The sequence below is a fragment of the Xenopus laevis genome, chromosome 4L (genome assembly GCF_017654675.1).
Source record: "Xenopus laevis strain J_2021 chromosome 4L, Xenopus_laevis_v10.1, whole genome shotgun sequence".
In the NCBI taxonomy this organism is placed as follows: Eukaryota; Metazoa; Chordata; class Amphibia; order Anura; family Pipidae; genus Xenopus; species Xenopus laevis.
The window spans coordinates 23,997,429-24,141,607 of record NC_054377.1 but is presented as its reverse complement, the minus strand read 5'-3'; the positions used below and the strand labels follow the sequence as shown (position 1 = coordinate 24,141,607).

The 144,179-nt window shown below is 39.9% G+C and overlaps 3 protein-coding genes across 4 annotated transcripts; 1 reads left to right on the top strand and 2 right to left on the bottom strand.

The window, feature by feature from the left end:
• Nucleotides 1-45,593: 45,593 nt before the first annotated feature.
• On the bottom strand, nucleotides 45,594-52,996 carry tmem80.L (transmembrane protein 80 L homeolog). The gene is made up of 5 exons (XM_018257560.2): nucleotides 52,845-52,996; nucleotides 50,369-50,385; nucleotides 48,176-48,269; nucleotides 47,816-47,908; nucleotides 45,594-45,817 (listed from the first exon to the last, which is right to left on the bottom strand). The coding sequence occupies exons 1-5, from the start codon at nucleotides 52,861-52,863 to the stop codon at nucleotides 45,612-45,614; spliced, it is 429 nt and encodes a 142-aa protein (XP_018113049.1). The 5' UTR covers nucleotides 52,864-52,996; the 3' UTR covers nucleotides 45,594-45,611.
• A 174-nt stretch (nucleotides 52,997-53,170) lies between these two features.
• Nucleotides 53,171-80,553, top strand: deaf1.L (DEAF1 transcription factor L homeolog). Of its 2 annotated transcripts, none has more exons than XM_041589985.1 (12): nucleotides 53,171-53,496; nucleotides 55,950-56,038; nucleotides 56,577-56,706; nucleotides 57,003-57,149; nucleotides 57,293-57,432; nucleotides 57,713-57,778; nucleotides 59,331-59,457; nucleotides 62,540-62,668; nucleotides 65,188-65,393; nucleotides 73,302-73,364; nucleotides 77,808-77,894; nucleotides 80,416-80,553. In XM_041589985.1, exons 1-12 carry the CDS (start codon nucleotides 53,343-53,345, stop codon nucleotides 80,506-80,508), a joined length of 1,431 nt encoding a protein of 476 aa, XP_041445919.1. In that variant the 5' UTR covers nucleotides 53,171-53,342; the 3' UTR covers nucleotides 80,509-80,553. The 2 variants fall into 2 exon arrangements, with proteins under 2 accessions (XP_041445919.1, XP_018113048.1); XM_018257559.2 differs by having other exon boundaries at nucleotides 77,805-77,894.
• Nucleotides 80,554-83,796: 3,243 nt separating this feature from the next.
• Nucleotides 83,797-122,883, bottom strand: drd4.L (dopamine receptor D4 L homeolog). The gene is given in 5 exon segments (XM_018257557.2): nucleotides 83,797-84,633; nucleotides 106,785-107,344; nucleotides 120,055-120,167; nucleotides 122,139-122,419; nucleotides 122,422-122,883. Coding segments are annotated over 5 exon segments (1,233 nt in total). The 5' UTR covers nucleotides 122,498-122,883; the 3' UTR covers nucleotides 83,797-84,430.
• Between the last annotated feature and the right edge of the window lie 21,296 nt (nucleotides 122,884-144,179).

Below are 144,179 nucleotides of genomic sequence, written 5' to 3'. Positions count from 1 at the left end.
ACATTTTCCCGAAAATTTGCTTTGCGAGAAAATATCCAATTTCCACGATTTTTTCTGAATTTTCACCCGAAAACTCTGGGGTATTGCACGAAACCCTGCACACATCAAAAAATCATTGGGGCTTCTCCCATTGACTCAACAGGTCTGAGATGCCGGATTTTCAGATTTGGACTTTTCCATCCTCTGGGTTTAATAAATTCTGAAGAATTTGTGATTTTTGCATTCAGAGTTTAGTAAATAATCCTCTTAATGTATCATAACTCCCGTCAAGCATCTTTGCATTATGTATAATAGTTTAGTTACACATCTCTGCACTCTTCCAATTCATTAACATCCTTAATATTAATACTCTTTCCGTAGCCCCCAAAACAACACTGTATATTCAAGGTAAGGCCTTACCAGAGGTCTATAAACTAACTAAATTATTCTTTCATCCTTAAGGGAGTGCCTTTTCCTTGATTAGCTTCTGACACTGCTTATAGCTGCAATGTATGTTAGCCACAATAACTCCTCCATATCCATCTCAAGTATGCAGGTTCCAAATTAATTCCATTTAGTGTATAACTAGCATTCATTATTATTTTTTGCCAGTTGCAAAAACTTGAGCCTCATTTGTCTATCAGATGAGGCATCAACTGGAGGCATTAAAAAACAAGGGGCATGATGGGATTTACTTATATATTTCATGTGAGCTTAAAGTACTATGCATGCGTGCAACTTCAATAACAGGGACACCTGGGTTCAGGTTTATTTTGAAACAAAAGGGATGTCGGCAGGTAGGTAAAAGGTTACCATTTTTAGTTTATGGGTGGTTTCTAACAAACTGGCACCCCACCAATGATTTTAAGTTTCTTTCTCCTTTAAGTACAATAGAAAGGACACAGAAGAACAATGGTCAAACCCTTAACATTGGAATCTGGTAAGAAAAGAATATTGCTTCAGAGAACATTTTTGACTGCTAGCCCTGTATGAAGAAAAATGCACACGCAAACATAGGCGTGTTTATGGTCCTTATTTAGACTGTAGAAGAAATGAATAGAAGGCAGTTGTGAAGGAGAAAATGATAAGGTCAAGCACTCTACGAAAATCCTTACCTGTCCATAAAAGTCTATGCATTTGTCCACTATCTTGGATCAATAGTTTATAAAGGGAATCGCTGTTGTAATTAAGAATTTATTAACCAACAGTATATTACCATAGGTCATAATCTGGTAAATAATCATCATCTGTTAAAGGGGCTGTAAATAGTGCTGCTCAACTATGCATTATTCAAATGTCACTGAACTCACAGCATAATTCAACATATTATTAAAGGAGAAGGACAGGCTAAAACTAAGTAAGCTTTATCAGAAAGGTCTATATAAATACACCAGTAAACCCTCAGTAATGCTGCTCTGAGTCCTCTGTCAAAAGAAACACAACTTTTCTTTCCTTCTATTGTGTACACACGGGCTTCTGTATCAGACTTCCTGTTTTCAGCTAAAACCTCCAAGGCTAAGGCTTGAGCATGCTCAGTTTGCTCCTATCTCCCCCTCCCTTTTCCCCCATCCCTCCTCCCCTCCCTGCTGTAATCTGAGTCCAGAGCTATGAGTGAGCAGTGATGTCACCCAAGCTAATATGGCAGCTGCTATCCTAGAGCTGTTTTTCAGGTATGGTAAAGCATTTTGCAGAATAAATAAAGTCTTATAGCTTGCACTATTGTGGCTAATCTATTGGAAATAAACTGCCTTGGTAACATTACTTCTCCTTTAAGGGTAAAGGCATGCTAGGAGCTCAATTACAGTAATATCGGGGCTGTATTCTTAAAACAAAAAAAAAAATTGGCTAGAAGTCAATGGGAATCTGAAACTGTTTATGCTTTTGATCTCACTATTTATTACTGGGTTCTATACTAGGGGGTCACAAAAAGCGGCCCCTGGTAACTTTACAAGATAAATTTCTAGTCTTTATTTTTATCATATTTATTGCAGAATCCTTCACCTTTTTAACAAAATTAAGCAAAATTTTTTAAGGATTGTAGACAATTTAGTGCAGCATTCATTTCTCTTTGAATCTCAATTTACTCTAAGAAACTGGGGATTTGTGGGTTTTTAGTAGTGATGGGCGAATTTGGGGCATTTCGCTTTGCCGAAAAATTCGAAAATTTCCCGCTAAATTCACGAAACGGCGAAAAATTTGCGAAATTACGTTTTTGACGATGGTGTCCGCTTTTGGCGAATTCTGCCGGCATTAAAAAAAAAAACGGACGCCGGCGTCCATTTTGTTTTGATGCTGGCGAATTTTCGCTGCGTTTTCGCAAATTTATTCGCAGGAATTCACCGCGAATTTGCGCCTGCCAAATAAATTCGCCCATCACTAGTTTTTAGGGAAGCTAGAATTCTTATAATGAAATAGATACGTGTAAATACGAGATCACAGTCCTCAGTGTCCTGCCTTCTCCCTCGTGTGGTGTCCCAGGGCCTAGAAAAAATCAGCAGACAGTAATCTTTGACACAACTCCACCTCTATACTATGTTCTGCTTCTGCTCTTTAATTCATGAATTGCTGGTGCTGTTTTTATTTCATATATCAATTAACTCACTTTTTAATATCTAACATTTAAAGCAACAGGCACTTTAGTTAATTGAGTTATTATACACTTAAATAATTGATTTATCTTGAATTAACTTACTAATTAATTGATTGGTGTGCTGGCACAGAATTGATTGGGACTTGTGGACATGATTGTATTGGCAACTAACACTAGAAATACTTTAGTATTTTTTTTTAAAATCGATTTTGGGAATTTTTGGTGAGTGTGGGGTTTACTACTACTCTCTTTAAGAATAATATTGGTTGGTTATTATACCTCTACACAATCCAAAGTGATTAAGTAAACGTGAGTGTATATCAAGTTACAAAGAAATCCTCTTTTTCTCCTGTTAGTATATTTTATATGGAAATTTAGATGTTTCGTGTATTGCGCTCAGTTTTTTTCTGTACACTAACAATGGCTCTCCCTCCCCCTCAGCCAGAACAAGAGGGGAATTAGGGGGTACAAATGCCACTGTCTCTGTTATTCATCTAATCTGAGCTGGAAACATTAAACAAATGTCATTTTTTATCCAAATGATCTCCTTTCTGATGTTTAATTACAATGTAATATTTGCAACCTTCTGTCATAAGGTTATTTAAAACACATGGCAAGTGGCAGTGCCCTGCAGGTTTCCAGGGACTACAAAAAATACTGCTGGTAAATTTAAGAGCTGAAATTCATTTTTTAAATTCAGCTCTTCTAGTACAGAAAGAACAATTGCACTCTCTTCACTAGGGATGTGCCTCACCCTTGATTATCTCCAACACTAAAAATGTAAGTATGTGGGGGTGGAATTGAGTTGGCCATCTCAGGACTGAATTACCCCTGTTCGCAACCCAAAATTCCACAAAAACCTCTTATTTTACATAATGGTTAAATGACTGGTCTAGGCATACTAGGCATGTTTTCCAAAGGCATATTTTCTTAAATCAGCAGTTGTAGTGACCTCTGCTTGTGCGGACATTTTGGTTAAGGGCATTCCTACTGTTCTGCCATTTGTCTTATAATTCATTATCCTGTTCCGGTTTCTAAGTAGGTATGGAGCAAACCAGTCTCACCCACCATGTTCTAATAAATGTACCAGAAGTTTCTGTGCTTGTCTGGCTACTTCACCTCTAGTAACACAGCCGAATCATTTAAATCACTGCTATCCAAGTTGTTTATCACAACCGTTACTGAAGGTTTTGTGGTGCTTAGAGAAATGGGATGATGCAATCTCAAATTTGTATGGATGACTTCTGCATAAGGGCTAGGGATACCAATGTTTCAGCTAAGTGGCCAATTAATATGAAAAATATATGCAGGATAATGTATTAACATGAGGCTACAGCAATTTATAAAATATATCAGTGCTATGGGCCACTCTCTGCCTGATTCTCAGAATGTTGCACATAAACAAGCCTGGCCATATCCAAAAAATGCTTGGGAAAAATAGGAGCAGATTTACATTACCACTAGAGTTACTATAACGTACTGGGCCCCACAGAAAATAATTTTGACTGATTTTGTAACTGCTTATTAGTCAGTGCGCTACTTGGCCCCCTATACCTCCTGGACCAGAACTGGCATTGACATGCTTTACATATGTGTTAGTGGAAGCCATCCAGAGGCGGACCAGGCTGGCTGGCCACCCTAGGCAGACCAGCCAGCCAGATTGCCTCTGATTGATCTCACAGCAGCTGCTTTTGCGAGCATGCTTGGCAGCGGCATTCGGACACGCTTGTTTTGTAGCGCCGTTCGTGCGCACATGCACAGTAGAGGCGTTCGCACGCATGCACGTAGAGGCATGCACGCACGCAGGCGCAGTACCGACGTTCATGCACAAGTCTAGTGCCAGGTCCAGTCTAGGGGTAGACAGAAGAGGTAGCTGCCCAGCGCCCCCCAATCATTGCGCCTTAGGCAGCTGCCTCTTCTGCCTACCCCTAGTTCTGGCCCTGAAGCCATCAACATAGATAAACCCCTGATGGGATCAAGGGGTTGCCTGCAAGATTAGGGGAGTGTTGTAGCTTGCAATAGATCACACAATGTGAGGGATTGAATGAACAGGGAAACTATATTGTAGTAGGGGAAGATCAGTTTGTTCCAACTGCTGCTGCTAGTAACATCAGCCCCACCAGGGTCTTATAGCTAAACAGCAGCCAAAATACTTTCAGATTCGACTTTATTGAGAAGTGCCAAGATGATACTGAGCTGGTTTCCCTTTGTATGACAGTCAAGATACCAGGTTGTTACAAAATACAAAGCTACACATAAGAAAGAACAAGAGGCCGTATTGTGCATGCAAGTGTGGGGGTAACAAGGATAGGGAAATTAAATGGACACGACACCTCTATTGATATAAGTTGGTAGAACAAAGACTGTGCAACCATTTTATTATAGCACATTGTATTTTCCTTTTCTGACGTATTTTTGTTTGTGTATAAATCTATATGAACCACATTTTCTCAATTATGGGTCATAATGATATAGGCATTATTTATTAATTGTCATTGGATGATTCGATGGATATAATGTATATTGTAAAGATCAAGGGGAAAGGGATCGCTCATGCACTAATGGCACAACACAGAAGTGAAATAAGTGTCCTTTTATTTCTTATTCAAACTTAAACAAGCTGTAACTTCAGCAGATAAAAATTACATAAAGTAACAGTAGCTTTCGTGCACAGCAGAATTGAAACAAACAGTCCCATTCAGGGTTCAGGCTCACCTAGCCTTGCAAAACTTTTGATCCTCGGCGAGGAGAAATGTTTCCAAAAGACTTTTCCTTTTGCAGACCTCATGTCTGTGTTTAACAACCCCCTTCCTGAACTCCCAGGGCTCCTGTTAGGTGGCCATACACTATTAGATCCCCTCATTTGGTGAGGTCACCAAACGAGCAGATCTTAACCCAATATTCCCACTAATGGCTGGGCGATATCGGGTGAATCCGAACATTTGGCCCTAGGGCCGAACAATCGGATTACAATGCGGCGAATGGGCGCCAACGGGTCGCAGGACCACATTAACTAGCCGATGTGGTCCTGGATTGCAGAAAAAATAAAACTTGCCCGAACGATATCTGCCCGATTTTTGGCCGGATATAGATCGGGAGCCCCCACACACGGGCATATAAACTGCAAATAGGTCTAAATGACCGATATCGGCAGCTTTAATCTGCCCGTGTATGGCCACCTTTATTTCCTGTACTGCTGCGGTAATTAGCCCTGCTGTGCACTTTTAAGGTACCCGAATAAAGGGGAAATATACCAGTGTTCCAGGACCCACCCCTGGAGTCCTGTACAATATATATATATATATATATATATATATATATATATATATATATATATATATATATATATATATATACATAAATATACAGTATATGTATATATATATTATATTCCCTCTTGATGTCAATGCATGTAACAAATGATAAGTGAACAATGTGAACTTTTTTTCAGTAATATATTTATTTATCATCACAATGTATCAATATTAATTTGTGTAGTATTTACTTAAATTAAATAATGATTTGAATAATTAAGCCATATTTCAAACAGGCACAGATAAGGTTGATGACTTTGGTGATGGTAAGAGGGTGATGACCATAGAATGAGTGTATTTTATGCTGCTTTAATGAAGTCAAACCAGCTTATATGTACGTAATTGTTATGATATGCTTATGACACTAAACACACCAAGTGTGTTTTCTTGGAGCATGCCTTTCAGTTGAATCTATTTCTTTCTCTGGCACATGTTTTTTGTGAAAATATATTTACTCAGAACATTGTTACCAAACTGTGGGGCTACAGTAGTTAGGGTCCAAACCTGTGGGACACTTTGTAAAGAACCAAGCCCAAAGATAAATAAGGATGAGATTTAGAGTTGGCACATTTTTGTTGTCATAGAAACTTCTACAACTATTATGAATGAGTGATGGAGAAATGTTTTTGTATATCTGAGCTGAAGGGAGTCCTCAGCAAATGCTGGACCACAAAAAAGGTTTGGAAACTTTTATTTCACAACTATTACTTGACATCTTCTAATTCTAATCTAATTGATACCGACAGACCAAATCTATCTCCTAATTCAATTCCAGATTTTTCCATAGAGCCAGATGCAATTCAAAAGAAAAAAAGTATCTGAAGGAAATCTCTATTGAAGTCTATGGGGAAAACTGGAACTACATTAGGAGAAAAGTTTTTCATGTGATAAACTATAAAAAACCGTTTTCTTGCTGACTTGTATCTGGTCCAATGTATCTTGAATTCTCTTGTCATACGTCTCTCATTTGTCAAAGGCAGTACAATCATGGATCAAGGAAGTTCTGCTGGCTTTCCCTGGTGTTGTCATCTCTACGGTTTTTTAAAATTCATTGCTGCATAGACGGTTTCTTTTGACTTTTGAATGGGAAATGCTCTCTATTTGGCACACGTTTACTTAAAGGGATCCTGTCATCAGAAAACATGTTTTTTTCAAAACGCATCAGTTAATAGTGCTACTCCAGCAGAATTTTGAAGTGAAATCAGAAAGTGCAGGCACAAGTCACATGACTTGGGGCAGCTGGGAAATTGACAATATGTCAAGCCCCATGTCAGATTTCAAAATTGAATACAAAAAAATCTGTTTGCTTTTTTGAGAAATGAATTTCAATGCAGAATTCTGCTGGTGCAGCACTATTAACTGATTCATTTTGAAAAAAATTTTTTTCCCATGTCAGAATCCCTTTAAGCTGGCCATAGATGCAAAGATAAAGTCATAAGAAACGAAGGCTTGTGTGATTTTCGGACTGTTTGGATTGTCTCAATATTTTCGTAACATGTCAATCGGTTGTTTCGTTGATTGGACAGGTTAGATGATTTTTGTTGGCTAAAGATAATATATTTTCATGTATTGCTTATCTGCCAATATCAATGGGTGACAGTCTACTACTATTTGTCAGACATAACGTTCGCTACGATTGTGTCTGCCAATTAATGGCCAAAACATCGTCTGATTTGTTATTTTTACTACTTTATTTACTCTGAATCTTATTTAATTACATTGCAACAAACAATCTTTTGTCATGCAAAGCATAAAATCTGCCCGCCTATGGCCAGCTTTAAAGGTGAGTATTGCAGAATTCTGTGTTTTGCCAAGACGGTATCCAGTTGCTTGTACCAAAGACAGTACTTTGCCTATTCAGAGGAATGGGAAGCTGCTCCTACAGGATAGGATTTTGATCACTGATGTTCTCCTGGCGAGGATCACAGCCAACTAAATTCCTCTTGCTGATATTTCAGTCACTGTCATAACAACAAATTCTTTTCATGGCCACCTGCCAGATAACTAGGGATGTAGCGAACGTCGGAAAAAAAGTTCGCGAACATATTCGCGAACTTGCGCAAAAACGCGAGCGGTTCGCGAACGGTTCGCGAACCCCATAGACTTCAATGGGAAGGCGAACTTTAACATCTAGAAAAGACATTTCTGGCCAGAAAAATGATTTTAAAGTTGTTTAAAGGGTGCAACGACCTGGACAGTGGCATGCCAGAGGGGGATCAAGGGCAAAAATGTATCTGAAAAATCTGCCTGTGTGTGCTTGGAAGAGATAGTGTAGGGGGAGAGCTGTTAGTGATTTCAGGGACAGATGATAGTAAGTTTGCTGGCTAGTAATCTGCTTGATACTGCTCTGTATTGGAGGGACAGAAGTCTGCAGGGATTTGAGGGACATTTTAGCTTAGGTAGCTTTGCTGGCTAGTAATCTACTGTTCTCTTTAAACAACTGCCATACGTTGACCTTGTAGGCATTGTTTGCCCAGTTTTTTTGGACGCAGCCACTGAAGCACAGTTGCCAGAAAAAATATGCCATATAAATGCTGAAAATAGTCATTTTTCGCCATACGTTGACCTTGTAGACATTGTTTGCCCAGTTTTTTTGGACGCAGCCACTGAAGCACAGTTGCCAGAAAAATTATGCCATATAAATGCTGAAAATATAAATTTTTTGGTTGCAGCCACTGAAGCACAGAGGCCAGAAAAATTATGCCATATAAATGCAGAAAATATGCATTTATTTGGTCGCAGCCACTGAAGCACAGTTGCCAGAAAAAATATGCCATATAAATGCTGAAAATAGTCATTTTTTGCCATACGTTGACCTTGTAGGCATTGTTTGCCCAGTTTTTTTGGTCGCAGCCACTGAAGCACAGTTGCCAGAAAAAATATGCCATATAAATGCTGAAAATAGTAATTTTTTGCCATATACGTTGAGTCAACGTATGGCAAAAAATGACTATTTTCAGCATTTATATGGCATATTTTTTCTGGCCTCTGTGCTTCAGTGGCTGCGGCCAAAAAAACTGGGCAAACAATGCCTACAAGGTCAACGTATACACTACTACAGCGGTGGATACGGATTACGTAAAATATATGAATGCTGCTTGAAAAAAGTCACTCCGGTGTTTTTTCTGGAGACGGTAATATTATGGATATTTAGACAGAATGGGAACAAGGTCACACAGCTCGATGGCGGGTTGAAGAAAACAGTGTGCAAATAATGCCTACAGGGCAAATAATGCCTAAAAGGTCAACTTATACACTACTACAGCGGTAGTAAAATAAAAAAAAGTAAAATAAAAAAAAAATGAATATTAAAAAAAAAAAATTAAAGTTGGTGCTGCTGAACTACTAGGAGCAGCAGATTAGCACACCAGTCCCACTCCCCAACACTGCTAGACTAATAGCACTGGGCTCTTATAGTAGTAGTAGTAGTAGTAGTAGTAAAACAACAAAAAAATAAATAAAAGCAGTCCTTACAAGGACTACTGTTATTGCAGCAGTCAGCAGATGAGATCAGAAGCAGGACAGCTGCCCACTGCAGCTACATACAGAGCACTGCAGTAGAAGGTAGATTACTAGCCAGCAAAGCTACCTAAGCTAAAATGTCCCTCAAACCCCTGCAGACTTCTGTCCCTCCAATAACAGAGCAGTATCAAAACGATTACTAGCCAGCAAACTTTCAACTGTCCCTGAAATCACTAACAGGCAGCAGCTCTCTCCCTACACTATCTCTTCAGCACACACAGGCAGAGTGAAAAAACGCTGCAGGGCTTCGGTTTTTATAGGGAAGGGGAGTGGTCCAGGGGAGAGCTTCCTGATTGGCTGCCATGTACCTGCTGGTCTGGGGTGAGAGGGCAAAAAAAAGCGCCAACAATGGCGAACCCAAAATGGCGAACGTCGCGCGACGTTCGCGAACTTCCGGCGAGCGCGAACACCCGATGTTCGCGCGAACAAGTTCGCCGGCGAACAGTTCGCGACATCTCTACAGATAACTAATAAATACTTAAGTACTATAGATACTGAAAAAGACCCCTGAGGCACTCCTTTTGTTACCTACCCTTCTTTTGTATAAACTCAATGGATTACAACAGTTTGACACCTGACCTGTCCTTCAGACAGTAATATATCCCCTGAACTACTTTAAAAACCATTCCAGGATTGAAAGGAATACAGTCAACACAGTTTCTGGTTTTTGTACTTTTTTTAATCCAACCTTAAACAGGCGCGTGCCCTTTTATGTAAGATAAAGATGTAAGGTCTTGCTTTCATGTGTAGTGTCACATATTGTGCATTTATCATTGTTTTCCTTGTTCTGCTTCAACTAAAGTAACCTTATCCACTCTTAGAGAATAACATTAGAGCTGTAACTCCCTGATCCACTGCATATCATTTTTTTAGGACGAATTGCCAATGTGACGTTAACTGGCTAGTTAACTCACCAGAATGAAGCTCAATATAGAACTTGCTTAGTTTTTATAGTGGTCAGTGTTGCTCTCAGTTTTTGTAAATACAGACCCATTGGAGTAGATTCACTAAAGGGCGAAGTGGCTGTCGCTAGCGACCATTTGCCAGAAATCTCATTCGAAGGGACATGGCCAAATTCAGGGCAGCCATCAGGGGGGGATAGGGGGGAGAGTTGTAGGGGGCCCTGAGGGTAAGGGGGGCCCTGCCACGCCACACTAACTTGATTAGCCGGGCCCCCCCATCTTTCTGAGAGCTGCTCACTTCGGGAAGGAATGGACGTTTCAGGGGCCCTGAACACCAATTTTCTCATAATGTGGGGGGGGGGGCCTGGCCACCATTTTTTCTTTTCTCATGTGGGGTCCTAGCCACCAATATTTTTTAATGGGGGGGCCCTGGCCACAAAAGTTTTTTTATGGGGGGCCCTGACCACCAATATCTTTTTATTTATTATTAACATGTGGGAACCCTAGCCACCAATATTTTTTTTGTTTTTTTACTGTGTGGTGGGGAGCGGACCTGTGGGGAGGGCGGACCTGTAGGTGGGGCTTGTGGTCGGTGCAGCCCAGGGGGCCCAGGAAATTTTGTCGTATGGGGCCCTGCGATTTCTGATGGCGGTCCTGTGGCCAATTCACTAACAGGTGTAGAGGACAATTCGCTAGTGAACGAGAACGTCGCTAGAGTTTGTTCGCACCCTATCGACAGGCAACTTTTCGCAAATTCACTATAGTGCGAATTTTACTGAACGTTACAGAGTTTACTTTGCCACCTCAGACCAGGCCAACTGATAAAACAAAGCTACATCTTCCGCAATCTTGTTTCAGGGACATCGTATCTTGTATGCCGGAAATGCATTAAAGTTGCATTTTCTTTTTTTTAAAGCGGGATTGCCTTCAAAAGTCCTAACTAGTATAGATTTATATGTGAACAATTTTTTAAAACTAATTTGAGGGGCATGCCACATTTGTTTAAGGATGGGTTCATGTCTAAGGCATTAGAGGATCTCGTCTGTCTTTATTATGGCTCATTGGACGTGTTTGAAAAAGTGGCCACTTCAAGGATTTGCACCAACATTACTAATAAAGACGTCCATATGACTTTAAGGTACCCGCCCTATTTAAACTAACCTAAGCACAAGAGTGATAGCGAAGTTTCACTAGGCAGAAATGAAAGCAAACTAAAATTCGCTAGGAAATGCACGCCCAGCCGAAGTAATGCTAGCGAAATTTGCCAGCGTTCGGCTGCTGAGACACAACTTTGCATTACAGGGCTTTGACCAGGTGAGGAAAATTGAATTAGGAAGTAGAGTCCCTTTTGGTGATCAGCCTCAAAAGGAAAAATATTCCAACTATACAACCCTTTTTTGTGTGCAAGACTAAATCTAGATCTAGACTTTAGTATCATTGCATCCTAATATAAAAGGATTGCTGAGTGATCTTCAAAACACGGCAAATATTTCTGAGATGACTCACCACCCTCAATAATACACATCAAATACCATTTCTCAGTCTCTCTGAATCACTCCTCATTCTGTACACGAGCAAAGAAAGAGATATTGTTCTCTGTATGACAGTTCAGAGAACACAGAAATGTTGTGGCCCCGTGGACTTGTGCAACTGGCTACGAATTGAATTGCACACACATGATACATTTCATTGCTCACCTGCAGCCACATGACTTGCAGATAACAGAGCTGGAGGTGACTTTATGGCTGTGAATTCTTGCACGAGGCTGACTCTCCTCATTTGCATTTTTATTGCCAGAAATGTCTGACGGGACGTTACTCATTTAAGATGGTGTTTTCTTTGAGGCTTTTACATTTCTATATGTAGTAATTCTACTAGAAGTCACCTATGCTATATTTTCTATAAGATGGGGCTGTATAATGTCTTTTATGCTTCTGTGTATCAGTGTATTGACTGTAACATCCATTAGGCCTCTTAAAGTGTGCACCCTGCAGTGTGCAAACGACAATTCAAAATGTTTTTTTTTCCACAATGCAGCCCACAATTCTATTTAATTGTGACTGCAAGTGGATTTGCAACTGCTGCCATTGCTTGTGATGAACTAAAACACACCCAGTTGTGATTGTGATGAATTAGAAGCAGGTTAAGGTCCAATTTATCAAAATGGGGATTGTTCCATTTCTGGTGTGCAGTGTTAAAATCCTACTAGGGTGTCATTCTTTTGGTGTAGGTCTGCTCCACCATGGTGTCAACGATTAGGCAGGGGGCGCTCTGGAGGCAGATGAGGGAAAGGTGAGTCCTTGAGGCAGGAGCTGGCAAGGAAAAGGCAGGAAGAGGGTGACGAGGGCAACAGGATGGGAAACAGACTGAACAGGAACAAGGACTGAGCAGTTGTAGGTCAGATCAGGAGACAGGAGCAGACTGGATCAAGACTGGACGGTGTGGACGTAGATCAGGAGACAGAAGCAGACTAGAAGGATAGGACAGGATGGCATGGATAAGATCAGGAGACAGGAGCAGATGAAAATGATAGGCCAGGACGATGCGGCATAGATCAGGACAGGACAGTGTGGGCGTAGAATCAGAAGAGGATGGTGCGGGCGTAGAATCAGATTAGACTGGGGCTAGGGGAGCAGAAGAACTGGAGCAAAAGGACTGGAGCAGAAGGATCTGAAAAGCAGGAGAGGACGGGATAGCCGGAGAGGGGAGTGGATAGCCAGAGAGGGGACTGGATATCCGAAGAGGGAGGAAAAGGCAGAGCAAGATGCAGAGCGAGACAAGGGAAGATATAGACAGGGTACAAGTCAGAACAGGAAGCAGGAACCGGCAAAGCAAGGTCAGGTAAAGGTCAAGGCAGAATAAGGTTAAGGCAAAGTTGTTTTCAAAAGGTTAAAGCAGGACTGGAGCAGAACCAGGAGGAGAAGGCAAGGCAGGATCAGAACAAGGCAAGGTAAAGAAGAAAGGTTCAAGGCAAGACAAGGAAAGGACAAGGAAAGACAAAGAAAGGACAAGGAAAGACAAGGAAAGAACAAGGCAAGACAAGGAAAGGAGGCTAGAGCAGGAACCTTTGGCTAGGGACAATGCCACACTGCTAGTATAGGAACCAATGCTTAGGCAAGGAGTGTTTGAAGGGCTGGCCTTAAATAGGGCAGAGTCAGCCCTTTGGCTGACTGCAAACCAATTAGGCTGCTGCTGAGCTAGGGCTGCAAAGGCCAGGTAATATATACTGAGCAACCCTACATGATGCTCACCTGGCCCAGTGGTTAAAGCATCAAGCAAAAAACCCAAAGGTCCCTGATACATGATAATTTTGAATTTACCATCATGACCAGGGTTCCCCAACATCAACAGGTGAACTGGCATGCAATTCATCAAAGTAGTCTTCATGAACGCAATGGGGCTTAGCACAAGTGTAGTGGAAGTACAAGAAGTGTGTTTGGACTCAAGCATTTGTGACCAAATGGCTTTTGCCAACATTGGCAATGTATGTAATAAAAATTTGCAATTGCAAAGCGTATTTTACTAATAAATATTTAACAAAACTCTACAGCAGGTGTTAATGCTTTGCTTAGTGATAGTAAGTGATGCTTAGTGATGTAATATTCACCAGCAAATTATTTCACATTGTGAGCAGTGCTAAACATCCACAAAAATGCCATTTTAAAATAACGCTTGTGGTTTTACTACATTCCCCAATAAGTCCATAAAAAAGTCCTGGGTCACCCAGCCAAAAGGTACAGATTCTCCTGAGTTTTCTTCAGGCCTGCCTTTGGCTGAAGACTAGGCTAGACACCTTTGTCCCCAACCAGGCACGGACTGGCAATCTGTGGGTTCTGGCAAATGCCAGAGGGGCTGCTATAAGGTGCCATAGAAAGTCAGTATTTAGTGGGCTGGTGGGGGTTGTTTGGGTCCCCAACCTCCCAGACCAAAATACCCTCAGGAGACAAGTGTCTTCAGACCCCCTTCACAGCAAGGTTAGGACGGGCCTTTCTCCTTCCCCCTCAAGCCAAAAGGCAGATGAGAGTTTGGGAACACCAGTTGTCCTCCAAAGAGGACCCGCCATCTTGTGCAGAATGTTGGGTTCAGGTGTAGAATGAGTCTAATGGCCGCACATCTCTTCTTAGATCAGTGCATAACCCTGGGGATTATACACGTGATCCAAAAAATGATAAAATTGAGGGTGACTCCATTAGGATTAAATAATAATTATTTTTGGGCTCCATCTAATCATAGCCTTTGGCCAGAGGTTTCTTTGCCTCAACTGTGAAAGGGCCCCCACTCACAAGAACAGATTCTACACTTGATCTTAGCTAAAAGGGACTCAAGCTTCTTAGTTTACATTTACATCTATTTTAGCACTGCTGCACTTGAGCTACATTTGTAATTGAGCCCTACCGTCTCTTATAGGTTAGTTTATGTTGGGGCTATAATAATTTTAACATCTGACCTTAGTCCTCCAGTTGTACAGCACTATAAAATACTGACCCCATAATCATTATATAGCGAATAAAGTACCCCCTATTGTAAAATATAAGGATAGTATAAGTCACTGAGGAGTTCCTTGACCATATAAAAGCACGAGGCTGAAGGCTTTTATACAAGTCATGGAACTCCAAATTTACTCCTAATGTCCTTATATTTTACAACAAGGGGTACTTTATTTATTATAAAACCAAGTCTTAGTGACAAAAATGACATCACTTCACACTGTTTATAACTGATTACATAACTATTTACCGTTTATAAAGAAATAATTTATTCATGGCTAGCAAAGATCTAAATCAAAAAAAGGTGACATGCTACATAGGAAAACAGCATTCTAACCCAAATGCCACATAATTGAGCAAATAATTCTCCTTGATAAATTAACCCACATTTGTAAATTTTATTACACAACTGAAAAAAAAAACAATAAATAATAAAAAAATAAATATATATATATATATATATATATATATATATATATATATATATATATATATATAGATATATATAGATATATATATCTATAGATATATGTCTCGAATATTACACTAGCCCTACACTTGGAATGGGAGAGCTACTGTAACTAAGCCTAAAAAACCACAAACCAACGACCCCTTAGAATGGAATGTAAGTAGAAGAAAGAAAGAACAGAGCAAGCAGCACCTAATTGACACCTGTTTGTAGATCCATGACTGGACCAAAGCTTTTTTTTCAGTTAAAATAAAAAAGGGTTTAGTGCCAAATCAATTTAAAATCAAAGAGCACCCAAAACGCCAACGCGTTTCGCTATATTAGCTTTCTCAAGGCATGTCAAGTGTAGGGCTAGTGTTATATTCGAGACCACAGTCACGGTTACCCTGCCTGCCTTCAACTTTGTGGTGTCCTAGGGATATAGAAAATAATAGGCAGCAACCTTTTGGGACAACTCCACCATTCTCCATTTTCCCTTTTCTTCTCTCTCTCTGAACCAGAGCAAGTGGCCTTTTTTAACCAATTTAACATTTTTTTAATTCTGGAATCCAGATTAACCATGTCCTATTATAATTTTTTAACTTTTTCTCCGCACTAGCACTTTATATCAAACAATTTCTAATTAATTCAATGGTCACTATATTTATGTAATTCAATGATGTCTTACTCTAATTAACTTATGGAATGAATTGGGATCTGTAATTAACCTAAGAAAATTACACAAAGCACTTTAGTAATTTATATCACTTTATTAATTAATTTATGAACTACAATTGATTGGGTTTTAATTAATTGTGTTTATGGTTATAAATGATTTATTCTAAGCAATTAATCTGAGTAGTATCGTCCTTTTGGGGTTGTTGGACCCTAAGCATCTGCATTTTACACATTTGATTGAGGGTTTAGTTGGTGATAAGTGGAGATTGTTGATTCCTCAACTAGAGGTCATTATAGACTGATTACAATTTGGAAACTATATTATTTAGGTCAAACTGGGTACTTCTTTACCTTCTTACTGACTATTATATCCATTCAAGTTTTTCAATGTTTTTGACCTTTTGGTTATTAAAGCAAACTACTAAGGTATCAAATCTTTACTTCAAGTAATAGAAGCTGAGAAAAACAAGGCCAAAGTGAAAACACTATACACTTTATATCCCCTTTCAATGCCAACAAAGGTAAAAACAGACGATATTGTGAGCCTTTAAACATCTCGAAATTACATCACTACTACATTTTTCCTACAAGGAGTGCCCTATAGACTATTTCTGTTTGCAGATACTAAGTATAGATTTGCAGAAAAAACAAAGTTAGAGTTGCATTATACATTTCTTTTGGCCACCTTAGCCAGATCTTACTGGCTTACAAGGTCTATGTCAGAGCTGGAATGTGCTCGATTTGCAGGTTGTTGTCTTGCTTTTTTCATGATCATCTGACCAAAGAGGGCGCTGTTTCATTGGAATCGCTGGATTTATATTTTTGCTTAACAGAGAAATAAGTATTCCAGCATGCAAACAAAGAAGCCCTAAGATGACTTGTACCTCATTTTCCTTCTGCATTTAGTACCTAGAATGACTAACTCTTGTTATAAAGATAAAGATATAATTTGCTCTTATAGTGGTTCATTGACCTGAAGCTAGAAATGAAACCTAAATTAATTCTTCTCCTGGTTTAAATAAATGTCTGGTTAATTATTGTCTTGTGGCTGGTCGTTTGTGGACAGAACAAACCAGGAACAAGGTGCTAGGGTTTCTTACTGGTGGTTTCCCATTATTCACATTTTATCCATGCACATAAGTTCTCTGTGTGGCGCTATGCTGTCTGTTTCAAACGTACCACCCCACAAACACCCACGCAATGATGTCCTGAGAATAGTTAACTCCATAGACTGGGGAAAACAGATAATTCCCAGTGTTCTTCATTGCACACTCAGAGGCTCAATTATCAAAGTCCGACTTTATCACATTATTTTCTGAAAACTACTCCGACCAAATCCGCACATTTATATTTATTATTATTTATACATGTTCCTGAAAATTTTCTGTGCAGGAAAAAAACCCGAAGAAATTGTGAAACAAACAAATCGTACAGATTTCTCAGATTTTTGCCCGAAACTCACTAAATCTTCAGACTATTGCAGGAACCCCATGCCAGATCAAGATATCTCCGGGACCTCTCCCATTGACTTATATGCAACCTCGGCAGTTTTGAGATGCCGGATTTTCGGATTCTGATGCATAATACAGTAAATCCCGAAAAATTTGAGGGGGTTTTTTCCATGAAAAATTTGGATTTTATAGTTAAAAACCACAAATTTTGGTATTTTTGGCACTTTAATAAATAACCGCCTCAGAGTAGCTTTGGGGGGGGGGGTAGCAGATGCAATGTTACAATATTTGGCAAAGAAAATGTAAAAAACTAGTGTCACTGCTTTTCTTAGACAGCCAGGGCTATATCTTCCATATTGGTACTCAAGGGCCCGTGCCTTGGGCATTTTTAGGTGGGAGGCCCATGGATTTTATATGGTAAACAAAAGCACAAAATAAAAAATATCTCCAGTCTTCTCACTGATACTCTCTGTTAAATCCTGTGTTGTAGCTGAGGGAGTGGGCTACCTACTTCTTCAGCAATAGCCGCATGCACAAAAGAACAGGGCTACCTGTGTGTACCAATTGTTAGTTAAGGGGGCAGGCTGAGTTCCGGGGGGAATCTCCTCCTTCTGGACCGTCTGTGCATGTGCCAATCATCAGGGAAGGGTAAGGTTGCCACCTTTTTTGGAAAAAATACTGGCCTTCTAATATATTTATATTTTTTCCCTATTAATAATTGGGATCAGCCATAATTTTTACCGGCCAGGTCGGTAAAATACCGGCCAAGTGGAAACCCTAGGGAAGGGACGGGTTGAGGTCCAGTGGCTAGGGCATGACCTGATCTAAATACAACCCTAATAACACCTAGCACACGGGTGTCTCATTTCACAGCTACTGTATCTTATTTACTTTAACTATAACATTACTGTTTTTATTGAGTACATATTCTATTAGGGCACTGGTGCTCCCTTGATTTTGAGAAGGAATGTCTAATCATCCACAACTGGGAATTGCCAGAATCCTTGAATAATTCAATATAGAGATAAATGTAGCTATACAGTACATACACCACTATTGTGATGTTGACTGTTCGTATATCTGAAATTTTACAAACATTATGAATATTTACTATGTTTATAGATCATAGTGCTGCTATTTTCTATCTAGAAGCCTAGACAAATCGATTAACCTTATAACAATTACGCAGGCCCCTATGTCATAAAGAGTTACCAAGGATACTCAAAGGCAAAGATGTTAGATGGGTGACTGAACTCACTACCTTCCTTCCTCCTCCAGAATGAGGTATCAGCTTTTGTAATCAGCTTGTGATGACAGACAAAGAGAGGACACAGAGAGAAAGCTGATTAACTCCAGTGGATAACACTTGAGCCTTGACATAAAGCCTCTTCAAATATGTCCCTCTTTAATATTTCAGACCAATGCACCCAGTCCAGCTTCTTGAGTTGCAGATGATCAAAAACTGTACTGAAGTTCCCAACCCCCTACTGAAACTACATAGGATATATATATATTCCCAAGAATGGGAAACCAGCAGCTAAAAGGAACAACTACATTAAGTGGGTTAGTAAACTCCGAATTCACCTCATTATTTTATTAAAAAAAAACAACCCCATCAAACTCCCATGCCCAATTTTACCTTATTTATTGATTAAAAAACTCAAATTAATCGGATTGGGAAAAAACCTGATAAAATCGGTCAAAAACCCGAATCAGACAGTTTTTTAATACTTTTTTTCCCAAATCACTCGATTTTTTTCAGGTTTTTGTCTGAAAACCCCACATTTTTAGGATTTTCGGCTAACCCAAGCACAAACCACAATAACTTCAAATTAAGATTGGTGCCTCTCCCATTGGCTTATATAGGACCTCGACAGGTTTGAGATGGTGGATTTTCAGATTCTTGCTTTTTGCTGCATATTTTTAGTGTATACATCCTTTTATTGAACAGCACTGCTGAATTATGCGGAGGATATTTCCCATAGAGTCCATAGCAAATAATTATTTTTTTCCTCTGTAATAATAAAACTGTACCTTGTACTTGATGGTATCTAAGCTGCAAAAATCCATACTGGGGGCAAACAACCCAGGTCCAAACCATTTGAGATGATAGCACCCATATAGCATACAGGTATATATTTGATAATGTGTCTTACTTGTTCTTAAAGGAGAACAAAACCCTCACATTCAAGCTTGTATTCTTGGAGTCCCCCCACCCCCCAGCAATGCTCCCTTCATTTTACACGTTGAGAAGAAGCAGTAGCAGCACATGTTCGATTTAGCATGGCTTAATCTTCTGCTGTAGACGGTATCCAGATTGTACCAAGGCTACGGCCGGTATTACAAATTTACAAACAATTTACTTGGTGGTGTGACTGGCAGAACAAGCTTGGGAAATTGAAGTCTGGTCAAGGTTGTTGTACCTCAATTAATACTGACAGGTTCCTACCAATTATAGAAATGTGTTAGTATCACTTTAATGAGCCTATCATTAAAAAAAATTAAAACAATGTATAACATTTAGTAACAGTTTTGAAAGTTATGATGCATTCACATTTTAAAATTTTTTTGTCACGTTTCCGATGGTGTAAGGAAGACTACTCAAATGGTAAAGCAGCAATGCTGCCACGCTTTATCGCTGAGATTCCACTGATATTTATAATTCAAACCGCAGTGATCCTATTTGTAACTCGACATTTAAGTCACTTCGGGATATTGAGCCCTAAAATGAATTAATTAGTAGAGTGGCTGGCATAAGGGAAAATGACAGAAGTTCTAAAATGTGTAATTTCATTAAACTGGATATAATTAGTACATGTATGGTAGTACATATAGGTTGTATATACTGTATGTCTTTATTAGAGATGTTGGTGAAATTTCTTGAAGTGCCCACTTATTATTAAAAATGTCCAAGGAAGCAAAATAAAGACAAAATAGATCCTCCAATGCCCTAGATATGAGTCCACCCTAAAACAAATATGGCATGTTGTAACAGTTACAACTTTTATACTCTTTTGCTAGCGAATTGTCCTCTACTCCTGTTAGTAAGTTGGGATTCCTGATGAATTTTCGTTAGCGATGGCTACTTCGCCCTTTAGTAAATTTTCCCCCGATGAATCCTGTTGGGTTTATTTAATGTTTATATGATTTTCTAGTAGACTTAAGGTGTGAAGAACAAGATCCACATTAAGGATAGATCCATTACCTGGAAAGCCCCAGGTCCTGAGGTTTCTGGATAACAGGTCCCATGCCTGCAGCAGAAAACATCTGAGCAGTAAAAGAGCGAGTTTGTTGTGACTTCCGGTATGATTTTCTCCATCCTGATCACTGACTGGCCTACTACTCCATGACCTTTCCAATACCACCCCATTGCATTTCTGTCTGTTTTGTAATATGCATGTCTAGTTTGTATATTTGCACAGTGTGTGCTTAATCAGATTGTCAGTGGCACCTAATTGCTTTATTGCTGGGCAATGATCACGCTATAATTAATAAGAAAACTTGACTAAGAAATTGCCCCATTAGGACTTTGAGCTGCCTATATTAGGAAATTACGACGTGTCCTTGGCATAGCATAGGCTCAAAATAGACATTTTAGCTTTGAGGAATTCAGGGCGTCTCTGGGGGTGTATTTACCGTGTAGGATGGTGCTATAAAGAAGGAACTTTGGGCTGCACAGGACACATGAGAAAACACTGGCTGTGCAACATATGCGTGTTGTAATACTTTTCCATAGATGGAAAGCTGATATGGTGGCAATTACTGTGATACTTAAAGTGATAAAAAAGATGCTGCTGGTTTTCCAGGTATTGCAGAATTTTCATTAGAAAGGAGTGGTCATAAATACCAAAGCAGAGGGTAAAGTTGGTACTAAATGTTCACGTGGGAATATTTGTCACCTGTGGTTAAATCTTCACAACCACAAGCGACAAATCTCCCAAAATTCAGATAACAAATTTATATAACGATCGCTGAAATTAAATCTTAGTACTTGCGGCGATCCGGGCTAACTGCAGGAAACTGCCTGCCTTCGCATGTTCCTTCAATTAGTCCAGAACACTCTAGGGGGGTTATTTACTAAACTCCGAATGCCAAAAAACACACATTTTTCAGGATTTATTATACCCCAAGGATGGAAAAAGTCAGAATCTGAAAATCTGGCATCTCAGACCTGCCGAGGTTGCATATAAGTCAATGGGAGAAGTTCCAAAGATATCTTGATCTACGCTGGCTTTCGTGCAATAATCCAAGATTTCGTGGTTTTCGGAAGTTTTTTCCTGCAAACAAAATTTTCGGAAAAGTGTATTAATAAATAAGGGGGAAAAAAACGGTGCGGATTTGGTCAGAATTTTTTTTCAGAAAATATTGAGATAAATTCGGTCTTTGATGAATAACCCCCTAAATGTGGCTGGTACCTCCCATTCACTTCAGTAGGAAATGTCTGATACTTATGGTTTAGACAGTTCTCATGGACTGTGCTGGCCGTGTCACAAAGTTACTATTTAAGTCAATGGGGCACATTTACTAAAGGGCGAATTGTGGATGTTTGGAGAAAATTCGCCTAAAAGACAACATAGGCCACATTGCCTATTTACTAAATGGCCAAGAGGACAATTCGCAAGTAAAAAAACCTCAGCACTAGAGACTTTCCATTTCACGAAAATCCGGTCATTTATCAAAATGCGAAGGCTACCCTTTCCACTAAAGTGTATTTTGCCAGGCTGGCGAATTCCCATTATAAAAAATTCATCAGAGAAAATTCTCTAAAGATTTTTCCCAACTACTTTTGTATGGAAAAATATACTGGCGATTTTTCGCAGAGAATTTTTGCCAGGAGAAAATTCACCACAGTTTTCTTGAAAAAGTAAACTTACTATTTTTAGTAAATATGGAGATTTGTTGTGAAAATACACCTGGAGAAGTAAGGCAACTGTGGTGAAGTTAGGTGAAGAGAAAATTCACACTTTAGTAATTGTGCCCCAATGAAAGGCAGCAGGCAAACATTTTAGATGATTCTCCCCTGCCTAAAACACATTGGGGATCATTTATCAACCACGGGCAGTAACCCATGGCAACCATCAAATTGCTGCATTCATTGTTCTACTTGCAGCTGGCTTCAAAAAGCTAATCACTGATTGGTTGCTATTGGCAAATTTGCCTGGTGTTGATAAATGAGCCCCAGTGGTTCTTATTGAACATCTATCAATCAGAAATGTGTGTGTGACCTAAGTTTTAAAAAATATGCCCTTTGGCAAAGTGTCAGTGGAATTTACCATAGTTGAAAGAGCAAGAACAAATCAGGGTTTGCAGGATAAGTAAGTTATGTATCTTGTAGCTAAAAGTCAACAGCCAAAGTCAAACAGAGAGCTTGCTTGATTTATGGCTGATGGGGTTGGCGTATTTTAGCTGGTGGAAAAAATCTTGTTACTGCTTTTGGTCACGGCAAAAACTAGGGTTGTGGCCGGGAGCCAAAGGGGGTGCCCTGAAACATCAGCCCCTGCTCACATATCTACATCTATCTATCTAGATTATATTCTTATATTTTTGAATGAAAACATGATTCCCATTTATTACTACTTGTAACTAGGATATGGCTACCATTAGACTGCCATTTTATATTTCTATTTTCTACTAAATCAGTAAATAATCAGTATTTCTGTGTAAGACCACCATTCTGATCACAATGTAGTGGATTGTGGTTGCCAAATACTCAGCCAAAGTGCAATTCAATGTGACATAGACAGTCCATGTCTTGAGTTCCTTGGAGTTTCTGCATCTTCCATACACTATCTTGTGTCTGTTCCTGATTAGTGATGGGCGAATCTCTCCCATTTCGCTTCACCGAAAAATTTGTGAATGCCCACAAAATTCGTGAAATGGCGAAAAATTCGCGAAATCAGAACGTTCACGAAAAAATCATGAAATTCGAATGTTTTCACGAAAAATAGTGAAATTCGAACGTTTTCATGAAAAAATCAAGCAATTCGAACGTTTTCACTAAAAAATCTAGCAATTCGAATGTTTTCACTATAAAATCGAGCAATTCGAACCTTTTCACGAAAAAAATCGGAAATTGACACTGGTGAATTTTCACCGGCAAATTTTCGCAGGAGATTTGTGAATTTATTAGCCGGCGGCGAAAAGCAGGAATTCGCCGCAAATTCGTTCCAAGTGAATTTATTTGCCCATCACTATTCCTGATGCAATTAGGCCTATGCAGTGTCACTTCCTCTAGCTGACTCTTTTAACTTTAATACACTGTGGGTGGTGTTATTTTGTGAGTATTTGTCAGCATATGCGATTGCTCTTTGACAGAACAAGTTTGGTAACATTGTTAAAAACATGACAGAGTGCATGTGATAAAAAGCAGTGCCAGCAACCGATAAAAGAATGACTTATAACTTGAACATTTCAATGATGAAAATGAATCCAAGTGTAGTGGATATCCATCCTTATTTAATTATTGTTTGTGGCTTTTGAGTTATTTAGCTTTTTATGCAGCAGCTCTCCAGTTTGTAATTTCAGCAATCTGGTTTCTAGGTTACAAATCACCCTAGCAACCATGCATTTATTTGAACACATTGGAATAGGAGAGAGTCTGAACTGAAAGACGAGTAATAAAAAATAGCAATAACAATAAATGTGTTGCCTTAAAGAGCATTTACTTAGATGGGGTCAAGTGATTTGAAAGCTGAAAAGAGTCAGAAGACAAAGGCAAATAATTCAAAACCTATAATCAAGACCAATTGAAAAGTTGTTTAGGATTGGTAATTCTATCATATCAGGCTCAGATTTTGGGCTTCAGCTCCCCTAGGTTGCTGGGTCCTAGCACCTTGCGGCCTTGTGAGCACACCACCCGCCCCATGCATGAGGATATAACATATTAAAAGTTAACTTGCTGTTGAGGGACTTGAAGGCCCTGAGAACAAAACTTGATAGAATAGGATTAGAGCCTACATTCAGCTATTCTAGGGGCAGGGGCAGATTTACATTGTGGGTGCCACTTGGCCTACTACTGTTCATTGCCCCTGTCCCCTCCTTTATTCGGGGGAAATTTTTGTCATCGGAACCAGAGCAATGTAAATTGGTGCGTGGGAAATTAAAAAAAACATTGTATATCCTGCACATCCAAAGTGTTTCTGAACCAATGTGGGTGTGGTTGGGCAGCATTCCGCCTCCTAAAATTCTGCCACCCTAGGCCTGGGCCCTGGTGGCCTTTCCACATATCCGGGCCTGTCTGAGGGTATAAAATGGTGAGGACTACAGCTGGCTGTACATGGGCTAATGTAAGATGCCAACTTGGTCATTTTAGAACTGGCAGCCAGTTGGCTTCTGTATGGGGGGCTCCCAGTTGCCTGTCAATACTATATCTAGTAGGTCTGAAAAGAGTCAAAATAGGTATTGGCATTTCAAGTATAAGTCTTATTCTTTCTTACAAGATAATGTCCTCTCCTGATTTGAGCCATCTATCTGGTGTCAGATTTATGAACTGTTGAAAGAGTCCAAGAAGATAGACACCAAAGCAAACAATCTTTTTCCCAGTATAATTCCACTTCCAGATTGTTTATTCACAATGTTCATTTCCTTTCCATATAACATTCCATTTTGCCTTTGAGTAGCGTTATAGAGATCCATTTGACATTTCTTCTGCTTAATCACAATACCAATAAGAGAAGTACAAGCAGCCGACAGAAAATACAACACATGTCCGAAACACTATACAAGACTTGCAATCAAAAATAAATTAGGAAAGACCTTTTTTACAAGACAATGTCCTCTCCTGATTTCAGCCATAATATCACTTCTACATCATTTATTAACAATGTTCATATCCTTAATATTTGATATTTTGCTCTGCCTTTGAGTAGCATTATAGAAATCTCTTTGGCATTTCTTCTGCTTAATCACTAGCTGATAAAAGAAGTACAAGCAACTGGCACAAAATACAACACATATCCTGTACTGCCCTCACGGGCACTGTAGTGTGTGTGCAGCTAGACAGTCAGCTAAATAATAGCTAGAATCTTCAATGAATAGAAGAAGTTGCTTTCTTGTAATAGTTACTGGTGGATTTTAACATTCTTATATTTTTTATATTTATATTTTGTGAAACTGAAAAACAATACAGATAACAGCGAATCAATATACACACATGCAGAACAAATGTAAACACACTTATACAAATAAGCAACTTAGTGTAATCATGAACATACAGACAATTGATGTCCCAGGATTGAGGAAGAAACACCCAGAATCATGAGGAGAAAACATACAGAGTGATAGCAACTTCATCACTTCCTGCTTACATATTTACTACAGTACCTGTTTTTATAGCTGCCTCATTGAGAGTGGTCACTAGATGGCAGTGAACCTATCAATAATGTAATTCTGCCAGAATCACTATGAGGGCAGCACATATCCAAAACACGATACAAGTCTTACAATACAAAAAAAATGTCTTATTCTTTTATGATGTCCTCTCCTGATTTGAGCCATCTATCTGGTGTCACATCCATGAGCCGTTGAGAGAGTCCAAAAAGATGGATACCAAAACAATCTCCTTCATAGTATAATTCTACTTCTAGATCATTTATTCACAATGTTCATTTCCTTACTATTTGATATTCCATTGTGCCTTTGAGTAGCGTTATAGAGATCTCTTTGGCACTTCATCTGCTTTATCACGAGCTAATAAGAGAAGTAAAAACAGCCGACACAAAATACAACACATATCCAAAACACTATACAAGATTTACAAAAAAAATTAATTAGGAAAGTTCTTTCTTACAAGATGATCTCATCTCCAGCCATAATTTCACTTCTAGATCATTTACTAACAATGTTTATTTACTTGATATTTGATATTCCGCTCTGCCTTTGAGTAGCTTTATAGAAATCTCTTTGCCATTTCTTCTGCATTATCACGAGCTGATAAGAGAAATAAAAACAGCCGACACAAAATACAACACATATCCAAAACACTATACAAGGCTTACAATCAAAAATAAATCAGGAAAATACTTTCCTACAAGACAATGTCCTTTCCTGATTTGAGCCATCGATCTGGTGTCAGATTTATGAGCTGTTAAAAGAGTCCAAGAAGATAGACACCAAAACAAACAATCTCTTTCATATAATTCGACTTCTAGATCGTTTATTCACAATGTTCATTTCCATACCATATAATATTCTGTTCTGTCTTTAAGTAGCGTTATAGAGATCCATTTGGCATTTCTTCTGCTAAATCAGGAGTGGATAAGAGAAGTACAAGCAGTCGACACAAAATATAACACATGTCCAAAACACTATACAAGAAAAGGAGATTTTGTATTACCCTCCGTTAAATCCTTTTCTCTTCAGTCTGTGGGGCACAGGAAACATGGGGTTTAGCTTCTACCATTCGAAGGCAAGACACTAGAAGAAAAGTCCTCCCCCTCCAGCTATACCCCCCACTCACCAGAGGGGAGCTCAGTTTTGAATAACCAAGAAGGAGACGTAATCTCACATAACTATGTACAATATAACCATTGAAAGGTGAATAAGAGTCTGAGGAGTTGCTTCCCGGGAGGGAGGCCCTGTGTCCCACAGACAGCTGAAGAGAAAAAAATTTAACGGGGAGTAATACAAAATTTCCCTTTCTTTTGCAGATATCTGTGGGACACAAGGACCGTGGGGAAATACCAAAGCTGTCCCAAAGTTTAGGGTGGGAGGACACGAGGCCGAAGTCTCGAAACTACCATGGCCTGTAATACTTTGCTGCTGAAGCATGCATCTGATGCCGCAAAGACCTCAAATTTATAGAATTTTGTAAAGGAATGAATTGAGGACCATATAGGGGCTCTGCAAACTTGTTCGGCTGAGGCGTGATTCCTAAAGGCCCATGAAGTGCTGATACCTCTTGTGGAATGGGCTCTAATGAGTACTGGTGGAGTTTTCCCTCTGGCCACGTAGGCATGGCAAATAGCTTTGCTTATCCATAGCGATATAATGGTTTTAGATGCCGGAAAGCCTTTGCGTATTCCTGAATGTATGACGAATATGGAGCATGATTTGCAAAATTCCTTCGTTCTCTCTAGGTAGAACTTAATATCTCTCACAGAGACCACAGATCCAGAGCATGAAGAGCAGTTTCTTTTGGTGATTGTGGTTGAGGACAGAATGATGGCACAGTGATGTCCTGGTTGATATGGAAGTCTGAGACCACATTGGGCACAAAAGAAGGAATGGTGCATACAACCGCTCGACCCTGATAAAAGTTCAGGAAAGGTGGTTGACATGAGAGAGCACTTAGTTCTGATACTCTACCCACTGAAAAAATAGCTAGTAGAAAAACCACCTTCCAAGAAAGCCACGCCAGGGAAATCGAAGCCATGGGTTCAAATGGTGAACACTGTATTGCCTTAAGAACTAAATTGAGGTCCCACGGAGGAAGTGGATCTCTATATGCAGGAACAATATGAGTTGCCCCTTGTAAGAATGTGCGAATGTCCATATTAATTGCCAGCTTGCGTTGAAAACAGAATCGATAGTGCAGATACCTGGGATCTTATAGATGCCGAAGATAGCCCTTTGTCCAGTCCAACCTGAAGGAATTCCAGAATCCTAGGAATTGAACAGTCATAAAAGGATATCCCTTGCTGTGCACACCAATCTCTGAAACAATGCTAAACGCTATAGTAGGTCTTGGATGAAGCTGATTTTCTTGCTGTGATCATGGTTTTTATCACCTTTGAAGACAAACCCTTTTGTTTTAATACTAGGGCCTCAATAGCCATGCTGTCAAATTCAGCATCTTTGAATTGGGATGTACTTTGGGACCTTGAAATAGGAGATCTGGTAGATTCGGTATAGGCCATGGATCTTCTATGTTGTTTACCTCTGGTCATAGTATAAAGGATGTTGTGCCTCTCTGCATAGTAGCATTAATTGAAGTAAATGTCTGCTGAACCTTGGTTTCAGTCTGAAGGTTAGATCCTCCCCCGCCACTAGCTTGCAGCTTTTAAGAGAGAGTAATTGCTCAAACCAATGGCCATTTTTAAAAAAAAAAAATAATAATGTAAAAATAGTGAAGGCAAAGTAAAATTATATTTATAGGTGCACAATTGGAAAGTGCATATATGTGTGGGTATGGGTGTAAGTATATGTACAAATATAGATGGAATTTTTCTTTTAGTAAACTAGAGTAATGACATTTTCTCTTATTAGGTTGCGAACCACCGATAAGAACAATTTCTGTTTTTGTGGTTCTGTTGGCCCTCTTGACATGAAAAATTGAGAATGTGGGATGGAAGAGAACTCCAGCTGATACTCATGGGATACGATATTTTGTACACAAGGATCCTGTGTGGTTCTTCACCAAACCTCTTGAAAGTAAAGCAATCTGGCCCAACTATAGGTTGTGGACTGGGGTAGACTTGGTAGTCATGCTTATAATGACTTGTCTGAGGGCTTGGACTGGTTATGTCTGTTCTGCCAGTTGCTCTTGAATTTATTTTGGAACTGATTCTTGGTTTTGGAAGACTGAGGTTGGAACTCTCTGGAATTCGAGCCTTTGGTGTTCCGTGGTGAATGAAAAAAGCATCCTGTGCAAAAACTGGTACGTGGTTTGTTTTGGGGAAGCAGAGAGCTCTTACACCCCGTAGCATGGCTAATAATTTAGTCCGATCCAAACAGAAGTTTTCCCTTGAATGGAAGATTAGTAAGGGCGTTCTTTGAAGATAAGTCTGCCAACCTGAGGTTTAGCCATAATGATCTGTGTGCTGCCAGCGATAGGGCTGATGTGTGGGCTACAACTTGGGCTGCATCTAGGGATGCTTTGCAGATGTAATCCAATGCATCCTTAATTTGTTGAGTAATGTCAAGGAGCTCTTGTCTAGGTTGTACTGAAGGATGCCATCCATCTGAGATGACACCCAACCTCAAAGAGCTCGGCTTACCCATGCCAACGCAAAGATAGGTCTTAAGGATTCTCCAGAGGAGGAAAAAATGGAACGTAATAGATCTTCCAATTTCTTGTCCATAGAGTCCTTGAACGACGATGCATCTGGAACTGGTAAAGCTGTATTTTTGGACAGTTGAGATACTGGAGCATCTATTCATGGGGGAGAATCCCATTTGTCAGTAATTTCTTTTGGAAACGGATAAAGTCTCTGAAATCGGCGGTTAGCATGAAATCTCTTCTCTGGTTCTTCCCACTCAGACTGAATAATATTGTCCAGTTGTGGGTGAGAAGGAAAAATAGGTACCAATTTTTTCTGCCGTTTAAATAGTAATCTGATGAGAGCTCTGACTCCTTGAGATCCAAGCAGACAAAATTAACCTGTCTTTAGATTCTGAGTATCTAGTCAGCTCCTCAGTATCCTCCTGGTCATCTGATGATATTTCCCCTTCACTTAGGGAAGGTTCCTCCCCAGTGGGAGAATTAGCCACAGATTCCTCCTTGCTCAGCTCCACAGAAGACAAGGGAACTGGTCGCTTGTAAGCATGGGTCTTGGGCTCCACTTAGACAGGCAGCCAGCTTAGAAATACCCAAAGATAACTGGATTGCCCAAGTGGGGGTGCAATTTCTGTGAAAATTTGAGTTTGAGAAGTAGATGCCATTGATGCCTGAGGGAGAGGATCCTCCCGAGAGCCCTGAGGGGAGACTCAACCAAAGAAGGCAGAGCACAGCTACTGAATAATGTTTTTTTATGACTGGCTGGTAGGCATTTGCGGCGCTTGGCGCATGCTAAATACTTTACTTTAGATGTAGCATGACTAGACATAGAAAAAGGCCCATCTGACTTTCTATCCTCCATAATAAAGAAAAGGAAAATTTAAAATTTAAAAATGTATTAGTTAGGCAAGAGAGCTCTCCCCCCTTCCGTGAATTCTACTCACCCCTGGCCCCTGAGTCTGACTGTGTGAAGCCTCTGCCGTGTCCCTTGCTGTGTCTAGAGATGCCAAAGTATCCAGCTGCTCTGTGGTTACAACTGGGTGCCTCTGGGAGCTGTCTGCTTTACTCTGCCAGCAGAGAAAGAATGAACTTTCCTATCCAGTCGACCAAAGAACCGGCAACTACGCACCTTCACTACGGAGCAGGCAGAAGTGATGTTGCTACCTAGCCGCGCCAATGCAATACTATGTTGGAGGTTATGGATGTGTTCTGCAGTGGAACACAGGCCTACCGAGAGCGTGAATTAACCTCAATGCGCAATATAACCGAAGCATTAAGGTAACGGTAGTAAGTACCCGAAGTACAGATGTCAGTTTTTGTCAGGACCAACCCAGAACTTTTATATAGCAGGCGGCACAGGGGATAAAGATGAGGGGGCAATGGCACACCACAGAACCTCCAGCCAGTAATCGTCAAGCTGACATGCTGCTCCCAGTATAACCGTCCCAATACTCACAGACCCTGGACATCCATAAATTACTTTGAATGTCAGTATTCAGTCAACTGCTCTGGACAGCCATGGCTCATGTTAAATGAAGCCCCAGTTTGCTGTATGGCTCGCTCACTAGGAGACTTACTAGCCCCAGTGCAGGTGTCCCACAAAGGGGGGGGAGCCTAAAGGGAGATTCTTCTATGAGAGAACTCCAGGACAACCCCTGGTGCCAACAACTACAAGTCTAGCAGTAGAATATTCCTGTCAAGGATTTGGATCCTGTCTCCTTGAGGACACTAGAAAAACTGAGCTCCCCTATGGTGAGTGGGGGGTATAGCTGAAGGGGGAAGAGGCTCTTTTTCTAGTGCCCTGCCTCCTGATGGCAGAAGCTAAACCCCATGGTCCCTGTGTCTCACAGATATCTGCAAGAAAAAATTCTTTCTTACAAAACAATGTCCTCTCCTGATTTGAGCCATCTATCTGGTGTCACATTTATGAGCTGTCAAAAAAGATAGACAACAAAACAAACCATCTCCTTCACAGTATACTGTACTTTGAGTAGCATTATTGAGATCTCTTTGGCATTTCCTTTGCTTAATCACGAGCTATCAAGAGAAGTAAAAACAGCCGACACAAAATACAACACATATCCAAAACACTATAAAAGTCTTACAATCAAAGAGAATGTCCTCTAATGATTTCAGCCATAATTCCACTTTTCGATCATTTATTAACAAAGTTCATTTTCTTAATATTTCATTTTTCTCTCTGCCTTTGAGTAGTGTTATAGAATCTTTTTAGCATTTCTTCTGCTTAACAGAAGCTGATAAGAGAACTTCAAGCAAGTGGCACAAAATACAACACATATCCAAAACACTATACACACCTTACAATCAAAAATAAATAAGTCTTATTCTTTCTTACAAGGTGATGTCCTCTCCTGATTTGAGCCATCTATCTGGTGTCACATCCATGAGCTGTTGAGAGAGTCCAAGAACAAGGACACCAAAACAAACAATCTCCTTCACAGTATAACTTCACTTATAGATCATTTATTCACAATGTTTTTTTCCTTACTATTTGATATTCTGTTCTGCCTTTGAGTAGCATTACACAGATCTATTTGGCAGTTCTTTTGCTTAGTCACGAGCATATGAGATGTACAAGCAGCCAACACAAAATACAAAACATATCCAAAACACCATACAAGTCTTACAATCAAAAATAAATCAATGAAATTCTTTCTTACAAGACAATGTCCTCTCCTGATTTGAGCCATCTTTCTGGTATCACATCCATGAGCTGTTCAGAGAGTCCAAGAACAAGGACACCAAAACAAACCACCTCTTTCACAGTATAATTCCACTTCTAGATTGTTTATTCACAATGTTCATTTCCTTTCCATATAATATTCCGTTCTGACATTGAGTAGCGTTATTGTGATTCACTTGGAATTTTTTCTGCTTAATCACCAGCTGATAAGAAAAGTACAAGCGACCAGCACAAAATACAACACATGTCAAAAACACTATACAAGTCTAACAATCAAAAATAAATCAAAGAAAATTCTTTGTAACAGGACGATGTCCTCTCCTGGTGTGAGCCATCATTCTGGTGTCACATTTATGAGCTGTTTAGAGAGTCAAAGAAGATATACACCAAAAAAAAAACCATCTCCTTAACAGTATCATTCCAATATTAGGTCATTCATTCATAATGTTCATGTCCTTACTATTTGATATTTTGTTGTGCCTTTGAGTAGCGTTATAGAGATCTCTTTGGCACTTCAAAAATAAATCAAAGAAGATTCTTTCTAACAAGACGATGTCTTCTCCTGATTTGATCCATCATTCTGGTGTCACATTTATGAGTTGTTGAAAGAGTGAAAGAAGATATACACCAAAACAAACCATATCCTTAACAGTATAATTCCATTACTAGGTCATTCATTCATAATGTTCATGTCCTTATTATTTGGGATTCTTTGGCACTTCCTCTATCTACTTTATCACAAGCTAACAAGAGATTTAAAAACAGCCAAAATAAAATACAACATATAGCCAAAACACTATACAAGTCAAAAATAAATCAAAAATAAAATTGGAAAGTTCTTTCTTACAAGATGATGTCCTCTCCTGATTTAAGACATAATCCCACTTTTAGATAATTTATAAATAATATATTTCCTTACTATTTGATATTCCGCTCTGACTTTGTTTAGCATTATAGAAATCTCTTTGGCATTTCTTCTGCTTAATCTCCAGCTGATCATTCATCATTCATTCATAATGTTCATGTCCTTACTATTTGATATTCTGTTGTGTAGCATTATAGAGATCTCTTTGGCACTTCCTCTGCTTTATCACAAGCTAAAAAAGAAGTAAAAACAGCCGACACAAAATACAACACATATCCAAAGCATTATACAAGTCTTACAGTCAAAAATAAATCAGAAAAATTCCATCTTACAAGACAATGTCCTCTCCTGATTTGAGTCATCATTCTGGTTTAACATTCATGAGCTGTTGAGAGAGTCAAAGAAGATATACACCAACACAAACCATCTCCTTAACAGTATAATTCCACTTCTAGGTCATTCATTCATTCATTCATAATGTTCATGTCCTTGCTATCTGATATTCTGTTGTGCCTTTGAGTAGCGTTATAGAGATCTCTTTGGCACTTCCTCTGCTTTATCACGAACTAATAAGAGAAGTGAAAACAGCCGAAACAAAATACAGCACATATCCAAAACACTATACAAGTCTTACAGTCAAAAATAAATCAGGAAAATTCCATCTTACAAGACGATGTCCTCTCCTGATTTGAGCCATCATTCTGGTGTAACATTTATGAGCTGCTGAGAGAGTCAAAGAAGATATACACCAAAACAAACCATCTCCATACCAGTATAATTCCACTTCTAGGTCATTCATTCATTCATAATGTTCGTGTCCTTACTATTTGATATTCTGTTGTGCCTTTGAGTAGCGTTATAGACATCTCTTTGGCACTTCCTCTGTTTCATAACAAGCTAACAAGAGAAGTAAAAAGAGCCGACACAAAATACAACACATATCCAAAAAACTATGCAAGTCTTATAATCAAAAAGAAATCAAGAAAATTCTTTCTTACAAGGCGATGTCCTCTCCTGATTTGAGCCATCATTCTGGTGTAACATGTATGAGCTGTTGAGAGAGTCAAAGAAGATATACACCAAAATAAACCATCTCCTTAACAGTATAACTCCCCTTCTAGTCATTCATTCCTTCATAATGCTCATGTCCTTACTATTTGATATTCTGTTGTGCCTTTGAGTAGCATTATAGAGATCTCTTTGGCACTTCCTCTGCTTTATTACAAGCTAAAAAGAGAAGTAAAAACAGCCGACAAAATGCAACACATATCCAAAACACTATATAAGTCTTACAGTCAAATAAGGAAAATTCTGTCTTACAAGACAATGTCCTCTCCTGATTGGAGCCATCATTCTGGTGTAACATTTATGAGCTGTTGATAGAGTCAAAGAAGATACACAAAACCGAATCATCTCCTTAACAGTATATTTCCACTTCTCGGTCATTCATGCACAATGTTCATTTCCTTACTAATTGATATTCCATTGTACAATTGAGTAGCATTATAAAGATCTCTCTGCCACTTCCTATGCTTTATCACAAACTAATAAGAGAAGTAAAAACAGCCGACACAAAATACAACACATATCCAAAACACTATACAAGTCTTACAATCAAAAATAAATCAAAGAATATACTTTCTTACAAGGCGATGTCCTCTCCTGATTTGAGCCATCATTCTGGTGTAACATTTATGAGCTGTTGAGAGAGTCAAAGAAGATATACACCAAAACAAACAATCTCCTTACCAGTATAATGCCACTTCTAGGTCATTCATTCATTCATTCATAATGTTCATGTCCTTACTATTTGATATTCCATTGAGCCTTCAAATAGCGTTATAGAGATCTCTTTGGCACTTCCTCTGCTTTATCACGAATTAACAAGAGATGTAAAAACAGCCGAAAGAAAATACAACATATACTTAAAACACTATACAAGTCTTACATTCAAAAATAAATCAGAAAAATTCTGCGTTACAAGACGATGTCCTCTCCTGAATTGAGCGATCATTCTGGTGTAACATTTATGAGTTGTTGAGAGAGTCAAAGAAGATAAACACCAAAACAATCCATCTCCTTAACAGTATAATTCCACTTCTAGGTCACTCATTCATAATGTTTATGTCCTTACTATTTGGTATTCCGTTGTGCTTTTGAGTAGCATTATAGAGATCTCTTTGGCACTTCCTCTGCTTTATCACAAGCTAATAAGAGAAGTAAAAACAGCCGAAAAAAATACAACACATATCCAAAACACAATACAAGTCTTGCAGTCAAAAAAAATTCTGAAAAATTCCATCTTACAAGACGATGTCCTCTCCTGATTTGAGTAATCATTCTGGTGTAACATTTATGACCTGTTGAGAGAGTCAAAGAAGATATACACCAACTCAAACCATCTCTTTAACAGTATAATTCCACTTCTAGGTCATTCATTCATTCATAATGTTCATGTCCTTACTATTTAATATTCCGTTGTGCCTTTGAGAAGCGTTATAGAGATCTCTTTGGCACTTCCTCTGCTTTATCACAAACTAATAAGAGAAGCAAAAACAGCCAAAACAAAATACAACACATATCCAAAACACTATACAAGTCTTACAGTCAAAAATAAAACAGGAAAATTCTGTCTTACAAGACGATGTCCTCTCCTGATTTGAGCCATCATTCTGGTGTAACATTTATGAGCTGTTGAGAGAGTCAAAGAAGATATACACCAAAACAAACAATCTCCTTACCAGTATAATGCCACTTCTAGGTCATTCATTCATTCATAATGTTCATGTCCTTACTATTTGATATTCCATTGTGCCTTTGAGAAGCGTTATAGAGATCTCTTTGGCACTTTCTCTGCTTTATCACAAGCTAACAAGAGAAGTAAAAACAGCCGACACAAAATACAACACATATCCAAAACACAATACAAGTCTTGCAGTCAAAAAAAATTCTGAAAAATTCCATCTTACAAGACGATGTCCTCTCCTGATTTGAGTAATCATTCTGGTGTAACATTTATGACCTGTTGAGAGAGTCAAAGAAGATATACACCAACTCAAACCATCTCTTTAACAGTATAATTCCACTTCTAGGTCATTCATTCATTCATAATGTTCATGTCCTTACTATTTAATATTCCGTTGTGCCTTTGAGTAGCGTTATAGAGATCTCTTTGGCACTTCCTCTGCTTCATCACAAACTAATAAGAGAAGTAAAAACAGCCGAAACAAAATACAACACATATCCAAAACACTATACAAGTCTTACAGTCAAAAATAAAACAGGAAAATTCTGTCTTACAAGACGATGTCCTCTCCTGATTTGAGCCATCATTCTGGTGTAACATTTATGAGCTGTTGAGAGAGTCAAAGAAGATATACACCAAAACAAACCATCTCCTTACCAGTATAATTCCAGTTCTAGGTCATTCATTTATTCATAATGTTCATGTCCTTACTATTTGGTATTCCATTGTGCCTTTGAGTAGCGTTATAAAGATCTCTTTGGCACATCATCTACTTTATCACAAGCTAACAAGAGAAGTAAAAAACAGCCAAAACAAATTCCAACACATATACAAAACATTATACAAGTCTTACAGTCAAAAATAAATCAGGAAAATTCTTTCTTACAAGACGATGTCCTTTCTTGATTTGAGCCATCATTCTGGTGTAACATGTATGAGCTGTTGAGAGAGTCAAAGAAGTAATATACCAAAACAAACCATCTCCTTAACAGTGTAACTCCACTTCTCGGTTATTCATGCACAATGTTCATTTCCTTTCTATTTGAAATTCCGTTGTGCGTTTGAGTAGCATTATATAGATCTCTTTGACATTTTCTCTGCTTAATCACAGGTTAATAAGAGAAGTAAAAACAGCCGACACTAAATATAACACATATTCAAAACACTATACAAGACTTATAATCAAAATTAAATTAGGAAAGTTCTTTCTTACAAGACAATGTCCTCTCCTGATTTGAGCCAAAATTCTGGTGTCACATTTATGAGCTCTTGACACATTTGTAAATGCAGTGAAGCAGATTTTTGAATTTGAATTCTGGCAATGTTTTAATACTCATTTTTCAACACTTAAGATTTGTTTTTTTGCACATCGTTGTTACACCATCCTTATGTGAATGAGCTGCTTTGCATTATCTAACAATTTCATGTGTCACCTGAAGCCTCGGTTACATTACCCAGGCTTAGATATTAATATCCAATCCACTTAAACGGGGTACAACATTTTGGTAACTGTTCTACATAATGTTTGATCACCTTCCATGTGTTTTGCTTTCCTTTTACATTATCCCCTTAGCAAAAGTGTTCCTTTGTTGCTTTGTTTGCATATTTTTCTTTTTTTTTTAATTACTTACACATCACTGAACTTCTTTATCTTGGCTAAGTGCTTATTTGATCAGTATAAGAGAGCTGGCCTCCAAGACTCTTATCTGGCATATAGTGTGGCCTCCAAGACTCTTGTCCCGGCAGTTCAAAGTCCAAATTTTATTCTGGAAATCACCCCTTTAATACACCAGGGGCAGATTATCATGCACCCAAAAGACATATGGAATGTGTGTTTACCTTCACAAAAATATCAGCACATATTTACAGAATGATGCAGTGTCATAAAGCTGCTTGACCTTTCTTTACTTACATTGAGATTGAGTTAAAGAGAGCAATGCCTGTAAAGAACATTGCTACCCCCCCTTCACAGTACTACACCTATTCTCTTGTGAGTAGCGAGTCAATTGGTTGGCTGATCTTTCCCAGACAAGACACCCCACAATGAAAGCTGCTATTGCCATGAGCAGCAACAACACAAGATTAGGGTCCCACAGAAAGCAGATGAAATGGTCTACTTTGGCAGAAACAAAAAACAAAAGGCATTGCAGGAGTTTTTACCCAAACCAGTAAAAATATTTTTGAACCATGAGTACTGGCACATCATTCAAGAACTTTTGTTGCCATTCTAATCTGCTAGGTAAACCTGGGACTTTAATGGCCAATTTACCTTGATGGCGGTCTCAATTGCTACACACCAACTAGTGTGTTTAAACTACATTTGAGTATCAAATCTAATCCGTTTGTGCGAGAGGAAGGTAACAGTACAGTAGCTTTACTCCAACAATCTAATAATAAAATGTCAGGCACAGATCCAGTCAGGCCCATTAATAGAAATGGCCATGCATTCTATCATGTAATAGAATTACATAAAATATCAGCTTGCCTATCAGCATATATTTGTGTTTTTTTTATACAAGCATCCCCCCCCCACACACAGGCATTTTCTTCATGCACAGCATTGTCCCACACTGTTTACCTTTCAGTTGCTTTTACACAGACCTCACCAAAAGTGACGCCAAGTATTCGTAGTGGAATCTAGTCTTGCACATGCGGATCTGGATTTAGTTATATTCTTGAGAGGAGTTTAAACCAGAGACCAGAAAGACAAAGAATAACTAGGTTGGAGGGCACTTTTTATGCAAATGTTTTAATGTAAATGTGTTTAAGATGTTTCATTTGTTACGTGCTTGATTACACTATGTTCATGCAAGTTTAATCCTCAACTGGCACAGTCCAGTAACACTGCATAATCTAGCCCTGCTATAAAACAAAGTAGCAGGATGATACATTTAACGGTTAAATATATACTACGGGTGCGGGAGAGGCCCCCATAGCTTTACGGTCAGAATAGTGTGCACAGACATAACTTTAGCACACATGAAGGTATGAATATAAACATAAACATTTTCCACTACAAAAAGAGCATTCCCTGTGTGTGACATGTAAGTAACCCTTGTGCATGGCTGATAGACTTTACCCAGAAAAGCAACCTCTGGCACACTGAGACCAAATGCTGACAAAGAAATGTTACAACCTTCTTGGAACAAGATGTATAGTATAATGACTCAAAGTAGTATAAACAACTTTGAGTTGTTTGTTCAGATTCAGCCCACTTTAGTGCTTCAGCTTCTTACTCTGACTCCAGTGAATGCTGTTTATTCCAGGGCACTTTATTCCCATCTGAAACACAGTTACTGAAAGTGTTCATAACCAAACCAAGAAAGAATGAGACCGTGAAACATAAGTACAAAGCAACAATTGCTTGCAAAATTCAAGGGCAAAAGCAGTTTCACTGGAAGAAAATGGGAGATTTAGTACTATGGAAAGACACAGTGCCCATAAGCAACATTACAACATTATCAAGCTTAAATAAGGAATGTTATTAAAAACAAAATTCTCTGGAATGGTCAGTCCATCAATGGGCATCGCTTGAGACCATCACCATCTCTATTGTGAATCCTTCCAGGATGAAAGGTGATGTACTTGTAAAAAAATACTCTCAGCTACTTTTACAGCACCATTGTACTCAAATTTTCTCCTTAAAATGAAACCCATTTTTTACTGCCTGGTAACCAATCAGTGGAAACCAAGAGAGCTGCAAATCAGGAAGTAGTGTTCTGGCTATTATGTTACACACCCAGTCACTCCAGTCTTTATATATTACATTTTTGGCTAACTAACTATATTAGAAATATTTTTATTTGCACAGCCTATGTATTTACCCAGTTTCTATTTTTACACTGAACAATTCCTTTAAGACAATGACCAGCATTGGTGCCTGCTGGAGGTCATTCACTAACCTGGCAGCACAGTGGTCTATATTTCCCTTTTGATCTTGTAGCCACTCAGGTTGCCTATTCGTGCATGTAGCCTTCACTCAGGGCTGGAAATAGGAGTTGGCAGCAGATTCATGTGCTTATAGAGCAACAATAGCCCTGCTGCTTTCTCAACTGTGTACCTGCGCATTCAAACTGTCATCCTTACCTTTTGGTCTGCCCCATCTTTATTGCATATCACTCAGCCATGAGTCTTTCATTTATTTTGACCTAAATGGCTGGTCACTCATTGCCAAGGAATAGAGTAGGGTAATCTGTAGCTCACCAGTTTTTGTTAGTAGATTCTCCTGCAAGGGTTCCTGTGTCCACACCCGAAAATGACTCCACCATATTTTGTAGTAGAATGCAGGACAAATCCAAGGCAGTAAACTTCGACTGCAAAATTCTTTTTGCCAAGTTTACTGCCTTGGATTTGTCCTGCATTCTACTACAAAAAATGATGGACTCATTGCCAAGGCTGGCGACCAAATGATCATTGGGCCAAATAAGGCAAGGATACACTTGCCTTTCAATTCATTTTCAAACACCAGAAATAGTGATGGGTGAATTTCTCCTGTTTCGATTCGACTAAAAATTTGCCAAAAATTTGTGAAACTCAAAAATTGAAGCCCACGTCAATTTTGGACGTGCGTCCGAAAAGTCGCTTGCGTCAATTTTGACCCCGCCGTTAAAGTCAATGGGCGTCCAAATTATTTTTTGACACCGACGAATTTTCATGGGAGTTTTGTGGATTTAATTGCTGGCGGTGAAACACGGAAATGCACCGCAAATTCGTGGCAGGCAAATTTATTTGCCCATCACTAATCAGAAATGTTTTATTAGCATTATTGAACCATCTGAACAAATCAAAGATATGAAAATACAACTTTTACTCAACAAAAGCTCCTAATTTCATCAGCCCAAGAATGCTGCCAAGGTCAGAATCTCAAGAGCCTCTTCCAGACCATAAATGGCAATCAAGATGATGATGAAATGATGTATGTCTGTCATCCCATTCCCAACTGTAACTACAAGGCTGGATCCTAATGTAATCTCTTCTTCTGCCAGGTTTCCTCTTGTTCCTGTAAAGAGCCACAACTGCTTCAACTTTAATTTCCAACACAACTTTAACAGCTATACTGCACTGAATGGCCAAGAAAATGTAATTGCTTCGGTTGCCCTTCTAATCACTTTTGCAACTGACATGTTTTTTCTCATTTTCAAAATATCAAAAATGTTCCGTTAGCATTAGATAACTTGGGAAGAAATGCACTGACAAATGTCCTGCTTTATTCGAGAAACTTGTAGGTGCACAAAAGCTCAAGGACTGCACTTGCATACAAACTTAATTTCATGAGCAATAGAATTCTTCCATGGACTCAGAGGACCACTTCCAGAGTGTAAATTGTAATTAAAGGAGAACTTAAGCTTAACTAAAGAAGTAGCTAGAAATGATTTACATTGTGTTTGGGCTTCTGTACCAGCCCAAGGCAACCTCAGCCCTTTAGCAGTAAAGATCTGTGTCTCCAAAGATGCCCCAGTAGCTCCCCATCTTCTTTTCTGCTGATTCAATGCACATGCTCTGTGCTGCTGTCAGTTATAAAGCTTAGGGACCGACTCAAAATATACAGTACACATAGAATATAAATGTCACAATATACAGTAAGGCTGATTAGTAATTATTACAAATAATTACTACATGGCAGCACAGAAACCAGTGCAATTAGCATCAGAATTTAATAATCAGCCCTGTAGCATCAGCTTATATTACAGGCAAAATTAATTTTCTGCTTGATAATTTTCAACAACCCCTAAGCTAAGCTTCTCAACAGCTGCTCAGAGCCCACTGAGCATGTGAGTGTCACAGACACTTTCCAAGATGGTGACCCCCTGTGACAAGTTTGACGTCCTGGATCATTACTGCTATTGACAAGCTGAAACTTTAGGCTGGTGCAATAAGGTCATTATATAAAATATGTAATTTTTAGCCCTATTCATTTTTAGGGATTCAGGGGTTCTCCTTTAAGATGAAGTTGAGTATGATATCTGCAGGGAAAATGTGAACCTAACATTTTAGAAAACACATAGCAAGTGGTATTTTCATTCTTCATGATTCCTCTTGTTCCTGTAAAGAGCCACATTGTAAGAACAGAACAGTTTCAAGCCCAGCTGCAACTAAACCTTTCAATATTCTTGTCCGTCCTTTTTTGATAAAATTTTACAGCTTCAACTAAAAGTTTCATCACAACTTTGACAGTCATACGATGATATATAATTGATTGGGGTGCTGCTCTTCAAAGAACTTTGCAATTGACGTTCTGTTTTTTGTCTCATTTTTTAAATAGGAAGTTGTTTCTTTAAACTGCTAATACGATGTGTTTTGTAACAACATTGCCACCTACTGATACAGTTGGGGAAACATGAGTGTTCTGATGTTTCTTTGCTCATCAGCAGAGTAGATAAGTGACGGCTGTCAGAAAAAGGAGGAATCGGAGGAAGCTGACATTGTGGGCAGGGTGGAGTCAAGAACATTGAGCCTGCCACCCAACTGCAACTTAATGGAGAAGCACTGAGCGCACAAAAAATAGGGCAAAGTGCGTTTTTGCATCCCTTAGTATGTGCATCTGGGGCAATGGTAAATGAAGCCTCTTGTCTGTCAATACTTGGTTTTGTGCATAAGAAAGGCAGTGCCAGACTGGAGAAGCTTTGGCCCACTGGAGGACCTGACCTCCAGGACTTCTGGCACCACCAATCACCCACTTCTCGCAGCTGCCCATTCCACCCCACAATCACCACTGCTGATGCTGCCTGCCCCACTTCCACAAACTCATGCCCGCCATACACAGACCTGATGGTACAGGGAGGTGGGATCCACTGGGATTCCATCTGGTATCCAAATGGGCAAGTCCAAGTAGGGAAGGTGCATTTTAGGTATATAAGGGTGGTGGCACACGGGGAGATTTAGTCAACTGTGATAAATCATCGCTACTGTGGGTGACTAATTTTCCCGAAATGGCTTTCCACCGGCAAGAATGTGAATCACTGGAGGGTTGGCATAAGCGTCGCTTTGGTTTTCCGAAGTTTATTTGTAAGAACCGAGGAGATTAGTTCCCCTCAGTAGTGAAGATTTATTACAGGAGACTAAATCTCCCAGTGTGCCACCATCCTTGTTCTTCCCCTTAAAGGAGAAGGAAAGGTTAAAACTAAGTAAGCCTTATCAGAAAGGTCCATCTAAATATACCAGTAAACCCCCAAAGTAATGTTGCTCTGAGTCCCCTGTCAAAAGAAACACAGCATTTCTTTCCTTCTATTGTGTACACATGGGCTTCTGTATCAGACTTCCTGCCTTCAGTTTAAACCTCATTGCCCTGGGCAAGAGCATGCTCAGTTTGCTCCTCTCCCCCCACCCCTCCCTTCTCTACTGTAATCTGAGCCCAGAGCAGGGAGAGACTCAGGCAGGAAGTGATGTCACACCACATTAATACTGCAGCTCCTATTCTAAACAAACAGAGAGTTTCTAGAGCTTTTTACTCAGGTATGGTAAAACATTCTACAGCATAAATATTGCATTCTAGCTTGCACTATTGCAGCTAATCTACTGGCAATAAAATGCCTCCGTAGCTTTCCTTCTCCTTTAAGGGCTGTAGCACATGGACAGATTCAGGGAGATTTAGTCGCCTGGCGACTAATCACCTCTTCTGTGGGGCGACAATCTCCCAAACTGCCTTCCCCCTACTATAATGAGAAAACGCCAGCGCCAATGCACTCGCGGCACTTCGATTTCAGAAGTCACCCTGAAGTTTCCGCCTGAGGCAACTTCGAAAATTGAAGAGGTGTGAGTGCATTGGCGCTGGCGTTTTCTCATTATAGCAGGCGGAAGGCAGTTTGGGGAGATAGTTGCCCCGCAGAAGAGGCGATTAGTCTCCAGGTGACTAAATCTCCCCGAATCTGCCCGTGTGCTAGCTCCCTTAGCAATAGATTATTTGTAATGCTGCTTTCAGTGTTGGAGAAGAATACCCTGACATTATAAATTGTGATAATCATCCCGAGACGCTAGGTTGCAAATACAAAATGGCTCAGCCTAATCTGTGTGGCCACCTTACAACCTTTCGCTCACATTCATAGTAAGCATTGTCAGTGGATCTCTTTGTGAAAGTCCCAGGCATCCCACTGTTTTCAAGCACAGTAAGATAAGAACCATGATATGGTTATCATCGATCAAACACATAAATCTTTCTGTAAAATCGGAGGTTTAAAAACAGCGAATGCATTCTGCTAACTAGTCATATTGTATATCAAGGACTAGAGAATATTTGGAACATGTCTAGTATCTAAAAATCCAGAACAGGTTGGATTATATAAAACGTGGCTTACAATTAGGAGTAACATAGTAGATCATCAGAAGCACATTCAGGTTTTTATACACTATAGTACATTATAGGTTTATAAAATAAATACGGTCACTGGCGGTAAAGCAATACCTACGGGATTATTTATTAAAGTCCGAATGCCAAAAAAAAAACCCAAATTTTTTTTTACTTTAAAATCCCTATTTTTAGTGAAAAGAAAACTCTAATTTTTCAGGATTTACTATAACCCGAGGATGGAATAAGTCAGAATCTGAAATGTATAAGTCAATGGGAGAAGTCCAGAAGATATCCTGATCTGCGCTTAGTTTTGTGCAGGTTTTCAGGCACAAAATCCGAAAAATTTGTTTGTTTCAAATTTTCAGATGATTTTCACATTTTTTTTCCCCGAACTGGAAATTTTAGATAGATAACGGGAAATAACCTGTGTGGATTTGGTCGGAGTATATTTCAGAAACTAATGAGATAAATTCGGATTTTGATAAATAACATCCCCTAGTCTGATTTAAATAATAGCAACTTTGCATACACAAGGACACACTGCAGCTATTTACAGAATTGATTTTTATTTAAAATACATTTAAATATACAATTTCTTTAAAAGATGACCTACATTAAAACTGAGGAATTAGATGTAGGGGCACATTTATTAGCTCGAGTGAATGAATAGAAGAAAAAATAATTCGAATTTCGAACTTTTTTTTGGCTACTTCGGCCATCGAATTGGCTACTTCGACTTCGAATCGAACGATTCGAACTGAAAATCATTCGACTATTCGACAGTCGAAGTACTGTCTCTTTAAAAAAAACTTCGACCCCCTTCTTCTCCAACTAAAACCTTTAAAACATTAAAACTGAGGAATTAGATGTAGGGGCACATTTAGTAGCTCGAGTGAATGAATAGAAGAAAAAATACTTTGAATTTCGAAATTCTTTTGGGCTACTTCGGCCTACGACTATGAATCGAGCGATTCAAACTAAAAATCGTTCGACTATTCGTCTCTTTAAAAAAAACTTTGACCCCCTACTTCGCCAACTAAAACCTACCGAACATCAATATTAGCCTATGGGGAAGGTTCCCATAGGCTTTCTAACAAATTTCCGATTAAAGGAAAATCGTTTGATCGATGGATTAAAATCCTTAGAATTGTTCGATTTAATTGCGGTAAATCCTTCGACTTCGATATTCGAAGGATTTAACTTCGACAGTTGAATATCGAGGGTTAAGTAACCCTTGATATTCGACCCTAAGTAAATGTGCCCCGTAGTATCTACAAGTTATATATTATATATACCAACCTGCAAAAACCGCACTCACAGGACTTAAGTCCTCCTGAAGAAGGCTCGAGTGTATGAGCCGAAACGTCAAAATAAATTATTTTTTGCTTTGCACCTGACAAGTTAGTTGGTTTACATAAACATATAACCAGCACCCAGGCGGTTGTTGTTTCTACATGAGTGCTCCAGTTCTACTGGGGATATATATATATATATATATATATATATATATATATATATATATATATATATATATACACACACACACGTAAAAAGCCATTTGAAAATGTTCCGTTAGAATTAGAGAGCCATCTGAACAAATGAAACATATAAAAATACAACTTTTCGATAAATAGAAGCAGTATAAAAATACAACTTTTACAAAACGTTCCTAGTAGGAATGCATTCAGGCCAAGAACTTTATTTTATCAATGGAAGAAGGCTGCCATGGTCAGAAACTTGAGGGTCACTGCCAGACCATAAATGACAATCAAGATGATGTTGATGATGAGATCAGCTCGCAGGATGTATGTCTGCCATGTTAGGAAATATATGGCTAGGAATATGTTCCCGACTGTAACTACAAGGCTGGATCCTAATGTAATCTTTTCTTCTGCCAGGTTTCCTCTTGTTCCTGTAAAGAGCCACATTGTAAGAACAGAACAGATTCAAACCCAGCTGCAATTAAACTTTCAACAATCTTGAAAATTGATTTTTCATAACATTTTACTACAATATACAATTTTCAGAAGGTTTTGCTGCAAAACGCCCATAGACTCCAATGAGTGAACAAAAATTTGTCGCACCAATGACTTCAATGCATTTACTGAATTTTCCAAAATGGTTCTGATTCACCCATCACTAGCCATTACATAATACTATAAAGAAAATTGCCATTTTATGAAAAGGCCTCTCCCACAGTGCACACAAAGAAGGGCCACACATACATGTTAGGTCACATGAGCTAATTAAAGGGGACCTGTCACCCTAAGAAATAATTCCTTATTCTTTTCTATCATGTTAGCTTTACTTACATTATATTTATTATTTAAACTTTGTTTCCTTCAGTCTTGGAATTACACAATCACAGCAAACAGGCAGGAGCCATTTTGTGGACACTGTTATGAAGATTAAAATTGTATATCACCCCAATATCTTGTGTATGCACAATAATGGAGGACCAAATACCCATTCGCAGTGCCCTATACGATCGTAGAGCCTGGGAAGGGAAGGGGAAATTTGAGGAGTGCAGTGACATGTAGGAATTGCTGGGTGCCTCAGGCACAGAAGCGGGGCAGATATTTGATTGACAGCTTAAGGTGGCCATACACCTCAAGGTGGGCATATCGGAGAGAGATCCGCTCGTTTGGCGACATCGCCAAACGAGCGGATCTCTCCGTGTATGGCCACCTTTAGATATTTAAACACCTTTATAACAGGTATGGACGCTTTAATGAAAAAAAAAAAAATTGTGTTTCATTTGCAAAGGATTTTCATTATGCAGCTTTCAATGTGTAGGTGACAGGTCCACTTTAACAGACACAATTCTGTCTTTTGCTTCCACACAGAAGAATAAGGACGTGATCACTACATGATGCTCGCTAGAAGAACCCCCGAACAGTGCAGTTTTTTGCCGATAAGAGCATCGGCCTGCGGTTTCAGGTAAGTAGATACAATCACTTGGGGGTGCCTAACATTTGGCACCCCAAAGTAAACTCAGCCTTTCCTTCTCCTTTAAAGGAACGGTTCAGAGTAAAAATAAAAACTGGGTACATAAATAGGTTGTGCATAATAAAAAATATTTCTAATACAATGTATTGTATAGTAGAAGTGAGCAGATGACTAACATAACATAACACTACTTTCTGCTTTTCAGCTCTCTAACTCTGAGTTAGTCAGCGACTTTAAGGGGGGACACATGGGACATAACTGTTCAGTGAATTTGCAATTGATCCTTAGCATGCAGCTGAGATTAGAAATCAAAAAGTTATGACCCATGTGGCCCCCCTCAAGTCAGGCCCGGATTTGTGGAAAGGCCACCTAGGCCCGGGCCTAGGGTGACAGGATTTTAGGGGGGCGGCATGCTGCCCAACCACACCCACATTGGTTCAAAAACACTGGGGATGCGCTGGAGATACAATCATTTTTTAAATTTCCCATGCGCCAATCCTCATTGATGATGAAAATTTGCATGAATAAAGGGGGGGGACAGGGGCGATGAACGGCAGTGGGCCTAGGGGCACCCAATATCTAAATCCGGCCCTGCCTCAAGTCTCTGATTGGTTACTGCCTGGTAAACAATCAGTGCAAACCAAGAGAGCTGCAAAGCAGGAAGTAGTGTTCTGGTTATTATATTACACATCCAGTCACTCCAGCCTTTATATATCACATTTTTGGCTAACTAACTATATTAGAAACATTTTTTATTTTGCCCTGCCTATATTTTTACCCAGTTTTTATTTTTATACTGAAAAATTCCTTTAATGCCACTCCCTATATTCAAGTAGCATTATATAGCTGCCACCAGGCACGGTGCATTTGGAGATTTTTCCTCATCTGGCAAAAGCCTTATACAACTAGAAATTAAAATAACAAAGAAGTGTAAATTATATTTTATTATACATGTACTTACCAAGGTACAGTTGTAAAGGCTCGAGAAATCCCATCAGAAACAAAAGGCAAAGATCCAGAGCTAGGTTGCTACCAGGATAACTAAATACTTGACCTACAATTAGGAGTAACACTGTGACTTATCAGGAATACATTCAGATTTTCATACAATGAAGTAGGACTATAATAACAGAGAGGCAGTTAAAGCAACATCTAGTCTGATTTTAATATAAAATATATACAGTATGTCGTTGGCAAAGGGCAAATACAGCCACAGTACTTTTAAATGGCAATACTCTTCCATTAGTCACTATGTATCAGAAGTAGGTTTAGAGAAGACAGGAACATAGGTTGCGCCCTTCCAGAAGTGCTGTGTACTTACTTTTATATATGAGCATCAACAGAGTGGCTAAGAAATAAAACACATAGTATATCACATTTAAATACAGCAGCATCTGTAGAGGAACAGATGATAACTGGAGTAGAAATATTAAGGAAAGACTTAGAAACATTTCCATAACTAAAACATCTGGCTTCTATGTAGCCTCATACACACATAGATTAATTACATTAGTAGCAGCAGTATAAAACTGTACTGTACAAAAAGTCTACGGTGAGTGCTACTCAAGGCACTTCGATTTAGACAGTGATTGTGCTGGGAATCCATTATGATCACTGGCAGATGTGGAAGGGTGAATATGTTATGAATTTCACACTGGCTACTCGTGGCGCATCTCATTCCAGATAAGGAGGGTCTCACACATGGAGAGTAGCATCAATATGCTCAATATCATCCTCCATTTCCCACAATAACAGTTTTTATGTTATTTAAGCTTGTATGTCCAAGTGTCAGAACAGGTTCTTTTGAAAGATCCTCATTCTTGGCACTGGAGAATGGTTTTAGGTCTCTGGATGCCACGTGTTTGGCAAGTACAAACGGCAGCAGATGCACTGCTATATATCAGTGATCCCCAATGTGTGGCTGGTGAGCAACGTTTCTCACCAACTCCTTGGATGTTGCTCCGAGTGGCCTCAAAGCAGGTGCTTATTTTTGAATTCCAGGCTTGGAGGCAAGTTTTAGTTGCATAAAAACCAGATGTACTGCCAAACAGAGTCTCCTGTAGTCTGCCAGTCCAAATAGGGGCCACCAAATGGCCAATCACAGCTCTTATTTTTCACCCCCAGGCACTTTTTTCATGCTTGTGCTGCTCCCCAGCTGTTTTTACATTTGAATGTTGCTCACTGAAAAAAGGTTGGGTACCAGGCTCTGATTTGTGGAAAGGTCACCAAGGCCCGGGCCTAGGGCAGCAGGATTTTAGGGGGCGTCAGGCTGTCCGACCACACCCACATTGGTTCAGAAACACTGAAGATGCGCAGGAGATACAATCGTTTTTTTAAATTTCAATCCCTATTGCTCTAAAATTTTGCATGAATAAAGGAAAGGTGGATGGGCGGCGAACAACAGCAGGTCTAGGGGCGTCCGCTATGTAAATCCGGCCCTGTTGGGACCCCCCGGTTTTATGCAGGTATAGAATCTGTCATTGGAAACCTGTTATCCAGAAAGCTCAGAATTACAGGATGGCCATCTCCTGTAGACACCATTTTATCCAAATAATGCAAATTTTAAAAATGATTTCCATTTTCTCTGCAATAATAAAACAGTAGCTTGTACTTGATCCCAACTAAGATATAATTAATCCGTATTGGAAGCAAAACCAGCCTATTGGGTTTATTTAATGTTTACAGGATTTTCCAGTAGACTTAAGGTATGCAGATACAAAGTATGGAAAGATCCTTTATCCGGAGCATTCTGGATAACAGGTCCCATACCTGTACTGTAAAATGTGTATGAATTGCAAACCACAGACAAGTAAGCAGCGTGATTACCTGCAATGTGTCCTTTATCACACAACACCCTCAGGCTGATTTACTTTACTTTATTTAGTTCCATTACAGCTAAATTAGTAAATGAGCACCATGGTATTTCTTTATGACAGTTCCCTTTCATGGGACCAGCAGCACTTGAAAATGACAAAGCATTTACCTCAAAGTTCACTTGGTCTGCACTTTTTTTGAAAGTGTGATATTTCTACAGTAGAACCCCAATTTTACATGTTTCAGGAGCCAGAAAAAAAAATCAGGAAAATGTAAAATCAGTGCAATGTATTATGCATAATATATAGGTGAGTGAAAAGTTAAAATCAGGGGATGTAAATTTACATCCCCTGTACCTGTAGTTTTTACATTAGGGCTATTGGAAGGTGTTCATGAATATGTATCTAAGCCTGAAATAACCAGACTGGGTGGGGATTTAACACATCAGTAAAAAAGACTGCTGAATGCAGCAGAACGGATAGCAATGATGTGTTCCTTGCCTGAAGGGTTTCTATAAGCCACAGCTATGATTGCTGGCCTAGATGTGCAGGTAGCCAAATCAGGCACAGATCGGCTAGATCTGAATCTCAAAGTGTATAGGCAGTTTTATAAATTTGATCCCAGGTTCTTGGCATCACTGTCTCATGCCAATGTGCTCTCTCTTTCTCTCCCTCTCTCTAAGACAATATATAAAGGATACAACCACAGAACTCTTTCCTGTAAGAAGAGAAAAAAATATTGCAATTAAACACACAATTAAACACACAAAGCAAAGCCTTCTTCTAACTCTTTCCAGCTTTCAAATGGGGGTCACTGACCCCATCTAAAAGCAAATGCTCTCTAAGGCTACACATTTATTGTAATTTCTACTTGTTTTTACTCATCTTTCTGCCACCTTTTTTCTTTCCCAAAACCGGCCTTTTGATAATGCCACACTGGGCTGAAATCAACCAGCTGAAATACTCAGCCCGAAAATCAGCCCCTACGCGGGCATTAGCTGTATGCTCCTGGAACCATTGTGTTGGCTTGGGTGCAGGCACCCGCAGCTGATTTTGATGTGTCATACCTCCCAACTGTCCTGTTTTCAGCAGGGCAGTCCCAAGTTTGTACTGAAAAGTCCCGACTTTCTCTGCACTGAACAGCCAGAAAAAGATACGTTTCTAACTTAATTGGCTTTGGCAGAGAGCCCAGAACATCCACCTGGTGCAGCTAAGAGTGTAACAATTTTGAGATAAGCAAATAAGTAATTGTAACAATTTAGATAAGGAGGTCCCTTGGGAAAAGTAATACTCACAGCTTAAAACGCAATTCACCTTCATTAACAAAACTGTAAGAGCAGAGACACATGTTGCAATTCGGGGAGCTTAGTCACCCGGCGACAAATCTCCTCTTCTTTGGGGCGACTAATCTTCCCGAACTGCCTCCCCTGCCTTAATGCAGACTAGAATGAAAATCGAGGTAACTTTGGGGGACTTCGGGAAAAAATGCGCTCAAAGTGCTCATTCTAGTCGGCGGGAAGGCAGTTCGGGGAGATTAGTCGCCGGGCGTCTAATCTCCCCCGGAATTGCAGCATGTGTCTCTGCCCTAATAACTGAAAAAATACCACAGAAATATGTTCAAACTTTCATAACCTGGCAAATTTTGAAAAATTAACATGGTAATTGGTGTGGTTCAAAAATGTACACACAGCGACTTTTTTTGTCCCTCTTTTTATTTCCAAAATGTTGGGAAGGTATGATGTGTGAATGCAACAGTCAGAGGTGGCAACCATATGTATGTATCCAGACCATGCCCAGGGCACCCACCTTTAATGCCCATGTGAGTTGCAGGGCAGGCATGAGTATATTACTAAGCCAATGGCAAGCAGAGGAAATGGGGCATGCCAAGCCTTTGGGCAGATAGGCTAAAGCTTTGACTGCGGCCCTCTAAAGACAGGGTAAGACTGGGCCAGAGCCAGTGGGCCACCGGGAAAAAACCCAGTGGGCCCTGTCGACCAGACCTGCTCCTGTGGAACTGTGGGCACACTCCCCCACTCCCAATGCACGGAAGAACATGCAAAATGTACAAGTATGCGGTGCATGGGAATGGGGGGGGGGTCTGGTGGCCTGATGAAGGACTGCGGGGGGGGGGCAGGGTGGCACTGGCAGCCCAGCAACAATGACTAAAGATTTTGGGCCAGCCTGCATACAACTCATAATTTCCCCATTAGCAGGCCCAGACTGGAAATCTGTGGATCCTGGCAAATGCCAGAGGGGCTGCTGCAACATGTAATAGACAGTCACTATTTATTGGGCTGGTGGGAGGCTGTTTGGGCCTCTTTGTGCTTGAGATGTCAGGGCCTATTTTTGACTCCTGGTCCAGGGCCGCCTAATAGTCCCTTCTGGGAGCCCAAGTCACATGCTCTCCAGTCCCTATTTCTCATTTCTATCTCTTGTACAGGGGTGCCATCAGATAGACTGTCTCTCTTTGGGAGTCTATACATACCTCCCAACATTTTGGAAGTAAAAAGAGGGACAAAAAATGTTTTTGCACGTAGCGCGGCAACCATTTTTTGACCACGCCCATTTTTTTGGCCACACACCCTAATTACCATGTTCATTTTACAAAATTTGGCAGGTTATGAAAGATTGAAAATATTTCTCCTTCTCTAAACTGTTACAATTACTTATTTTCTTATCTCTAAATTGTTACAAAGTATCTTATTTGCACCTGTTAGCTGTTCTGGGCCCTCTGCCAAAAGCCAATTAAGTTAGAAACTTTGTTTCTTTTTCTGGCTGTTCAGTGCAGAGAAAATAGGGACTTTCAAGTACAAATGAGGGACTGCAGGTTGAGCTGTCAAAAGAGGGACTGTCCCTCCGAAAAAGGGACAGTTGGGAGGTATGATATGAGGTTGATATTTAAAGCTCCACGTCTCATGAGCAATAACGCGCCCCCTTACAATTGTTGTACCATGTGCCCCTCCCCCGATGCCAGCCTCAGCCCTGTGCAGTATCCTCGGTAGTTAAGAGAATAATACAGAGCGCAAAAGAAGCTCTGGCTAATAACCCACATGGCTGGATTGGAGGCACCGATTGAATAAACCACATTCCAGTTAATCTGAACCCCAAATACGACTGAAGGACTAGTTATTTAGGAAAAACCTATTTGGTAACCAAGGCAACGCCCAAGCTACTCACCTCTTCCAACCACCGCCATTTTATTACTATCTCGGATATCATCGGCAATTTCCGTTTCCCCACAATACGCGCCTTTGTATAGGGTCGGACATTTTTGTTTTGGGAAATTGTCCTTTATTTCCTTAGATATGAACGCTAATTACACTGAGTAAATACTGTGAAAACCTAACTCGGGCATTTTCACTGTCAAATTGAATGGAAGATTTAAAGCCAAGAAAGCGAAGTATGTTCAATGATTAGCCAACCAGCGAGGGTTCTTAACGCGCATGCGCATTGATCAATCCGCGCAATAGCGCAGTCATTATTTATCGTGAGGACTGTTCGGCTGCAGTCGGCCATTTCCGTGAATCGGAGGCAAGCGAAAAGACCGGACGTTCGCGGAACCTTTCGGTGATTTCCGGAAGGCGTCGGGCGATTTCGCTTTCAAAGCCGACTGGTTGTCCCGAAAGATTGTTCGGGTGTTTCCGGGAAGTCGTCGGTTCTTTCCGGAAAGACTGAATGGATGGAACTCAAGCTGCCAGACTTGGCTTGTCAGAAGCGGCTGCAGCTGTAGCTGCGGTGGCAGCTGCTGTGAGGGAAAGTCCGGAGGTAACCTCGGTGACCGTAATGACAGGCCCAGACGCAAGGAATGCAACAGGAAACGGCTACACTGGTAAGCAAAGTTGCTTCTCCCCAAAATGGACACTAGATGGCGCAGTTTTAGAACTATTTTGCCTGCTCGCTGTAACTTTGTAATGGTATTGCTCATATTCTAAAGTTTCCACCATTGCAAGACCTTTCAGTCACTATTTGGCAATACAATGCCCCTAGTACTGTACCTGACTCTCCTTCCATTGTAAACAGGAGCTCAGTTGTGTTTTTGACCATTGCCACTAGAGGGGCTCTCTCTCTGTGAATAGTTTATCTAAACTCCAGGCTCTAGTTTAGTTTCTTTAGTTTTGAAGAAAACATGGGGTTTTAGTCACAAGTTTTCTAACCATACAATGTCTACATCTGCCAATCTGTATATATGTGCTGTACAGGCCGCTGGTATCTCCCTATCTTGTGTTATCATGGGTCTTCTCACTAATGCCATGACCCTGCAGACTCCACCACTGTGGCATTTTAGAGGGGAGACATCTATATGATTATATATATGTGCTGTACAGGCCGCTGGTATCTCCCTATCTTGTGTTATCATGGGTCTTCTCACTAATGCCATGACCCTGCAGACTCCACCACTGTGGCATTTTAGAGGGGAGACATCTAAGGTTGCCACCTGGCCGGTATTTTACTGGCCTGGCCGGTAAATATGATGGTTGACCCCAATGTTAATAATAGGGAAAAAAGATGACTATATAGGAAGACCGGTGTTTTCTTCCAGAAAAGGTGGCAACCCTAGAGACCTCTCAGTAAGTAAAAAATAAGCCCACGATTAAAGGGATCGGTTTAGGGTTCTACAACCTACAAGCACCGGTCTAAATTAACCCCAGATGGAAGGCATCAACTTGTGCCCATTGCAGAGAGCAGCATCAGGGGCCCAACCGAGCCCTGTCCCAGGTCCCCATTGCAGGTTGTGTCTCTTGTTGCCCTAAACTACACATCTGAATAACGTGAAAATTAGGGTCTGGGAAGGGGACGAGAGCAGGTCGGGACTGAGAATTAAAATAGGCCCTGGCATTTCAGGTACACAGAGGCCCAATCAGCCCACACAGATGCCCAAACAGCCCCCACCAGCCCACTGAATACTGACTTTCTATGGCACCTTATAACAGCCCCTCTGGCATTTGCCAGAACCCACAGATTGCCAGTCCGGGCCTGGACGATAGGACACCTACAGGCCTCCCTCTCTTGCCCCTCTTGAATATAGGGCTGCCTAACTCATGCAGAATTGTATTAAATGAATGCTATAACCCTGAACAATGTAGGTCTATATACAAATATATTGCATAAAACAGCTCATATGTAAAACCCTGCTTCATGTAAATAAACTATTTTCATAATAACATACTTTTTTAGTATGTGCCATTGGGTAATCATAAATAGAAAATTGCAATTTTTAAGAACTATGATCTGTCCCCCTGGGATAATACGATTCACATTGCACACAAGCAAACCAAAGGCGCACATACTTGTTAGGTCACATGAACTTCTGTCTTTTGTTTCCACGCTTCTTCCTGGTACAGTTAGAGTTGTAGTATTTCTGGTCAGGTGATCTCTGAGGCAGCACAGAGACCATCACGAAATGGTGGTTCAAGGCAAGAGATGTAAAAGGGCAATATATACTATTATATATACCCCCACTTTGGTGAAATTCTTAAATAGGCCTCTTAATCTGATATGGTTAAGTATTCATTTTGGGGGCAAGTTACAGGCCGATTGTGACCTATTTTTGCATTTTGCTCACTGTGTTCTGCATTGTACATGACCCCAAATGTCATTAGTCTAAAGGTGGCCATGCACGTAGAGATCCGCTATTTGGGGATTTCACCGAATGAGCGGATCTCTTCCTGATATGCTCACATTGAGGTGGGCGATATCGGGCTGATCTGATTGTGAGCCCTAGGGGCCAGTGATCGGATCATAATGTAGGTAAAACAGGCGGTCGGATCACGGGACTGCATCAACGAACAGATGTTGCCGCGATCCAACAGGATTTTTAACCCTGCCCGATCTACATCCAGCTGACTTTCGGTCAGATGTCGATTGGGGAAGCCCATCCGAAGGCCCCCACCCACGGGCCGATAAGCTGCCAACTCTGTCTGTCAGTGTACGGGCTCTATCTTCAGAATGAGACTGGCACTTTGGCAATTTTCTTGAGTTTCGGCGCATGCGCAGTTGTCGCGAAACAGAAAATTGCTCCAACTTCGCATGCACCGACATGCCTGCCTCATTCCGAAGATTACCGAAGCGGCTGAAGATGGCGCCCAGTGAACTCCGATGCCTGAATTTGCACCGAGGGGTAAGTAAAACGTTAGGGGCATTTGTCCGGGGTAAAGCTTAGGCTGGGGGGAGGAGGGAGGGGGTCTATGTAGGGTAGGGGGATATGGTTTGTTTTAAGTTTATAGTTGAATTCTCCTTTAAGGCTATGGGAATTGCAAACTAATATTTGATTTGTACCACTAGAGGTCACTGTTTCCAGCGTTGGAGCCCCAGGAGAAAATGTATTCACCACTTCAGTGGCGGGCGCTACCTCCCTCTCTGATCATGTCCTTGTAAGTATCCTCTTGTACAGTGCTGTGCAACTGATGGCCCGTGGGCCGCATGACCCCCCCCTTGTGGCCCCCACAAGAAAGTCTGCCTGCTGTGAATGTTTACCTTGTGTGAGCTTTAAAAGGGATCAGTATCCAATTAATCTATAGTGGGCCCTGGGTGTCAGGTTCAATGAAGGGCCCTAGAAAACCTAGTCTAACCATTGTATAATGTGCTGACCAAGCCGTCTCTTTAGAGGGAAGCCCATATGCAAATAATATATGACTGAAGTGTGACTAGTGGAGGGTAACAACTGTGCTGCCATAATGTGATGATTGTATGCATATCTGAGATGTAAATATTCAGCCCTGTCTGGCTGATCACATCCACAATGAAGTCATCCCACACACCCTTTTCTCTTCTTATAAGGGATTATAACACAACCGGAGAGCTAAGGAAGCTGATAAGGGAGTTTGATGCCCTCAGCAAGCAAAAAATATGACGGCTTAGTGCCTCAAGAGGCAAATTACCAGAATGATCCTTTTTTTTTCTCTATTGAAGACAGACCGAGCAGCGCTGCAGATAGGAGACAGGCTGAGCACAGAGAAAGCCACATTGATCGTTGTTCACACCGATGGCAGTATTGTGGAGACACAGGACCTCAAAGTCCCCTCAGCTCCAGTGACCCCAGGTACTTAGTGAATGATGGAATCATGTAGGGAATAATGGAATCGAACTTTCAAAGGGTTCAACAGGTCTGGTAATTTATAGCAACCAATCATCACTGACTTATCACCATTTATGTATTTCTAACGTGACCAACTTTGATAATTCCAGATTACATCTAAATGATCATGTTTGTGGATCCACTAAAGGCTATTAAAATATGTGTTCTAGACTATGGATGTCCATTTGTAATCTCAATATATAGCCCAGCAAAGCTGCTTGCCGCATATAATAGGCTTCCTCTATTGTCTGTTGTTTTAGGATCAGAAGGTTCATCTACTCCCTTATCACCAGGGCCAGAGAAAGACGGCACCAAATACAATTGGGACTCTTCTGTGTATGACAATGAGCTGCCAGTGCGGTGCCGGAGTATCAGTGGCACCTTGTATAAGAACCGCCTGGGATCTGGTAAGATTTCTTTCTTCCTGTTAGACATTCCTTAATGCCTCAGTCCTATTTGTTGAATCTTTCCAAGCACACTCTGTCTAAAGATGCATCTCCATATGGCACTGCTATATATTTAGGATATGTTGTCCCTCTGGGTTCTGCAGGAGGAAGGGGACGCTGCGTAAAACACTTAGATGGATGGTACACCCCCACCGAGTTTGAAAATATGGCTGGCCGGGCCAGCAGTAAAGACTGGAAGAGAAGCATCCGCTATGCTGGCAGGCCTCTGCAGTGTCTCATACAGGTAATAGTGGGTACTGTGTGTATGTATCTATTGCTAATATAATATTGGCCGGATATTTTTACAGTCCCAGCAACATATTGTCAGACACATTGTCTTCCTAGTATGCTTCTCTAGCACCTGCAACGCTTGCTGTCACTATCAATTTTTCAGGATGGGGTGCTAGAACCTGTTTGTGTTTATATACACTTTTAGGACACTAACAGAAGTTTGAGCATGTACAGTAGTTATTAATGTCATCAACTTATTCCAATAATCCTATAATAAACACTTGTGTTTGCAGGATCGACTGCTCACCCCTCACGCTGCTTCCTGCACATGTGCCGCATGCTGTGATGACCTCAGCTTGGTAAGTGACACTAATAGTTACATAGTTAAATCGGGTTGAAAAAAGACAGTCCATCAAGTTCAACCCCTCCAAATGAAAACCCAGCATCCATACACCCACCCCTCCCTACTTTCACATAAATTCTATATACCCATATCTATACTAACTATAGAGTTTAGTATCACAATAGCCTTTGATATTATGTCTATCCAAGAAATCATGCAAGCCACTCTTAAAGGCATTAACAGAATCAGCCATCACAACATCACCCGGCAGTGCATTCGACAACCTTACTGTCCTCACTCTAAAGAACCACCTACATTGTTTCTAATGGGACCTACGGAATAGGAGAAGCTAAGCTTGCTTATGGAAATGGGTCTTCAATCAGCCAATTCAAAGACCCGGATCACCTGATAACCCAGTGTACATGAATGGGGTAATTTTTCAGTCCAGAACTGCATGGGATTGACAATCCATGTTTGTTGCAGAATTACACTAACCTGCACATAGTAACTGGAACAAGCAGCTTCCCTCCACCACCTTAGATGATGGTTTAAAACATAACAATGTAATATAAGGAGTTGATTTAAACTTAAATAAAAAAATCTTCATTTTAGCTGCACATAAAATAAAAATACCCCCACTTTGTTCATGCTATGAAAAAAAAGACAATTGCATTTTGCAGGCAAGAGCCTATTTGCTCAGGCACATCTCATGAAGCAGAACAGTTATTTTAATATATTGTGATGACTTCAGCACATTCCAATGGCTGGTCACATTACAGATTAGTCAGTATAAACAACCCTTCTTTCCCAGAGAGAGCAGGCAGACATGCCCCATAGTCCATTGTGCACAAGGTAATGTTACTTTTGTGATCGGCAGCAGAAGCTGAAAAAAATCAGAAATGTGCTTGAAATTTGCTCCTGCAGCTTATCTGTTTTTTCCTTTCAACTCTTAAAGATCTCCTGTGAGCTATGACCCAAGCCACAAAGGCCCGAGCTACCATATTGAGAAACAAATATACACCTGAATGTGTGAGATTAGGATAAGTGTTTAAAGCATAATATAAACCCTGAAACCAGCCTAATGTAAAATTTCTCAGACTGCACTAATATAATGAATTTTGTAACCACAGCGTCAGCTGCAGGTCATTTTGGCCACCTGTCTGCAATCAGGACAGACTTTCTCACTTAGAAAATGAACTTAGTAGAGTCATCTGATATTTCTCTAATTTTTACTTTATAGGGAAGGACTCCACAAGCGATTTTTGTCGCGATCACACGCAAGCGTTTAGTCGCAGCTCGTCGGATCGTGACAAAATGGCTCGTGGAGTCCTACCCTTACACAACCTGGTAAATACCAATCCTTAGGAATGAAATTGAAAATCACTGGGTGGTTGCGATAGGCCAGGCATTTTTCAGCCAAGAGGAACACTGAAGAACAAGGTCAGAGGTTGTTCATGGGTACAATTCACATTGTATTCACTGGACGTCAACCTGTAAATTCATTTTCTCAATACTTGCACAACAGTGGATGCCTTGCAATTTCTAACCAGGCTTTTCCTACCCGGCAGAGTGGTCCTGTGAGGCTGTTCGTCCCTTACAAGCGACGCAAGAAAGAAGGTGAACTGCCAACTGTTCCTTCAAAAAAAGCCCAGACAAAAAACATCACTCTTCTGCCTGCCACAGCCTCCGCTACCTGTAAGTATCAAGGGACGGAGGGATGGGCCGAGTTCCCAATGCCTCATCGTTATCGGAACAAAAGCAGGGTTCTACTCTTTAGGACTCGATTTATCTTTAAAACCTGTTTTATGCTTGATTCAATAACCCTCTCCACATACCTCTAGCTGGCATGTTGACTAATGGCACCAGGTCTTATAGGTACAGTATATTGTTTAAAGAAATGGTTTATCCCAACTACACACCCACAAATATTTTGTAATACCTGTGTAGAGTACTGCCTCCCTATGTTAATGTGGGCTAATCTGGGTTTTGTTATATGCTGCCGCAGTTCAGAACCGTTATCATGGGCCACACAATGGCATAGAAGTTAGCATTCTGCATTCACAGCAGAGGGGTCTTGGGTTTGATAAAGACCAGAGCACTGTACACCCACCCATGTGCAAGTTCCCTTTTCTAAAGGTAAATTGTTACCCTCCCATAGTCCAAAAGATTATGGATTTATTAACTTTTCATGAACTTAGACTAATAAGCTCCATTAATGCATTAAAGGGGATCTAAACCCAAAAATGAACTGATTTAAAGTTACTCAGAGTGGTCCTTTTGAGTGAGCACTTTTGCAACTCTTTTTTGTGGTTTCTGAGATATTAACAGTTTATAACTTTCAGCCCAACAGCTCTATTTGAAGGCACCCAATTGTCTATGCATTTTCTGTATTCAGTTAACTCGAGGGTTTCTGATGAGCCAAAAACCTGGTAACCGAAGTCTAAAACTGCTAAAAGGATCCTATCTGTGCCATTTAGTGCCGTGCAACATATGCATAATATGCCTTGCTCTACTCCCAACTCTGAGTTTGTTAACTGCATTTGCTGCCAGATTTAGAGCAGAGAGCACTTTGCGCTCTGCTTTATGGAGAAATTAATGGCACTTCTGAAGTGGCTGCAGTTTCTTTGCTTTACATGCATTATACCTCCCGGAGGAAGGTGCTAAAATAGCAGACGCTGCGCACAGCTGTAAGTGCACATAAAATGATCAGGAATGTTTTTTATTTATTTATTTTTTTTTTTTAAGGTACATTTTATTGATTTTAACCACACAACAAACAAATACAATATGGTAACTGGTAGAGTGACTTTGGATTGGTGTCGGGTCAGGTGTAGGCATATGCAAACAGAAAAATACAATCACTTACAAGTTACAATTGTCGGTATGCATGTGGGAGTAGATGGTGGCATTAAACAGGTTGCATCAGGTTTAAGAAGCTAGGTTAGATGTTCAGAGGGTCCAGGTCACCCCAGTCCCCCCAAATATTGTCAAACATCATATGCCCCCCTTGTTTTATAAGTCAATTTTATGAGGGGAATTTTATGAAGGCCTTCGTCTACCAACTGTCTCCCCCCCACAGTGCATGATCATTGCATTCTTAGCATTGAACATGAGCGTGCATAACCGTACTCTGGCTTCATTGGTGGGTAGTACCCCTAGTAAACAGACTACTGGGTCAACTATCCGTGGCCTACCAAGTTCGTTCAGTTGGGTCTCCATTGTTTAGACCAGAAGTCTTGGATGGGGGACTGGACCAGGCCATATGCATAAAGTTGGCCCCAGGAGATTTGCCTTGTGGGCAAAAGATGTCCTGCGTCCTACCAAATTTCTTCAACTTGAGGGGAGTAATGTAGGTTTGGTGAAGGAGCTTGTACTGTATAAGTCTATCTTTGACCAAGATTAGGAAATTGTCAGTGTCTATGTTGATAGTCGAGTCCCGGAATGGCCTGCACCCAAAGGTAGTAAGCTACTTTGATTGTTCCTAGGATCTCTGTGTATAAAGTTTAGATAAGAGTTTGGCACAGGATGGGGAGTAGAGGGGATCCTCTAGTGCTATTGTGGTCACTGTATGGGAGAGGGTATGGAGTGCGCTTGAAAGGAATGCCTGAGTTGGAGCCAGACCCAGCCGTGGCCAATAGGTTAAGTCTTGTAGTCAGTGTGGATGGGGTAGAAGATAGTTTTTAGATGTTTGAGACAAGGGGTCAAATTAACTAAAGGGCAAATTTTCACCAGCAAACGCTCCTCCACACTCCACGCCACTTCGTCAGAAGTTAATTCACAAGCGCATATGCTAATTCTCTAAAATTGCATCTCAGCATCTCAGCAGCCGAAGTTTCGCTAGCGTTAATTCGCAAGCACCAGCATTTCCTAGCGATCTTTCTCTACCATTCAATTCTGCCTTGCGAAACTTCGTTAGTACTCTTACACTTAGGGCAGGTACATATAGGTCATATAGACGTCTTTATTAGAGATGTTGGTGCAAATGCTTGAAGTGGCCACTTATTATTACACATGTCCAAGGAAACAAAATAAAGACAAACGAGATCCTCTAATGCCCTAGACATGAGCCCACCCTAAAACAAATGTGGCATGCCTCTCAAATTGGTAAAAAAAATTCACACAAACATTTTTAATAGTTAGAACTTTTGAAGGCAATCCCGCTTTAAAATATGAAAAAAACGCTAGTGTATTTTAAAACTTTTATGACTTTCCGGCATACAGGATATGAAGTCACTGACATAAGATTGAGGAAGATTCAGCTTCATCTTATCATTTCGCCAGGTCTAAGGTGGCGAAGGAAACTGTAATAAATTTGCGGAGTAATGATCGTTCACCTGAGCAAAAATTCGTCCTGGCGATAGGGCGCAAAACTACGCTAGTGACGGTCTCTTTCACTAGCGAATTGTCCTCTACTAGCGATGTCCCTGCTGATTGAATTTGTCGAGTTTTCGCTAGCGAAGCTCTTTAGTAAAGAGAAAAAATCTGGTATGAAAAATGGCCTGCTAAAGTTATTATGAATTACAGTGCTAAGCATCCTGGGAACTGTAGTTAAGAATCACTTTATGGCTTGTATTTAAGATGCTAATCTGACATGTGTAGGTTCATTTCTTTTCTTTGCAAATCAGCCAGCCTGTAGCAGCAACTTTCCTATGCAAAAACATGTAGCATGGTGAATTTATGACTTATAAACCAAGCTGGGTAACTGTAGGTAACCTTTCAATCTGTAAATTCAGAAGAGTGTATCTGGCTGCTGTAATGCTGGTTTATCTCCCTGCAGTCACAGTATCAACCTCTGGGCAGATCACGGCCACCGACTCCCTAGCATTTGAGAGAGCTGCTACTGCGGAAGCGTCTGACATCCTTTCTGACAGCCCACCCCAAGGAGATGTCTTCACTGGGCCTACAGGTATGCACTTACATTTCCCCTGGCCACTATTCCTTTCTTTTTTTGTCTCCATATCCTAATCTTTTTTTCTTCCTTTCATTATTTTCCCTTCACTGTTTTTTCTCAATGAATGACAGACGCGCTGGTGATAAATGTGCGACTTCACAGAGCTAAATATATATACCTGGTGTGATGCCTGTACCACTGCCACCCACAGGTGCAAATTGGAATCAACACCATGAAGAGAAGCGAGCACAAAGCTCATTTCGACTCTGACACGTTTTTTTCTCTCTCTCTGCATCTTCAGCTACTCGCTGTTCTCTCTCTCGTTTATATTTTTTTATCCCCACCTGATATGTCTTCCTCTTAGTATATTGAATCAGTTACCCTTAGGGGGTTATTTATTAAAGTCCAAATGCCAAAAACTCCAAAAATTCAGGGTTTTTTTTACTATAAAGTCCGATTTTTTTGTGAAAAAAAGAAACTTGCATTTTTCAGGATTTATTATACCCCTAGGATGGAAAAAGTCAAAATGCGAAAATCCGGCATCTCAGACCTGCCGAGGTTGTATATAACCTGAGCTCATGACTAAGTGCCCTTAAGTGGGTGTGAAACGCGTAGGGCGGATGGAGATAATTTTTTAACTTTGTATAAATAAAATATATTTTTAACTAATCCTCTCTGGTCCTGTGGATCCGTTTGAGTGTCGGTCAGCCCTGCTTCCATTTATCCTTTGCTGTATCGCTCCCTAAAGCTGGGGGGTCTGGGGCTGGAGCACCCAGACCACATTCACTATTTGATGAGTCATTTACTTTATTCTGGAGCACCATGTTTCTCCTAACTATTGCTAGGTTGTATATAAGTCAGTGGGAGAAGTCCTGAAGATATACTGATCTGCCCTTGGTTTTGTGCAATAAAGATTTTGGGAGGGGGGGGGGGCCGACCCTGTAAACTGTTCTAAATTGAAACATTTAGTTGATTATTTCTTATCTTTGTCCCTGCTGAGCCAAATCTCTGAGTTTTATTAAAGGCAGCTGTTATAGTAATAGTTGCTAATAATACAGGGATACTGCTGAGAAATGTATCAACTAAATTGTAACAGTTCAGAGTTTGAACCTGAATTACTGAGCTGCCAGACTCAAACACCAGAGACAGGAACATTCAACTTAAAATGGAAAAACAGTAAAAAATAAATCTTGGAAAGTAATTGAAAAAAGTCTTTATTTCTGGGGAACAATCTGAAAACAATTGAACTGAAAAAGTGTTTGGAAGGTGAACAACCCCTTTAAATCAGTAGTTTCACATTTTTCCCCATTATGTCTCTACCTGTCAAGCCCTCCAATTGCTAACTGTATTATATTACACCTATTATTGTTGATTATGATTTGGCTTTTATGTAAAGTCTATGGAAGATGCCTCATTCTACCTCATTGGAGGGAAACGTACAGCACTTTCCATGCCGGCTTAATTAATACAAATAAACAGATCATGCTCTTGGAGCAGGGTGACGTAAGCCCATATGTTTTAAATTAATGGAAAATTAACACTAATGATAAATAGACTATATCAGTGCTGCCACTTTTACGGCCTGCACTTGATTGTTGAGGGTCTGACAGGCCCACCGGTATACCAGGAAAACTCCCGGTGGGCCCAAGTATCAGTGGGCCCTCATGCTGCTAAACATTTGGCTTATTTTATGGCCGTTCCCTATTTCTATGAGAACAAAGCCTAAAAAGATGGAATAATAGATTATAGTATGTAAAGAGACTACGAGAATAGAGGTTGAAGGAGGATAGGAAGAATAATACTACTGAGAGTAGGCCCCTGGTCTAAGGTTGTTTGGGTGGACCTCTGGTGTCCCAGTCCGACACTGGGGGCTGCTATGTGTTATAGGCATTGCATATACAGAATATATAAACAGCATTTTGCTTCACAGTTACAATTCCAACTCCGTTACAGCATATGAGTACTAAACCCCTTCCCACAGTCAGTAGCTCTATGCCATATGAGGTACAGCAGCATCCAAGCCCAGAAGCTAATGGGTATAATTGTCTGCACATATCAGGTTATAATCATAATTTATTGCCACAGAATCTGTTGGGCAACAGAGTCAACATGTGGCCATTGTAAGCGGTAGAGATGAGACTGGGGTACAACAGCAGCAAATAACTGACTGCCTTGGGAAAATATTACCCTTATACCTGTCTGTATAAACTTGTGAGCTTTCCCTCGTATGGTGAGTGCTGTTAACAAAACTGTTTTCTCTCACCACACCCAAATATGACTACGTTGCGCCCATGTCTGTAACAGGAGTGTAATAAAATAGTAAGCCTGTGGGTAATGAAGAAGAATAAAGAAGTGATCTGGCAGGGAGACCATTGGTGTCAATTGATTGACAAAAGCAGCACAATACCTCATTGTATTTTTAGGGAATAAGGTACATAATGGGAACATATGTTTTTCAGTCCACATGCAAGCCATTCTCATCTGCTTATATAGTTTTGTCTAACATGTTTTTCTATTTTTCACTTTTTTCACAGTTTTGACTTCACCTGCTTTAGCCCTTGCTCCCAGCACTCCTACCAAAGAGTCCTCCCCTGCAGTGGTAAATGGGCTGGAAGTATCGGAGCAACAACGGCCATGGCTTTACATGGAGGAAATGGTAAATTCACTGATCAACACGGCTCAGCAGCTAAAGTCTTTCATAGAGCAAGCCAAGAGTGAGGCTGCTGCTGATAGGAAGGAGGTAAGGGTGAGCCTGTGCTTTGGTAATGTCTGTTCCATTAATTAGGGAGTCTGACATCAAGCTGCACCAATATGTATGTGTTTACCATATTTTTAGACTGCTGATGGGTTTGCACTGTTAAACTGCCATATTAATCATTGACAGAAGGAGGTGTGGTGACTCACTATGTAACGCACTTGAGAATACTTGTGTGAAAAATGTGAATGCTCTCATCCTGGTTTATATTTATGGCTTCTGCTTTCTATGTCATTTTAGCTCTAGTAATCTGTTACCTAGGATATCTGCAAATACACTAAATGCACGTTAATTGTAATTCGAGAATAGGCATTCACAAATTTATATCTAGGCATACAGAAAATGGATTTCATTTTTATGGATTCTCATCAGGGATCCGGATATAGAAGGAAATAGGTGTGGATGAGTTGGAGTGCAGCAGCATCCATGCTTTCTCAGCAAAACATATACAGTACATATACAATCATCTGTGTTTTGGTCTTGTGGGCTACCATATTACCATAAGGTCCACCCCCCCATCCACGGGATATGTAAAAATGTATACTTAAGGGGAGTAGCCTGCAGCCTATAGGTTTTATTGTGGCAGTGAGCATCATTCATTGAGTAATTAATATTATTTTATTTGCATAATAAAGATGAGATCTGGCCAATGTAAGTATAATATTAGTGAAGAACTAATCAACTACCAGTCCTAGTACTCATACTTCTAAGGCTGTAATGCCAGTGGCGATTGATGACCTGACATGATGTCTAGACCATTTGCCAAAAGGCAACTTTTATTTCTCTGCATCTCATTTACACAGGATACTGAATCTTTTCTGTATATTAGAGTCCATAGCAAACTTTTATGTTGAATCCGTCTGTAGAGGATATCAAGAACTGGTAAAGCTTGTCCATAGCCTCTTCTCACTGCTTCTCATAGAACCGAGCCATTTATTATATGCTAATTGGAAGGGAGCAGGGAAGGAAGACATTAAATGAGCATAAAAGGCCTTTTTGGAGGTATTCCTTTTCCCATTTGTGTTAGTAGCAAAAAGCCTACTAGATTTAACCATGTACCATATTGCACACATTTGTACATCGGAAGGGTCAGTGTATTTGTTTTGTCTCTAAGGGTTACCATATCTATAAACAATCCGTTAACCTCTATGTCCCATAGATGCCAAAAAAGTACCTAATTTTCAGAGTTAAAAATTTTGTTTCTCGAATCAAACAGGGCATTTTGTCAGTGCATTTTCTTTCCAGTGCCCTTACATAGTGTCACATCAGTGGGATTGCAATACTGCATAATAAGACACCAATAAGTTCTCGTTTATTTTGAAAGGGTCCAATGCTAGCTTCAAACATACACACATGCACATATGGGGGCATTTACTATAACCCTAGGCACAAGTTTTAGAACCCACAAAAGTTGCACAACAATGCACCCCTTGAGATGAAAGGGGAACTCCACACAAACATAACTTAAAGTTGTTTTTTTTGAAAAGTAAACCTCATTTCAAGCAACTTTGCAATATACATCAATTAAAAAATATGCAGACTTTTCATGATTTTTAATGGTTTGGAAAAGTTCCCTAAGCCTAGCCCCCTGCTGATCTGTATGACTACTTTGCTGAGCTGGCTGACTACTGTTACTTTGTATCAACAGCCATCTGTCCTTAGCCTGCATCCTCCAAACCCCACAATTCCCTGCACACGTGATTTCAATAAGGAACTGAACATCCAGGGCCGCTCCGGCCATGAGGCAAGGTGAGAATCTTGCCTCAGGCGGCACGGAGCGGCCAGTTACCAGGGGCAGCAAAAAGCCGCCTCTGGTAACTTTAAGAGCCGAATTTCCGTTTTTTAAAACGGAAATTCGGCTCTTCTAGCGCAGCGAGCGCAATAGCGCTCACTGCACTAGCGATGCGGCCCTCCTCCACCCGCTCCGACGCTGGTAGTTAGAAGAGCGGAGCAGGAGGAGGGGCGGCATTGGGGCTGCTGCCTTAGGCGGCAGCAGCCCCTGAAACGTGCCTGTGAACATCGCAATGCATTGTGGGTTATGTAGTTCCTGCATGCTGTCTGTAAGCTGTGGACAAGTTGTTACAAATTGTAACATCAGTGTTTAGTCCCTCCTTCCCTGCCAGGATTTCAAATAATGCAGAGAGAGAAGAACTGTTAAACAGCTGGGTTTCAGCATAGAAAATGGCATTTATTCATACTTATTGAAGAAACCAGTAACTGTAATGGGTAAATTATGGGTTTTTGTATTATGTGGGCCTCGTTCTCAAATTTTGGGTTGGAAGCCCCAGTTCCCCTTTAATTTAAATAGCACTTGCGTCTGGGTCCTGGCTGGTACTGGAATAAAGTGCAAGGCAGCCTTTGCCCTTGCTGTCTGCCATAAGGCAGTAAGGCTTCTGTTGCGGCCTGTGCTTCCAAAATTAAGCGTTTGAACATCTTGGGGGTACAGTGCTGTTGAATATAGTTATATAGTACTGTATTAATGGTTACACACAGGTCTCTGCACTTCATTTTGGAGCACAAAGACCTGCAGCAGTTCTGAAAAAATGCAGACAGGCCCACTGCTATTGACTAGAGGTTCTATTTGTGAACTGCCCCTTCTGCCTTTAGTAAATGTTCATGTGCCACCCATGTGATGCCGATATAAAAAAAAACCTGTGCAGCATTTACAAAGAGGCACATCCTTTGCACAAAGTGCTTCAGCAACTTGCAGTACAGGGATTGACACTGTAATTCTGGGGAAAACATTTTAGTAAATGAGAATAAGGTGAGTAAATGACCCATTTTTCCTTTTAAAAATAATTTTAGAACTCCCAATTAGTTAGATTTGCATTGCTTTAATTAGGAATACATCTTATCATCCACCACCCTCATCTCTTCCCAAATGAAATCTTAAAGCCCCCTTGCATTTCAGTGACACAGGTCAGAGAGATGATCTGTAATTAAACCCTTAATCTTCTTAAAGGACAGGTCCCATTGTGCCTGAGACTTGGCTAAATCTTTAACTGCCCAGAATGATCAGCTCCTTTTTGGGACCAAAGTGAACAGATAAAATCCTTCCAAATGTTCTGTGCCAGACTTGGCAAGAAAACCTGAAAATATAATTGGCAAAGCATTTTTTTTTACAAGTATAATGAGATGGTAGTTCAGTAAGCTACTTCGATGGTAGCAAAATATAGCCCTAAACTTTAGTGAATGTGTAATAAATCTGTTTCTGAAATAAGGGGTCATTTATGTGCAATGTACAAATCACCAAGTTTTGTTTACCCACAATTCCACTGTAATTGCAGTGGTGCTCCAAGTTGTTTGCACCACAGCGGCACCCAATGCCTAAAAAAGGACACAACTACACTTGCGTTTTTTGATGCAAATGATGCAATTTTCCACCTAACTATTTCCAGGTAGGATTGTGCCTCTTCAAAATTTGCATCCAGTTTGCTGGTCACAGGTGTGATGCATATATTGATGTAGGGTGCAGGGATCCCTGGAGTTACTGGCAGATTCACGGTGTAACTTTGCCTCCTTATACCCCTCAAAATTGAACATGTAAGGGGCTGGTGGGAGGACACCGATGTTCCTTCACATATCCCTCCTAGATTCATCGCTGACTTACGTAGCGGGCATGTGGCAGGTCTCCTGATTGTGGCCTTTTTTGCACTTTACACACCGCATGGGGCATTGTAAGTAAGGCCTATTACTTGTATATATCCGCTGTTTGTGACAGAGATGGAGAGAAGCAGATGAGGTGTATGTGAAAGAAGGAAAGAAGCAGATCAGGTGAATATGGGAGAGAGAGAGAGAGAGATGGAAACAGTTGAGGTGTATGTGAGAGAAGGAGGTGAGGTGTATGTGAAAGAAGGAGAGAAGCAGATCAGGGGAATATGGAAGAGTGAGAGAGATGGAAACAGATGAGGTGTATGTGAGACAGAAGGAGAGAAGCAGATGAGGTGTATGTGAGAGATGGAGAGAAGCAGATCGGGTGAATATGGGAGAGAGATGGAAACAGTTGAAGTGTATGTGAGACAGAAGGAGAGAAGCAGAAGAGGTGTATTTGGGAGAGACAGCGATAGAAGCAGATGGGGTGTATTTGTGTGAGAGATGGAGAGAAGGAGATGAGGTGCATGTGAGAGAGAAGCAGATTGGTTTATGTGGGAGAGAGAGAGAAGCAGATATGTTGTTTATGAGAGAGATGGGGGAAGCAGTTTGGGTGTACTTATGAGTTCCTGTAACTGTACAAGACAGTGCCAGACACTGAGTGGAATGGACAGCTCACCCACCTATCATAGATAAAGTATTTATGAGCGAATATGTGAGTATGCCACTAAATATAAAGAAATTGAAGCTGGAGTGGAGCAAAGCCAATAAATACCCTAAATTAGAAAACATTTTGGACCCCATTTGAAAGAAAAGTATGTGGAAACACTTTTAATGGTTCCATATTTAAACCTCAGAACACCCCTACAAAGTGACTGCATCGGTGGCAGTTTGAGCCGTGAAGGAAAAGAAAGCCCAGGGTGTAGCACAGCACTGAGCCAGAGACGTGAGAAAAGGCTATAGAGTCAGGCTGCTGTCAGGTGCTATTCTGAAATGCCACAGTGACACGACACTTGGTTATTTTGAGTGGTGCAAATGATGCAGTTCTGATGTAATCTGTGTAATACCAAAGCTGCTTTGGTGTCCTCACACAGTGCACAGGCATCCAGACAGCCTAGCAGTAATATGATGGGACTCTTTAATCTGCCGCCACTTGCAGCAGCCTATGCACTTTTAAATGGATTCACATCACTGGAAGTGTAGGGCTGCCCTTATTAGTTCTTGCAATAGTGGCTTGGATTTTTTTTCCCTAAAAGTAGGGCAGTATAACGATTTAGACCTGTGGCACATAGTCATGTCAGAGGACAGACAGATTTTTTTCTCAGATATGGCCACATTTATTTGGCACAGCCTGAAGTACTCGTTACAGTAAGGGGCAGATTTTATTAAGAGCCAAATTGAAAATTCAAATTGAATTTTTGAATTCTTTTTATGGTCAAAACTGTCAAATTCGACTAGGGAATTGTCCAATATTTAAAAAATTTGAATTGAATTTTCAAGATTTATCATACTCTGGCACTTTAAGAATTTGAATGTGACTATTCACCACCTAAAACCTTCCTTATTCATGTATAAGTCAATGGGAGAGGTCCAGTGACCAATTTGCAGATGTCGAATTCGATTCGAGTTTTCAGGTTGGGAAAGTTAGTCCGAGTTTTGCATATTGATTCTTTTAATAAATGACCTCCCAATCGAATTTCGTGTAAAATCAAAAAAAAAACTCATATGAATTCGAAATTCGACCCTTGATAAATCTGCTTCTAGGTGTATTATATAATGAATAAAGTAAAAATTTAAGGATATTATAAGTTAACGGGGAGTTCCATGACCATATAAAAGTACGAGGCCAAGTGTTTTTATACAGGTCGTGGAACTCTGAGGTGACTTCTAATATCCTCATATTTTGCAACAGGGGGTACTTTATTTATTATAATACACAAGTTTCAGTGAGTCATGTGACACCACTACTCACCGTTTATAACTGATGACATCAGTACACACTGTTTACAAGGATATAATTTACAATATATTCATGGCTTTTGTGTATTATAAGAGTTGTATTTATAGCAGTTATAGAGGAAAGACATAATGGCGATTCACTATAAACCCATTTTGTACGGGTTCCTATCTATAAAGTTATGTTTAGCTGGTTTCCTAGTTATTCTTTAGATGGCACCTTAGAAATTACTGTCCTTTAGGGCAGCAGCACTAAGGTTACACTTCTTCAGGAAAACACTGGCAATGAGAAGGGTTGTAATTAGGGTTGCCATATTTTTTTCTTGCTGAAAACGGGCAGGGGCGTGTCAGTGATGTCGGGCTGGTAACATTGGGGGCTGGACTCTTGACGTGGCGATCAGCGATGGCCAATGTCCTGTACAGATTTCATAATTTGGAAATACGGACAGCAACTTTTTACCCGGCAGTCCTTCCAAAAACAGGGCTGTCCGGGTGAAATCCAGACAGGTGGCAATCCTAGCTGTAATTCTCAAAAGCTACTTCTGGTCCTTAAGGGGTGGTTCACCTTTTACTTTTAGTATATTATAGAATGACCATTTTTTTAATTGGTCTTCATTATTTATTTTTTATAGTTTTTGAATTATTTGCTTTCATCTTCTGACTCTTCCCATCACTGACCCCATCAGAAAAAACAAATCCCCTGTAAGTCTAAAAATGTATTGTTATTGCTCATTTTTATTACTCATATTTCAGTTCAGACCCTCTCCTATTCATATTCCAGTCTCTTTTTCAAATCAGTGCATGGTTGCTGGGGTAATTTGAACCCTAGCGACCAGATTGCTGGAATTGCAAACTGGAGAGCTGCTTAATAAAAAGCTAAATAACTTGAAAACCATAAATAATAAAATATGAAAACCAATTGCAAAATATCTCAGAATATCACTCTCTACATAATAGATCCCCAACTAGTAGCTCCTGAGCAACATGTTGCTCTCGAACCCCTTGGATGTTGCTCCCAGTGGCCTCAAAGAAGGAGCTTATTTTTGAATTCCAGGCTTGGAGGCCAAGTGTACTGCCAAACGGAGCCTCAATGTATGTTGACATCCACATAGGGGCTAACAAATGGCCAATCACAGCACTTATTTGGCACCCCAAGAACATTTTGCGTGCTAGCGTTGCTCCCCGACTCTTTTAACTACTCGATGATGCTCAAGGATTCAAAAGGTTGGGCATCCCTGCTCTACATCATACTACGCAAATGTGAACAACCCCTTTAACATTTATTGGGCCAATTGGAGGGATACTGAGTTCAGGATTCTCCTTGGGTTTTTGATTAAATACTTATTTATTAACAGTGGCATTCAAATATAGTAGATTGACTGAACTGTATGACGGGGTTTGCCATCCACACGGATCTTACAGAGTTGCTCAGAACCAAATCTGCGCAACGTAAAAGCCAAATCAGACCCCAACATACTACTATTGTGTGTACGACCCCTGTACCTCCGATTATTAGGGGGCTTGACTAAGAAATCTACTACTGACAGAACAATAACCCTCAAAGACCAGTTAATTATTATACATATAATATTGACTTAGATACGCTCAGGCTAAAAATACGAGGTTGATGTGTTAGTGAGAATTTTCAAGGTAGGAATTTGTGTATTTCTGTGTAAACCACATTTGTAATAGCCAAGGCCTGTCCCCCTTTTTCTTCTGAAAGCAGCTGAGGTTGATCCACCAATCAAACTAGTTATTTAAGCTCTTCTGTTTATACACTGTTTTTTTTGCAGCACTAAGGGGCAGATTTGTTTAGGGTCGAAAGGCAGATTTTTTTTTTTGCTCAAAACTCTCAAATTCGAATTGTGAATTATCCAAACTTGATTTGAGGTTTAATTTGAATATCGAGATTTATCATACTCTGGCACTTTAAGAACTCAAATGTGACTATTCGCCACCTAAAACCTGCTAAATTGCTGTATAAGTCAATGGGAGAAGTCCGGGGATCAATTTGGTGATGTTTGCAGCCTTCCTGACATTCGAGTTTTTTTAATTCGATTTGAGTTTTTCTAATTCAAATCAAATTTTCGATTTGAGTTTTTCTAATTCAAATCAAATTTTCGATTTGAGTTTTCAGGTTGATTAAATTTGTTTTCATTCGTATTAATGAATTTCGATTGCTCGAATTTTGAGTTTATGGGAGTTTTAAATAACTCACATGAATTCGAAATTCGACCCTTAATAAATCTGCCCCTAAATCCTAAGTTTTTCTGCTTTCTAGTTATTCTGTACAATAAAATGTATTTGTTTAGCCTTCAACATTTCTTTAATATTGTCTGTTTTCAGTTTACCAGCCACTTGTTCCAGCAGCCAGAAGAAATTGATGTAAAGCAGGAGATTCTTCTTAGGGTAAGATTATTACTGAAATTGTAGTTGGCCAGTGTCCTTCCTAATTGGTACTGATGAATTGCTCTACCTGTCTTCTCCCACAGATAGCATGCCATATTTATACCCTGATGCCTCATAATAGTGATGTCATAGGATGGCATGATGACAGAGTACTTGTTACACAGTTCTATGGGGTTTGCATATTTTGACCAGAAAAGGAGTTTGATATACAATGTATTGGTTTCTTTTGACTACTCCAGTTTCTTCCCACAGTCCAACAACAAATACATTAAAATCATTGTTTGTGAGTAAAACTGAATTCACATGGGCAGATAATGTTGGCTAATTTGACCAAGTAGTGACTATAGTGGCCAATATCTGCCAACGTATATTGTCCAAAAACTTAAATTCCAAATGAAATCTGCTGGAAATTGTGCTGATTCTGATCTGTCCTTGATTGTAAATCTTTTTAGCTACTGATTATAACCCAAACAGCAATGGAATCATCAGCAGAACAGGTAATGGGCTATCCATCTGATCCAAACATTTAAGCAACTGCTGAATAACCGGATCAAAATCCAAATTAGCCAGTTTAGCCAGTTTTGTGTCTGGGTGCAATTTTGGCATTATGGGCACCCATTGTTGTTTGAGATGGGGAGATCCAAGCTCTCATTTATTGTAGCCACAGACACAGGTATTAGAGCAAAATGGCACCCCTTAGTGCTCAATTACAGGGCACTTCATCTACTGCAAGAAGACCAGCAACACAGGGAATTTGGTGAAACAAGTAATAAATTGTATTTGTACGTGATATACAGGCTGTTTCACTAAATTCCCATTGTTGCTGGTCTTCTTGAATGCTACATACACTCTTTTACTGTGCACCTAGGTATAATAAACAATATATATATATATATATATATATATATATATATATATATATATATATATATATATATATATATATATATATATATATATATATATTGTACATTATATACACAGCCAACCCTATTTATAAACACACATATATTTTAAAATATATATATACTGCGTATGTTTGCATTGCCCTATATAATGTTAGCTCTCAGATGAGTGGCAGTGTGAATGCAGTGTCATAGCCCGGTCACACATTGATGCACACTTCCCTCATTTCTCCCTCTGCATTTCATTACCCTGCTATTTTAATCCTCTAGAGTTTCTCCCTTGTGTAAAAGTTTTCTTTGCCAGTTTCTCTGCCAGTTCCCTTTTCTATACAGATTTATCTTTTCCAAATGATTTGTATATGTTCCTGTTTAGCCATTCTTTGTTTCTACACTTGCTCTCTTCTTCTTCTTCTTCTTCTTCTTCCAGTTATGCAATCATTCTTAACCTATGGGTGGGGACTCAATCCTGGGTCCCCACGCTGTTTAGACTGGGCCTCCATGCTCTTCAGATTGGATCCCCATGCTCTCCTTTAAAGGGGACCTGTCACCCTAAAAATTCCATATCCTGTTTCTTTTAGTCTTGGAATTCAGAATCACATGAAACAGGCAGCAGCCATTTTGTGGACACTGTTAAAAAGGCAAAACATTTGATCATGTCAAAATCTTGTTAATGCATCAAAATTGGGCACCTGATTAAATGTAGGAGACAGAGGGTAAGGAGTGCAGTAGTGATACCCGTGGGACCCACTAGTTTACCCGCCGGTCGGGCGGGTTCGTGCCGACCCCACCATTTTCTGGCGGTGGTCCGGGTTGAGCTCTAATTCCTGCTCTGCCGGGTTATGAATTCCGGCTTCATTTTATAAAGAGGTGCGCCTCCTGCCCCGCCCCTTTTGTGACATCGGCGGGTTGGCGAAGGGCGGGTTAGGGTCAGGTGCAGGTCAGATTTTATCTGTCCCGCACATCACTAGAGTGCAGTTACACCTAGGAATCGCAGAATGGAAAGTAATTGCCTGCCCCGCCACTATGCCTAGAAAAGGGGCAGGCAATATATGATTGACAGCTGAGAGTTTTAAACAAGTTTATAACCGGTTGTTTTAATAAAAAAAATTATACATTTTCAGGTGTGGGTGACAGGAACCTTTTAAAGGGTTGGTTCACCTATAAAGGAGAAGGAAACCCTGTTAAAAAACAAAACCTGTACCCCCCCACCCCACTTAGACCCCCCTCCCTCATCCCCCCAGGCTAACTGCCCCCCTGGGGAAATGCCCCATACTTTATACTTACCCCTCGTCGCAGATTCTGGGAGATCATTATGTCTGCGCATTCGCAGTAGGAGCAGTTTGCCGGTTTACGACAACTGGGCATGCGCCGAAATTGACGGAGATTGCCGATCTCCCAGTCATCTTACCGAGGACCCAGAATATGTATGCTTTTAAAGGAACAGTTCAGTGTGAAAATAAAAACTGTGTTAATAGATAGGCTGTGCAAAATAAAAATGTTTCTAATATAGTTAGTTAGCCAAATATGTCATATATAAAGGCTGGAGTGACTGGATGTCTAATTAAACAGCCAGAATCCAACTTCCTGCTTTTCAGCTCTATAACTCTGAGTTAGTCAGCGACTTGAAGGGGGGCCACATGGTACATTTCTGTTCAGTGAGTTTGCAATTGATCCTCAGCATTCAGCTCAGATTCAAAAGCAACAGAAATGACCCATGTGGCCCCCCCTCAAGTCTCTGATTGGTTACTGCCTGGTAGCCAGGGTAACCAGTCAGTGTAAACCAAAAGAGCTGCAATGCAGGAAGTAGTGTTCAGACTGACATGTTATATATCAAATCACTCCAGCCTTTATACATTACATTTTTGGCTAACTAACTATATTAGAAACATTTTTTATTTTGCACAGCCTATCTATTTAGCCAGTTTTTATTTTTACACTGTACAATTCCTTTAGGACAATGACCAGCATTGGTGCCTGCTGGAGAGAAGTCCGCTGCCATAATCTGCGACAAGGGTAAGTATAAAGTATGGGGCATTTCCTGGGGGGGGGCAATTAGCCTGTGGGGATGAGGGAGGGGGGGTCTACGTGTTTTTTTTTTTTTTACAGGCTTTCCATCGCCTTAGCAGCTTTTCAGTTGGTCTTAATTTTTCTTTTTTATTGTTTTTGAATTATTTGCCTTCTTCTGACTCTTTCCAACTTTCAAATGGGGTGTCACTGACCATATCTAAAAACCCATGCTCTGTAAGGTTACAAAATGTATGTGATTACTCATCTTTCTATTCCGGCCCTCTCCTATTCATCCTCCAGTTTCTTATTCCAATCAGTGCATATGACTAGGGTAAAATGGACCCTAGCAACCAGCTGAAACTGCAAACTGGAGAGCTGCTCAATAAAAAGCCAAACAATTAAACAACAAATAATAAAAAATTAAAACCAATTGAAAAAAGGAGCAAAATAATTTTCCATTATACAATAACTCTTTGACTGGGCTTGTAGTTCAGGATTGGCAGCAACCAAAACGTTCTGATCTCCTTGTATATGCCGGCCATTATTGTTCATGCTATGCAGGGGGACAAAGTAGCCATCTGCATTGTTTGCCAGTACTGGGTTTGGGGTGCAACTAGCAGTATATTGACTATAATGGGAAGTGGGGTGCTGTGGTTACTGCAGTTTTTTTGTGAGTGATGCTGCTGTGAGGCTAGAAATGGTGTAGATAAATAACAGAGCTGACAGGGATGACAAATATTGACTGGTCCTCATGATAGTAGTGTAATTCTGTACTTGGGTTTGAGTTGCACATTTAAGGAGACATTTTGTGTAAAAAATAAGAACATACCAATGCGTTAAACTTATTTAGATATAGAAGAATTGTAAAAGAAAGTAGAGTTTCAGGCTGATTTATGGAATATTTCTCCAAAAACCCTAATAATCCCTTCTTTTCCACTTCCTGCTTCCTGAATTCACAGGATGTGCAGGGATGCACTCAGCCCACTGCACTGTAGGACAGGAACCAATCAGTAGCTAGCAGGACCTGCCAGGGAACTGAAGCATGTCTGTGCATGTGTGACTGCAGGGCTGTGATTGGCTGTTCCCCTTCTTACTGTGATTCAGGCAGGGACTGTTAGGAAAGGGGCTATTTTTAAAGATTTTATAAATTTTCAGCACTATGTTAAAGCAACACCATATATTACTCATAATTGCCTACAAAATTAGGGTTTTTTCATTTATCCTTTCTTGTCCGCCATTAGAATAGATAATACCATCTATTTTTACTCTATCGGTGCATACATATATACACAAGAGCTGTTACGATATATATAACCCATGTTGTGCCTACAACGAAAGAAGCAAGACACTGGTATTGTAATCACAATCGCAAATTTTGTTTTGCTTCCCCCACTTTGGGTGCAGGCTTTTTCCTTGCAGTGTACAGAGATGTTTAATATGTTAATGCATTATGATGAAGTGTTAATTACAAACGTGTTGCTGTGTATCTGGCCCGTCTGACACCCATTCTTTCCTGTCGCCTTCATAGCAGTCCTGTGTTAATTGCGGCAGAGAGGCACTGAATGAATGTAATGGCTGCCACAAAGTCAACTACTGCTCCATCTTTTGTCAGCGGAAGGTATGGGGAACGCAAACCTTTGAAATATGAAATCTATAAGGTCAATGATCATTAGATTCACTGTGCCAAGTTATAAATATATGGTTAGAGATCCAGTCATGCAGCATAATAGAGCAGGGCATATGAAGATACACATGATAGCACAATAAGCACACATTAAATATATTTTATTGAACAATTTACAGATGGTCTTGTTTTTTATTATTTTGTGATTTCGGAACGATTCACATTTTTTTTCTCCTGCATCTTTTAGGCTTGCAATAACCGCTACAGTATCTGTTTGCTATAACAGCTGTCTAGTTGCTAGGGCTTATCTACCCTAGCAACCAGACAGTAGCTGGGAAAGATGAGTAGTAGAGGGCCATAAAAAAATTTAAATGACAATAAATGTAAAACCTCATCTGTTTTCAGATAGCTTAGGTCAGCAATCACACAGAGCTTTCACTTGCAGGCTACAACTCAAAAACCATAATAAAATAAAAAAATGAAGACCAGTTGAAAAGTTGCTTAGAATAGTCCTGTAACCTTAAAAAAAATACCAGGATCATGTAATGTCTGCAGACTCCAGAGCTGATTTTCTAATAATAAAGTTATATGGGGTTATATAATAAAAGGCACTAAGTTTGCCATGGGGCAATAACGCATAGCAACCAATCAGCAGGTAGCATTTAATGGTCACATGTTTAAAAGAAAACACCTTATTGGCTGCTATTGGTTACTGCTACTGGGCAAGCTTTGAGCCTTTTATTACATACTAGACATTAAGCCCGTTAAATTAACGGGCGCTAGAACATATGTAGTCAAACATTCGCCAGAGACGGTCCGTGGGGCACATGCGCAGTAGCGCAATCCCACGGACACAGGGACTGGACGCAGAGACACTTCAACTTTATTATATAGGATGGGGGATAAATTCTATCTTTTTGGGGTTATATAATATCTTATATGGGGTTATATAATAAAAGGCACTTAAGTTTGCCCAGGGGCTATAACACATAGCAACCAATCAGCAGGTAGCATTTAATGGTCACATGTTTAAAAGAAAACACCTTATTGTTTGCTATTGGTTACTGCTACTGGGCGAACTCCGTGCCTTTTATTACATATGGGGGATAAAATCTTTTTGATGTTCTTGAGAACCTGGACCATAAATGTGAGTAAATACAAAACATTATGGCTCTGCCATGAAACCTCACTCTTGTCGTTATCGGGGCACTGGAACAAAATGAGATTCTGAGTGTTTTGCTACCCTCCTAATTTCAAGCATAGTGGGCTGGTGGTAGTGGTGTAACTAAAGAGGAAGTAGACCCCGCCAGTGCTGGATTTACATAGCGGGCACCCCTAGGCCCACTGCCATTTGTTGCCCCCTCCCCTTTATTCGGGCACATTTTTGTCATTGGGACCAGAGCAATAGGTATTGGTGCAGGGTAAATTTAAAAAACGATCATATCTCCTGCGCATCCCCAGTGTTTCAGAACCAATGTGGGTGTGGTTGAGCAGCATACCGCCCCCTAAAATCCTGCTGCCTGAGGCCTGGGCCTTGGTGGCCTTTCCACAAATTCGGGCCTGGACCCCACAGTCGTAGGGTGGTCCAGACTGTGTGTTTTGCTACCTCTATAGCTAATAAAAAAAGAAAACGACTCCACAGCCGCCCTCTTACCTGCGACGAGGAAGGGGAGCGCACGTTGGACGGGAGTGGGTGGAGTCGGGCGGGAGTGTGGCTGATGCGGGACGGGAAGTCGGCAGGAGGAGATTTTTTTTGCAGGGGGGCCCGGTGCACTCTAGTTATGCCTCTGGAAGGTGGCAAAACACTCTGAATTCCCACTCCATTTGCTTCAGTCATAATTGCTTGGACCCTGCCAGTCACTCAGAAACTCAGCAGTAGTGCACTGGAAAGGCTAAGCTGATGGGAGGGGCAACAATGAGCTTTTTACTCCTGCCCACTGAGCAAGCGGAAATGCCACAATGTCCCTTTGTGCCATTGCTGTAAAACAATTATAAATAGGCTGTAGCTCACATGTAGGTGGATTCTCCTGCAAGGTGTCCTGTGTCCACACCCAAATTGATACAGTCAGTATTATAATAGAAAGCAGGACGAATCCAAGGCAGTAGCTATGACTGCAAAGTGCTTTTATTGGGGAAAAATGCTCCACAACATGTTTCGGGCATTGGCCCTTTTAAAGGGCATTTCCGCTTGCTCAGTGGGCAGGAGTAAAAAGCTCATTGTTGCCCCTCCCATCAGTTTAGCCTTTCCAGTGCACTACTGCTGAGTTTCTGAGTGACTGGCAGGGTCCAAGCAATTATGACTGAAGCAAATGGAGTGGGAATTCAGAGTGTTTTGCCACCTTTAAAAGGGCCAATGCCCGAAACATGTTGTGGAGCATTTTTCCCCAATAAAAGCACTTTGCAGTCATAGCTACTGCCTTGGATTCGTCCTGCTTTCTATTATAATACTGACCATTGCTGTAAAAGAAATAGAATGAAAGTCTTTTGGGAATGATTAACTTCTAATTCTCTACAGGACTGGAAGGATCACCAACATCTGTGTGGCCAGGCACCCACTCTTTCAGTTCATGCAGAAGAGGCACATGTTACAGAAAAAGATCCGGTCTAATGGATTTCCCATCTCATGTGACTTTCTTTATTGTTTTCTCCTGACCAAAAAAAAAATCTTTCAGTGCCACAAACACAGAGACAAGCCGAAGAAGAACTTCAGGGAAACCTCACAGATGTCCTATAAATAATCCTTCCAAGAAGGGCTGAGGATGAAATGTTAAACGACTTTAGTGTAATCCATGCCCCAAAAAATATCTAAGCCATGGTGTTGGATATTGGGCAGTGTATGTTTTTGTAAAGTAGAGCCAAAAACAATATGGCACCTGTGGTCAATAGACATTACTCTCGGGCAGCCATAGTCCATAGCCACTCATTTGTGGAAACCATAACCTTCAGCTATGGATGGATTATATGCAATGTACTTTACGAAACAGTATGAACAAATAAAATACAGGTAGGGACTGCTATGTAGTTTACCTTAGCAGTAAAAAGCCTGAAATTTCTCTATAGCCCACAGTAATCGCTATATTTCTGTATTTATATGGCCAAAAGTATGTGATCACCTGTCCAACATCTCATTTCAAAACCTACATTATGTCAATTTGAACTTGGTCCTCTCTTTGCTGCTAAAACCTTTACCTCTTCTAGGAAGACTTTCAACTAGAGTTTGGAACATTGGGCCAGATTCAATACAGAGAGAAAAAGTTATATCATAGTTTATCACATGAAAATTTGTGAACAAGATTCAGTTTGAGGGGAAAAAACTTTTCTCCAAATTCAGTTCCAGTTTTTTCACCACAGACTTCAATGAGAAGGACAGGCTTTGTGTACTTGAGGTTGTCAAATGTTAGGCACCCCCAAGTGATTGTATTGACTTACCTGAAACGACGGGCCGGTGCTCCTATCAGCAGAAAACTGCACCGGCCTAGGGTTATACCAGTGAGCACCATGGAGAGACCCTCTTCCGGCTTCTTCTTTCTTCAAATTTCCCAGGGAAGACGCATGCGCAGTTGAACAAAATAGACAACGTCGGTGCAGTTTTCTGCTGATAGGAGCACTGGTAACAGGTAAGTCAATACAATCACTTGGGTGTGCCTAACATTTGGCACCCCCAAGTGCACGAAGCCTTTCCTTCTCCTTTCAATAGAGTTTTCACGTGATAAACCATGAGATAAGTTTTTCTCAGTGAATTGAATCTGGCCCTTTGTTGGTGTAATTTGCTTCCATGTGGGGATCTTGATGTTGGGGATCAGGCCTGGCTCTTAGTTGTTGTTCCAATTCATCCCACAGGGGTTCAGTTGGGTTGAGTTTGGGGCTCTCTGCAGGCCAAGCCAGTTCTTAAGTCTTAGGCTGAGCAACTCTGCTTTGAATGACCCTCTCACACCTGTATCAGCAATGATGGGTGTGGCTTACATAGCCAATTCCAATAGTTAATGTGGCCATAAACGTAGAGATCGGCAAACGAGCAGATCTCTCCCCTATAGGCCCACATTGAATTGTGTGATATCGGGCTGATCCAATTGTCGGCCCTAGGGCCCAACGATCGGATCATAATGCATCTGAAACGGGCGGTTAGATCGCAGGACAGCATACAAGCACAGATGTGGCCGCGATCTGACGGGATTTTTTTTACCTGCCTGATCAAGATCTGCCCGACTTTCGCCCAGATATCGATCGGTGAAGCCCGTCAGATGGCCCCACACACGGGCTGCCGACTCGGTCTGTCAGCAGTTTTTATCGGTTCGTGTATGGGGCCTTTAGAAGGGATGTCCACATACTTTTGGCCCTAAAGTGTATTTATAATAAACACAGACACAGTGGTGCATTGTGGAGCACTGATATTATCAGGCACAGTAGGAATGGAGGCTTTTTATATTGTTCTTTTATCAGTTTCACTAATGCAAAATCAGTTATGTACAGTAATTTACAGTATACAGCTGTAACAAAACAATAGTATTTATATGGATATGATTGCCCAGGCAAAATATCCACGAAAATGGTATGGGTAAAACCATTTATATAAATATGGTTATATTTAATTGTTTGAAAAAGTTGAGGATTTTTTTTCTTTTATTCAAAAATAGGAAACTGGTTCCAAAGACTAATATTGACCTGACTGATATGAGAGTGGAATGTTTGTGTGTCTGCTTGAGAGCAGCAGAAAAACAGGATATTCCTACAAATTTGTACTCTTTCTTTGATCAATAACGACATATGAAGGTAGGAGTTGTATAAATAAAGCCTTGTTTATTCCAATGTTTGGGGTTTCTTTTACAACGACTGAAGTGACTGTAAGTTAATTACATAGTTACTTACCTTAAGGTTCTTCATTCACCTTACCCCTCAACTTATTTGGGCAGATTGCAGTATCAACATCCCATTTTAATTACACATATCACTCCTTAAAGTTTAGGGTTTTAAGGAGCAGCATAACCCCTTGTTCAATATGACTAATAGGGCTAAACATTTTTTATGTTTCTTATGTTGCACATGCGGTTATATTGCCCCTTTAAACCTTGTATATGGACTGTACATGAGAATAATTGTTATGTTCTATGTATAAAGACATAATATACCTTACTATTTAGTAGGTTTTGTCTTTAAAGTCCTTTCCACTGAAAGCAAAGAATAAAATGTAAAAAAAAAAGAGTTCCTGAGAATTAGGGATGCGCCGAATCCAGGATTCGGTTGGGATTTGGCCAGGATTTGGCTTTTTTCAGCAGGATTTGGATTCGGCTCAATCCTTCTGGCCGAACTGAATATGATTTCTAATTTACATATTCAAATTAGGAAATCACGTGACTTTTTGTCACAAAACAAGGAAGGAAAAAAATGTTTTCCCCTTCCCACCCCTAATTTGCATATGCAAAATAAGATTCAGTTCGGTATTAAGCCGAATCTTTCCCAAAGGATTCAGGGGTTCGGCCGAATCCAAAATAGTGGATTCGGTGCATCCCTACTGAGAATGCAGAATTTTCCTATGGAAACTATACCATGCTGTAGATACACAAAGGCCGTTGCACTGGTTTCCACATATGGTAGTAACAAACTTATTTCATTAGTATTTTTATGATATACAGTAACTTAACTCACTGAATGAACTGTGCATCCAGTAAGCAGCGCTATCTTCCTTTATTGTCAGTTCCAGAGTAAAAACTCTCTGTAAACAATGCCTATTATCCCGTATGTTATAAGTTACACAACAGGAATTTACTTACTTTGAATTTATTCAAAACACGATGGCACATATTTCTCTTTTCCATGGTTTTCTGAGCCATTATCTAAACCAGCCATATCAGTGTTCATCCCTGATCTACGATTCATACATCACACAATCGGCCAAACATGTTTTTATATCAAATTCTCAATTTTATTGAACTATACAGAATCATTTTGCTTCTGTTCTGCATAGAGTTCAAGCCTAGACAATAGACAGCTCTGAAGAACTCGTTCCATATGCCGTCAATCTCATCGGTGTTGTTACAATACAGTAGAAGGATGTGACAGTTTTGGTGAGTTTCAAGCGGTTAATAAGCATGCATTCCCAGGTTCTGCACAGCAGAGTGGGTCTGGGAGTAGTGGCTAACTCTGGTTATAATACTGGGATTAGTGACTGGAAGGGTACTTGCTTACTACTTATTGGCATTTTGAGTTCACTGTCAGTTTTCCTGAATACATCCATGACAGTCAATCAAGTTTGTAATTCATGTAGATACACTGTATGTTCACCGGCCCTTCAGTCAGTATATACCCCAAATTTTAGGTGCACCCTGGCAAGTGATTCTTCTGGGTCCTGATGATTCCAGCTTCTCTGCAAAAAGGAGAGCAAGCTATTAGGGAGCATGCTTCCCTGCCACAAGATCCAGAGTATAGAGACAGTTTCCTTGAAGTACAATAAAGTAGGACAATTGTTCTGACATCTTGGATTCTTAGTGAAATCATAGGACACTTGCAATAGTAATGGACTCCCCGTCTATAGTTCAGCAGCATACCCTAAGCACTTTGCGAAAGTAGTTCCTGAACTCTGTGTTGAATATGGTATAGATAACTGGGTTCAGGGCACTGTTGACGTATCCCAACCACGTGACGATGCTGATAAGTTGGTCCGGTATGTAACAAGACTCACAGAGAGCCCGTGTGATGTGCACCACAAAGAAGGGGGTCCAGCAGAAAAGAAATGCTCCTGTAAGAGAAACATTGATTAATGAATTCAAGAGGGAGACATTTTTGGAATAAGGCAACAAGAAACAAAAGCAGAGGGACTTCAACATCCAGAGGAAGGGGTTGCATGACACTGTGAGCCTAAGGGAAGTTGGGAAACGGTTCCCACAAGTCAAAGATGGACTGCTACGGTTTCCAGTCTTTTAAAAATGGGCTGTTTTAAAGGGGTGGTTCACCTTTTAGTTTACTTTTATTATGTTATAAAGCAACTTTTCATTGGTCTTCATTATTTATTTTCTATAGTTTTTTTTTTTTAAGTGATTTGCCTTTTTTTCTGACTTGTTCCAGCTTTTAAATGGGGGTCACTGACCCCATCTAAAAAAAAAACAAATGCTCTGTAAGGGTGGTGGCACTCATGGCTACTTGGGGAGATTAGTCGCCCAGCGATAAATCGCCTCTTCTTCGGGCGACTAATCTCCACTAAATGCCTTCCCGTCGACTAAAATGTAAATCCCTGGCAGGATGGCACTTGGATTGCTTCGTTTTTCTGAAGTCGCCCACCGACAAATTGCCATTTCTTCAGATGACTAATCTCCCCTAAATGCCTTCCCGCCAGCTACAATGTAAATCGCCGGTGGGAAGGCACTTATGGGAGATTAGTCGCCCAAAGAAGAGGGGATTTGTCACTGGGCAACTAATCTCCCCCAGTAGCCACGTCTGCCACCCCCTAAGGCTACACATTTAGGGGCAGATTTACATAGGGTTGAATAATGAGGGTTAATTAACCCTCGATATTCGACCATCCAAGTTAAATCCTTCGAGTTCGAATATCGAAGTCAAAGGATTTAGCGCTATTCGTTCGTTCGAACGAAAAATCGTTTGATCGAACGATTAAATCCTTCGAACTGTTCGATTCGAAGGATTTTAATCCATCGATCGAACGATTTTTGTTTGACCAAAAAAAGCTTAGAAAGCCTATGGGGACCTTCCCCATAGGCTAACATTGACTTCGGTAGCTTTTAGGTGGTGAACTAGGGGGTCGAAGTTTTTTCTTAAAGAGACAGTACTTCGACTATCGAATAGTCGAATGATTTTTAGTTTGAATCGTTCGGTTCGAAGTCATAGTCGAAGGTCGAAGTAGCCCATTCGATGGTCGAAGTAGCCAAAAAAAACCATTCGAAATTCAAAGTTTTTTTCCTCTATTCCTTCACTCGAGCTAAGTAAATGGGCCCCTTATTGTTATTAGGGGAATTTGGAACCTAGCAACCAGACTGCTGAAATTGCAAATTGGAGAGCTGCTGAATAAAAAGTTAAATAACTAAAAAAAAACACAAACAGTAAAAAATGAAAAACAGTTGCAAATTGTCTCTGAATATCACTCTCTCTACACTATCCCTACATCATACTAAAAGTTAACTCAGAGGTGAACAACTGTTCAGGGGTATAGATTTCCATGTGAACAGATTAGAGATGCACAAAATCCAGCATTCGGTTCAGAATTCGGCCACCATTCAGCCTTTTTCGTCAGAATTTGGATTCGGACAAATCTTTGTGCCTAGCCAAACTGAATCCTAATTTACATATGTAAAGGGTAATCATTTAACTTTTTGTCCCAAAACAAGGAAATAAAAACAGTTTTTCCACTTTTTCCCTTCCTGTCCCTAATTTGAATTTGAATGTTCAAATTAGGATTCGGATTTGGTTCTGTATTCAGCCGAATCTTTCATAAAGGATTTGGGGATTCGGACGAATGGCAAATAGTGGATTCAGTGCATCCCTAGAACAGTTGAATAAAAGCATAACATTAGTCATTAGAAAGAAAATCCATTTCTCTTATCTAAGAATTTGTAGGCTCAGACGTGCGGCAAATCTTTACATTTTAAACCAAGGGAAAGACATAATTATCAAAGTTGCAACAGAGCTGTGAATGTTTCTCGCCCCACGTACAGGACTCGCCATCTAGTCGCAATAAAAAGGTTAATTGTTTCTGAAGCTATTTATTGTTTTGATGTAGCTGTCTCATTAAGAGGCCTGACTTAACTGTCAGTTTGAATATTCTGATGTGTTAATTGCTGGGCGGCGGCATGCCTGATTAAATACTGCATTTCACGCAAGCCACACTTCAGGTTCATATCACGTCTGTCTGTCACATGGATGAGACATTTGCCGATTAAATACAAAATTAAATCGTTGCCATCATTATCCTGTCTCGGGTTTAGGCCAACAGTTAATAAACTTAGAAGACTGTTCCCTTAAACAACAAATCATTTTGCTGGTATTTGGATATGGCAGCCACTCCTGGAAGAGAAAGAGTTAACAGGAGGAGCTATAACTGAATCTCCTGTTTGATTATCTTTAGAAAGGTTTTCTGACTCTGCACATGAGATTGATGCTCAACTAATTAGATTACAGTGTAATGAGACTATTCAATCCGCACAAGAACACACTGCCTTCATATGCTGCCGACAGCTGCAACTTTATAGCCAGATCAGCTCTGAATTATTTTTGTGAGCTGGGCAAATATTGTAAGCAGGGCCCCAGACTGAGAATGGGGTAATGTTAGGGCCACTGTCAGATGATTGGCTCCAATTGCATAGTCAGAGCTCTCTATTCTGCAATGAAATAATCTATCCATGCAATATAATATACTCTCTGTTCATGATGCACCGAATCCACTATTTTTGGATTCCGCCGAACCCCCAAATCCTTTGTGAAAGATTGGCAGAATATTGAACCAAATCTTAATTTGCCTGACGCGTTTCGTGTCTACCAAGGACACTTAGTCATAGGCTATAGCACATATGCCCTGGGACCCAGCATCAGAGGGACCCCTTAGGAAGAGAAGAGGTAAAAGTACAAAGTGCAGATTATATGTTGTAATATTTTAGTATATAACATATTGCCTGTTGTTGATTTGCAACTTCAAATATCCAACCAACAACTACAAGAGTATGGAGTAAGTCAGTGGCATTGTCTCGCTCACGTCTCTGCCCCTTTCTGCTTGCTCAATCCAATTGCACCCAACATCTTACCTGCCTACCCCACCAGCCCCAGTGTAGGATTAGGGTGCCAAGGGTCCACCAGAAAACCTTTGACTTTAGGCCCACTCTCTAAATTATTTTTTCTTCTCTCTTCATTCACTTGCTATATTCTCTTAATCCCTTCTCTTTACATATTATCATCTATCCTCCATTTCTTCTTCATGTTCTCAAACAGAAATGAGGAATGGCCATGTTGGGTAAGCAGCAGGACCGACTGACACCTGGGGCCACCATGAGCCCAGTAGACCAGTCCAACACTGTTTGACCCTTTCTGATGTTGCATAGAGAATGGCTTTAAACTAGGGACTAAATTGGGGCTTCCCTGTATATGATCAGACAAAACAAATGTCATAAGTCTACATGAGAGATTTGCCGATGTCAGATAGAAATTTGTTTCTCGTTGTATTACAAGTATGGGACCTGTTATCCAGAATGCCCAGGACCTGGGGTTTTCCTTAAGTCTTCTAACAAATCATTTAAAGGAGAAGGAAATAAGTCTTGCACGTGGGGGTGCCAAAAGTTAATTTGTATTATTTGGGTAAAATGGACAGCCTTTCTGTAATTCAGAACTTTATGGCTATTGGGTTTCTGGATAACAGATCCCAAACAACTCTCTCTGACCAAAATTTGCCGTGTAGTGCTGCTGGTTGTTAGTGAAAAGTATATTATATAGTCCGCAAACCCCCTTGGACACACAGAGGCTGGCCTTGGGGTGCAACTGACCTCCTATCAAGTCACAAGCTATTTTAAAATTGACAGTTGAAGTACAGGATCCATTACCTGGAAACCTGTTATGCAGAAACCTCAGAATTATGGGAAGGCCATATTCCATAGACTCCCATAAACTGTCAAAATAATTTCCCTTTCTCTGTAATAATAAAAACAGTACCTTGTACTTGATCCAAAAACTAACATATAATTAATCCTTGCTGGAGACAAAACAAACCCTTTTTTTAGTAGAAATAAGATAGAATGATCCAAGTTATGGAAAGACCCCTTCCTGGTCCCGAGGATTCTGGATAACAGGTCCCCTACCTGCACTGTAGTTCAGTATGTGGCAAAATACAGGTGTTCATGAAGTACAAGGTAATTTAGAAACAAATTCATTCCGGATCTTAGTTACCCTTTAGCTTCAGACTTTTCAGCATGATTAAAGCCACTAAATAACTTCTATAGAACCTCTAATTCTGGAATTTAGTTGACTTTTAGCTTCAGACTTTTCAGCATGACTAAAGCCAATAACGAAATTGTATAGAACCTGTAATTGTGGTATACATGGTAGGGAATTCCTTCAGTAGAGGGAGGAGGAGTAGCCAGTGTGATGCAGGACTGAAGAAGATTATCTCAGGGCAGACTTCAGCATGTTCCTGACGGCTCCCTTTGCTTTAATCTTGCCCATGTGTTGAGGGAACATGCTGTGGATAAGATTTAGTATGGACACGGCTAGTGCTTGTGTGTCTACATGGGCTACATGATGCTCCAGAACAAGCTGCTTACATACAAAGAAACATTCAGGGAAATAATTCCTCATCTTGGGTGCAGCTAAACTTTAAGTCTAAAGCTGGCCATAGATGTTGAGATTTTTAAAAGATCAGATCCTGATCGTGAGACCACGATCTTCTCAGAACGATCGTACGATCGTACGAATTTACCATCAACTTTGCCAGGAAAACAAAGGGGAGCTGCCTGCTTGGCCCTGCAAACATAGAGAGATTGCACTGGGACCGACAAAGATTTTTTGACCTGGCCGATCAATTTCCTGACAGATGTCGGCCGAAAAATCGTAAGATGTACGATCGTTCGAATCCCACTAACCGCATGATAATTTCGAAGAATTGTCGCGTCTATGGGGAGCTTTAGGTATATTTTATATTGGATCCAAAAGGGTGAGAACTGCATCTTGTTTGAACTGCTCCCTGATAAATATCTGCCAATCCCTTTTTGTATGCTACCATAACATAACTGGCCTCGTTTTTTGGGGTCAATGACCTCACGAGGGAACTTCAGACGGCTTCGGAAAAGGAAGAGCTCCGAGTGCCTTCCCGCCGGCGATTTTCATTATAGCCTGCGGAAGGCAGTTCGGGGAGATTAGTCGCCGAATCTGCCTGTGTGCCCTGACCCTAAAGGGCAATTCACCTTCATTAGCAAAACTGTAATAAATGGGAAAAAAAACCCACAGAAATATGTTCAAATTTTCATAACCTGCCAAAATTTGTAAAATGAACATGGTAATTAATGGGTGTTGGCAAAAAGATGGGCTTGGTCAAAAAAAAATGTTGTCCCTCTTTTTATTTCCAAAATGTTGGGAGGTATGCAAAGCAGTCAGGCAGATATTTGCTTTCAAACAAGTAGAGTGTAAGGGTAGGACTATATGGACATTTTTGGCACAATCCAACGCGCTACGACTTAATGCCTTGGATCGTGCCGAAAATGTCCATATAGTCCTGCATCCCTATTTTTTTTCAGGCTATTGAACCAGTGGAATTTCTGAGTGCAGGCACCAATTTCTGTAATTCCGAAAATTCAGAAAATAAGGTACCTTTAACGTCTCTGATGTCACTGAAGTTAAATATAGTTCAATATGGTTCAATTTTGTTCTATTTACATATTTAATACCCACAAATTATTATGCACTGATGGATATGATAACAAACTTACTATTAAGGACTCTTTACAGTAATTGGATTTACTTACCTGAGGCCCCTGGACTGATGTTCATAGGACCAGGATGATGGCAATTTTTTCTAATCAGCACATTGGATGTTAAATGTTGTATTTCCCTCCCACTTCCCCTCCCCCTTTACCCCCCTTTCCCAAATTGGGAACACTACTTAAACATTCACAGACCAGTGGGGTGCGAAACGTTGCCTGCTTTGTATGTCTACTATGAGCTAATAAAACACTTTTATTGCACATATTCTCAACTCCCTGTGTGCTGCAGTGAATATGATACTTGAAAATGGAAAATCAAGAGAAAACTGGCCTTCATTTGAAGTCAAGTGGAGATGCATGAACGCCGGCATGCGTAATAATCAGGCGAGAGGCGCACTTTAATCACAAGAACCAGATAAGTTCTTCTCATTGTGTGTAAGGAAACGTTCCTTGTGCCCACAGGCTGGTTGTAACTTGATTTATAGTAGGTTAGAACGCCGGGTTAAAAATAAGCAGACATCCACAGTTGCGCCAGCATTCAATTATATATCAGTGCAAGGGGGGAGGGGTGTCCACCACATTTAAAGCAATTATCCTATATACAAAAGAGGACTTATCCCCCTATCCCGTTGCACTGTAGAAAATTAGACACAATGTATTACAGTAAAAAGCAATATTTATTAATAACCATGCTAGTGAAACAAATTAAAACATATTTAAAAACCAACAGCGCTGCTGGAAACAAAAAACGGGGAATACCCTGATGTTAATTAGTGATCACTATTTTTCATACTGGTTGAAAAACCTTGCGTAGGTAAAGAAATGTGGTTGGAGCAGTAAAGGTGGTTTGGTAAAACGTATTAGGTGTGAACTCCCGGCAAAGACCACATTAAGGGCATGTATGCCAAAATGTCCCTTCTTCTCTGTATAAGAACTATGTCCCAAGCAGGGTAGGGGCTGGCTCCCCTTGCAAGTCCCTCAGCGGAAGCCCCTTGAGCCGAGGTTAAATGCAGGGTAAGTAAGGAGTTAGCTGTAGCAAACGCTGGATCCAATGTAGTAGCCAAAAGGCTATATATGCAGAACCCCAGTTCAGTATGCCAGCAAAAGATTTCCTATACTTGCCCTTGTGTGGATATCGTCCGTGGTGTGGAACGCTCACAAATATCCGTCAGATCATCCCCGGGATAAAAACTGCATCCAATCCGCAAGGGAAAAACACCGCTTTGAGCCCAGCAGCGCCGAACTACTCGACAGCTGTTTCGCCACGAAAGTGGCTTTGTCAAGAGATCAAGCATCGAAAAACAGGTGGGGCTTTAAACATTTCATCACGTGATCAGTCCTCTCGCTGTGTCATTGCAATTAAGTTATAGACTGCATTTGTTCATTGTGAGAATCGGATCCACATGCTACTCAGCTGTTGCATTTTGTTCAGAGTTGAATTTGTATCCAGAAATGCCCGGAAACATCATTTCACTTCAATTGCTGTTCGCACTGTTGGAAGTGCGCTGAAATAGCATTAGTTATATCTCTGTGATCCATAAATGCTAGAGGGACAGTACGTGATTGCTATACAGTCACTGCATGGTATTATATCCTAAAGGTTGACATATAATAACATTAATAATTGAAACAAAATTTATTATAAACAAAAATAACAAAAAGGTTAACAAAATTAAGATTAAAGATTAATGAGTGTTATAGAAGGCAATATCGCTCAAAATGGAGCACGCTACCTTTCTCAAATAAGCAAAATAAATATTTTTATGTCTATTATTTACAATAGTAAGGATCTGTCACAGCAGGGTAATAATCCCAAAAAAAAGGCATATAAAATATAATATACAATATAAATGCCACCTTAACAGGGAAGACAATTGTACTATCATAAACAGTTGGACAATTGTACTATCATAAACAGTTGGATAATAATAATAATAATAGTTGGAAAGGGGGCATATTGAGATGGAAAAGTAAAGAGAGCTCCAAGGGGCCGTCCACATTTGCGGAAAAAATAGTGGTCCTAAATGTTAAGTGGAGGAACAGCAATTGGGATTACATGGGCCTGGAGATGTTAAAGATAGGTAAGTTCATATCAATATTAGTTCAGCTATATATTTCATCATTTATTGATGAATGCCTGAAAGTTTAAATGCCCATTTAAGCCCCATTGTGATTTGTAAGTATTCAATCTAAAAATCCATTCCGTCTCTAATTGCAACAACTTGTTGTCCAGGTCACCTCCCCTGATATCTCCATGTAGGCGATCAATTCCTTGAAAGAAACCGTCTCCCATCCGTCCATTGTGTACACAATGGATGTGTTTTGCAATACTAGATAGCAAATTACAAATTTTAATGTCCCTTATATGCTCATAGATCCGCCTTTTTAACATCCTGGTTGTTTTACCTACATATAAGGCACCACAATGACATGTGAATAAATAGATCACGTGGGTGGTATTACAACATATATAGTGGTGCATCTTGAACTCTTTATCTGTTCTTCCAAAACCATCAGATATTCTGAGGAATTGACATTGTTCGCAGTCCCCACACCTAAAGGTGCCAGGTCTTTTGCAACAGGCTTGTTTAGAATATTTTTGATAGTGGCTATGTGTTACCATATCTCCAATGCTTGTATTGCGCCTATAAGTAATATTTGGGTATGTGGAAACTAACTTGCCCACTTGGGGATCTCCAGATAAAACCTGCCAGTGTTTCTGAATTATTGATCTCATTTCACTGTCATTGGTATTGTAAGTGACAATAAGTCTGGTCTCTCTTCCTTCTCGTGGTCCAGAAACTTTCTGGACTTTTTGTGGTTTTGTGGACTTGTATAATAATGTATCTCTGTCTTGGGCTGCTGCCCATTGGTATGCTCGGTGTAAACATCTGGATTTATATCCCCTAGCCTTAAATCTTTTATAAAGCTTATAAGCTTCATGTCTGAACTCCTCATCTGAGGAGCATATTCTTTTTAATCTTAAATACTGCCCCTTGGGGATACCTGTTATACATTTATTTGGGTGCATGGAATGGGCATGTAGGAGGCTGTTACTTGCTGTTTTTTTCCTAAATAGGGTCGTAGACACGTTACCCCTATCGTCTTTGTAAATCTCAACATCAAGGAATTCAAGTTTTTGTGAGTTAGCAGTAAAAGATAAATTGAATGTATTCACATTTAGCTTTGCAATAAATTCCCTCAAAAGATATTCGGGCCCCTGCCATATTAAGAAGATATCATCGATGTACCTGAGCCACCGAAGTATGTGGCCCAGGTACATCCCATACTCTTCACTCGAGTGGACATGTCGCTCCCATTCTCCCAAGTAAAGATTAGCGTAGCTAGGGGCGCATTTGGCACCCATAGCCACGCCTTGTCTTTGCAAATAATAGATGCCGTCAAAAAGAAAAACATTATGATGAAGAATGAATTGTAATGCATTCAAAATAAAACCATGTTGTGGCGAAATAGGAACACATATCCGTTCAAAAACTCTTGTCAAGGTTTGAATGCCCAAATCATGGGGAATGCTCATATATAATTAAAGACATTCACCTGTTTGCACGCAAATTATTATTGCAGCTTCACTGGCACAAAGGACACCGGGGAGAATTCAGGGACTTCAGCCACTTTGATACTCGAGATTTCAAAACTCTAAAAATCTTATTAGATTTATGGGATGACCCAAGATCTGATGACCAAAACTTACAAGACATATATGAATTATGGTTCGAAAACTCTGAAAATCTCGTCACTTTACCTTCTCTTAAGAAAAAATCACGAAAATATCCCAATATCACTGAAAATGGGGCCATTGAGACTTTTATACGTCTAGTCACTGACGACATTTTACAAATTAGAAAAAATGTTAAATATCCGAATTTATCGCACGAAGAGATATCTGAACTAAAATTATTACAATCTAATTCTGACATTACAGTAAAACCCTCAGATAAGGGATCGAATGTGGTTATAATGGACTCGTCACAATATGTAGCAATGTGCAAAAAAATCTTAGGGAATAAACAATGGTATCAACCGGTCCTCTTACCTCAATTACAACTTTACAAAAGCCAATTATTTAGGCTAATAGATGAAGCCCGGGAGGAGGGCATCATTGATGGAAATACCTGTGAATTTCTAAAGGTTCACCACCCTAGAATGCCCACTTTTTATGCCCTTCCTAAGGTGCACAAATCTGTGAGTGACCCACCAGGCAGACCCATAGTGTCTGGCTGTGGGTCACTCACAGAACCGATTTGTGAATATGTGGACTCAATTTTGCAGCCCCTGGTGCAACAACTTGACTCATTCGTATTGGACACCACTCATCTCCTCAAGGAGATTAACGGATTAAACTTAGATGAAGACTGTATCTTGGTGGGCTTGGATGTTGAGGCATTATATATGAGCATTCCCCATGATTTGGGCATTCAAACCTTGACAAGAGTTTTTGAACGGATATGTGTTCCTATTTCGCCACAACATGGTTTTATTTTGAATGCATTACAATTCATTCTTCATCATAATGTTTTTCTTTTTGACGGCATCTATTATTTGCAAAGACAAGGCGTGGCTATGGGTGCCAAATGCGCCCCTAGCTACGCTAATCTTTACTTGGGAGAATGGGAGCGACATGTCCACTCGAGTGAAGAGTATGGGATGTACCTGGGCCACATACTTCGGTGGCTCAGGTACATCGATGATATCTTCTTAATATGGCAGGGGCCCGAATATCTTTTGAGGGAATTTATTGCAAAGCTAAATGTGAATACATTCAATTTATCTTTTACTGCTAACTTCAACACACAAAAACTTGAATTCCTTGATGTTGAGATTTACAAAGACGATAGGGGTAACGTGTCTACGACCCTATTTAGGAAAAAAACAGCAAGTAACAGCCTCCTACATGCCCATTCCATGCACCCAAATAAATGTATAACAGGTATCCCCAAGGGGCAGTATTTAAGATTAAAAAGAATATGCTCCTCAGATGAGGAGTTCAGACATGAAGCTTATAAGCTTTATAAAAGATTTAAGGCTAGGGGATATAAATCCAGATGTTTACACCGAGCATACCAATGGGCAGCAGCCCAAGACAGAGATACATTATTATACAAGTCCACAAAACCACAAAAAGTCCAGAAAGTTTCTGGACCACGAGAAGGAAGAGAGACCAGACTTATTGTCACTTACAATACCAATGACAGTGAAATGAGATCAATAATTCAGAAACACTGGCAGGTTTTATCTGGAGATCCCCAAGTGGGCAAGTTAGTTTCCACATACCCAAATATTACTTATAGGCGCAATACAAGCATTGGAGATATGGTAACACATAGCCACTATCAAAAATATTCTAAACAAGCCTGTTGCAAAAGACCTGGCACCTTTAGGTGTGGGGACTGCGAACAATGTCAATTCCTCAGAATATCTGATGGTTTTGGAAGAACAGATAAAGAGTTCAAGATGCACCACTATATATGTTGTAATACCACCCACGTGATCTATTTATTCACATGTCATTGTGGTGCCTTATATGTAGGTAAAACAACCAGGATGTTAAAAAGGCGGATCTATGAGCATATAAGGGACATTAAAATTTGTAATTTGCTATCTAGTATTGCAAAACACATCCATTGTGTACACAATGGACGGATGGGAGACGGTTTCTTTCAAGGAATTGATCGCCTACATGGAGATATCAGGGGAGGTGACCTGGACAACAAGTTGTTGCAATTAGAGACGGAATGGATTTTTAGATTGAATACTTACAAATCACAATGGGGCTTAAATGGGCATTTAAACTTTCAGGCATTCATCAATAAATGATGAAATATATAGCTGAACTAATATTGATATGAACTTACCTATCTTTAACATCTCCAGGCCCATGTAATCCCAATTGCTGTTCCTCCACTTAACATTTAGGACCACTATTTTTTCCGCAAATGTGGACGGCCCCTTGGAGCTCTCTTTACTTTTCCATCTCAATATGCCCCCTTTCCAACTATTATGTTTATGATAGTACAATTGTCTTCCCTGTTAAGGTGGCATTTATATTGTATATTATATTTTATATGCCTTTTTTTTGGGATTATTACCCTGCTGTGACAGATCCTTACTATTGTAAATAATAGACATAAAAATATTTATTTTGCTTATTTGAGAAAGGTAGCGTGCTCCATTTTGAGCGATATTGCCTTCTATAACACTCATTAATCTTTAATCTTAATTTTGTTAACCTTTTTGTTATTTTTGTTTATAATAAATTTTGTTTCAATTATTAATGTTATTATATGTCAACCTTTAGGATATAATACCATGCAGTGACTGTATAGCAATCACGTACTGTCCCTCTAGCATTTATGGATCACAGAGATATAACTAATGCTATTTCAGCGCACTTCCAACAGTGCGAACAGCAATTGAAGTGAAATGATGTTTCCGGGCATTTCTGGATACAAATTCAACTCTGAACAAAATGCAACAGCTGAGTAGCATGTGGATCCGATTCTCACAATGAACAAATGCAGTCTATAACTTAATTGCAATGACACAGCGAGAGGACTGATCACGTGATGAAATGTTTAAAGCCCCACCTGTTTTTCGATGCTTGATCTCTTGACAAAGCCACTTTCGTGGCGAAACAGCTGTCGAGTAGTTCGGCGCTGCTGGGCTCAAAGCGGTGTTTTTCCCTTGCGGATTGGATGCAGTTTTTATCCCGGGGATGATCTGACGGATATTTGTGAGCGTTCCACACCACGGACGATATCCACACAAGGGCAAGTATAGGAAATCTTTTGCTGGCATACTGAACTGGGGTTCTGCATATATAGCCTTTTGGCTACTACATTGGATCCAGCGTTTGCTACAGCTAACTCCTTACTTACCCTGCATTTAACCTCGGCTCAAGGGGCTTCCGCTGAGGGACTTGCAAGGGGAGCCAGCCCCTACCCTGCTTGGGACATAGTTCTTATACAGAGAAGAAGGGACATTTTGGCATACATGCCCTTAATGTGGTCTTTGCCGGGAGTTCACACCTAATACGTTTTACCAAACCACCTTTACTGCTCCAACCACATTTCTTTACCTACGCAAGGTTTTTCAACCAGTATGAAAAATAGTGATCACTAATTAACATCAGGGTATTCCCCGTTTTTTGTTTCCAGCAGCGCTGTTGGTTTTTAAATATGTTTTAATTTGTTTCACTAGCATGGTTATTAATAAATATTGCTTTTTACTGTAATACATTGTGTCTAATTTTCTACAGTGCAACGGGATAGGGGGATAAGTCCTCTTTTGTATATAGGATAATTGATTTATAGTATGAAATAATTTTAATTTTTTTCATGGTAAAAAGGGAAATTGACCTTAAAGGGGTGGTTCGCCTTTCAGTTAATTTTTAGTATGTTATAGAATGGCCAAACCTAAGCAACTTTTCAATTGGTCTTCTTTTTTTTTTTTTATAGTTTAGTTTTAATTATTTGCCTTTTTCTTCTGATTCTTGCCTTCTTTCAAATGGGGGTCATAGACCCCATCTAAAAACAGATGCTCTGAAAAGCTACAACTCTATTGTTATTGCTACTTTTTTATTAATCATCTTTCTATTCAGGCCTCTCCTATTCATATTCCAGTCTCTTATTCAAATACTGCATGGTTGCTAAGGTCATTTGGACCCTAGCAACCAGATTATTGAAATAGCAATCTGGAGAGCTGCTGAATAAAAATCTAAATAAGTAAAAAAAAAACAGAATAGCACTCTCTACATTATACTACAAGTTAATTTAAAGGTCAACAACCCCTTTAAAATTAAACTGCCTTAGGGGTCTCCTAAGCCATTGCACAACAACTCTTTGTTCTCTTCTTATAACCTCATAGATAAGTAAGTAAATATGTTTTAGTAATCATGCTTAAATAGAAAGTGAAGAGCTGCTGAAATAACTCGAAAACCACAAATAATAAAAAACGAAGACCAATTGAAAATGGTCGCATAATATCACTCTCTACATCATACTAAAGGCCAATTTAAAGGTGAACTACCCTTTTAATGACAATTTTAAGGGGCATATTTGTAAAGATGGGTATAATATTTTTTAGCACATGAGGCTGCACAAAAACATACCCCTTTGGGATAATAAGCCCTTAAAAAAGAAACAAGTCTGAGTCTAATAAGTCTATTAATAATAGCAACACATTAGCCATTGGTAACACAATGGAATGTCAGTGGGATCTGATACTTTTATATGGCTGCCATTGACACTCCAACGTTTATAACAGGTGAAAAGTTTGCTCCAGCTTTAGTCACCTATAGGAGTCAAGCTCTATTTTAGTAGCTGGTGAATTGGGTGCCCCTCTTGATGGCATGCAGCTTCACCAGCCTTGGTTGCTATTAGGGATGCACCAAATCCAGGATTCGGTTCAGGATTCGGGCCAGGATTCGGCATTTTTCAGCAGGATTCTGATTCGGAAGAATCTTTCTGCCCGGCCGAATCCAAATTTGCATTTGCAAACTAGGGATGGGGAGGGAAATCTCGTGACTTTTTGTGCCAAAACAAGGAAGTAAAAAATGTTTTCCCCTTCCCACTCCTAATTTGCATGTGCAAATTAGGATTCGGATTCGGTTCGGTATCTGGCATAATCTGCATCCCTAGTTGCAATGGGTTATTAGACCTGTATCATACACACAATATTGCCTATATGGTTGTGGTCCTGTTTCCAGGGTACCCAGCAATAAACCTCAGGGGTATTGAACCCTTGATTATCCAGCCTGTGTACTGCAACTGCCAGAACCGCCAGTGTCTATCTGAAGGAATGAAAGTCTGACATCCCTGACCTCATTGTGTTTCATGCAATGTCATGAATTTGCCACTTCCTAATCTGCCATGTGTTTTTTAGAATTAATACCTTAATGCCACAATGACCGTTAATCTGCAGTGTGCTCTGGGCACTAGTCATAGATTTCTCACTGCCTCGTAAACTGCAGTGGGCTCTGGGCATTATATATATATATATATATATATATATATATATCTTTCCTTTAGTCTGAAGTTTAGTAAAGATAGGCAGATTTACGCACAGCCAATCACAGCACAGAGACTTAGCATGATAAAAATGTATCGTACAAGATTTTTATAGATTTTATTGACTTGATAAAGGAAGTCAATGCTCCTGAATTATTAACCTTGTCTATATAAGTCTATAATAAAAGCAACGGAGTAAGGAGGAGTGCAAGCTTCAACCTGTTCTAAAGTCTGTGTATCCAGGAGACCTCTTGCTAGTCATGCACATACACCTTATTGCAACTTTTTTTTACATTTTGGAATATGTTACATTTTATTTGAATATAGCTATGCACCTCCTGTAAGTAATGATGTGGCACTGGTACTAACACTACTGTAAACAGTATATACTGTATAAATATATATATATATATATATATATATATATCTCCATCCATTTCCAAAAGATCCGCACTCACAAGAATTAAAAGTAAAACATTTTTTTATTCAAAAACCACAGACTGAAGTTTCAGCCTGACCTCAGGCCTTTCTTTGAGAAACCGAAACATCAGTCTGTGGTTCTTGAATAAAAAAATGTTTTACTTTTAAGTCCTGTGAGTGCGGATCTTTTGGAAATGGATGGAAATTATTTCGGATTCTGCACCCAGGCACATTTACTTCATTGTCGAAAGTGCCGGTATCTTTGGCAAATATATATATAGACCCATGGTGCACTCCAATATACAGTATAATCAGCATATGCCTGGCTGCGGTTTTGTATATCACAAGTAGAGTTTCTCAGCAACAGATGCACTCCAGAGAAAGGTCTAAAACGGGAGCGAAATGTTGACAATAAATGTTTTTTTTTATTTTCACCGTATTATGAAGCCCTGGAGTACGTCTGTTGCCGAGAAACGCTCTCTCTCTATATAAGTGTATATATATATATATATATATATATATATATATATATATATATATATATATATATATATATATATATATATATATATATATATATATATATATATATATATATATATATATATATATATATAGACAATACACAAAAGCCATGAATAGCTTCTAAATGATATCCTTATAAACGGTGATGTCATCAGTTTTAAACAGTGAGTTCTGATGTCATTTCTGTCACATGACTTGATACTTGTGTATTATAATAAATAAAGTACCCCCTGCTGCAAAATATGAGGATATTAGAAGTTACTTCGGAGTTCCCTGACCTGTATATATTTCATATGGTCATGAAACTTCTCTGTAACTTATAATATCCTTATAATTTACAAGAGGGGTTATTTTATTCACTATAGAGAGAGAGAGTGTGTGTGTGTAAGAGAGAGAGATATGTATGGGATCCCTAATCTGGAAACCTGTTATCCAGAAAGTTTAGCATTACATGAAGGCCATCTCCCATAGAGTCCATTTTAACCAAATAATTATTTTAAAAAAAATAATTTCCTTTTCCTTGTACTTGATCCTAACGAAACTGCATGGATCCATATTGGCGGCACAGTGACCATATTGGCGGCACAGTGACCATATTGGGTTGATTTGATGTTTAAAGGATTTTGCAGATTTACGGTATGAAGATCCAAATCACAAAAAACATTACTTATCGGGTCTCAAGCATTCTGAATAATAGATCCTATGGCTGTATATATATCTCAATAGTACACATTTATCTGTCAGAATGACTCATCTTTGTATCAATTGATTGACTCCTGTGAGGGCACCATGAGACCACGACCTCTTGTGAGGCCTAAGGACAAAGCTGAGAACATCCGCAATACAGACATACAAGAAATTCTTTTTCACACCATATTGCAAAGGAGATGAGACTGCAGGATTCCGAAGCCCTAAATAATTAAAAGACATATTGGCTATGCTCTTGGTAACCCTGTCTTTGCTGGAAGTGCTTGAATGGTATTGCTACTGCTTATCACTGCTTCTGAGATGAGCTTTAATGATTTATTACAAATAAGAAATATGCAACACCAGCGCTATGTTTACAGCATATGAGCAGAATTACCTTTTTTTACCGGGAGTCAACTTGCTGACTGGGCCTTGGCATCTGTGACCAAACTGGTGCTGATAAAGATGCACTTCTGAACAAGAATTAAAGGAGAACTAAACCCCCCTTACCAAAAAAGTTCACCTTAACTGCCTGGCATTGACCCCATCTCCACAATAGTAAAAAAAAAACCTTAAAAAAATCTGACCCTAAAATGCAGAGCAGCTCAGTGGAGCTCCAGGGCACCATCTTCCTCCACTCGTAACATCCTTAAAAATATGAAGCGGCCCTTTAAGTTAACTTAAAGGCAAACAACCCCTTTAAATCCTATTTTATAATTGTAGCATTAAAAAGGAAATAATGAAAAGTTCTAGTTGGGAGTTAGAGCCAATGGCATCATTTTGTTGCTGTTACAAGGTCTGGCATTTCACCCTTCAGTGCCATCTGGTAGGGCGTCTGTTTCCCATCATGCACTAGGGTGTTACCAGGGGGCAGATTAATCAAGGGTCGAATTTCGAAGTTAAAAATACTTCAGAATTCGACCATCGAATTAAAATACTTTGAATTCGAATATCGAATTCAAACTTTTTTTCATCGAATTTGGCTATTCTGCAGTCGAAGTAAAATCGAAGGATCGAACGATTAAATCGTTCAAATCGAACGATTCGAAGAATTTCACTAATCGATTGAACGATTTTTCTTCGACTTCAAAAAACTTAGAAAACTGCTCTAGAAGGTCCCCATAGGCTAACATAGCACTTCGGCAGGTTTAATTTGGCGAAGTATTGAAGTCAAAGTTTTTTTTAAAGTACTTCGATTATCGAGTGGTCGAATATTCAAAACTATTTTACTTCGAATCGAATTCGAAGTCGAAGCCGTAGTATCCTATTCGATGGTCGAAGTATCCAAAAAATTACTTCGAATTTCAAATTTTTATTTCTTCCCTCTAATTCACTTCGACCCTTGATAAATCTGCCCCCCGGTGACTGGATCTTCAAAACAACCTATTTCTGCAATATTAACCCCACTGGTGCCATTGATGAAAAACATATCCCTTTTGTCATTCTCTAGTTCTGATTGGCGAAACAGATCTCTCGATACTTATGCTCACTCCTAGATTTTGCCCTGCAGGGAGTCACTAAACTTTTTCCACCATTTTTTTTAGTATGTATGGCTAATTCTAAGCAACTTTCAGTTGGTCTTCATTTCTACTTTTTATAGTTTTGGAAATATTGGCTTTCTTCTTCTGGCTCTCTTCAGCTTTTAAATGGGGTCATTGGCCCCATCTAAAATCAAATCCTCTGTAAGGCTACAAATTTATTGTTTATTTTTACTATTGGTTTACTAAAACCCTTGTATTTTATGTATTAACTGTTGTGGGTTTTTTTTTCTTTGAAAATTAAGAGAAATCATTTTGGAAAAAAACAAATGCTCTGTAAAGCTACCAATGTATTGTTATTGTTACATTTATCACTCATCTTTCCATTTGGGCCCTCTTCTGTTCATGTTTCAGCCTCTTATTCAAATCAATGCATGGTTGCTAGGGTAATTAGTACTCTAGTAACCTGATTGCAAACTGGAGAGCTACTGAAATAACTCAGAAACCACAAATAATAAAAAATGAAAACCAATTGCTAATTGTCTCAGAATGTCATTCTCTATATATTATTTTTAATACTACTACTAATAATAATACTAATAATAATACTAATAATAATACTACTACTACTAATAATACTACTAATAATAATAATATAATAATAATAGTTAAAGTTAATTTAAAGGGCCCCCCTTAAACTATTTGACAAAATTCAAAGACTCATAGGCCAAGACTGACAGCTAATTGATGGACTAATGAAATAGCTGGTACTACTACTACTACTACTTCTACTACTACTACTACTACTACTACTACTAATAATAATAATTAAAGTTAATTTAAAGCTGAACAACCCTCTAAACTTTTTGACAAAATTCAAAGACTCATAGGCCAAGACTGACAGCTAAATGATGGACTAATGAAATAGCTGGTACTACTACTACTACTACTACTACTACTACTAATAAAAATAATAATAATAATAATTAAAGTTAATTTAAAGCTGAACAACCCTTTAAACTTTTTGACAAAATTCAAAGACTCATAGGCCAAGACTGACAACTAAATGATGGACCAATGAAATACCAGAAAGCATATTTTAAGTAGACTGCTGAACACCACTGAAATGGCAAATACAGTTTCAAGTTTTATCAGATTATATGATTTGGTTACTAATAGATTAGTGTAAATATTATATATTTATATAGGGCTGACATTTTATGCTGCACTTTATAAAGTTTATTCAGTCCCTTCCCCAGAGGACTAGAGCCTAATTTCAATCTGGCACAAAACAAGGTTCAAAAGTGATATGTGGGTACAAAGCAGCCCTGCTTCATCTTGTGCTCATTGGCATTCCATAACTTGCATGTCTTAATGATGTGCAAACCAACAGGTGTCCAAGGGTATAACCACATACTGTACCACCCACAGTCCACCCGTCATGAATACAGCTGTGCTAAACACAGGCAAATGCTGTATTCATGTTAGAAGTGCAGATCTTTGTGTTCCAGTGTTGAGTGCAATGACCTGCACCCATAGGAAGGCTGGTATTATTTTTAGAAAAGGTGCCAACCCTACCTAGCACTTACCCATATCCAAGGCATAATGATATTTTTTATGTTAAAATGTCTTAATATTCGTATTATTCAGATATGTGTGAGTTCGTAAAACTGTAAATAAAGCACGTTGGTGGGTGCATGTTTAATAAGCAGAAATAGGGGTGAAGAGGGCAGCAGCTCTTTGTCTCCAGTTTGCAATTTCAGCAATCTGGGTCCAAATTACCCTAGCAACCATGAATTGATTTGAATAAGAGACTGGAATATGAATAGGAGAGGGTCTGAATAGAAAGATGAGTAAAAAAAATAGCCATAACAATACATTTGTAGCTTTTGTTTTTAGATGGGGTCAGTGATCCCCATTTGAAAGCTGGAAAGAGTCAGAAGAAGACAAATAATTCTATAGAAACTATAGAAAATAAATAATGACGATCAAAAAAGTTGTTTAGAATTAGCCATTTTATAATATATTAACCACCCCTTTTAAATGCATATGTAGGGGATACCTACAGTCATTCTGGTGAGCAAAGACTAGGGTGTTATGTGGGGGGCAGGGTGCAATAAGTATGACATTTTGTGACCCATTTTTTGCACTTTCCCCCATTCCTTGCACTTAGCAAAGAACCCATGATAGCACTTGCCATGACCCATAGCCCTTCAGTCTAACTGAGCCAAGTCCTGACTGTTTTTCTAGAAATGCCAAGGCTGATCTTAATTCACTTTGGCCCTGGTTATAGACAGAGCAGAAATGGCAGGAAATAGTGGAATGATCACAGGCAATTTTATGAGCAAGTTAATAGCCAGCAGTTTAATAAAGGCAAATGAAACCTACAAACACTTAATTGGTTTAATAAGTGAAGATGCGGGCAGCAGTTATACAGAGCAGTAAAGTACTGTATGTTTGATGGAACAAGAAGAAAGACAATAATAAGAGTTATTATGCAGAGAAATAAAATGTGCTATAAGGGAAGGTATATGGATGTAGAGTGTTTAAATGGCTCTATACAGAGAGGTTTCATTAAGTGCAGGATAAACAATTAGTGATGGGCGAATTTGCGTCGTTTTGCTTCGCCGAAAAATTAGCTAATTTGTCGCGAAATTCGCGAAATGGCAAAAAATTCACGAAACGGCACCGGCGTCTCGTTTTTGACGCCGGCACCCGTTTTTGACGCCTGTTTTTTTACGCCGACACCCGTTTTTTGACGCAGATGCCCGTTTTTGACGCCGGCGTCCGTTTTTTCGGAAAATTTTTTTTGACGCCGCCGAATTTTTGCTGCAAATTTTCACCGGCATTTTGCGAATTCGCGCCTGGCGCATAAATTCGCCCATCACTATAAACAATAGGGGTCCCGTCCTTTCTACTGACTCTCTGTAAAGACCTGACAACAAAACTCTGATCAGTGTCTCATTCTAGCCCAGAGGTGCTTGTATTCTATTTAACTAGACTACTGCAATTTCACATCTTCTGATGCAGCAGGTTGCAAGATTTCACTGCAGGAAAGGGACAGAACCACGCAACAAAGACAGAGACTGTTACAGTCATCAAGTTTGTGAAATAATTAGTCATTATATGATCAGCTTTGTTAGAGAAAATTACATTTTTATCCACATATAGGGCAGAATGAAGATTTAGCCCTAGGCGATGAAGCAAATTAAATGAGTTGTTTTATGTCAACTTTACGGGGGCTATTTACTAGACCTCAAATTTATCAGGTTTGACTATTTAGAGCAAAAATTTTTCAATATGCTGCAAAAAGCCAGAATCCAAAAATCTGCTATCTCAGACCCCCTGTATAAGTCAATGGGAGAGAGATCTATCCCAATTGGAAGATATTGTGGTTTGCTCTGGGTTTAGGCCGATAATCTGAATATTTGGGGGTTTTCAGAGTTTGGTCATGGTTTTTATTAATAAAATAATGAGATAAATTCAGAGTTTAGTAAATAACCTTAGTATGACATACAATTTGCAATTGGTCTTGATTTGTTATTATTTGTGTTTTTTTTGGTTATATATCTTTTAGTTTATCAACTCTGCAGCTTGGAATTTCAGCAGCTACCTGGTTGCTAGAGTCTTGTTTTCTTTGAGTCTGCGATATAAATAAGAGGACACCTGAATAGAAAGATAAGTAATAAAAAGTAACAATAATATCAGTGACCCCCATTTGTAAAGCTGAAAATACTTTGAAGAGGAAGGCAACTAATTTAAAAACGATAAAAAAGAAATAATGAAGACCAATTGCAAAGTTGCTGGGAATATAACACATTAGGGGGCCCATTCACTAAGCTCGAGTGAAGGAATAGAGGAAAATAGAGGAAAAATAGTTTGAATTTCGAATGTTTTTTTTGGCTACTTCGACCATTGAATTGGCTACTTCGACCTTCGACTTCGAATCGCACGATTCAAACTAAAAATCGTTCGAATATTCGACCATTTGATAATCGAAGTACTGTCTCTTTAAAAAAAAAAAACCCTAGTTCGCCACCTAAAACCTACCGAGGCCAATGTTAGCCTATGGGGAAGGTCCCCGTAGGTTTACAAAGTTTTTCTGATCGAAGGATAATCCTTCGATCGATGGATTAAAATCCTTCGAATAGTTCGATTCGAAGGATTTAATCGTTCGATCAAACAAATTGCGCTAAATCCTTCGACTTCGATATTCAAAGTCAAAGGATTTTAATTCGCCAGTCGAATATGGAGGGTTAATTAACCCTCCATATTCGACCCTAGGTAAATGCGCCCCTAAATGTTAAAAGGCCAACTGGATGGTATAAAACTGAAACCGCTTACCTACTACAACTGGCAGAACCCTCATGGCCTTTCGCTCTCGTCCATTGATCTTAGCCTGCTTCCTTTCAGGTTCCTTGTTAGTGGAGTATTTGAGAGGAGGGTAGGCTACAGTCTGTATTCCATGGCCATTGTCTACATAGGATTTCGGAAAGGGGCAGTCTCCCTGGTCAGAGAGATACAGCTCATCCAATTTGCTGTCAGTAGGACTCCTATCAAGTAACAGTGGCGGGCACTGTGGTGTTTTTTGTCCGGGGGACATGTGACTCCGTAACTTGGTCTTTCGGGTCTCCTCCCACTTTCGGAGTCCATGAAACATTGCACAATAAAGAACCAGCATTATCGGGCAAGGTATAAAGAAGGAGCATATAGAAGAGTAGACCACATAGTTATCGTCTTCCAGTTTACACATGCTGGGATCCCTGTCTGCCACATTGTTCAGTCCAAAAATGACCGGAGAGGCTACGGCAAAGGCAAAAATCCAGGTGGTGGAAATGAGGAAGAGTTGCCGATTGTCCACTTGCCGCCTGTTATAGTTCAATGGAATGGACACCGCAATAAACCTATAATGCAAAAATGCATATATTAATAACATTAAAATGTAATGTATAGTGATGGGCGAATAAATTTCGCGCGAATTTCCACGTTTCCCCGATGGTGAATACAGTAGTGAAACTCCCACTAAAATTTGTGTCCGAAAAGTCGATCTCGTCAAAATCGCTGCGTGTCAACACTATTCGGACACCCATTGACTTTAACGCCGGCGTCAAAATTGACGCAAGCAACTTTTCAGACATGCGTCCAAAATTAACAGTGGCGTCAATTTTCGAGTTTCACAAATTTTTCTCCGTTTCGCAAATTTCGCGGGAAATTTTTCGGCTAAACGGGACAAATTTGCCCATCACTAGTAATGAACATATTTTACATGTAGAGTGGTAAGACATTACCAAGGGAAACCCTTTGCTTTATTATTTCTCATACTCTGTGTGAAGCCACTGTGAATATGGGCAAGTACACTGATCTCTGGGAGGTACCTAAGGGGCTTTCCATATGAGTCTGTCAGGTTATATTGTTGTTGTATAAGAAGAATGGTAATAGTGAGAGCAAAGTTATTTGGAGCCTTTTCTTGCCCATGCTGGAGCTATTAAGGGCCCTGTCTTCTTTTGGGTTCCATCAACTCTGGGCCATTGGGAGATATTCCCTTTCTTGTCCAAGGATTTTAGCTACATGTTACATTGCTGGTTACTGGTGTTATTGTCACTTTAAAGTTAAACTATACCCCCAAAATTAACACTTGGGCAACAGATAATTTATATCAAATTATTAAATAAATAAATATTGATTTATCAAGGGTCGACCTGAATTTTCGAAGTAAGCAAAATCGAAAGTCAAAGTAATTTTTTGGATACTTCGACCATCGAATAGGATACTACGACTTCGAATTTACTTTGACTTTGATTCGAAGTAAAAATCGTTCAAATATTCAACCATTCAATAATCGAAGTCTGTCTCTTTAAAAAAGTTGACTTCAATACTTCGCTAAATTAAACGAAGTGCTATGTTAGCCTATGGGGACCTTCTAGACCATTTTTCTAAGTCTTCACACATCGAAGTAAAATCGTTCGATTGTACGCTAAAATTGTTCAAAACCGTTCGGTTCAAACGATTTTACTTCGATCGTTCGATGGCCAAATTCGGTGAAAAAAACTTAGACTTCGATATTCGAAGTTGAAGTATTTAAATTCGATGGTCGATAAATCAATTCGACCCTTGATAAATCTGCCCCTATGTAGCATATTAAAGAATCTTATGAATATATATTTAAGTAAACATTGCCCTTTTACATCTCTTGCCTTGAACCCCCATTTCCTGATGGTCTGTGTGCTGAGATCACCTGACCACAAATACTACAGCTCTAACTGTAACAGGAAGAAGTGTGGAAGCAAAAGACACATCTCTGTCTGTTAATTGGCTCATGTGATCTAACAAGTATAGTTTGTTGTTATGTTTGTGTGCACCGTGAATCAGACAATCCCAGGGGGCACCCCTTATTTTTTCAAATGGCAGTTTTATATTTATGATTATCCAATGGCACATACTACTAGAAAAGTATATTATTATGAAAATGGTTTATTTCCATGAAGCAGGGTTTTATATATGAGTTGTTTTATGCAATATCTTTTTATACAGATCTACGTTGTGTGAGGGGTATAGTTTTCCTTTAAGAAGTCTGTGGAGGCTAACTAGAGAAGGAGTGCATCCCTTTTCTGATCTCCTCAGACATGCTCTCCCAAAACTCTAAACTGCTATTTAAGACTGTTGCCTGAAAAGATAAAAGTTAAGGGGCAGATTTATCAAGGGTGGAAGTGAATTCGAGGGAATTTTCGAAGTAAAAAAAATTGAAATTCAAAGTAATTTTTTTGGATACTTCGACCATCGCATAGGATACTACCACTTCGAATTTGAATCGAAGTATAATAGTTCGAATATTCGACCATTCGATAATCGACCATTCGATAATCGACCATTCGATAATCGAAGTACTGTCTCTTTAAAAAAACTTCAATACTTCGCCAAATAAACCTGCCGAAGTGCTATGTTAGCCTATGGGGACCTTCTAGAGCATTTTCCTAAGTTTTTTGAAGTAAAAAAACTTCGACCGCAAATGGCCAAATTAGATGTAAAAAAACTTCGACTTCAATATTCGAAGTCGAAGTATTCCAATTCGATGGTCGAATTTCAAAGCTTTTTCTACTTCGAAATTCGACCCTTGATAAATCTGCCCCCTAGTGTCTGTTTAAAACAAACTTTAAAGAGATATTTTTCAGAATGTAACTTAAAGGAGAAGGAAAGCTACCAAAGCAGTTTATTGGCAAGAGATAGATAGCCGCAATAGTGTAAGCTAGAATGCTTTATTTATTCTGTAGAATGCTTTACCATACCTGAGTAAACAGCTTTAGAATATCTTTCTGTTGTTTAGGATAGCAGCTGCCATATTAGCTTGGTGTGACATAAATTCCTGCCTGAGTCTCTCCCTGCTTGTTCATAGCTCTGGGCTCAGATTACAGCAAGGAGGGGGAGAGGGAGAGAGCAGGGTCGGACTGGGGGGCCCGGGGCCCACCGGGACTGGTGTCCAGGGCCCCCCTCTGACCCCCGCTACCTAGGCGAATCGCCGCTCGGCATAATTGCCCAGGCGGCGCATCGCACATGCGCGTCTACGCAAACGGCGCTGCGATCCGCCGAAATTTTGTTTATTTTTTTTTAAAAACTGTTTGGGAGAGGGGGTCTGGCCCGGCGGGGGCCCACTAGGGTCGGGGCCCACCGGGTATTTTCCCGGTATCCCGCCGGGCCAGTCCGACACTGGGAGAGAGGAACAAACTGAGCATGCTCAAGCCCTAGTCCTGGAGGTTTCAGCTGAAAACAGGAAGTCTGATACAGAAGCCCATGTGTACACAATAGAAGGAAAGAAATGCTGTGTTTCTTTTGACAGAGGACTCAGAGCAACACTACTTTGAGGGTTTACTGGTATATTTATAGAGACCTTTCTGATAAAGATGATTTAATTTTAGCCTTTCCTTCTCCTTTAAAGGGGCGTATGTCATAGAATCAGGGCCGGAACTAGGGGTAGGCAGAGTAGGCACGTGCCTAGGGCGCAAAGGTGGAGGAGCACCAGGCACGTACTTACTCCTACCCCATGTCAGGTCCCTTATCTGCCGACCGCCCACTTGTTCCCATCTGTGCGAGTATGCATGTGTCGACTCGCGAATGTGCAGAAGCATTTTTTCGCGCGTGCGCAGAAGAGTCTTTTCGTGCATGCACAGAAGCGCTCAGCCAGCGCAGCAGCCGGGCAGGCTGCCTAGGGCGCCTGCCCGGCTTGGCCCGGCTTTGCAATGGCTACTTGTAAACAACTTTTCAATTGGTCTTTATTATTTATTCTTTGCCGTGTTTGAATGATTTGCCCTGACTCCTTTCTGCTTTTAAAGGCTCTGTAAGGCTAGAAATGTATTGTTATTTATTTATGGCTGCTGAATAAAAAGCTAAATTTCTCAAAAACCGCAAATAATAAAAAAATGAAAACCAATTGCAAATGGACTCAAAATATCACTCTGTACGTTATACTAAAAGTAAATTTAAAGGTGAACAACCGCTGTAACGGGTGTTACGTAAGCGTTATTTCTCTATCACCTTGATATCTCTCCCCGCCGCCATGTGTCATTAAGAATCAGCAATGCGCAGCTATGTAGCAGATGGCGTCTGACAGCAGCACGTCAAACTGAGCAACCATAGAAAACACAAGTAATGTTACTATTAGTGAAGCCCCAGTGTGAATCACGTGCAATGGTTCTACTTGAAGGCTGGAAATACAGGAGTCTAGAGTAACTCAGTTAAGGGGGTAGTGATTGATCATTCAGCACAGGACACAAAAGTCAGTAGTAATGCAGTAACAAGGATGGTTTTGTCCATAAGCAGTAAGTGATGATACAATAAGGAACATAATTCCTAGGACTAATCATTTCCATGAATCAGCTCCAGGAAACTTCTATCTATGAGAAAAATAATAATTTTCCGATAGTTATTTTATGACGATTGAGTGAGTGAGTGAATCACAAAATTCAGCCACAAGAACATAACCCCCTAGAAATACACGTATTAGATCTCTCATCTGGAAACCCATTATCCAGAAAGCTCTGAATTACGGGAACATTTTTAAAAACGATTTATGTATTTTTTCTGTAATAATACCTTGTATAGGATCCCAACTACAGATATGGGATCTATTACATGGAAACCTGTTATCCAGAAAGCTAAGAATTACGGGAAGGCCATCTCCCGTAGACTCCATTTTAATCAAATAATTCAGATTTCCTTTTTCTCTGCAATAATAAAATAGTACTTGATCCCAACTAAGTTATAATTAATCCTTATTGGATACAAAACAATCCTATTGGGTTTAATTAATGTTTAAATACATTTTAAGCAGTATGTCCAAATTATCCAGAAAACCTTGTTTCTATGCTGTAATATAATTCATTTTTATTGGAAGCAAAACAGTCCTATTCATTTTAAATAATGTTTAAATTATTTTTTAGTAGACTTATGGTATAGGGATCCCCTATATGAAAAACCCCATGTCCCAAGCATTCTGGATAATAGGTCCCATACCTTTATAATATAATTAATCTTTCTTGGAGGCAAAACAATTAGGTTTGATTAATGATTCAATTATTTTTTTAGTATACATATGGCATAGGGATCCAAATAACAGAAACACCCCTTATTCAGAAACCCCCAGGTTCCAAGCATTCTGGATAACAGGTCCCATACCTGTACTGCATTTCCTGTGGGTTTATGAATTTAAACCATTCATTCATTGGTAAAAATGAAAATGAATCACAACACTGGAATTAAGCGATGGGCGAATTTATTCGCCAGGCACAATAAATTCACGAAACTAACGAGAAAATTTGTCGGCGTCAAAAAAACGGACGCCGGCGTCAAACACGAGACACCGGTGCCGTTTTGCAAATTTTTTGCCATTTCACGAATTTCGCTGGAAATTCACGAATTTTTGGGCAAAACGAAATGCCCCAAAATTCACCCATAACTACTGGAATTTACTAATAGGTGAGTATGACAAGTTACTTTTCACTGGTGCAAATCAGAAAATGACACTAGTACAGGTATTGGATCTGTTATTCAGAAACCCACTATCTAGAAAGCTCTGAATTATGGGAAGGCCGTCTCCCATTGACTCAATTTTAAACAAGTTATTCAAAATTGTAACTTTTCTCTGTAATAATAAAACAGTACCTCATACTTGATCCAAACTAAGATACAATTAATCCTTATTGGAAGCAAAATTGTTTAATGATGTTTAATTATTTATGGTATGGGGCTCCAAATTATGGAAAGATCCCTTATCTGGAAAGCCCCAGGTCCTGGGCATTCTGGATAACAGGTCGCGTACCTGTATAAAGATTCAAAAATGGGCTATCAAATAAAACATCATTCAGGTATGTAAATTCTATAGTTAATCAAATGGAGAATTGGAAGAACCAAATAAAAACTTTTTTTCAGTTTGACAGATAGCAGAAATATAGGTTCTTATTAGTGATGGGCAAATCTGTCCCGTTTCGCTTCGCCAAAAAATTCGCCAATTTTACGCAAACATGACAGGGGTTAGCAAGGTAATTTAAACTAACCTTTATGATGATTTTTAGGGGGCATTATAGACAGACAGCAGGGGATCTTTCTTTCCCATAAAAAGCAACAATGCACAAGAGGTCACCTCATTAAATTAGAGGAACAAAACTTGCATTTTAAGCAGATTTTAAGAAGATTACGTTGTTCTTCACAGTGAGGTTGTGGAATACCCAGCCAGATGATGTTGTGATGGCTGATTCTATTAATGCCTTTAAGAGGGGCTTGGATGATTTATTGGACAAGTATAATATCAAAGGCTATTGTGATCCTATAATCTACCATTAGTATAGATATTGGTATATGTGCATGTATACTGTATATAAGTCGATATGAGTGTGTGTATATACTCCAGGTTTGTTTGGAGGAGTTGAACGTTATTTTTTTGGCATTGCTATTGGACTGGTCACTGGTACAGGTATACGATCCATTTTCCAGAATCCCGTTATCAAGAAAGCTCCGGATTATGGGAATGCCATCTCCCATAGACTCTAAACAAATAATTAAAAATTTTTAAAAATGATTTCCTTTTTCTCTGTAATAATAAAACAGTACTTTGTACTTGATTCCAACTTATAACTATTCCTTATAGAAGAGAAAACAATTCTGTTGGGTTTATTTAGGGGCAGATTTATCAAGGGTCGAATTTCGAAGTAATGGGAGTATTTTTGAACTCCCATAACTTCGAAATTCGAATAAAAAAAGACCAATCAAAATTTATTAAAAAAACATAAAAGAAGTAACAGCGTATTCGCTTTGAAGTTTTCCAGAAAAAAAACCTTCGATTTTTTAAAGTCCACCAATTGACTCCAAATAGGTTGTAAGAGGTCCCCCATAGGCTAAAACAGCAATTCGCCAGGTTTTAGATGGAGAATGGTCGAAGTCGAATTATTAAAGAGACTTCGATATTCTAATTTTTTTTCAAATTCGAATCGAATTTGGACTATTCCCTAGTCGAAGTACACAAAAATTAGCTCGAAATTCTAATTTTTTTAACTAGAATTTTCACTTCGATCTTTGATAAATCTGCCCCTTAATGTTTAAATTTTTTTTCAGTAGAATTATATTGCAGAAAAATTCCTTATCCAGAAAACCCCCGGTCCCGGGCATTCTGGATAACAGGTCCCTATATTACGTTGTTAGTATAGTTGGTGGAACAGACCAAGGTAGATGCAGAGCTTTGCTGCAAAAAATCCTTTTATTGGCACAACATGTTTCAAGCAAAACTGCCCTTTGTCAAAACTTGACAAAGGGCAGTTTTGCTCGAAACATGTTGTGCCAATAAAAGGATTTTTTGCAGCAAAGCTCTGCGTCTACCTTGGTCTGTTCCACCATCTATACTTTCAATTGATTGCCAGTACCAAGGAGGAGGTACAGGAACTGACCATAAAGGTTATAAAAATTGAGGGGAGAAATACCATATCCAGTGGAAACAAAGAAGCTTCTACCTATATTACATTGTTGTTGCTGTTTAAATGTAATCAGTTTAGGAAAAGTTAGATGCACCATTCAGTCGCCCAGGTGTAATTATTAGTTATATAGTGCCAACATATTCCATATTAAAAAAAAATTACATAATGAAAGAAAATAGAATTCTAAGCACCTTTTAAATATATATTCCATTTTGAATCTATTTTTAAATATAATTGCTATTGATCTGTCCTCTACTAAGATCTGCACTACTCATCCTGGCTACATGTACCATTGAATCTATTTAGCAGCAGTCAGCTCTCCTGCCAAGACCCCAATTCCTGTTATATATATATACATATATGTATGTATATCCGCGTGTGTAATGTGTTTACAACAAATGTATAGATATACACCCAACAATAATACCAAATCTTCTTTGAAATTCAGAACCTTTTTTCTAATGATAGTAACATGGGGCCAAAGCAAGAAATTTAAATACACCGACAATTTAAATGATAACATTGTCAGAGACTGTCTCTTTAGCCCCCTACCACTGTATTTAATGATTTTAAGGCAGCAGGTTAAGCAATTCTATAAACTTTCATACATAGATTTGCACGGGCATTTGCCTGCCTATTCCAATATACATTCTAAAGCAGGTAAACAAAATAGTGGAGTCTTTATATTGTGTAGCAAGTGTTCCTAGCCTTTCAACTTATTTGTGCCATGAACATATCACAAATTTCTGAGTGAGCAGAAAAGCTCCAGCCATTATACTGTAAATATCTGTGATTACTACAACCCGCTGGGTCTCACGTACTTACATGTCTGTGATTTTATCTACCTGCTGTGGCTCATGCCCTTGTATATGTGTGATTGCTCCAACCTCCACTACATCATGCGCGTATACATAATATATCCAAGCTCTGGCTTCTCCAGCCTGTGTCTGACCAACGTATATTACTTTCACAGTAAACATGGCATGGCATTAAAAGGCTGAAAATAAAAAGACTAATATCTAGGCACTTCTCTTCACCTCTGTGATCAATTAAACAATTAATGCATTAGGAAATTCAGTTTAAGTAGGTGTTTTTTTTCCTTTGTTCCATAGCATTTCTAAAATCTGCCAGATTAAATGTAAGTGTAAAGTGTATGTGTAAATTTACACATTAAAAGCCCAGTTGAAAGTAAATGAAGCTATGCAGTAACATATTAAAAGATTGCCACATTCAGTCAACCAATCAGAGGAGAGAACCAATAAAGAGGAACTTTAATGATAGGAGAGGTCCATGCAGTAGTGTAACTACCAGGGATGCTATTGTACCAGGGTGTGTGCCCCCAAGGGGCCTGTCATAGACACAGTGGAGGCAGGAGTGAGGATGGAAGAGGGACAGGAAAGTTATTTTTGCAAGTGTGAAAACCTCTGGGTAAAGTGAGAGATTGCCAGTCTGAAGGGTGGAGTGGGGCATTCCCGAGGGTTGGGAGGGTGAGTCTGGAAGGGTCAGTCTGGAAGGAGGGATGGGAGATGGACAATCTAGAGGGGGGATGGGGGGGGGCAGGGCCCGGATGAAAACCCTGAAATTGAGACCTTGAGATAGAGTCCTGCACTGAACCAATTTCTAAGACCTGGACCCAACCCCAACCCGCACCCCGCGACCCAAACCACAACCCACATATTTACCCCCTTTGATCCTCTACCTGACCTGGAACTGCAACTGCCTTATCCGCAATCTGACCTGCAACTGGCCCAAAATGATGTCATCAAAAGTGGGTGGGACAGAAACAAGTTTTGTAAAACTTTAAAAGGAGTAAAATATAGACAATATTACATAAGATAAGACGCGACCCGCAGACCCGTGACCCACAGACCTGCATCTTCCCTCATTCCGAAGGGTGCCCACTTTTTTTGCTTGTAACCCACGGGTACCTGACCCTCTGCAGAACTCTACCTTGAGACTCTAATTACACAACTGGGTCCACAGGGAGTTACTATGGCCATACTAGAGCCGTCCCACTGTAGTAATGACAGTGTAACAGCATTTAGGGTTGATGGGGTGGGGATGGGATGTTCAATGTGTTATTTTTTTCCCCTTCCCTGTCACTGACTGTAACAGCTGGTCTAATTCTAGAAGCAGACAAGTCAGTTGGTCGATGGTAGAACTCACCATTACTACAGATCTCTATATTAATAATGATCTACATTTTCAAAGTTGTACACCTGGATTGTGTTAGGAGTGTCAGTGACACTGCACATGCTCAGTGTGCTCTGGGCAGCTGTTAAGAAGCTTAAGGGTTGTCACAAACCATCAAGCAGAAAGTGAGATGGTACCAGGACTGACTATTAAATTCTGATGCCAGTTGCACTGGTGCCTAAACTGCCATGTTAGCTTTGTATTGTGACTTTTATATTCTATATATATACAGTATATTGTCAGTCAGTCGATAAGCTCAGGTTAGTGACAGCAGTCCAGAGCAAGTACCGGTGGTATCTTCAGAGGTACAGATCTTTACTGATAAAGGGCTGTGGTTGGTTGCTTTGGGCTGGTACATTTCTACCCTACATTTTTGTTAAACTTTAGTTTTCCTTTAAATACAGCAACTCTGTAATGTCCTTTTAACCTGTAGCTCCCTGAGATTATCTTCTCTATGGAGAAAGCTGACTGTGCCTGTGATGTAACATCCATTTGGAACCTGCTCTCAATGTGCCAAAGCCGACACCCATGAGTGGTGCCTCATACTTTCAACTTTCAAAGTGGCTGATAAAAGCACAGGGCCTTTATTACTTTCTCTTCTTTTTCTATCTCACCCTTCTGAGTGCCGGCCTTTAAATCAATTTGGCTACCAAAAGAAAAAAGTGAAATCCTTGCCGCAGAGCACCCTGTCATTGTTTCACTGACAGACTGACAACAGGGTCTCATTACAGCGGAACAATAAAGGATATCCTTGTCGGACTAGGTGCATGTTCTGCAGCCAATGTGAAGCCTTCATAAGCACCTGTAATCTTGTTTTTATATGAATCATTTCCATATGGATTCTTTGTATTTTTATGAGTGTAACTTAAAGACATCTGCTGCCACAAAGGGATCAGGAGAAGATTAGAGCTTGTGGGAAAGATCTGGAAATGTTCCGTGTATAATAGGGGGAGCATATTCATCCCAGATTCATGTTATATTTTATGAATCACTCAAAATCCCATACAGAGTTTCTTTTTTATTTTCTTCACTAGTGCTAGTATTTAAAACTTTTTTGGGTGGACCCAGATTTAATATATGCCTTAAAGTTAGTACTTCATTGCTATTGTTTACATATTTTACATGAATTTTTTTAGAGGATGAAATCTTTTAGAGGAATCTTTTTAGAGGAAGAAATAATCTTGGGGACTGTTATAGCCCAAGGCGACCGCATTCTATTAGCAGTAAAGATATGTGCCTTTAAAGATGCCCCAGTAGCTCCCCATCTTCTTTTTTAATTCCCAGCACATGCTCTAGGCTGCTATGAGTTACCTGAGCTTAGCTTCTCAATAGCTACTCAAAGTATACTCAGCATGTACAGAGTCACTGACTCTCAAAAGATGGCCTAACAAAATCCCCACAACAAGATGAGGAGCTCCTAAGCACAACTTTGAAGGCTTGGAGCATTATTATTATAGGAAAGCTGGACGTTTAGACTGGAGCCATAAGTTGAGTATTTAAAATACAGCATTTTTAATTCATTCTAGCATGTAAAGTTTAATTCCTGAACCAACAAATATATTTTTTAGTTGTGATATTGGTATGAAGGTAGCCTGGTTATGTGCTTTCAAAAAGAGCCAGTTGTACTATACAACTGCTTTCTGCTTTCTTCAATGTAACTGAAGGAGTCACAGTGGGACATGGATTTTTACTATTGAGTGCTGTTCTTATATCTGCAATGTAGCAGTAAAGATTAACTGAAGTTTATCAGAGCACAAGTCACAGGTCTGGGGGAACCCGGGAAACTGACAATATGTCTAGCCATGTCAGATTTCAAAATTAAATATAATAAAATCAGTTTGCTCTTTTGAAAAATAGATTTCAGCGCAGAAGTCTGCTGGAGCAGCACTATTAACTGATGTGTTCTGAATTTTTTTTTTTTTTCCATGACAGTATTGCTTTAAGGAGGCCCTGGTGTTCATCATGTGTAGGTGCAAGTCATAGTTAAACAATCCCTAATCTACAATGAGTTTGAGTGGGAGTATTGCAACATTCATTCCAATTATTATTATTCCTCTTTTTATCAAGAGGAGAATCTGAAGGTTTCTTCTTGCCCAGGGTCAGAGACAGAAAACCTTTGCCCCATGAGTTGGAACCACACCCACCACGATGTTGTTAGCAAATCTTGCCAATATAAATGAAACAGCCTTTTAAATGAGTAGTGTCCCAAGAGGTTTCTTGAGCAAACAAAATCACATCAGATGTAGTCAATCAAAATAAAAAAATACATTTGGAAGATGCCCTCCATATTACCAGGGATCACAGTTATAAAGCTGGCCTCACATTGGGGGTGAGAACCACATCAGTTGACATGGTCCTCCCCCGATGGGCTGGCAGCATAGGTCTCTGTTACGAGACTGCAATTTAATTATATCTTCCCATTGACTCCAATGCCTTTGGTGAAATTTTCCACAACGTGAAAGGGGCAAATTTCGCTCATCACTAATGGTGACTTTATCAAAGGGGCAGATTTATCAAAGGTCGAAGTGAAAATTCTAGTTTAAAAAATTCAAACTTCGAGCTAATTTTTGTGTACTTCAACTAGGGAATAGTCCAAATTCTATTCGAATCGTACGCAAACAGACCTATTTGATTAAAAATTAACCTATTCAGCCAAAAAAAGCCTTTCATTTTGGTTGGTCCTTTTGAATTCTAATTTCAAAGTTTTTCAAATTTGAAATTCGACCATTGATAAATCTGCCCCTTAGGGGCAGATTTATCAAGGGTCCAATTTAGAGTTCATGGGAGTTTTGAAAAACTCCCATGAACTCAAAATTTGAATAAAATTCGAACAACTGCAATTTATTATAAAATTAAAATTTTTCAAACTCGGTTGAATGGGATAGACCCGCAAACTTGAATCTAATTTTTCTCTGAAATAAACTCGAATTTCAGGAACACTGCAAACAACTCCAAATTGATCCCAGGATGTTCCCCATAAGCTAAAACACCAATTCGGCAGGTTTAAGGTGGCGAATAGTCTAATTCAAATTCTGAAAGGGCCAGTACATGATAAATTTAGAGATTCTAATTTTAACAATTTCCTAGTCGAATTATACCGTTTTGGCCATAAAAAAGCTCATAAATTCGAACTTGAAATTCAAAAATTCTAAATTTCATTTCGACCCTTGATAAATCTGTCCCTTAGAATCAGAAAACCTAAATCTGAACTTTGTACAGAATTGTGTATATGCAGAGACGGTTTGTCTGAATCCAAAAATGATCAGTTAGGGAACTGCATCCCTAAAGCAGTAAAAATTAACTAATGATTAATGGGGTGTCTGAACCACATTAATCCACATTAAATGCAGTTTTCTAGGGGTATGCAGGTGTACCTGTTTCTTTATCAACACATCAGGTGTCACCTCTCACCCTAATGTTTACCTGATAAAAGTTTTGTTATTTTGTGAAGCAGTCATTGTACTTACCTGTCTACACTGATTGCACAAAGGTTGAAGATGGAAGCTGTACACAGCATGACATCCATGGTCATAAGAACATCACAGAGAACAAGGCTGAGGGTCCAAACTCCCCCTACGAACTGAACAGATAATTACTGAGTTAGGCAGTATTCTCCAAGCAAGTCCAAACTAAGGCTCACCAGTTACCAACTGTACTTGTTTCAGGTTCTACATCAACTCAATTTATTGATTAACCAGAGCCCCTGTGATCTCTTCCAGAAAGTGTGCACTGTTGGATTAAGCCCTGAGGATGGGATTGGAAACCAGTGGGTAAAGGGATGAAAGGGTGACTTCATATCCGAGCAAAGTTAGTTCATAAGAAAAAGATGTGGAATGATGAATCGTAGAAACCGGTATGAAAAGCAAGAGAGGGCATAGAATAAAGAAAGAAAAAACACAATCCCAAGAGCATGGAGTAGAGGAAAGTAGTTCATGGAAGATAGATTGCAAAAGGTGAAGTACAAGAATATGAATGGCAAAAGGTGAAGAACAAGAATAAGAACTGTATACTCAAAGATCAATTTAATAAGGAATTAGAGCTATGTATAGGCAGCTATGTACAATATGGGAAACTGTATTCATTACTGGACAAAGAAAATATCATGATATACACCAGCACAGAATGGATAGGTGCAGGACAAAAGGGAAATAACACCACGATTGGGTAAATGTTATTAACTTCTGTAGCCTTGTGATAAATGACTCCTATATTCTGCTTGCACTGAAACCTCAAAGCATTATAAAGTCGCCGTGAAAAACATATAACGAGATCTCTCTGCAGGAAAGCAAACCGGGCTTTATTACCAGTGGAAATAGAACACGGCAGCGAGTATTGCAACCTGTTAATTTTCCTGGGTTGTACTACATGCACAGGACTTTTATTCCCTTTCCTTCTCTGGGCCTTAAATCAAGACACAGTATAATCTAAAGCTCAATACACATGAGTATTAACACATACATTGTAAAGGTATGGACCAGTTATTTGGAAACTCATTATCCAGAAAGCTCTGAATTATGGAAAGCCATCTACAATAGACTTCATTTTATCCAAATACTCCAATTTTTAAAAATGATCTGCTTTTTCTCTGTGTGTAAAAGAGAGAGATGTTTGGGATCCCTAATCTGGAAACCTGTTATCCAGAAAGCTTAGAACGAGAGAGAGGGGGAGAGAGAGAGAGAGGGAGATGGATAGTGTCTGTATAGTGCCTAACATGTATGAGTTTGTACTTGCATTTATGTCTATGTCTTTCATGAACCTCAGGCAGCAAACTGTACTAGTTCTCCACCAATTCTTCTGGATCCCTTGAAAAATCTTTCATAAAACCCTCAGTTGCAAATAAATGCATGAGTGCAATTTCTACTGGGAATTCCTCTAGACTCATATGTATATGAATCTGAATAAAATTGTACCCTAAGGCTCACCTTGATATGCTTTTATGGTGGGCTCCCTGTTTCCTGGATTCGGTGCCTGGTTGTGCCACATCCATAGGCATTAGAAATGTTACACTGAGCACATACAGGCACCTACTGTGCTTCTGAGTGTATCTCCATATAGCCATACAGTACTTGATGTGACAGAATACATTTAGTAATTAATTGCAGATAGGAAACACTTAAGCCCCCCCCCCAAACGGGACTATAAAAGCTGCCGACAAACCAAGTCGGCAGCTTATTGGCCCGTGTGTGTGGGCACCCGACGGCCTTCCCCAATCGATAACTGGCCAAAAGTCGGCCAGATCTCAATAGGGCAAGTTAAAATATCCAATCGGATTGCGGCCGCATCTATGCATGTATTTGGTCCGCGATCCGACCAGATACCTAGGGGCCACAATTGGATCAGGCCAATATCACTCACTTCAAAGAGCAGATCTCTACGTCTATGGCAACCTTTAGTCTTTTTTTAGTAGGAACATACACTTATCCACTTTAGGCTTAATCCGCTCATATAGGAACCATTGGTAGAGTTACTTCTGCGCCTGTGGTATACACATAAATCTGTGGAATACAAATAAATCTGTGGTATACAAATAAATCCCAAGCTGTGTACTTACCTCAGTATACACATAGAGGGGGAGCACTAGCACAGCCAGGAGCAGGTCAGCCACAGCCAGGCTTACTATGAAATAATTGGTGGTGGTTTTTAGAGCTTTCTCTGTGCAGACACTTAGACAAACAAGAACATTTCCACAAATGATGCACACGATCAGTATGAAGCCAAAAACCAGGGCCAGAAAGTTATAATGAGGTTCTACTGCTGAGTGGGACGTGTGGTTGGAGATGTTATTGACCATGGTTCCACCACCACAGTGCCCTGCTGTAGCACCAAACACTTGCTATATTCTATCTTATCCAGAGACCTTCTCCTTGTGTTGCCTCTGGAAACAAGCTGCTCTTCCAGAGGAGACTTCATCTATACCATTGAGTCCAAGAAAGTTTGTCTTCAGAGTCTTGGTCAACACTGATGTTTTCTTGTAGGATGTAAATATGCTATGTGCTCCATCATTTTAGAGACAGTGTTCTGACCAAATAAATCACATAAAGGGAACACTGCAGAAGCTGCAATGAAGAATAAGCAGGTCTAGCATACAACCTCAGAAGAGATCTTGAAGCTTCATAGAGACATTGTATCCAGTTGTCATCCTCAGAGTAGCAGGGTGAGAGGCTCCTGTGAAGCAGCTACCTGGATCCAGCAATATTCTCATCTTAGATGTAAGCCACATGGAGTTAAATACTAAATATTGACTGAGCCATAAGTTGGAGAAGAACGAGCACTGCTTGCTTAGTGTTAGTCACCCATAAGAATGAAGTAAAAGGGAAGATGAGTTTGGTGCTTTCTTGCCTTCCCTGTAAAGAACTGAATGATCCCAAGGTGATTAATCTGCAAGTGGGTCGCGACCAGGAGAAGAAAGCCGATTAAGGTAGGAAAGGGTTTGTCCGGCAGCTACTCCAATCAGTGCACAGATCTCAGACCTGCACAGCTTAGTGTGACTGTGTGAGAGCGCAGGGGGGAGAAGCTGGTGCGAGAGACTGCTGCTACTGCTGCTACTGTCACCTGTCTCCTACATGCTCCCAGGGTAATGGGCTCACCCAGAGTTCATTGGAATGGAAATGCACAGCCACAACAGAATATTAACACACTATTTATTTTATATTTATTCTGAGCAATAAGGTGTTATTCCTCTAGGTATAAATAAAATGCATACATCTGTAACAATGGCTTTTAAAAAGATATCAATCCAGAAAACATTAACACAAGCACTCATAATACAACAAGGCACAGTATAATTCTATCTGTTCATGGAGGTAGAGTGCCTGGACGTTTTGGTCTTCCAGACCCTCCGCATATGTCCCATAAACCCACAGCATAGAACAAAGAGCAGCAGGGAAGAGCAATTCTATGGAGCTGGCAGTCATATCCCTCAAAGCAAATGCTCTACATAGAATTGAATTTCTGTGGCAGGTAAGAGAGAAAGGGGAGCTGTTTTAGTTTTTATGTTGACCTCCTGTTAGTATCCAGTAATAAATGTGCAAATTGCAAAGGAATTTCTTTGCTTCTGATTAGTGGTAAATTTGGTATGTGTAGTGTTTAATCCCCCTGCATAATGGACTGCTGCTTTAAAAACAGTCTAAGGGGGAGGGGGCATGGGTGTACACTGGGAATCTAATTATCTACTTTACAAGGGCCATTACACTTCATCTGTTATTCCCAGACAAAACCCTCTAAATGTTTGCCTAAGGATAGCTAAGGTTATTGAGAGGTATAGTTCAACACCAGCATGGGCTGCAGGATGAAGCCTGGAAGCAACTAAAGTGGAAGGGTTGTATAGGATCTAGTGCACAATGAGGGTTATACGTAATGGCTTGACATCCCCACCCCTTAATAATGTGAGATCAATTAGCATCTCCAGCATATTATTCAACTAAAGGCACTGGATATAGGCACGACAAACACAGAGTGGGTACTGACACCCAAAACATATCATATAGAGACAGACAAGTTGAGTCACCACAAGCACATATTAAACAATCTGTGTATACTGACATGGAGACATATTCAGAAACTTCAGCTTTTTTCCCTTGAAAGTGTTCCCATGCTAGATTTTGGCTAGGTCAACAAATGAGTGGATCTTGGTCCAATTTGACCACTCACGTTCTGGGCCAAATCACGATGATCTGATCGTTGGCCCTGGGAACTGCAAAGACCCATCGGACAAGGACTGCATCAACTGTCGATGCACAAGATTTTGCTCAATTAATATATATGCCTGATTTTCAGCCAGATATCAGTTGGGCAGCCCCATCAGTAGGACCCAGACAGTAAATGGGCAGATAAGCTGCTGATCAGAAGGGGCTGAATCGGCAGCTTAAATCAGACTGTGTCCAGGCCTACTCTGGCAGATTGGATAGGCTGGAAAAAGGCCAATTCCCTCACTTCTGTACCAGGACTTACTCCTTGCGGGGGAAAAACTATATTGCAAGAAGCAAACATGAGTGAAATTGCCAGTGCTGCAGGTTATGTAAGAGGCTTTTTGGCATTTAATACAGAGAAAACAGTCCGTTTTTTCCCATCTTTTTATTTATTTGTTTTTTTGTGATCTAGGTTTCGGGAGACATAGATTTCCCTAGCCTTAATGAAAATCCACCCATGTATTTATGCTTATTACTTTATAAGTAGAGATGTCGCGAACTGTTCGCCGGCGAACTTGTTCGCGCGAACATCGGGTGTTCGCGCTCGCCGGAAGTTCGCGAACGTCGCGCGACGTTCGCCATTTTGGGTTCGCCATTGTTGGCGCTTTTTTTTGCCCTCTCACCCCAGACCAGCAGGTACATGGCAGCCAATCAGGAAGCTCTCCCCTGGACCACTCCCCTTCCCTATAAAAACCGAAGCCCTGCAGCGTTTTTTCACTCTGCCTGTGTGTGCTGAAGAGATAGTGTAGGGAGAGAGCTGCTGCCTGTTAGTGATTTCAGGGACAGTTGAAAGTTTGCTGGCTAGTAATCGTTTTGATACTGCTCTGTTATTGTAGGGACAGAAGTCTGCAGGGGTTTGAGGGACATTTAAGCTTAGGTAGCTTTGCTGGCTAGTAATCTACCTTCTACTGCAGTGCTCTGTATGTAGCTGCAGTGGGCAGCTGTCCTGCTTCAGATCTCATCTGCTGACTGCTGCAATAACAGTAGTCCTTGTAAGGACTGCTTTTATTTATTTTTTTGTTGTTTTACTACTACTACTACTACTACTACTACTACTACTACTACTATAAGAGCCCAGTGCTATTAGTCTAGCAGTGTTGGGGAGTGGGACTGGTGTCCCTGAAATCACTAACAGCTCTCCCCCTACACTATCTCTTCCAAGCACACACAGGCAGATTTTTCAGATACATTTTTGCCCTTGATCCCCCTCTGGCATGCCACTGTCCAGGTCGTTGCACCCTTTAAACAACTTTAAAATCATTTTTCTGGCCAGAAATGTCTTTTCTAGATGTTAAAGTTCGCCTTCCCATTGAAGTCTATGGGGTTCGCGAACCGTTCGCGAACCGCTCGCATTTTTGCGCAAGTTCGCGAATATGTTCGCGAACTTTTTTTCCGACGTTCGCTACATCCCTATTTATAAGAATGTCGGTTTCATTTTAAGGTGCAAAAGGTGAAAACCACAAGGATGTAGAACAACTCGAATATTTGCTTATTTATGAAAAAACCTGAATGTAAAAAATTTTATCGAATGCAATCAGGGGGAAAAACTTGAATTGATTGAGTTATCAGTGAAAAAAAGCCTTCGAATGCTTTGAATTTTCTACCCAAAATCATGAAGGCTAAAAAATTTTTCAAATGGATCTTCGACTTCGACATAAACTCTACAGGTTTTAGCTGGATTCAGGCTTTTTGCAGCTTCAGGGAATAAAAAATCTCAAAAAAATTGGGGGTTTTTTTCCGGCTAATTTGAGTTTTTAATGAAACTAACCTTGACTCGACCTTTAATAAACAACCCCCTTAAGGATAGGAATCAGTGGTGCAACTACCTAACAGCAGAACTCATGAGCAAAGGGAGGCTTGGTAGATAGGAGGGTGGTCATCCTCGTTGGCATGGGTCCCCAAAACTATTTTTGCTGGGGGGTCTAGCTGAGTAACTGTACTCCAAGGGCTAGATTTTCAGTATAGGCACCCAAGGGCATTTGCATATTAGGGGCTGGGTGGCCACATGGTGCCACATTTTCCTCCAGGTTGTTGCTGGACTCTTTTGGCTAAATCTAGTGGAGCTAAGGGAGAAGGGTTACCAGTCTATTTGTGATCAGCACATTCACTGACTGTGCATGGACCAGCTGTTGGTGGGAAGGGTGTGGGTTGAGGTCCAAGACCTATAGAAGTACTAGACCTAAATGCAGTCATGATGGAGACAGGTCATCTTATACATCTAGTTTGCCTCCACTTGAAGAGCTCAGTTATCCAACCCTGGTCACTTTATATATATATATATGGTTATAAACAGAAAGAGGCTTTTAAAATCTATCGGCAAAAGTGGTGTCATTAAGGAGGATAGCAAAAACACTGTAAATCATTGGAATTGGAACTGGGCAGCCATGTCCTAACTAAACATGGGAGTGCTTCAAGTCAGACAAAGCTGGGGGTTGTTCTTCTTGAAATCAAACTGTATTTTATCATTTCTATCTGTAAGTTTGATGTAAGTGATTGTCTTAAAGTCAGTTGCTTGGTATCCAGAGTAGGGGAACTCTTTGAAAGAAGGTTTGGAGAAGATACATAGGAATATACCATTGTCATTCAAGAGTCAGTGGTCTGGAATGCCTTTGCCCTGCCTCCTCCTCTCATTGACATGAATGGGAACTGTTGGTAATAGCAGCCCTCAGCCTGAAAACACACTTATGAGATGTGGAGGAATTCTCAGACATTTTGCCCCATATTGAGAGCTTAAATGCTATGCAGAAGTGTTACCTTTTCTAAATACATTTGTATTGATAAATCCATCACGCCCTTTAGAGGAAACATAACCAGTTTATTCCAGGTAAATGTTATGGAAGGCAATCTAATACCATCTGGAAACCCAGCTGCTGAGCAGTCCTCTTATTTCTTCACCTACAAGGTGCTAATTCTTTTTTAGAACTGTTATTGTAGGCAGGGCCGGATTTACCCTTCTTGCCCCCCTAGGCCGAGCTACTGTGCCGCCCCCCCCCCCCGCATTTTCTGGAATAACTTCTGCCACAGCCACTGCTGAATGATTTCAGTTGCAGGCTTGCAGCAAGGGGCGGGCCGCGGGCAGCCAGCCAAATTCACATTATATTGGGCTGATACAATGCTTTGGCCTGGGCCAACAAATAGGTTTACATTGGAAGCCTAAACAGACCAATTGGGGTAGGACCACATTAACAGCACAATGCAATCCTTACTCAATAAATATCTGGCCAATTTTAGTGGACTAAACTTTAGACTGCAGGGTTATCAAATAAAAGAACACCAAATTATTTTTCTGTCTTTATTTTCCTTTTAACTTACTTGATGGGCCAACTTCTGAAAAGACTAGCACCATGTGATGTTCTAGTACCCTCAGCTCAGCTGAGTGAGGCTGGCTGCAACTTCTGAAAAGACTATGTGATGTTCAAGTACCTTCAGCTCAGGCTGAGTGAGGCTGGCTGGGCTGGCCGCTGGCGCCGAGTGACGCATGCGCAGTCATGTGACGTGATGACGTCACCGCGCACAGCGTGCGCTGCGTGCCGTGCGCATACTGAGTCTGACGGTCTGACTGCCCGGAAGCGATCATCTGCGGCCAGAGAGAGTAGAGAGCTGAATGCTGACAGGCGCTGCCGGCTGCCGCTGCGCACACAGCAGGACTCTGCAGCCGGAGCCAGGAGTGGCAGCCGCGGCCGCCCCTAACATCTTGCCGCCCTAGGCCCGGGCCTAGGGGGCCTTTCCCTAAGTCCGGGCCTGATTGTAGGCACTTGAGGGAGGAGTGCAATCTAGGGCAAATTCTATTTGAGAAATATACATTGCAAATTACTTCAATCAGTAAATAGCTTTTTGAGTAAAGTAGTCTTCCTTTAAAGGGCAAGGAAAGACTTAATAAGTGGGCGAAGAACAAATTCTTAGGAGCACGTCAACAACCACCCTTATATATCTACTCCTCCTTTTAGATTGCAAGCTCTTTTGGACAGGGCCCTCTTTGCCTCTTGTATTGTTTATTGGTTGATTTGCATGTAATTCTATATATTCAATGTATAAACACATCTATTGTACAGTGATGCAGAATATGTTGGTGCTTTCTAAATACATATTAATAATTATAATTGCTACCCTTAGACCCTTGAGCCGACAAAGAATATTTACTAGTCCACAGTATTATTGTATGAAGTCTCGTTCCTGCCTGTTGGGACTGTTAACGGGAATGCAGAACCTTGGGTTTTCCACATAATGGATCTTTCCATAGTTAGGCTCTCCATACCTTGTCTACTAGAAAATCCTGTAAACATTAAATAAACCCAATAGGTTCATCACGCATCAGCCCACAGCCTGCAAACTTTGTGCAGAAGTCGACCTAAACTTGTCCGACCCCCGGCTGGAATTTTTTTCCCAGATGCCAGGGGTTTTGGGAGTTTTCCTGTTGGCCCAAGCTACTCCAGTCTGACATAGTTCATAGGTACAGGTATAGGATCCCTTATCCGGAAACCTGATATCCAGAAAGCTCCGAATTAGGGAATGGCTGTCTCCCATAGAATCAATTTTATCCAAATAATCCAAATTTTGAAAATTGATTTCCTTTTTCTCTGTTATAATAGAACATTAGCTTGTACTTGATCCCAACTAAGATATAATTAATCCGTATTGGAAGCAAAACCAGCCTATTGGGTTTATTTAATGTTTAAATTAATTTCTAGTAGACTTAAGGCATGAAGACCCAAATAACGGAAAGATCCGTTATCTGGAAAGATCCGTTATCCGTTATCAGGTCCCAAGCATTCTGGATAACAGGTCCCATACCTGTATTAACCTTTGTGTCACATTTCTAGTTCTCCAGCTGCCTTGCACATAGCTCCACTCAGCCTTCTGTACAGATATCTAAGTCCAAAATATCTCCTCCCCCCATATACACGTATGGGATCAGTAATCCGGAAACCCATTATCCAGAAAGCTCCAAATTACAGGAAGACTGTCTCCAATAGACTCCATTTTATCCCGATAATGTAAATTTTCAGAAATGATTTCCTTTTTCTTTGTGATAATAAAAAAGAGTACCCTGTACTTGCTCCCAACTTGAATAGAATTATTCCTTATTGGAATCAATACCAACATATTGGGTTTGATTTTCTTGTAGACTGTGGGGCAGATTTATCAAGGGTCGAATTTCGAAGTTAAAAATACTTTGAAATTCGACCATTGAATTGGAATACTTCGACTTGGAATATCGAAGTCAACGTTTTTTTCATTGAACTTGGGTATCCTGCGGTCGAAGTTGCATCGAACGATTCGAAGGATTTCAGCGAATGATTTTACTTCGACTTTCCAAAACTTAGAAAAATGCTCTAGAAGGTCCTCATAGGCTAACATAGCACTTCGGAAGCTTTCATTTGGCGAAGTATTGAAATCGAAGTTTTTTTAAAGAGACAGTACTTCGATTATCGAATGGTCGAATATTCGAACGATTTTACTTCGGGTCAAAGTCGTAGTATCCTATTCGATGGTCAAAGTATCCAAAAAATTACTTTGAATTTTCTAATTCTCTTCGACCCTTGATAAAACTGCCCCTGTAGGTATGGAGATCAAAATTACAGAAATATCCTTTATCAGGGAAACTCCAGCATTCTGGAGAACAGGTCCCATACCTGTATACATGTTAATGATCACACATTCATCAGCATACCACTCTTCTTGGGGAGAATAGTTTATATACCAGTGTGCTGATTGACCCTACAAACCGTTTGCTTGTACTTAAAGGGTAAATCTGTCATGGGGGAAAAATTTTTTTTCAAAATGAATCAGTTATTAGTGCTGCTCCAGCAGAATTCTGCACTGAAATCCATTTCTCAAAAGAGCAAACAGATTTTTTTATATTCAATTTTGAAATCTGACATTTTGTCAATTTCCCAGCTGCCCCATGTCATGTGACTTGTGCTCTGATAAACTTCAATCACTCTTTGATTGAAGTGATTATCACCCCCTCCCTTTTCCCCCCCAGCAGCCAAATAAAAGAACAATGGGAAGGTAACCAGATAACAGCTCCCCAACACAAGATAACAGCTGCCTGGTAGATCTAAGAACAACACTCGTAGTAGTAAATAGTAAAATAGTAAAAACCCATGTCTCACTGAGACACATTCAGTTACATTGAGAAGGAAAACAGCAGCCTGCCAGAAAGCATTTCTCTCCTGAAGTGCAGGCACAAGTCACATGACATGGGGCAGCTGGGAAATTGACAAAATGTCTAGCCCCATGTCAAATTTCAAAATTGAATATAAAAAAAATCTGTTTGCTCTTTTGAAAAATGGATTTCAGTGCAGAATTCTGCTGGAGCAGCACTATTAACTGGTTCATTTTGAAAAAAATTTTTTCCCATGACAGTATCCCTTTAAAGCAAATACATCAGCACTGGTACTTGTTCAGTTATTTGTATGAGATATTACAGGGGCAGGAAACAATGAAAGAGATTAAATGAACACATTCATGAAACATAATTGGAACTCATTTTATCCACCCCCAAGAATTTAAAAGGTGTAACATAGAATAAATATGCAATGTGTTTCATTTTTATAGTTCATTGTAGTAGGAGACCCATCTCATTTTGGGTCCCAAACCATGGGTTGAGAATCAGTGATTTCAGGTATACAGACAAAGATCTGGAGACATCTGGCAGGGAAAGGGTTAGCAGAAAGACTACCAGGGATAGGAATAGAGTGTGAGATCTTACGGCTGAAGCAGCTGAATGTACAACGCCCCCTCCCAGTCAGCATCATTACAAGCAAAAGGTGTGAGTGAAGCAAGTGGCAATGAAGGGAGAGGGTTGGTGTAGAAAGAAAGAATAATGATTACTATCTTTTCATTTTAATGTTCCACAATTAGACTATCTAGACAAGCTGCATTATCACCCTACAACTCTCTAGGCTTTATTTTATTACAACTCCCATAAGGGTGAATGTAATATGTTTATTCACTGCTAAAATAATCCACAAAGACGCTTGCAAACCGTGTTTGTGTTCTTTTAAAAGACCTCAGCGACTCATTCAACCAAATGGCTTTTGCGAATGTTTGCAGCATATGTAATAAAAATTCTCAATGACAAAGTGTTTTTTCCGACAAAATATTTCACGAAACTCCAGAGCAGGTGTTAACACTACACCTTTGCTTAGCGATAATGCGCAATGGAATATTCGCCAGCGAATGATTGTACATTGCGAGCAGTGCTAAACATTTGCAAAGACACCATTTTAAATAACACTTGGGACTTTTAAGTACATCCCCCCAATCTCTAAGAAATGGATAATGCTGTTGTTTCATGTGTCCCCTTGTTTAACGAGCAGCAATATTCAGAATGCATAATCTGTGTCTTTTTAGCTGCTATTGAACTATAAAAGCTGTCCATACACAGTCTGATAAAGTTAGTGACTTGCCTCCTCCAGACCTAGTTGCCAGCTTACTGGCCTGTGTATTAGAACCCTGGAATGGCCTGCCTACCTGATACCTTGCCAAAAATCTGTCACTATACAGTATGGCCAGTGGCAAACCTTTCTCAGGCTTTTTCTCCACCTTGGTATCTACACTGGCAGAGAACATGACTGGTATGTCATCACTTAATTCCATAATATGTTGTAGAGCCCACTTGCCTGTAGCAAATTGGCAACATTTTTTTTAGCAATAATGCTCCGTTCTCCCACATTGCACTTTAAGGGCTCTTATAGACGAGAGTTTGAAGCTGCGCTCCCCTGCGTTCCGTTTTTATGCGTTCAGCTGGAAGGAGTAGACGCATTCAGTTTTTTTCAATGGGGCTCTACTCACACAGGCGCATGTAGGCGCTGAACGTAGGTTGAGACGCAACATGCTGCATTTTTTCTGCGTTCGGTGCCTACATGCTCCTGTGTGAGTAGAGCCCCATGGAAAAAAATTAATGCGTCTACTCCTGCGCTCCCCTGTGGCTGAACGCATAAAAATGAAACGCAGGGGAGTGCAACTTCAAACGCTCATTTGTAAGAGCCCTTAGGGTCAGGGCACATGCTCAGATTTGGGGAGATTAGTCGCCCGATGACAAATCTCCTCTTCTTCAGGGCGACTAATCTCCCCAAACTGCTTCCCGTCGGCTAGAATGTAAATTGTCGGCAGGGTGGCACTCAGAGCGCTTCTTTTCCGAAGTTTCCCGAACTTGCCTCATGAGGAAACTTCGGACAATTTACATTACAGCCTAGCACTCCGAGTACCATCCCACCGGTGATTTACATTCTAGCCGGCAGGCTAGTGGCCTTATGAGGAAACTTCAGACGACTTCGGAAAACTGAGCGCTTCAAGTGCCATCCCGCCACCGGGAAGCAATTCGGGAGATTAGTAGAAGAGGTGATTTGTCACAGGGGCGACTAATCTCCCCGAATCTGAGCGTGTGCCTTGACCCTTAGGAGCAGATTTATTAAAGTTTGAGTTGTATTTAACCCTAAAAATTCAATTTTTCAAGAGTATTTTTCAGTCAAAACTTTTTTTGGGTTTTAATGTATTTCATGTACATTATAATACACACATGTAAATGTTGCACGCATTGATATTTGTCACAGTGGATATATTTTTGCCCCTCATATAGCTAAAGCTATATAAAAAGTCTGTGAATTCTTCTGAGCACTTTTGCAATGTACTTCAATGTTGAATTTGTTGTTATTTGTAGTTTTATGCTGCTGATATCAGGATCTCACTGCCCTGGTCCATGGTTGGTACTTGCTTCATTTATACATAAACGACTGAGTAAGTGACGCGAGTGAGGGTGGCAATTGGCTATTTTACCTATATTGTGAAGGTAAATAAAGGTGGCATTGTAAAATGGAAATCAACAGGGGCGTAACAAGAGCGAGCAGGGCCCCCACCAGTGGGTCCGGCAATCACAGGCGCTCCTGCTTGCGCCTTCCCGCAGCCCAAGCCTCAATTTAAAGAAGAAAGCAGCAGGTAGGGGGATTTGAACTCTACAGTTACACCAGTGCAAATCAATATAATAGTAGAAATGCATATTTAGATGTTTCTTAGCCAAAAATTAAGTTTGCACTCTAAAAATACATGTTAATAATAATAATGCCCAAAGACACTCCTGCCAAGTATTTCCTTATCAGGGATGATGGGATTTGCAGTTCTGCTTACAGCGGAAACATCAGCGGTCTCTGCCTGTGGGTTACAGTATTAAACTGGCTCAAAAAACGGTTTCATTTGTGCCACTGTGCTACCGCTGTGCTAATGCAGGTTGAAAGGGTCGGCATGACCTGAGACTTGAACAGTAAGACATCTTTAAACGTGGCATCAGGATGGTGTTAAAACTGTCACAGTGTATACTTGTCTGGGACAGAAAGTCTTCATTGGCAGCTCATGACATTGTCTTAAAGAAACTAAAATAATATGTATTTTTGGTACACAATGAGATAGCTAGAAAGTTAGAAGAATATATAGAAGAATCCAATGTCAAATACTGACATCTGCAGAAATAGATGAAGATTTTTTTTGCAGCCTAAAGCTATTCTTTTTTATATACTGTGCAAAATAACATTGTGTAAACTATCCAATCATCTCTGTGTGTAGGGTCACTGTAAAGCAATGATCCCCAACCAGTAGGTCGTGAGTAACATGTTACTCTCCAACCCCTTGGATGTTGCTCTCAGTGTCTTCAAAGCAGGAGCTTATTTTTGAATTCCAGGCTTAGAGGCAAGTTTTGGTTGTATAAAAACCAGATGTACCACCAAACAGAGCCTCTTATAGACTGCCAGTCCACATAGGGGCTACCAAATAGCCAATCACAGCCATTATTTGGCATCCCAAGGGACTTTTTCATGCTTGTGTTGCTCCCCAAATCTTTTTACATTTGAATGTGGCTCACTGGTAAAAAAGGTTGGGTACCCCTGCTGTTAAGTATAACAGATTGCAATGTAAACCTGTAGGAATTTTCTGCTGCTACTGATGCGACAGGACTGTACTATATTTAAGGGGTGGTTCATCTTTAAGTTAACTTTTTGTATATTATAGAATAGCCAATTCTAAGCCATATTTTAATTGGTCTCCATTATTTATTTTTTTATAGTGTGTTCATTATTTGCCATCTCCTGACTCTTTCCAGCTATAAAATAGGGGTCACTAATCCCATCTAAAGACACATTTTCTGTAAGGCTGCAATTGTGTTGTTACTGTTGGTTTTTATGACTCATCTTCCTTTTCAGACCCTCTCCTATTCATAGTCCAGTCTCTTATCAATTCATGATTGCTAGGGTAATTTAGACTGCAGCAATCAGATTGATGACATTGCAATAAAAAGAGCTGAATAAAAAGCTAAATAACTCAAAAACCACAAATAATAAAAATGAAAAACAGTTGCAAATTGTCTCAAAATATCACTCTCTACAGCATACTAAAAATGAACTCAAAGGTGAACAACCCCTTTAACTCCAGGGAAAGGCAAAAGGAGCACTGGACTGCATGCTTCAGTAACTGCATCAAATACTAGAGCCTCCCAAGCATGGAATAGGGGTAGGCATAGTTAGTAGGATGTCGCATTTTCAAAGTTAGCAATAACTTTAGCCCAAGTGCGCATGCGCAAGGTGGCGCTCGCATGCACAAGAAAAGCGGTGGTTTTTACTTCTTTTGCACTTCTGCGCAAGCGCAAATTGGTGCGAATGTGCAGAGGTGCAGAGAAATGCATTCGCTCGCATGTGCAGGATCGCAAGAAGACATAAAAACCACAAAGAGTCGGGCACCGGACTGGGGGTAGGCGACAGAGGAGGTGCGTGCCTGGCGCCCCCAGCTTTGCGCCCTAGGCAGGTGCCTACTCTGCCTACCCCTTGCTCCGGCTCTGATAACAGTGGCAGCGGGTGAACTGACCCCTCTCCCCTGATCACAGTCGCAAAGTTAAGGAGGAAGAAGGCATTCTATGGGGCAAATTCTATGGGGCGAAAATTCGTTACAAAGTTATGATCATAAAGTTGAAAAGCCACCATACCACGTCAAGGTAAACCCCATATGGCGGTCCCTAACTTGTTTATTCTCAGGTCATAATATAAAAAGACAATTCTCTGCATAATAGCATTACCTGTATTCAGTGTTTGTGGAACATTGGTTTCACTCTGGAGCCTAGATCCTCCCCCGCCAATTAAGGCTTTTAAGAGAGAGAGATTGCCCAAACCAACGCCCATATTTAAAAGCATAGGACCACCATTAGTATATAGGGGTGGGTATGGGGTGCTATTAAAAACCACATGAAGCTAAGCCACAGCTTCAGGCTAATACAATGTACAAAATTGGGGGGTTGTGGAAGCACTCCTAAGGCTAAATCAAAGTATATTTAAGTATAATGGAAGTGCTACTTACAATGCACTTCCCTGGGCCCCTGTCTCATAAGCAATTCAGTATAAATGCAAGTGCATGTGTTTACAAAGACAGGGGGTTTTTAGTTACAAAGTTATGATCATAAAGTTGAAAAGCCACCATACCACGTCAAGGTAAACCCCATATGGCGGTCCCTAACTTGTTTATTCTCAGGTCATAATATAATAGCACCCCATACCCACCCCTATATACTAATGGTGGTCCTATGCTTTTAAATATGGGCGTTGGTTTGGGCAATCTCTCTCTCTTAAAAGCCTTAACTGGCGGGGGAGGATCTAGGCTCCAGAGTGAAACCAATGTTCCACAAACACTGAATACAGGTAATGCTATTATGCAGAGAATTGTCTTTTTATATTATGACCTGAGAATAAACAAGTTAGGGACCGCCATATGGGGTTTACCTTGACGTGGTATGGTGGCTTTTCAACTTTATGATCATAACTTTGTAACTAAAAAACCCCTGTTTTTGTAAACACATGCACTTGCATTTATATTGAATTACTTATGAGACAGGGGCCCAGGGAAGTGCACTGTAAGTAGCACTTCCATTATACTTAAATATACTTTGATTTAGCCTTAGGAGTGCTTCCACAACCCCCCAATTTTGTACTTCAAACCGCTGATCGCTAGCCCAACTTTGCAAACGATCGGTAACTTGTGCGCAACTTCGGATCTTCGTGAATTTGTGCAGCCCTGGCAAATCTACACCTGGCGAAGTGCGGCGAAGTCACACTGGCGCAACTTCGGAGTTAAGTAAATTTAACCCTATAAGTTTTGTCTAGGGGGGAGGGCGGATGCCAGGAATGAAGAAGCAGCCCCATGAGCCCTGGACGGCAACCCTGCTACTTGGCCTGGCTCTGACGCACCCATGTGTCTGCTATTTATATAATTGGACCTTGTAACTAATTAATGGTAGAAGAAAATACCACTTGCACAGCAGCATTATTGTCATATTGTATTGTATTTATTGCCTTCTGTTATCTAATTGGAATTTCAGAAATGTGTAAGGTTCATTAGCAACTATAACTTTTCAAAAGTGGAATGTACATTTGGACTATATTTAATAAAAGCGCATTAAAACATTGTATATTACAGGAGTAGGAAAGGTCATCTAACTTGGGGGTGCCAAAGGTTAGGCAACCCAAGTGATTGCATGTACGTACTTGAAACCCCGGGTCGGAGCTCCTATCAGGAGAAAACTGCTCTGGCCCAGGATTCTTCCAGTGAGCACCACAGAGTGATCATCTTCCGGCTTCTACTTTCTTCAAATTTCCCGGGGCAGATGCATGTGCAGTAGAGCAAAATAGCTGACTTTATTGTTACTTTCTCGTTACTGCGCATGCAGCCGCAAGAAAAAAAAGAAGAAACCAGAAGCCAATCGATCTGTGGTGCTCGCTGGAAGAATCCCGGGCCCGTGCAGTTTTCTTCTGATAGAAGCAGCGGCCCAGGGTTTCAAGTACATGCGATCACTTGGGGAGCCTAACTTTTGGCACCCCCAAGTTAGAAGACCTTTCCTTCTCCTTTAACTCAGTAATCCAATAATGGAAGTATAATTAATCCTTATTGGAGGCAAAAAAATCCTTTTGGGCGTATTCAATGTTTCAATGATGATCCAAATTACGGAAAGATCCCTTTCCTTTCCTACCAAAATTTCGTATTATGTTCTGTTGCAATGTACCGTAGGTAGCATTTGTTATGTAGCATAGATTAATGGAGATTAAGGAAAGATTCATTTTGGAGGGCATTTTCCCAATGGGCACTGCGGGAATTAGGTAGTACAAAGGCTGAATTCTTCTACAGCAAAGAAGTTCACTGGGTCAAGAATTCATAATAATGGACAGTTTTTCATGCTTGGCTAATCATAATCCTCACAACTCTATAAAGGGTCTTAGCAACAACCATTCTCAGGCCGTAAAACATACATTGAAATGATAGTTCCTTCTCTTTATTCAAACCCCCTCCTTCTCAACCCACATCGAATATGCCTCACATATTTTTCTATATTTCTTCTCCTTTATTCTTGATTTATCTGTAGCCCACAGACCACTCTAGAGACCCCTCCCCCCATTCATCTTCAACACATGCTTGGCAATGGAAGATTTGCCAACCCATTCATTGGATGGCACTTATGTTCCAAAACTCTGACCAATGTATTATTTTAATATTCTACAGGCCCCTGCCACCAATGTTATTCTCTGGGGCCCCAGTTTTTTAACTTGTAAGAGGGCCCCTGGCAGCAACAATTTTTTTTAACTTATGGGGGGCCCAGACCACCAATGATTTTTAAAAAAAAAACTTTTATGGGGGGCCCTGGCGCCACAGTTTTTTCTTAACTTATAGGGGGGCCCTGAACATCAATGGCTTTTTATATCTTGTGTGTGGGGGTGTTTACCATTTTCAGCGCTGATGTCTGTGTAGTCTTTTAACTGTGGTGTGGGCGAGATCTGGGGTGGGGCTGGAGTGGGTGGGGCCAGGGGCCTCGAAAATTTTGTCGTACGGTGCCCCGTGATTTCTAATGGCGGCCCTGGTCATACAAGTCCCAATTTCTCTTTCTTTCTTTTTAGAAGTTCTATTAGATAAAAAAGTAGTCCCATACAAGGCCACCGTCTTCTTATATTCTGCCAACTAGTTAAAGGGCCAGAATCTCCTCCTGGAAGGCATCCATAAAGGAACACGTTGTATATGAATAGACTGACATGCAAGAGTATTCCCTGCAATGGATTCAAGGTCATCACAATACTCCCAAGCTGTGCATTCAGTTTAAGAGTCTAATGTATAGTGGTTTTTGACTTGTAGGTGATGGCAAATTCTAGTTACAGTATGGTTCAAAAGCCTCCAACTAATCTTCCAGTGGAAAATTACCATTAGTCCTATCTGATTCACCCTGGGTCCAGGCAAACAGTGAGGGTGTGGGGCAGGTGATCCCTTGGGATGTGGCACAACCAGGAAGCAACTGTTACAATTAATCCACTACTGAATTTTCCATCAACATGCTAATATATTTCTGTCCATGTTTGTGCCCTTGTTCCTCCTCAAAATCAGTAGTGCAGATTGTTCTTTTTACACAAAAAGGGTTGAATTGCCACTTAGAACAGTGTGTCTCTTGAAGAATATCAGGACTTTGTGCACACTGGCAATGATGCTGTCTCTATTCTAATTTCTTGTGACTATGAATATATTTAGATAAACATCCACTCATTTATCACTGATGTACATTAGTTGCATCCTTTTTTCCTATGATTAATGTCCGGGGTCATCAATAATTATATTAGCACTGCATCTGGTCGCTGTTAATCAAGTTATCATTGACGAGATGCGTCACCTTCCAGTAAGAGTCTATTTCACAACACAGCATCCGCTTTGCCCCCAATAAACTCATATTTATTCTGCACACAGCTTTTTCCTGGGATATCTGCATCTCAAGTCACTTGCTTTACACTCAAATCACTTATACTAGCATACAGTAAGTCTGCTGTGTGCACAATAAATGTATTTTTAAGATGGGGGTGGACCTTGGAAAATCTAAAGTTTTTTTTAGAAATATGTAAACTTTATATCGTTATAAAATCAGTTCTAGAATAACCCCTATGCTACCACAGTCACCATCTACAATCCTTTATTTTGGGCCATGATGCTGAATAAGTATTTAATAAGCCTTTAATTTTGCCTGTGTGTTACCCCTCACACTTTGGGGGGGGTATCTATTAAAAGTCGAATTTATCTAATTTTTTATTGAAACAAAGTTGACCCAACTCCCATCCACGAATTGAACTAAAAAAAAAATCAGCTAAAAAAAATCAGTGCGAAAAAATATTGCAACAGAATCGCGCATCAATTCGATTCGTGCAACTTTTTCGAATTGACTCTCCGAAAACTCAGCGAATTGTCGCTGCAACCACACGTATTTACCAGATTATCAGACGAAAACCAGCACGGATCACAATGTCAAGAAATATCTCCAGGAACATCTGCCATTAACTCAGGGGTGCTTCGCCAATGAGGCAAGTTGAGGCTGTCGCCTCATGCTGCTCCTGGTACTTTAAGAGCGAATTTCCGGGGGAGGGGGGGGCAGCAGCAACTGTTGCTGCCTCAGGCAGCGGAGGAGCCAGGATCGCCCCTGCATTAACTTCTACATGATCTCGGCAGCTTTTAGCTGGAGTATTTTCGGATTCAGATTTTTAGTAGCTTTGGGGTATAATTAATCTCTAAAAATTTAAGTTTTACCCTTTAAAAACTTGACCAGAAAAAAATCAAGGCTTCATTAATAGGCCCCTTTATGTGTGCACTAACAGGTAGAGAGAACATTGCTACCTATCCACCTTCATGCCTCTCCATTGATCTATCTAAAGTGGAAGTAAAGGCTTTTTACAAAGTTTTGAGATTCTTCTAGGATCCCTTAAATAAAAGAAGGAACATTCTAATATATAATATTGCATTGTGCATAGATTTAGGCAGGTATAGATATTTTACCAGTATCATCATTCATTCATATACCACTATCAAGATACCGAGCAGTTTACAGTAATATTATAACAATTACAATAAATTAACAAAGGTTATGAAATGACAGAGGAGAATTAGAAAAACCTGCTCACAAGGGCTTACAATCTAATGGTGTGTATACATTTTGCAAATTATGACTTTTGTATGTTGATGATTTCTAATAATTGTAAAGAATAAATATGGCTAATTGCTTGTAATATGAAGCAATGGGAAAATTCTGGCACACTAATGCTCTCTTTAAACCCTTATCCCTTTAGGAATTTAGTCTTGATTTATTGTGACATTGTGGTATTTCTGGGACATTGGTTATGTAAGATGAAGCCTGTACTTATTTATAATTTTGTATCCATAGTGTGAAAGGTTGGTCAGGATATTTTAGAAAAAATAATTCCAGTGTTGTTATCTCTTCTTCTTGCTTCTCTAAATAAAACATCTGCATCTAGTATTGAAATGTTGTGACTGTGAGTAAGAAATACTGTATCTTCTCAAGCCAACGCTAATATACTGTATATTAATCATATATATAAGTGCTGCATCTTTGGGAGTAGGGGTTAAAGGGCATGCAAAGGCAAAAAAATAAAATCCCATTTTTACTTTCTTTAATGAAAAAGAAACCTATCTCCAATATACTTTAATTAAAAAATGTGTATCGTTTTTATAAGAAACCTGACTGTATGCAGTGAAATTCCCCCTTCATTTACTGCTGTGGATAGGAATTGTCAGACGGTCCCTAACTGCTGAGCAGGGAAACAATCATACTTATGAACAGCAGGGGGAGCCCCCGCCTTACTTCCCAGCCATGCAGAACTCAAGCAGCTTTGTTTATGACGATCCCTAAGCAGCCCAGACCACACTGAGCATGTGCACAGTCTTAGTCTTGCAAAGATGTTGAACAAAGTTACAAGATGGTGACCCCCTGTAGCCAACTTTGAAAGCATAAATTATTTGTTTGATTAGGCTTCTGGTGCAGTAAGTTCATATTTATATTTAGTATACGAAATACAGCATTTCTAGCCTTAATCTATTTTAGACTTTACATGCCCTTTAAATTGCAGAACAGACTCCTCTCTCTTAATAATACTTTGGTTTGGCCACTTGATTTGCTAACGGGGTCAGCAGAAAATGTCTGTATCTGCCGTCAAGTTTGGTAATCATGTGGTGAGCCTAGCGCAGGGTGGAGCATAGAGGGATACACTCGCATTTGAAGCCAACAGGACTGCTTTAAGTTACCAATGGGCTGAGGGCAGATATCACATTGGTGGGTTCTCATAGCCAAGAAATTTGTGATAGAACTACTAGAAAACAACTCTAAAGTAAGCAGTAGGTGAACTGTTCTGAAAATGAATAAACCACAATTTATAAATTAAAAATCAATAAATAAATGTGATGAATATGTTAATGATGAATAAAATGAGGGGGGTCTAACATTTCTGGGGGTTGCAGCCAAAGCTCTGACTGGGGCCACCTGTTGTCTACAAATGCCCCATTTGCCCATTTATCAAAAATGGCCCTGGGTGCCAAAGCTCATTGGTCTGGTTCTGCATCAGTAACTGATTTCTGTTTCAGTTTTCCAAAAGTAATGGCAAATTCAAATTTTCAGTTTTGGAAAACTTTTTTTATATTGAACCACATCCCATCCCAACTTGCATGTTTAAATTTTAGCAAAATGCATCTTTTGCTTTGGAGAAGGAACACTGCTTTGTAGTTCCCTAAAGTCCATTGGCATCTCCAATGTCAGGTAACATGTAAGGTTTCTTGATAGTGCAGACAAAGCAGAAAGCATACGAAAAAAGGAAACAACACCAATAGCAGAAGAAGCTGTTAGGATGGGCATAGCAGATGAAAAGGAATTTGTAGTTTTTCAAAGAGAGGTTAACAGAATGACGTGCCATTAAAACCCTACAATGTAGTGAGATGAAGAGAGAGATAACAGTTGGTTGATAACTATAACACAGCATTAGTGATGGGCGACGAAATTCGGCAGGCGCGAATTGGCGGCAAATTTCCGCATTTCGCCGGTGGTGAGAAAATTTGCAAAACTGCATCGAAAATTTGCACATCGAAAAAATTTGGGAGCACGTCAGAAACATTGTAGCACGTCATAATTATTTGGATGCCCATTGACTTTAAAGCATTTGGCAGAAGCAGGCAGGAGTATAACAATTGTCGCAGGCGTCAAAATTGACGCGCGTCAAAATAATTTTGACGCCTATTGACTTCGATGCTTTTCACAAATTATCGAAATTTTTCGTCGCAGCGAAATGGGACAAATTCCTTTTGGCATTCTGTACATTGTACCTTAAAAAGGTGGTTCACCTTTAGGTAAACTTTTAGGGGCACATTTACTAAGCTCGAGTGAAGGATTCAAAGTAAAAAAACTTTGAATTTCAAAGGTTTTTTTTGGGTACTTCGACCATCAAATAGGCTACTACGACCTTCGACTACGACTTTGACGAAAAATCGTACGACTATTCGACCATTCGATAGTACTGTCTCTTTAAAAAAAACTGACTACCTACTTCGCCACTTTAAACCTACCGAGCTTCAATGTTAGCTTATGGGGACCTTCTACATAAGGTTCCTAAACTTTTTTTGATCAAAGGAAAATCCTTCGATCGATGGATTAAAATCCTTCGAATCGATTTAATAGTTCAATCGAACGATTCTTCCTTCGATCGTTCGATCTAAGTATTTGTGGTAAATCCTTTGACTTTGATATTCAAAATCGAAGGATTTTACTTCGAGGGCCGAATATCGAGGGTTAATTAACCCTCGATATTCGACCCTTAGTAAATGTGCCCCTTAGTGTGATATACAGTACTGTAGCATGACCAATTCCAAGCAACTTTTCTACTGGCCTTTTTTTGTTTTTATAGATTATAAATTGTTTGCCTTCTACTTCCGCCTCTTTCCAGCTTTCAAATGGGGGTCATTGACCCCATCTTAAACACATGCTCTATAAAGCTTAAATGTATTGTTATTGCTAATTTTTATTACTCATCTTTCTATTCAGGCCTCTCCTATTCATATTCCAGTCTCCTATTCAAATAAAAGCATGGTTGCTAGGGTAATTTGGACCCTAGCTATGAGATTGCTGACATTGCAAACTGGAGAGCTGCTGAATAAAAAGCTAAATAACTCAAAAACCATAAATAATAAAAAAATAACACCAATTGCAAATTGTCTCAGAATATCACTCTCTGCATCAGAATAAATTTTAAAGGTGAACAACCCCTTTAAAAAAGAAACAAAAAGATTAAAAAATCCAATTTTGTATTTTACATCTGTTTTTTAACATGTATCACAAAGTTATATTGCCAAAATATTGAGTACATATTTCATAGATGTCTACCTGTAGCTTTCAATGGGTTAATATATGATCTCTTTTAGTTGGCTTCCAACTGTGTTCTACATATTAGTCATATGATGGGCATGAGGTGTGCAGAAGCTGAAAAGCTGCCCCTGCTGGTCTATAATTTGGCTGTGTTATTCTAATTCGATTTCAGAAGTATTTTGGCAATATTCCATTTCTGAAAAACATCACAGCTCTCAGCGTGTTGTTAAGCCGACTAAGTGGCTTTAGAAAAAACTATAAAGCCAGTACATTTTATTTACATTCCCCAATAACCATTAGCTCTAATTATCCAGGCAGAAACATCTTTCTGACAGCAGATAAAAACCACTTGGCACTCGTATTTATTCACTTATTTCTAACTCATTAGGACGAGCAGTTAGTAAGTGTTCTTTCTCAAGAGTCCATCACAGTACAACGGCCAAGATAAGAAAAATAGGAATGACATTGAACCAAGTTCAGTCAATGGGACACTCTGGATGATTAAGGGGAAATGAGAGACACCGAAAGTTCAAGACTTTAAGAGAGGCAATGGAATTAATCCTGACATTACAGCTGGGTTCTTCTTGAGGTTGTGGAAAACCATTGTGTCTTCATGTTTTACGAGCTCATTAGAAGAATAAGAAATAAGTGTTGTTTTGGAAAAGACGTTCTTAGCAGTCTGATGAGGGTAAGAAAACAGGAATGACTT

Excerpts from the sequence above, each read along its gene's own strand:
- tmem80.L (XM_018257560.2), bottom strand. Across the intron at positions 47,909-48,175 it reads GTTGATGCTCATATATAAAA|GTCAAGTATTTAGTTATCCT; the intron begins GTAAGTACACAG and ends TCCTAATTGTAG. Across the intron at positions 45,818-47,815 it reads GCCTTTACAACTGTACCTTG|GAACAAGAGGAAACCTGGCA; the intron begins GTAAGTACATGT and ends GGCTCTTTACAG.
- deaf1.L (XM_018257559.2), top strand. The coding sequence starts at position 53,343 with ATGGATGGAACTCAAGCTGCCAGACTTGGCTTGTCAGAAGCGGCTGCA. Across the intron at positions 56,039-56,576 it reads CCCTCTCTGATCATGTCCTT|ACAGACCGAGCAGCGCTGCA; the intron begins GTAAGTATCCTC and ends TCTCTATTGAAG. Across the intron at positions 65,394-73,301 it reads CTGCTGCTGATAGGAAGGAG|TTTACCAGCCACTTGTTCCA; the intron begins GTAAGGGTGAGC and ends GTCTGTTTTCAG.